Source organism: Macrotis lagotis, chromosome X (assembly GCF_037893015.1).
Source record: "Macrotis lagotis isolate mMagLag1 chromosome X, bilby.v1.9.chrom.fasta, whole genome shotgun sequence".
Classification (NCBI taxonomy): Eukaryota; Metazoa; Chordata; class Mammalia; order Peramelemorphia; family Peramelidae; genus Macrotis; species Macrotis lagotis.
Genome location: NC_133666.1, coordinates 284,963,436 through 285,106,487, shown reverse-complemented (window position 1 = coordinate 285,106,487; position 143,052 = coordinate 284,963,436). Strand labels below are relative to the sequence as shown.

Below are 143,052 nucleotides of genomic sequence, written 5' to 3'. Positions count from 1 at the left end.
ACTTCACAGATCAAATGAAATAAGAGTAATGTAGACAATTCTACCCATTCACCCCTAGCCCCTTGAAGTAAGTAGTCTCTGAAGTAATTTATTTTTCTAGTTTCTCTTTATATTATAGCTATTCATATACTTGTTAGCATCACTAATAGACTATAAGTTCTTTGAGGACAGACAGACTGTATGCATCCTCCTCAGGACCATGGCAGACACATAATAGATAAAGGATGGTATACTTGGTTCTGCAGAATCACTGAAGGGATTCATGATTATCTTGGTTGAAGATAGTAAGGGAGGGCAGCTGGGTGGCACAATGGATAGATCACCAGTACTGGAGTCAGGAGGACCTGAGTTCAAATATGGCCTCAGACACTTAATAATTGCCTAGCTGTGTGACCTTGGGCAAGTCACTTAACCCCACTGCTTTAAATAAATAATTAAAAAAAAAGACAATAAGGAAAACTCATCAGTTCATTTAGCTTGTGGGTTGCTGCTTTGGGGAGAGATTTGGTAGGAAGAAAGGGAGAGAGAATACCTACATCGGATGAAGTTCGACTATTTAACCAAGGAGTTCACTTTGCTGTTCTTGAATTGTGTTTAACTCTTTGTGACCCTGTTTGGAGTTTTCTTGGCAAAGACACTGGAGTGGTTTGTCATTTCCTTCTCCAGATCATTTTACAAATAAGTAAACTGACATAGCATTAAGTGATTTATCCAGGGTCACAAAGTTAGCAAGTGTCTGTGAGGTTGGATTATAAGTCTTCCTGATTTCCATTCCAAAGCTTTATCTGCTAGCTGCCCAGACTTCACTCTTTCCCAACCAGGAGGTAGATTGAATTCAATTAACATTTTTTTAAACACCTACTGTGTCCCAGGCACTATATGCTAAGAGATGGAGACAGACATACACTAAAAAAATTCAAAAAGACAGTCCCTGCCTTCAAGGATCTTAGAGTATTTATTCCCCATCCCAACCTGGGATTCCTATATATACAATATAAGAAGTGTGTGCATGTGTTCGTGTGTGCATATATGTGTGTATGCGTATTAGACATACATAGATGTAAATGTTTTATTATATATAAATATAATCTTTATACATTTTTATGTACTATAACTTTTGCTCTTAATGGAATCCCCTTGCCCCGGGGCTCCTTTGAGCTCTGCCCAAGGTCTAGCTCTCCTCCCCACTTCATCCCAGCTCTCCCCTCCTTGCCGGATGTCCTGGGTGACCCCTGGCTTGCCAGTGACCTTTTCCTCTGGCTGCCCCGGTAACCTTCCTTAAGCAGGGCTGTGGAGCTTGTCGGTGTTATTTGCATTTCATTTCCTGATCCAGTCACTCGTTTTAACTGTTCCAGCAAGTCTCTAGTTCTGTTCCAACATAAACATGTCAGTGGGTTTCCATACATTAAGTGTTCTGATGGCAGAGAGGCAAACACCTTCCTCAGGACTTCCTCAGCCTCCTCCGGGCCCCCAGCCCCAGGCCCGGCCAGGCCTGGCTCCCTTCCCCCAAGGAGCCAGCTGTCTCCTGGCTAGGAAGAACAGCTTGGCTTTCTGAAATGGGGCCAGAGCTGGCAGGCTCTGTGTTTTCCATTCTGGGGAAGCACTGAATTTTTCACCTTTAACCCAGAAAATATAGTTCTCAGAAAGCTTGTTCTTGGGACTAGGAATTCTCAGAGGAAGAACAGGCAGAGTTGCAGGAGGGGCTCTGGCCTCTCTCAAGGCTCCCAGGACCAGCCACCTGGAACCTCCACCAAGCCCTGGGAGAATGCTCCCCAGTCCACAGCTACTCCTCCAGGGAGCTGTGGGCTGCCTGGAGAGCAGAGAGCCATCTGTGCAAAACAAAGGCAGAGAATTCCAGGCTCGGGTGGAAAGACAATCAAACCTTTCAGAAGAAAAGACTGGACAAAACATTAAGGGCTTCCTACCTCCCATCCTCCTCCTCCTCCTCAGGCCATAAAGTCCTCAGTCTTCTGGGGGGAACTGCAGGAAAAGGGTACAGACTCTTAATGCTACTCCTGCTGATAACTAATAAAGCAGATGCTCATTAAAGGAATGAAATCAAAAGAAGGGTGGACTTTCAAGTCGAAACACGCCAGGAGAAGAAATGAGTTGCAGCAGCTACAAGAACTGAGGGCAGTCAGAACCCAAACTTTTATTGTATCCCACAGGCCCAGAAGCACATTTTCCATTTTTAAAGGATACATCATACAAAGAGGGAGGGGAAAAACATATATGGCCCTGCCACTGGTATTTGAAGATAGACACAGACTTGAAAAAGGTTGAGAGATATTCAAGCTTATTTGGAAACTGCACCTCCAAGCTAAGAAACGTTGATGGTTCCATTCTGCTTATCAGAGTGACCAAATAGAGGACTAGCCTGGAAAACCAGTAACCTGGGCTCTAGTCCTGGCCTGGCAGCTAGCTAGCTATGTGCCCATGGAAAAGGGGGGAGAAGAGAGGAGGCAGTTACAACTTAGGCAGTCAGGGGCAGCTAGGTGGTGCAGTGGATAAAGCACCAGCCCTGGTGTCAAGAGTACCTGGGTTCAAATCCAGTCTCAGACACTTAATAACTACCTAGCTGTGTGGCCTTGGGCAAGCCACTTAACCCCATTTGCCTTGAAAAAAAGAAGTCTACAACTTAGGCAGTCAATATATATTTATTAACATTTACTAGATGGAGCAGTGGTTAGAGCACTGGAGTTCAAGAGGACCTGAGTTCAAATCCAGTTTCAGACATTTACTAGCTGTGTGACCTTGGTCAAATCATTTAACCTTGATTGCCTCACATCCAGGGTCATCTCCAGTTGTGCTGATTCATATCTGGCCATAGAACCCAGATGGCTCTGGAGTAGAAAGTGAGGCTGGTGACTTAGCACAGCACCCCTCATTCAAATACAATTTACATGCTTGTCATGGCATCACCTCCCTGATGTCATGGTCTTCTTCGAGAACAAAAGACAAACATCACCATCATCATCACTATTTAGCAATGGGAATGCAAAAAAAGGACCAAAACATGCTTTCTGTCCTCTATGAACTTATATTCAATTGGGAGAAAAAGCATGGACACAAATGATACAAGATATGCTGTTCTATTCAGTCATTTCATACTCTTCCTGACCCCATTTGAAATTTTCTGAGCAAAGAAATTGTAGTGGTTTGACATTTCTTTCTCTAATTCATTTTATAGGTGAGGAAACTGAGACCAACAAGGTTAAGGGACTTGCCCAGGGTCACCCAGTTTGTAAGTGTCTGAGACTGGATTTGAACTCAGAAAAATGAATCTCCTGATTCCAGGCTCAATGATCTTTCCACTGCAAGCCACCACACTTACAGAAATAAAAGGTAATTTCATAAGGAAGTTACTAGAGAGTAAGGGAGTGGAACACCAGAATAGGCCTCAAGTCTTATTCAATGATATCTGATCATAGCCCTAAATCAATTAATTTTTCCTTCCCTATGATAACTCTAACTCCACAAATACTTCCTGGCAAACAAGAATTATTTTATTCTTTTTCTTTGCATTCTCAAGGCCTCCCATAGTGCTTGGCATGTAATAGGTGCTTATTAAATGCTAGTTGATTGAATGAGTGGTTCTAGGGAGATTGTAGCATCAGGGTCCCTGGAGACTTTCCTGTGATGCTGTTCTGGAAAGTTCAACACAAGCCAGGGCAGCAATAGGTGGGTAGGATTTTGTTATTTTTCAGTCATTTCAGTTGTTTCCAGCTCTTTTATGATCTCATTTAGGGTTTTCTTGGTAAAAAATAGAGTGGTTTGCCATTTCCTTCTCCAGTTCATTTTAACAATGAAAAAACAGAGGCAAAAAGGGTTAAATGACTTGCCCAGAGTCACACAACTAGTAAGTGTAGAAAATTTTAAAGAATCTTAAAGACAGTCCCATTTTCTGCTCTTTCCTCAGGAAAGTGGTCCCCTTTGAATAATATTTGTCTTTTCCTCGAAAAAGGTGGTAGAAGCCTTTGGTATCAGCATTCAGAGCTGGAGGTGATGTACACCCCCCCACACCACCACCACCATCCTGATAGCCAAGGAAGAAGCCTCTTCTCCCTTTTGGGCTTCTAGACAAGGTGTATATTGATTCTTTCTGGAGGCCTCCTGCTGTGAAGTCTTTGTTCTGGAACTGATTCAAACTCCCCTGCTAAATTACCCACACCCTTAGGTTCCCTTTTAAAAGACTAGTCCAACCAAAGAATGTTGATTGAGAGGAATTAAACAAAGACTGGGATATTTTGTTCCCTGGAGAGAGGCCTCTGCATACTCATAGGTGTATTCATCTCAAATCAAATATATGTGAGCTCAGAGTCAGGGTTCTGGGCCACAGGCCACATAGAGGAGGAAATGAGGGGAATTGTTTTCCCCAAGTCCCACAAATAGTGAATGAATGGCAGAACCAGATATCCTGATTCGTGTTTGTGTGTGTGTGTGTGTGTGTGTGTGTGTTGGGGTGGTGGCATATTCCTGATCTAGATAGTCAGGTGGCACAGTAGCTCCAAAATAATTTACCTGACTGTGTGATTTCTCACTGACTGAGGAAATCTCAGGACATTTCTTAGACACTTTTATTACAACCCAAAATGTAGCTGCAGTCTGCAAAAGTTAGGCCTCCAGTCCCCTCTTTGCCTGTCTTCTTAGCCTCTGTCAAAGCCATTGGTTGCAGCCACAGGTTGGCGGAGCTAGCTAAAGGGAAACTAGAGGTGCATTCCTCAGAAGGAAAGTGAAAGGAAGTGTGGAGTATCTGGAGCTGCCTCCCCAACCTCCCCCAAAAAGAGAAGGAAAAAGAAAAGAAAGGAAGGGAAAAGAAGGGAAAGGAAGGCAAGGGAAGGGAAGGAGACATCAAAGAAAGGAAGGGATATGAAAAGAAGTTTCAAGCTTCCAGAAATAAGAAACTTGAGCTATGGGGCTGGAATAACTGAAAAAGCCTTTCTTAGGAAACAGGCTAAAGGTAAGGGGAGAATGATAAAACCAGATATCACATGTGAAAGTTTTGGAGGATTAAAGTGCTGGATATAAGGTTATAATGGCAGCTCCAAGGTTTCCAAAAACCAGAGACCTTTTCCTCTAAGCCTCAGTTTCTCCAAAAATAAAAAGAAGTAGACTAGGACTGGACTAGAGGTATATGATCCTACCTTGCCTGGGGCTGATAGTGCTGGGCAGAGAAAATATTTGGTAAGGTTAGTAACTGGAGGCTGGGAGGCTTTGGAAGGGTGGTGGTTGTCATAGTGGGTAAGAACTGATATCTGATGATATCTTGGCTGTCCCTGGACCATATTTTCTAACAATTTTTCATCATCCTTTAATCAGCCTATCAGTGAGCATTTATTTACACAAGAAGTAATGCTCATATGGACTTGGCATGGAAGGTTTTATCAGGTTTTTCTCAGAATTCCACTATCTTTTTAATCTCTGCCTAAACTGTGATACAGAAATTATCATCTTCACAATGGCTCTTTGCTTAAACTGATACCAGTCTGAGTACTGAGAAACAGGATAATCAATTGTTCTCCAAATATATGTATCTTATTGACTTTGGCTGCAGGATGAAACCAATTCAGTCAGATTGTTTTTCCTCCTTCATTTTTTTAATATTTTTGTTTATTCATTTATTTTTATTTTGTACAAATAATGTTTTTTTATACATCACTAAAATATTCTTGTTTAAGAGTAAACATAATACCCCCTCCCCCAAGAAAATATAGACTCTCATAAGTGAGAAAGTAAAGGGGAGAGAAAAAATTAACATTAAAATTACAATAATAATAATAATAATAATGATTGTAGGTATGGCTAGGTGGCGCAGAGGACAGAGCACTGGACCTGGAGCCAGGAGCACCCGAGCCCAAATCTGGGCCCAGACACCCAACAATCACCCAGCTATATGACCCCATGCAAGCCACCCCAATGCCATTGCCCTACAAAAACCAACCAAACAAAAAAAAAGACCCAAAATAAAATAAAATAGTAATAATAATAATAATAATAATAGTAGGGGTGGCTGGGTGGCAGACAGATCACTGGCCCTTGAGCCAGGAGTACCCAGGTCCAAATACAGCCTCAGATACCTCACAATCAACCAGCTGTGCAGCCCCAGGCAGGCTACCCAATCCCATTTGTCCTGCAACACCCCCCAGACAATAATAATAACAATAATAATAATAATAATAATAATAATAATAATATTGATAATAATGATAATAAATGTGCTTCAGTCTGTGTTGCAACACCACCAGCTCTGTCGCAGGTGGATCACATTCTTTAGGATAAGTCTATCACAAAAGTTACTTCCATATTTTTCCACTGTTGCCATTGCTGATCACAACTCCATTCATACTTCTCTACTACCATGAACTATGTTTTCTCTCTCCTTTCACTCTGTCTCTGCTGTAGGGTAGCTGAGTGGCACAGCAGACAGATCCCTGGCCCTGAGGTCAAGAGGCTCCAAACCCACATACCACCCCTTACCCAGCATCCACCCGGCCCTATGGTACTGGATAGGCCATCCAATCCCAGTCCCTTGCAAGAAGTAAAAAAGAAAATGTATTATATCTGACCACTCTCCCCCCATGGTCCATCCTCTCCTCCATCACTCATATTCCCCCCCTTCCCCCGTCCCCCTTCTCTCCTTCTTACTACAGATGTCTATACCCCATTGAGTATATATGCTGTTTCCTCTCTGAGCCACCTCTGATGAGAGCAAAGATTCCCTCATTCCCCCTTGCCTTCCCCCTTCCATATCATTGCAATAGCTCACTGTAATAAAGAAAAAATCTTATTATATGAAATATATTTTTTATTTTTTTAGGCTTTTGCAAGGCAAATGGGGTTAAGTGACTTGCCCAAGACCACACAGCTAGGTAATTATTAAGTGTCTGAGGTCGGATTTGAACCCAGGTACTCCTGACGCCAGGGTCAGTGCTTTTATCCACTGCGCCACCTAGCCACCCCTATATGAAATATCTTAGCCTTTTCCTCCTCTCCTTTTTCTTTCTCCCATTACATTTCCCTTTTATCTATTGACTCAATTTTTACACCACAATACATCTTCAAATTCAGTTTTCTACTGTGCTTCATCGATAAAAGCTCCTTCTACCTGCTCTATTAAACGAGGTTCACATAAGTATTATCAGTGTCATTTTTCTACACAAGAATACATGTAGTACATCATCATTAAGTCCCTCATATATTCCCCTTCTCCTCCAATCTCTATGCTTCACCTGAGTTCTGTATTTGAATATCAAACCTTCTGTTCAGCTCTGGCCATTCCAACAGGAACATTTGAAATTCCCCTGGTTCAATAAAAGTCCATCTTTTTCCTTGGAAGAGGACATTCATTTTTGCTGGGTAGTTGATTCTCAGTTGCATTCCAAACTCTTTTGCCTTCCAGAATATTATATTCCAAGCCCTATGAGCTTTTAATGTAGTTGCTGCTAAGTCATGTGTGATCCTGACTGCAGCTCCATGATATTTAAATTGTGTCCTTCTGGCTGCTTGTAATATTTTTCCTTTGACTTGGGAGTTCTGGAACTTGGCTATAATATTCCTGGGGGTTGGTTTTTTGGGATCTCTTTCTTGGGGGGATCTGTGGATTCTCTCCATTTCTATTTTGCCCTCTGCTTCTAGGATATCAGGGCAATTTTCTTGTAATAATTTTTTGAAAATGATGTCAAGGCTGTTTTCCTGGTCATGACTTTCAGGTATTCCAATAATTTTTAAATTATCTTTTATAAATCTGTTTTCCATATCAGTTGTTTTTTCAATGAGATGTTTCACATTTTCTTCTAATTTTTCATTCTTTTGGTTTTGAAGTATTGAGTTCTGATTTCTCATAAAATCAGCAATCTCCCTGAGTTCTATTTTTTTGTCCGAAGGATTTGTTTTTGTCAGAGAGCTTTCTTATCTCCTTTTCCATCTGGCCAATCCTGCTTTTTAAAGCATTCTTCTCCTCAATAACTTTGTTAACTGTTTTATCCATTTGACCTATGGTGGTTTTTAACATGTTATTTTCTTCAGCATTTTTTTGGATCTCCTTGACTAAGCTGTTGACTTCATTTTCATGTTTTTCCTGCATCTCTCTCATTTCTTTTCCCAATTTTTCCTCTATCTCCCTCACTTGATTTTCAAAGTCTTTTTTGAGCTCTGTCATGGCCTGAGCCCAATTTCTGTTTTTCTTGGAGTCTTTAGATGCAGAAGCTTGTACTTCCTCATCTTCAGAATGAGTGTTTTGATCCTTCTTGGTATCAAAGGCAAAGTATTTCTCGATGGTGTTCCTCTTTTTTCCTGCTTACTCATTTTCCCAGCTTGAGCCTGGTTTTGGGGTGCTTCTTGAGCTTTTGTGACACCCCCACAAGGATCTCAGTGTGTGTGAGGCTCTGTCCTCCCTCCTGGTCTGTGAATGAGCATAAGTGGCCCCCTCTGTCATGGAGTTGAGGGTTGGGGGGGCCCTGCTGTTGTATGGGGGGCCTAGACTGCGATCAGGAACTGAATGTGGTCAGAGCCCCAGAGTCCTTCTCCAGAAACAGAGGACAGAGCTCAGCAGTCTCTTTTCACGCCCCTCCCTGGGTTCAGCACTCATGCCTGAGGGCTCCTGCTTACCAGCTCTGCCTGCTTCTGGTTCCTGGATCTGGGCTGCCCTGGCCACACTACTTTCTGTGTGCCCTGAGGACTGGGCTTCACGTGCTTGCTCTGACAGAGGTCCCCCGCTGTTCCCCCAGGTTGTGCCTGTTGCTCCCTGGGGTGTAAATCAGGAAACTGCCCCCACTGCTGTGAGCCACGGCTCCCAGTGTCCTGGGGCTGCTTCTTGGAGGCTGAAGTTCCTTCACTCTGGTGGGCCACCCCTCTGGTGGGCCACCTCTCTGACCCCATGGAGCCAAGCCTTTCTGCTCTTTTCCATGTTACCTTGGGTTGGAGAATTGCCTCACTAGATCCCTCTGTGGGTTCTGTCTCTCAAAAATGTAGTTAGAGTCCTTAGTTTATAAGTTTTGCTCCAGAGCAACTAAGAGAAGGTCCTCTCCTGTCGCCATCTTGGCTCCACCCCCTCCTCCTTCATTCTTAAAGAGGACTAATGACATGGAGAGAGTGATGTCTTGACTTGCAAATGAATTGGATTTAAGTGTAGCAGAGCTGTGCAAAGCCATCAACCCCACTATCTCTTCCAGACTCAGAGAGGTCCAGTGGTAAGACATAGATCAGGATTACTGTTGATAGCCCAGGATGCAGAGGAGAACTTTGGCCTTTTTAAGCTAAGAACTTTTACAGGTTTCAGTTTGTCTAAGGCACTGTCCTTTCAGTAATCAAAGGCTAGGTAAGAATTAAGGCAAAAGATAACCTAGTTTACCTTCATTAAAGAAAAGATATTTGTCCTTCATTATCAAAGAAGATCATGATATCAGAAGGTGATGCCATGACATTCAAGTGAATTGGATTTGAGATTAGGGATGCTATATAAAGTCAAGAGTCTCACTTTCTCTTCCAGAGCCATTTAGGTCTAATGGCCAGATATGAATAAGGTTGACCGGAGATGACCCTGGATGCCTTAACCTTTTAAAAGCTAGTTCTTTCCCAGGTCACAATTTGACTAGGGTGATACCCATTCAGTCATTAAGGTTAGGTAAGAAAGAGATGAGGAGAAGAGGCATAAAAGAATAATCTGGGAAGTGAAGACCCGCAGAATTTCTGGTCAGAAGAGAAACATTTTTTCTGAGCCATAAAAACCCAAACAAAGAGCAACTGAGACTTGGGCTAGGACTATTATTGGTCAATCAGTGACAGCCTGAGTAATTTGAGTTTAAAGACATAGTAAAGTAGCTCCATTTGAATCATAGTGGGTGTTATCCAGTGGGTTTTCCAGAGACATACTTCAAAAAAATCATAAATGAAAACTGCATGAAGCAAAAGAATTGATTTTCCCAGGTTTTTGGTTTAAAAATTGTAGAATAAATAAATAGGGAAGAAAAAAATCTACCCCCAAGCCATCAAAATTTATAATCCTTTGGACAGAGCACCCACATGTAAGGTTATGACTCCCCATGTGGATAAAAACCTGTTGAGTCATTCTTCCATTTACTAGCTGTGATTTTCTTTTGTCTTGTGGTTTTATCCTGAGACTATCAATACAAAAGACCAAGACTGTCAATTTGTTGGTCATTGGCAGTTAGCATGGCACAGTTGCTTATAAGTCTTAGAACTGTGGTTCTTAGCACTTTCTGACTCCTTTTGCATAAAATTATGTACCTTTCTGTGGAAGGGAGGAGAAAGGAAAGAAAACCACAAAGAACTAACCAAGATTCATTTAAAATTTTTATTTCGTATGGTCCCCAAACCAGAAAAATCCCTGGCCATGTCATAGACTACTGGAGAGGATCCCATCTATATTCAGCTGGCTAAGAAGTTTAAACAGTAACTTTATTCTGTTACTATTTCAGTATTCAAAAACTCTCTTATGTGGTAGAACCTGCCAGCACTCATGTTCTACTGGAGAATCCAGGGTTATATCCATGTTATGATTAAGCAATTAGAATAGGATTTTATGTAGGTGAGGTCAATATAAACAGCAAAGTTGGGAGGAAGGACAGGTTTAAAAAGCAAAGACTTCATTTTAAAGATTTTGAGTTCAGATATGTAGGGGAAGACCTTCAGGGAGCAGTTGGAAGTGGAAGATGAGATCTCCAGGGAAAGACTGGAACTAGATATATAGATTTAGAAAAGCTCTGCAAAAGTTTGAGAATACATTAGACAGATTGTGAAGAAAGTGCAGAAGAAAGAAGAAATCCAAGGATGGAGTCCTGGAAAACACCCATCAACACTCAGAGGGAAGAGGAGGAAAATGATATAGTAGAAACCAAAAAAAAAAAAAGAAAGAAAGAAAAAAAGAATAGTCAGGCAAGAAGAAACCCAGGAAAAAGGAGTATCATAAGATCTAAATTATTCAAAATTTTGTTGTTTCTGAAGAAACTGTGTGGTATCAAAATAATAGGATACTCTAATTACTTTTTTGATCAAAATACATCATCTTTTCAGTCTGGTTATTTTATCTATCAATGTAGATAGTAACCATTTTATGCAGCTTTTAAAAGTTGCTATGGTCAAAGGAAATTCATGACTGAATAACTAACCTGATAAAAATTTATAATAAATTACTTGTTTTAAAAATCACTTCAATAAACACTTAATAAGAATTTAATAAAGGCAACACACATTGGTTTTTTAGATGTTAATAAACACTAGCACAAATAATAAAGCCTCTTGCCTTTCTTTCAACCATAAATTGTTCCTATCTCTTGCCTTTAAGAGAGCCTTTAAGCCTACCAAGAAGGAATGTTGGTTTGAGGTCTGAACTAAAAATCTGTCATTTTGAGAATTTCACAAGACTCCACCTGATAAAAGAGATGAGAAGCACTTTTTAATACTCCTTTTTGTAAATACATATATTTTTTGAAGACAGAAAATTCTTTCTAGCTTGGTGTCTGGATTTTTATTTTGTGATAAGTGAGGTTTCAAAATTCCTCTAACAGTGACATGCAAAATGTAATTTTCAAACATTGCCTAGAATGCACAAATGTTTTATCACCATAATCTTAGGGAAACAGAAGGGCTACAGAGAAGAATATGTAAATAGTTTTGGAAGATATGCCTTCAGATGATGGCATCATTAAGCAGGGTTTATTGAGCTAATAGTATTAAAAAGGAAATTGTTTATACAGAAGTAAAATCAAAATATATTTTTAAATAAATCAAAAGATACCAGGTTATGAGTCTACTGATTTCATCCAAGCCTATAGACTTGAAAAAGTCACTGCCTGTTTCTTCAACCCTAGACTCAGTCTCCTGGGTCAAGGACTGGGTCATCAAGTGAAAATTCAGCATAAATATTTCAGCTCCCAGCAAACTGATGATAGATGTACATGATTAATTCACGCCTGTTTATATAGAAAATATTGTGGAAACACTGGTGTCTACCTTGGTTGAAATTACATAGACCTATAAGACAACAGACTTGCCCATTCCAGGATCTGGAATCTATCTGTGCTGTACATCTCAAGAGAAAAAGGAAAATGCTGACAAATTCCCCCAGATCTTTTCTCAAACTGAAATAGTCTAATATCTAATGTAGTAGGGAACAGCCAGGATTTAAGTTACCGTTTAGTTTTTCTGTATCCCTCTCTTTCAAAAATGTCCAAATTCATAGACCTCTGTCTCCTAGGCCTCCTGGGAATAGGTAGGAAGGTGATGCTATTGTTGTTCTTCCTTTATTTTCAGAGGACCAGCGAAAACATGAGGGTGATGTCTTGACTTTCACGTGAATTGCATTGAAGTAAGGCAGAGTTGTACAAAGTTGTACCCCTTATTCTTTCTTTCAGAGTCATTAAAGTCCTGAATAAGTCATGATGATAATGACCCATGATGCAGTGGGAGACCTCAGCGTCTGACTAAAGTCTAAATGCTTCACAGAACCTGTTTGAGTTGCCTTCATGGCCTTTGTTTTCATCCTTCCAGTCTTCCAGGAGTATTGCTTGGGGTAGATAGCCTCCAACTCACTAAGATTTGAGACCTGTTAGTTACCCTAAAACTGGTTTAGTCATCTGTTGAGATGGTTTTTATTGGTTTGAAAGGTAAGGGAGGCAAACAAAGTAAAAGATGAGAGAATGCCTAAATTTAGGATCAATCACAATCAAACAGATGACAGGTGAAAATAAATGCATGCCATGTCTATTTTCTGCAAGTTAGTGTGTATGTGCTAAACTGACAAGAAAGGGATCCTGCTGGCAGTTTTATACCCATAAGTGAATCCTACATATATCATACATGTGGGTTTGAAAAATAGGTGCTCCCTCCTTTAACATTAGATTGGTAGTATTTTTCAAATATTACACAGTGATTTCTTAGAGGGAAAAAAATGGCATTAAGCAGCAAAGGACTGGGTAACACCTCCCACAATTAAAGTCACAGAAACATTACAGACATATCTCAAAGATGTTGCCAATTGAGTTCCAGATCACAACAATAAAATGAATATTGCAAAAAAGTGAGCCACACAAATTTTTGGGTTTCTTGATGTTTATAAAAGCTACAACTAAACTATATTATAGTCAATTAAGCATGTGATACAGTATCATATCTAAAAATGTATGTACATTAACTTAAAAATATTTTATTGATAAAAATGTCAACCATCATATGAGACTTTAGCAACTTTATTGTAATAGTAATACTCTTGTTGCTAATAGAGGGTCTTGCCTTGATGTAGATGGTTGACTAATCTTGTCAGCTGAAGACTGTCATGGCTGTAACGATTTTTTAAAAAGAAAAAGACAATAAAGTTTGTCAAATCTATTGACTCTATCTTTCATGAAAGATTTTGCTATAGGATGCAATGTTATTTCATAGCATTTTATTCACAGTTGAATTTTCAGAATTGGAGTCAGTCCTCTCAAACACTGCTGCTGTTTTATCAACTAAGTTTATGTACTATTCTTCAATATTGTTGTGTTTAAGGGAACAGGAAAACGTGAAGACAGAGAGAGAGAGAGAGAGAGAGAGAGAGAGAGAGAGAGAGAGAGAGATGGGGGAACAGTTGATCAGTGATACAGTCAGAACACACAAACAACACTTGTCAATTAAGCTTGCTGTTTTATATGAGCATGATTCATGGTGCCACAAAATAATAGAAACATCAAAGATCACTGATCACAGATCACTATAACAGCTTTAATAATAATAATAATAATAGTAAAAAAACCTGAAATATTGTGAGAAGTACCCAAGTGTACCATGGAGATATGATGTGAAAAATTATGCTGATAAACTTGTGCAATGCAAGGTTATCACAAACCTTCTATTTGTTAGGGAAAAAAAATCTGCAAAGTGCAATGAAGTGAAACACAATAAACCAAAGGTATGCCTGTGATTACCACTTCAGCATTAAAGTTAATCTTAGACATCTTGTCAATTTAATTATCCAGAAGATATAGTTATTAGAGGTATTTTGGAATAAGGAAATCTCAAATTTAAGTTTATTTTGGTTCACAATTTCTCCTGGATCTTGGTTAAGTCTTAATTTTTCTGGGGTTCAAGCTCACATTATAATGCTGAATGTAACTAAGCAAGGATACTCTTTTCACCACAATTCTTTCTAGCTATATCTAGAATCTTTGGATTGCCCCTGCCCTGGAGGAGCTTACAATTTAATGGAAGTGGGAAGAGGTGGAGACAACACACAAAAAGAGGCAGGGAAGCTGAGGGCACAGAGAGAGAGAGAGAGACTAGGGGGTACCTGGCATAGGGACATCTTGTTCCATGGAGTTGAAACCAGCCAGAGCCAGCAGATGCAGAGTGGAATGATGCCTAAGTTAATAGCCACACTGGTAACTAAGTTCCTAGCTTAGGTGACCAGGAGGATTGTGGTACCCTGTATAGTAATAAAAAATGAAGAGGGGAGGTCTTAGAAGGAAAGATGAATTAGGAGAAAAGTTAGGGCTACCTAAGTGATCTGAGAATCATCACCATTAAGATGAGAATTGAATCCATGGGGGTTGATAAAATGACCAAGTAAAATGATATAGGGGGAGAAGAGAAGCCCAGGATAGAGCCTTGAGGGATACCCATGCTTAGTGGTATGCCCTGAATGAGGCACAGGAGAAGAGATTCTGAAGAATCAGGAGAAAGTAGGATAACAGGACCTAGAGAGGAGAGAGCTTCAAGGAGAAGTGTGATCAATAGTGTCAAAAGTTTCAGACAGATTGAAAAAAGCAATTTGGGGGAAAAAAAAGACCATTGGATTTGGTTATTAAGAGATAGCTTTGGATAGAGCAATTTCAGTTGAGCATTGAGAATGAAAAACTTAAGAGACTGAGAAGAAAATAAATGGAGCCACCAATTGTAGATAACCTTCAAGGAATTTAAGCCACAAAACAAAGGAGAAATAAGAGATGGTGGTTAGTGAGAATTAATGGATCAAATGAAGGTTGTTTGTCTGTAGGGAAAAAGCCAGTAGACAGGGAGAAATTGGTGATAAATTTAAGAGTTTAGTTGATAGAGGAGACAGGAAGTATGGGATTATTTGTTTAAGGAGAGGAAGATGGCTGGGTAAGACCACTTCATATGAAACGAGTGAAGGTAGTGATAATAGTAGAAAAAGTCTGGGAGAGGAGAGATCAAGAGGGGAGGAGAAGCTCTTGGTGAATGTTGTTCCCCTCCCTCACTGCCCCTTCATCCATCATGGAGATGTTTGAGGAGGGATGATCAGATTTTGAGAAAAATAACACATTGTGTTAAATGGAATAGTGAATTGATTTTTTTGTAGTTGTGGGTCATTTTCAGTCCTGTTCAACTCTCCATGACCTGATTTGGGGTTTTCTTGGAAAAGATACTGAAGTGTTTGCCTTTCCTTCTCCAACTCATTTTACAGATAAAGAAACTGAGACAAACAGTTTAAGTGACTAGCCTAAGATCACAGAATGAAGTAAGTGCCTGAGGTTGGATTTGAACTTGGGTCTTCTTGAGTCCAGGCCCAGTGCTGTGCTCACTATACCACCTAATGAGTCAATTAAGGAGGTATAAAAAGATTGCTTTGTTAGAATGAGAGTCTAGCTGAGACTATCTAACAAATTTATAGCAGATATAGTCATAATAATTTTGTAACTTTTCTCCAGCTTTGTCCATTGTATTTTACTAGATTTTTAGTAGGTGCTAAATTTTGCAGCTTGTAGTGATGGATTCCAATTTCTTCATCATTATTATTATTATTATTAACCATTTGAATTTATATGGTGCTTTAAAGTTATCTCACAGGACTGTTGGAACCTTTTATTCGATGGACAAACACAAGGTCAAATAGATTAGTGACTAACTGTTTAGGGTCATTTAGCTAGTATATGAAGGTAGGTTTCATCCTGCCTGGAATTCCAAGGCATTTTTTAATTCCACCACAGCTGCTTCAGAGTTGAAATGTAGGAAACAAGTCTAGACCCTTATCCATGCAAATCAAATACAGTAACATCATTCTACAGAGCAATATTCCAAATTTATAAGTAATTCAAACCAGATTATTTTTGTTTCAGTTGTGAAGTATTACTCATGCATTATTTATTTACTACAATTCAAGCTGTCCAAGGATGTGTTGCCTTAAATTGGTGAACTCTTGACATCAATAAATCTTTAAAAAGAGACTGAACAATCATTTGTTGAATACATTGCAGAAGTTCTTACTTGAGGTTAAAGGTTAGTTGGAATGACCTTTAGGATTTTTTCATATTTTAAGTTTTTATCATGCTACGGAATAGGATAATTAGCCTGGCATTTTCCATTATTCTGAAAGGATTTTTTTATGCTTATATAGTCACCCGTCCCATCATCATTTCTTCCATTGTCTCTTTTCATGAACTTCCATAGTTTTTCAATTGAAAATACTAGAGAGTTTGGCTCAAGAATTTGCCCTGTGGAATCAAGCTAATAATCTGTTATGTGGAGCAGAGACCTCCTCTGGGATATGCTACATACCATCAAGCCTTCTGGTATTTAAATGCTAACATGTGTTTCAGAACTCATTACAAATTGTTTTATAGCTCAAACTTCTTTCAACCATCAGGTATAAGAAATCCATGCATCCCCCTGTCTGTGTTTAATCTGAAGTATGTCTAGACAATGACCCAGGGCTTCACATTAAATCTTTTCTTTGTTTTTCACATCCCACCTAGTTAAGATAGCTTGATATATGGAAGTCTCCTTACAATGTTCTTGAATCTATCTTAAAATTTTTTCACATTTGAAATTATTTTGATGCAGAACCACAATATAGAAGAATCTTTATATGCCTTTGAAAAAAAGGTGATTTAAACTGCATTTTGGAGATTGACATTTACTTACTCAGTTACTTTTTTTGTCTATTTTGCTAAATTATCATGAGGAATGCAGACTTGGTACTGGGACAGGCCTCAGAAAGTCAGTTCAGTGAGCTGGTCAATAAACAGTTTTTAAGCAACCATGTGTGTGCAGGCACTTTAAGTGTAGGGGGATGGAAATATAGATCCCCTCACTTAGGTTCTGCTAAACCATCTCCAGCAATGGGGAACTCACTACCCTAAATTGTAGAATTGCCACAATTTTTTTTCCTTCTTGACACTGATCTCACTCTTAGGAAAATACTGAAGTAACAAAATAAAACAGAAAAATACACTATAGGACAGGATGCCTATAAACATAAGTTTCATGGCCATCTGGCAGATAGTACTGTACATGATTTAAATGGGAGAATGGAAGACACGTATATATTTTTTCTTTATTTAAAGTTTATTTTTAAAAATTCCCAATAACATGAAGAGATAGATTTCAGCATTCATTTTTGTAAAATTTTCTTCCTCCCACCCTTCCCTCCCCCACCTCCAAGAGAGCAAGCAATCTGATATAGGTAATGCATGTATGTCATGTTATATATATATATATATATATATATATATATATATATATATATATATATTTCCATATTAGTTATACTGTGAAAGAAGACTCTAAACAAAAGGAAAAACAAGAAAAAAACAAAAAACAAAATTTAAAAAGTGACAATAATATATTTGATCTGCATTCAGAGTCCATAGTTCTTTTTCTGAATGAGAATGGATATTTTCCAACACGTCTTTAAGAATTGTCTTTGATCACTGTATTATTGAGAAGAGCCAAGTCCATTAGTTGGCTATCACATAATATTGCTGTTTACGAGTACAATGTTCCCCTGGTTCTGCTCACTTCACTCAGCATCAGTTCATGTAAGTCTAGGTTTTTTTCTGAAATCTGCCTGCTTATCATCTCTTATAGAATAGTATTCCATTACAATTTTATACCACAACTTGTTCATCCATTCCCCAACTGATGGGGATCCCTTCAATTTTTAATTCTTTGCCACCACAAAAAGAGCTGCTACAAATAATTTTACATGTAGGTCTTTTCCCTTTTTATGATCTCTTTGGGATACTGATCTAGGAGGGGTAATGCTGGATCAAAGGATATGTGCAGTTTTAATTTGCTTGAAACGTTTTTCTATATGACTAAAGATAGCTTTAATTTCTGCATCTGGACTGCCTCTTCATATCTTTTAATCATTTATCAATTGAAGAATGACTTGTATGCTTATAAATTTTACTCAGTTCTCTATATTTTAGAAATTCTCTGTATATCAGAAATACTAGCTGTGAAAATTGTTTTCCAGTTTCTGTATTCCTTTGAATCTTGGCTGCATTGGTTTTGTTTGTGCAAAAATTTTCAATTTAATGTAATTGAAATTATCCATTTTATTAAATAGTAAGTTCTTATCTCAGAAACTGTAGTCTTTGACTTCATCAATAGCAGATTATTACAGTTATTTACTACTGTGTATTGTGTACCCAAACTATTCCACTGATTCACCATTCTATTTCTTAGCCAGTGCCAAATAGTTTTGATGATTGCCACTTTATAATAAAGTTTTAGCTATGATACTGGGTTACTTTTTTCTTGCATTTTTTCATTAATTCCCCTGATATTTTTTTGCTTTTTGTTCTTCCATATAAATTGTTATTTTTTCTAGCTCTATAACTTAATTTTTTGGTAGTTTAATTGTTATAACACTGAATAAGTAGGTAGATTTGTCAGTTTTATTATATTAGCTCAGCCTATCCATGAGCAATTGATATTTTTTTCTATTTAAGATCTGACCTATGTGAAAAAAGTTTTGCAATTTTATTCATTATAGTTCCTGGGTTTGTCTTGACAGGTAGACTCCCAAATATTTTATATTGCCTACAGTTATTTTAAATGGAATTTCTCTATCTCTTGCTGTTGGATTTTGTTCATAATATACAGAAATACTGATGATTTATATGGTTTATTTCATAGCCTACAACTTTGCTGAAGTGATTGTTTCAAGTAACTAGTTGATTTTTAAGGATTCTCTAAGTATACCATCTTATCATTTGCAAAGAGTGAGACTTGTTTCCTCATTGCCTATTCTAATTTCTTAGATTTTTTCCTCTTATTTTTAAAGCTAACATTTCTAGTACAATATTAAATACATTTATATTTCATCATCCTTTTTTTCACCCCAATCTCATTAGGAAAGTTTCTAATTTATTTCCATTACATACATATTGATAGTTTTAGATAGATATTGCTTATCATTTTAAGGAAAACTCCATTCATTCCTATGCCTTCTCATGTTTTTAATAGTAATAGATACTATATTTTGTCAAAAAGCTTTTTCAGCATATATTGAAATAATCATGAATTCTGTTAATTTTGTTATTGACATGGTCAATTATGCTGATTGTTTTCCTAATATTGAACCAACCCTGAATCCCATAAATTCCACCTGCTCATAGTATATTATCATTGTGATAATCTCTTTGCTAATAATTTTTGCATCAATATCATTAGGAAAATTAGTCTATAATTTCTTTCTTAGTTTTGGCCCTTCCTGGTTTAGATGTCATCACCATAATTGTGTCATCAAAGGAATTTGGTAGGACTACTTTGCCTATTTTTCCAAATAGTTTATATAGTATTGAAATTGTTCTTTAAATGTTTGGAAGAATTAACTTGTAAAATTATCTTAGGAGTTCATTGATGGCTTATTTAATTTTTTTTCTAAAATGGGGTTAAGTATTTTATTTTCTCTTCTATTAATTTGTGCAATTTATATTTTTGCAAATATTCATTCATTTCACTTAGATTGTCAGATTTATTGGCATGCAAATAAGCAATATAGATCCAAATTATTTATTTTTCATTGGTGGTGAATTCACCTTTTTCATCTTTCATACTGGACATTTATATAATTAAGGTGACAGTGCACTTTCCTAAATAGTAACTAATGGACATGACCCTGTGTGCTACTTAATGCAAATATTATTCCCTTTTCCCAGAAAAGGAAACCCTTTGCAAACTGGTTTCTGACTTCATCACTCAATGGAAAATGATTAATCAAAATTGTCCATAACTACATAATCTTACAGGTTTTTCTCAGTCCTAATTCCTCACCTATCTGTTTCAATTGGCATTGTGGACACTCCCTTCCTGGATATTCTATGAGTTTTTGTGACACTATCCTTTCTTGGTTCATTTCCTAATTGACTCTCCTGTCTTCTTTGCTGGTTTATTGACTATATCATACCCCTTACCAGTGGGATTATCCAAGATTTTGTCCCCTCTGCTCTTCTCTGGTCCCTCTCTACTCATTCATAACCTCATCAATACCCATGGGTTTCAATAACATCTGTATGCAAATGACTTTCAGAATCTCTATGTCCAGCTCCTGATTTTTCCCTTGAGATTCAGTCTCAAAATAACAACTAATTGCCTACTTGACATTTCAAAGTGGATGTCCCAGAAATATTTTCAAAATTTAGCATTATTTAAAATTGTATTAATCTTCCCCCCCCAACCTCTTCCCTCTTTCAAATTCCCCTAATTATAGGCCACTCTTTTTCCAGTCTCCCAGATTCATTCCTTGTGTTATTTTGGTCACCTCACTTTCTCTCTTCCTACAGATTGTGAGAGACTCCCCAAAATGAGAAGTCCTTATGAAATTTTGGCCTGTAAGAATAAATATGTTAACTTTTCCAGAGTTTGTCCTAATCAAGGACAAGTTATCAGAGGTTTTGGCCTCAAGAACAAAACAGAATTAGGTTAACAAGGACATTTATAAATTTCTCTAAATTGAGAATTGTTTGTCCTTCATTTTCAGATCACAACATCAGGTGGGTGTTGCCATGGATTTGAGTGAGGGGGGACTGTGCTGAATCACCAGCCTCATTTCTCCTCCAGAGTCACCTGGGTCCAGTTGCTAGATATGAATCAGGACAACTGGAGGTGGCCCTGGATGAGAGGCAATCAGGATTGACTTGACCAAGGTCACATCCAGTAAGTGTCAAGTGTCTGAGACTGGATTCAAACTCCCATCCTCCTGAATCCAAAGCCAGGACTCTATCCACTTCACCACTTTGCTGCCCCAAGTTGAGAATTAAGCAGGCCTGCAAGGGGAGTTGAGGGCAGGGGTCTAGCTGGAGAGTCAAACTCTCCCAAGATATAGGCCTACCATCAGTCTTAAATAACTTTGCCCATCAGAAGTCTATGATATGAACCATCACCTTCTGCTTGTCCAATCAAAGAAGAGTGGCCCCCTCAAGGGCAGACAGGCTCTTGATGGGATTAAGGCAAGTCTTTGTTCTATTTAGAATTAAAGGAGTCTTCATTAAGCTTTTTCAATTGCTTAATTGATTTAAGGTATCCAAATGAAAGCTGGACTTCCCCATCAAAACTCTGTTCTTAGAGACCTAGAAATATAATTCAAATATACATAATAAAAAGGCTAAATTCATTTTTACACTATCAAATCCTTTGCCAAATCTGGTTTTTACTTCCATATCTCTTGAATCCAACCCCCCTTCTCTACCCATAGCCACCACCTTACTTCACCCATCATATAGATTACTGCAACAGCCTTCTAACTCTAAGCCCTGTCTCAATGCTCTCCATTCCAGTACAAAATACAAATTATTGCCAAAGGAATTTTCCTTAGAGATCTGACCATGTAAACCCACCCTCAACAAACTGTAGTGGCTTCCTATCTGCTTGTAGGATAAATTATAAACTCTCCACTCTTTGAACATTGCTCTTCACCCCGCCCCCCCAATTCATTCTTTCTTAGCCTGGAATGTATTTCCAGCCTCAGAATTGGTTTTCTTTCCCCTTAAGAAGCAAGGCAGGCCCATTTTCTGTGCATAGCCTTTAAAGATCCACTCCAACTGCTAGTAACCCTAACTCCTCATTACTCTATATTTACCTTCATTTTATCCCATTAGAATGGAGCTCATTGTGAGAAAGTATGTTTCATTCTTGAATCCCCAGAACCCAACACAGTATCTGGCACATAAGAGACATGATAAGAGCTTGCTAATAGGCTGAACCATTTCCCAATGTTATTCAGTTTGTAACTGGCAGAGCCTGGCTTTAAACTTTAGATCTTTGACTCCGAGTGCAAGGTTCTAGTTCTGCTTCACTATCTTATTTAAAGAATACATCCAAGTTAAAAAAAGTTGATTTAGATACTTGGTGTATTTAATTCATGTTAGGGAGGTAGTGGGAGAGGTGAGGTAGATAATGTATCTACTTGAAGAAGAGTCTCTTCCAATTTAAAAATTCTATAATTCTATGATGTCAATTTTTATTAAAGATTTTTTTATTTTGAGTTTTACAATTTTCCCCCTAATCTTACTTCCTTCCCTCCCCCCACTCCCCACAGAAGGCAATTTGTCAGTCTTTACATTGTTTCCATGTGATACAATGATCCAAATTGAATGTGATGAGAGAGAAATCATATCCTTAAGGAAGAAACATAAAGTATAAGAGATAACAAGATCAGACAGTAAGATATCAGTTTTTTTCTAAATTAAAGGAATAGTCCTTGGACTTTGTTCAAACTCCATGGTTCTTTATCTGGATACAAATGGTATTCTCCATTGCAGAAAGCCCCCAAATTTTCCCTGATTGCTGCATTGATGAAATGAGTGAGTCCATCAAGTTTGATCATGTCAGTTTTTAGAAACAGATTCAGCTAAAGTTGCATATGACAAATTAAAGTGTCTAATGCCAAAGTATAAGAAATCTTTTCTTTCCCTCCACCTCACCCATTCTCCCTTTTATTTCCACAAAATCAGCTAGACCAGTAAAAGACCTATATAAGCAATAAATTTCCAAACTTGTTAGAGTGTAAGAAAATATATTTATTTACTTTCATGGCAATACTATGGCAAAACTGTTAAATACATGCATATTTTAAAAACAGACATAAGCAACACTTCAAGAGTTAACAGCCAAGCAAACTAGTTTTACATTTACGGTGTCAGTAATACATGAGTTAATCATCTATGACTTTGCTGTAACCATATTTTCCAACATGATACTAAATCTCACTTTAATGTATACATTATTTCCAAATGTTTGCCTACTCATCAATTGGATTCTCCTATCCTAACTCTTTAAGGTATAACAACACAATTCCAGGGAGAAATCTGTATGTTGTTATTGATAGAAGACAACACATAAAATTTCAATTTCCCATATAAAGGGTTTCTTCATGGGTTTATTCCATGGCTTCCAGATTGGGTGAATCATATTAACCAATATTGTTTGCATCCTAAATACTTAAGTTGTGATTTCTTAAAGAGATTTCTTTTATTATTAAATTTATACTTTTAGAAACTGCATATTTCACATATGATCAGATTTAAAGGTAAATCTGCAGGGGTTAGATATTATATGAAATATAAACAGTATAGTTTTGAAGCTTATCTTTCTCCCAACCATCTCTCAACTCGTACTCACATCTTTACAGAACAAATTAGTAAACATGATTTTTCAAAATATGTAGCAAACTGAAAAAATTTAAAATATATTTAACATTCCCTTTAAAAAAGAAACACATATTCTACATACAACCTTATAAAAGACACAAAAACTTAAAACCTGTTCACAGTATGTATGTATGTATGTATTTAGTAAACAGCAATTCAGTATAATGCAATTTTGGAAGTGATAAAGGGGGATGATTTTTAGGTTTTTGAGGACAATTGTTTAAAGAGAGAAATATGTTAAATTAAGCATTTTTGGAGTTTCTTTTTCAGGAAGGCAAGGATATCATAAGCTAGATAAGCATACTAAAATGTAACAGATAAATATTTTGAAATATTCATTCTAGCAGCTTTGAGTTGTATTGTTGACTGTCTTCCTTTGAAAAAAATGTAAGGAAGTAAATTAGACATCTTAATTTGAATCAAGAGTATGATTATTTTTTTTAAATTCATGCTATTTTTCTTTAAAATAGAATCAAAGGCTTCAAGATACAAAAATGTCAAGTAATCTCTCTCTTTTCACAAAAGGACACTGAACAGACTTTCTTTTTATATTTCTACTTCAACTGCATTATTCTTAGCGCTATTCACATTTCTGGCATTAATGTTGGTGGGAATAAAGTTTAAAAAAACTAATGGTTTGTGCTATATTAAGAACACGAGTAAAGTACAGGATATCTATTATCAAAATGGGGGAAAACTACTGGTAGAGAAGGAAGCATATATGAAAATATAAAAAAATAAACTCTATAAAAACTAGTACTCAGTGTTCTTTTTCAATGTTCAACAGCAAAATCATGAATATAACCATTTTTAAAAAAATACCAGATTAGCAATGATTCCTCAGAATAAACATACTGTTTCACCTTTCCAACAAGCCAATGGCAATGTGTTTTACCAAAATGGAATAAATAGCCCGATCTCTTATACAACATGGAATGCTCAGCAATAGAACAGTGACCTAAAAATTAGGAATTACCCATTAAAAATGGTAAGCATTTTAAAAAGAAATACATAACAGCATTTGTGCAATATATAATGAAATTCAATTGGACATTTAGGTAAGAATGAAATTAATCACTGTAATTCAACAGACTAATCATATCATTTTCACGCAATATTGTTTAAATGATTTTGATTCTGATTTTAAAAGGAATTTAAAAGACATAAATCAATGTAATTAACTCAAATTAACTTTGTCTCCACATCAATTTGTTGACAAGTAATCCCTTTTTAGTAATGAAGTGATGATAATCATCACCACTTCATAATTGGTTGATATTTATTCAATTATGGTTTATTTTTCTAAAAATGTTATTTTTTTTCAGCTAGGCACTTTCACAGTAAAAAGACTAAATTAGAGGGTGGTTCTTCTAAGACCACAGCAATAAACTCACCAAAATATTAAGCGGTCCAAATTTGACTTGCATAGGTACATTTTATTTAAGTTGTAAATATCTAAATTCCAAGTATTATTATTTCAAATATTGAGAGGAAGTTATAAAAATTACAACTGATCCAAAGGATGCAATGGAAAGACATATGGTGAACATAACAAAAAGATTACAGCATGTAACCAATGACAACATGCCCATAAGAAGCAGCATTAGACATTATCATGGACATGTATGAGGCAAGTAATTTATTCAAAAAGAGACAAATGCAAAAGTCCAAATGATGCACTGGTAACTAAGAGACACCAAGAGAATAACACAAAAGTCTTTGGTATGTTGGACAGATACTCTATGAAGGATTAATGGGAAAAGTGACAAGAATGGTACAGACATGATGAGAAGATAGGGAAATGCTATAATCAGCACCATTTCAAACCAATTACAAAGCTTAGAGAATCACCATTACTGGTCTTTTGATCAAAACACTGTTCTAAACACATTATAACACAACTCAGCATTATCACATGGGTTCAGATCTATCTTGGTCAAATCAAGTGTCCTGAAACATAATTACACATAATAAAAGCCCAATATCATATGATCTATAAAATTGATACTAGTTTGAATTCCTCAATCATAGCATTTTAAAAAAGTTTTATTAATTAGCATGAAACATGGTTTTATAACTATGACAAAGGTACTAACTGAAAATAGGATAACCAAATTAAGGCACTAATATAATTTAAATTTTTCATGATTACTACTAATATATGGTACAGTTATAGATCTGAATAAGTTAACTTTAAAAAAATCATTTCAGAAAACATACCAAGATTATAGTTTGTAGAAGCAAGCATGTTTTCTCTTCAATATGTTATAAATATGAAATTTAGGTGCAAAAAGTTAAAAAATAAAGTTTGATGTTAATTCAATATTGGCTCACCAAAGAAACTAATGTGACCAGTTTGAAATACAAGTTTTAAGAAGATATTTTATAGAATTGAATAATTTCTCCATTAAGAAATCATAGCCCATGCTTTTATGTACAAGTTAATACCATTCCAAAAAAGTTCTCTGGTTATGGCATATGTGTTTTAAGTTGTGTGCACATTGTGGCAAAAAGAAACATTCAGATTATGCACAGGGTAGAGCTTATGGACACAACAATTCTAGTGGCATTTATGCTTGATCGTATCTCAAAATGATGAAGTGTACAAAATAGAAATAATCTTTTTCTAAAAAACAAATTAGGCAAATTTTAACATGGCTCAGAATAAAAAACAATAATAAAAAGCTGAGTTGTTTTTTTTTGTTTTGCTTTGTTTTTGCACATAGTACATTAATTCAGAGAAATGAAAGAGAAAGACCTTTTCCCTCCTACTTCCAGGAAAAGTTTGACTCATACCTCAGACCTCTAAAGGGGGTGGCAAAAGGTAATTAGGGATGCACCTTAATCAAGTACAGTTCCTGGGTTATCTACATTTAATTCACATCCATTCATCTGCAGTCTGGAAGACTTCTGGAGTGTGAGGTCAGTTTAGTTATTGGGGCCACCTCTACCACAGATTTGATTGAAATGGGAATATACCCTGTCCTCCAGGTCTACTCTGGACTTTAACTGATGATTTGAGATTACTTGATCTAGACCAAGGTTCAATCATAAACATTTATTGGGTATCCATATGCCCAGTTGTTCTGTAGCTCTAGGCAAGCATCACTAACCTTCCCCTTCTATCCTAGGTTGATGGAGAACGCTGAATTTCTACATAAATAAAAACTTTTTAAAACAAAAATCTATACAAACTCAAATATGGCTCAAAATAGAAAGCAGCAATGACTGATTCAGAGTAAACACCCAAATTTATAGAAAGAAAAAAGTAACAAAATATCTAATTTGAAGCAAATTCTTTATGGATATGGATTTCCACTGCAGTCTCCAAAAGTACCAGTTATGTGTTTTCCCTTTAGAAAATGACTAATAGAAAAAAGCAAACGACCTGAGTATTAAAAGTTAGATCGAGAATTCTTGCCACATACTTTTTAAAAAAATTGTATCTTTATCAACTAAGAAACATCTATTTTTCTCTCTATTTTAGTTTCAAATATGCATAGAGCCCAAAAAAGCATGATCACATAGTGTTATTCAACTGGAAGGCTACTATTGTCTTCATTTCAATATATTAAAAAGTCATTTTAATTTTACACCAGGTGAAATCATTTACATACTATGAAACATAAGCTTTGTGCAGATCTGTGATTTCATCAGTAAAAGAGCTTCCTGCTAATGAACTCCTTTTATCAAATTTGATCAGCAACTGTTAACCTTAGAGAGCTGACTGGAGATAATAAAAGATTAAATGATTTGCCCAGGGTCAGAGTCAGTTTATGTCAGAGAATGGACTTGAACCAGGTTTTCCAGACACTGAGGTGGCCTTGCTATTTTTGTGAAATGTATAATGACAAAACTTGATAGCTAGCCTGATTGCTTTTTGTCTAAGAATGGCATGTGATTACCAATTTACAAAAATCTAAAATATTTGTAGGACTTGGGAGTCATGCACCTATTATCAAATCTGGTCTCAGATAGTTACTAGCTGTGTGACACTAGGCAAAGCACTTAACCTTTGTTGGTCTGTTTCCTTCAACAATGGGGAAAAAATCAGCATCTATCTCCCAGGATTGTTGTCAAAGGAAATAATATTTATAAAGTGTTTTACAAACATGAAAGCAATATATAAATGCTACTGTTGCTACTATATTATTTGAAAATGTAAAATTTGGGCTAAAATTCTATAAATATTTCAATGTACAGCGCTACTCAATCAACATGGGCATAATACTATTATAGTTAAAATTTTCTAATGTGAATTTATGAATAGGTAATATAGAATCATCTACCAGTGTGATTTATTCAGTTGCTTAAAGTTTGATCTACTCCAAACTCTTCTAACATTCTGCCATATTACTTCTTATCTGATCTAAAATTTTCAACTTTAGTATCACTGTTTTGGTTAGGACAAGGAAGAAAGGAAGAAAGGCAATGTCTCCAGGTGACCACTGCTACTTTTCATTTTGGTTACTTTAAAGATAGGGAGAAAACTGGGAGTGTACTTTTCTCCCTATTAACTCAGATTAGTTCACTATCACCTTGAAATATTGATAACTTGGCCCTGAAGAAATAAGATGCTGGGTACATAAGGTGCATTGTAGGCTCTGTGAGAGTGGGGAATCATAGCAAGAGACAGTTGAGTAACTGTGGCAGAATCCCAGTACTTGGATGCTGACGTATAGAGAGCTTAGAAATTATATGGGGAGGAAGGTAGAGTGGAGGAGAAGTTGAAAGGGAATGAGAAAAAGCTAAAAGAGAGTACACCAAAGAGAAACATCATCTATTTCACAATTTTGTTTAGGGCTAGCCCTGGGGATTGAAAAACTGCATGTGGTCAAAATGCTACAAATAAAGTTAGTATAACTTATTTGGCATTTCCTTTTCTAGTCTCATGCTAGGTATTATTAGGTAAAACATCATGAGATGAAGGTTTAAAAATATGATCTCTAGATTTTTAAATGAAATTTGCTTTTAATTGTCCTATCACCTTCTATAAGATACACTAGGATGTTTCGGTCAAGGGTCCACGTGTACAAAACAGAATGTTACTATGACAGTAAATAAATAAAAACGAAAATAAAATGTCTTGACTTATTCAGTTATCAGAGGAGTTTAAGCATTTGAAACATAACCATTAAAAGGCAAAATATACACAGGTCGTGAAGGCAGATTAAAAAAACACTCTGAAAATTGTAGTTTGATATGAAACTTTTCCAGGAGTCATTTCCAAGAAAATTAGTTGATGCTGAAAAACTTGAGGTTATAATGATTCTGTATAAGGGCACTCAGTATATATAGATGATAAAAGCAATGGTTTACAATGATTAACAGAATTAATTCAAACAGTTTGAATTTGAAGTTTTTCATGTCATTTACTATAAAATAGTCTCCAAGTGATTATTTGAAAACAAAAAAATCAGTTCTTTAATTTTTCACAAAAAACAATGTTTTCCATCAAGGAGGTCATTCTGATAATCTATTTGAGAAAAGTAACTGTTAGACCATAATTAGGAAATAGATCATATGTCCATATTAATTTGTGGTTCACCATTTAAAGAAAAAATTCATGGAATTATCTCTTAGTGGAGAACTAATGCCAATGGTTACTACCAGTGAAGAGACTGTTTTGGCTAGATCTTGCTGATAAGAATAATCTTAAATGGAAATTTAGTGCAATTAATGCTAAAGTATTATATTTAAGTATGTGCTTTGTTCACACATTTGTAAAACTGGCACTTTCACAAAGTACATGTCAAGACTTTGGGTTTGTTTGTACATAATATCTTAGATATGCAGTCCTAGTCCTGTTAATTATTAAAGCATATACATTAGGGCACCCTATTACAAGTAGGAGCTTAAAATTAATGGGGGAAAAGAACTTGCTAAAGTTGTATTCAGAAATGTGGCATTAAGTCAGTGTTATACTCATTTTCCAAGTTTGTGCCCCTGAGTCAACAATTTGATAACTATTATACAATAGGCAGAGATCTAGTTATCAAACAAGAAACTAAAATAGCTGCTGCTATGTTTTAAAAGCTGTTAAGTAGAGAAAAATGATCTTATGCATCTTGTTCTGTGCTTGCCTTTATCTAGATTTGAACAAATTTCAGTCAAGTAATTGTTACTCTGAACATCTGCATGCCTTCCCCCCGCCCCGCCCCCCCCATAATTTCAACATTTTGGTTGGGATTCAATAATATCCATTTAACAAGAAATGATTAGTGAATAAATGTAAAATGGTATTTTTTAAAGTATTAAGCAATAATTAATCCGAAAATTCTACTTGATGGTAGAGTCAAGTGAGGCTTCTTTGGCTGGAATCAAAAATAGATCCAAACCCAGTATCTTGGATCACATGAATTGAATTACTGAGTTGCTATACTTTGGCTTTCAGACTACAGTAAAACAACATTAACACTTTCAGTGTAACTTACATGTGGTAAAGTTCATCTCACTAAAAATATTCTCCACTGGAGGCCTCCGAGAATAACCAGTGCTGCTGCTACTGCAACCCCAGGAGTCAGAGCTTATTGAGATGGCAGACTGATGCAACACCACGCTATTGCTAATCATTTGGTTTGTTTTGAAAGAAATTTGTAAATGACCACCCTCCATTAGAAGATTTAGGAGATTCTTCATCCTTTGGGGGAATCAAAAACTGCCGAGAGTTAATTGAACATGGGCTTCCAAAAGACACCATTTCACTGTTGCTGTCTATGGACCGAGGAGAGTCTGGAGAGTCTAGATTCCAGGCATTGACATTTGTCTGAGGTCTGTAGCCTGAAGTTTTCTCCAAGTCTTCTGCTGCAGATATATTCTCTACAGTAGAAGTAACTGGCAGGTGCATTTGGGGCTTGTAGCCTGCTCCACCTATAGAATCCTGTTCTAGTTCTTCCTCTGGCTTTGCCTGAGGTTGATACATTGACTGGATATCAATGTAAATTACTTGGGAAGAGCCTCCTGCTTCCTCACCGACTCCACTTGCTATCTCTTCCTCAATGATTGGTGGACAGTAGGAGACCACCACATGGTTTTCAGGTTCAGCATCAGACCCTTCCTCAAGACCATCAGCCACTGGGGACTTGATTTCAGTGTCCTCCTCTATTTTAGGAGCTGCCAATCTCGTTTCCACCACTTCCACATTATTAGGAGTGCAGGGATTCATTTCCAGCGTTTTCAGAGTACTGTTTCCCTAGAAAAGGAAAAAAAGACTGCATGAGGATGGAATATTCAAACTGACAAAGACAGCAAGAAAGTTTTATATTTGCTCCAACTGTAACCTGATCAAAAGTTCTGCTATATATTTTTAAAAAATTACAAGTTTTTTTCACCAAATCTATTTTTTTCTTGAGCTTCAGTTATGTCTTACTCTTCATTACCCCACGGACCATCACGTGCCAATACTTTCCATGGAGTTTTCTTGATAGAGATACTGGAGAGGCTTGTCAATTCCTTCTCCAACAGATTAAGGCAAACAGAGGTTAAGTGACTTGCCCAGGGTCACACAGCTAGTCAGTATCAGAGGCTGGATTTGAACTCAGGTCTTCTTGATTTCAGGCCCAGGGCTCTATACATTGAGCCATCTAGCTGCCTCCTACTTTTTACTTACCAATTATAAATAAAACAGTGAAAGAAAAAATTAAATTAGCAGTACAATGGAATCTTTTAAACCTCATAACTTGAGATAACTAATGTATTATTTGACATTTTAGGTATAAATCTTTCAGGCTGACATACAGCTTTGATTCATCTTTATCCTAAACTTATTAGAAAATAACGGGAAGGCATTATGTTAAGCTAAAACTAGAAAACAATACATTTTAAAATCTTTAAAAACAGACAAATATTACCTCACAGATGCTTTTATGAAACTGCAATGCCTTACTATTTTCTGGATTTGGAATATCAGGATAGAAAGTTTCTTTAATCCTTAAAAAATAAAGGAAGTATAATTAAAGAAAATGCTTTTATAAAGATTACAAATCTATCAATAATAAAATTAGATAACAGAACTTAATATTTTAGTATCTTTATTTTTACTTTTTCTCATATGAATTATCTTAGTAATAGAATATTCATTTGTATAGTAGATCTGTGCATTCATTTTTTCCTGGACATTCTGTGTGTGTGTGTGTGTATTTGTATATATGCAATATATGTATGCATAATATGTATATATACATGTATAATTATGGAGTTCCCAAATTGGAAGTATATGAATACTGTAAATATAGGGCTCCAATTTATACCATGTCTGGCCTTCTCCAGATCCTGGTGACAATATATATGATAATGATAAGGATTATCTGTTAGCTATCTGGACAATTCAGAACCTTACTGGCCTCCAAATAGAGAAGGAAAAACTTTTAAATAATTAGAGCTGGATAATAACAGGGAGGAATGTAATAATTATACTGTACTTGGGTCTCATTGGACTTCAGTTAGAGTACCATGTCCAGTACCGACAGAGCTAGAGAGAGTCCAGATAAGTGCAGAAAGGATCATGAAGGAACCTGACTGAGATTCCTTTGTGCATGCACTGGATAGATACTTCTAATTTTCAGATTCTATGATAATTAAAAGTGGAACCTCAGATTTTCAAGTTAGCTGTTAGTGCAGATCTTTGATGAAAGGTTAGAAAGGAAGACTACTACTCCTTTTTAGGGACAATGAAGAGAAAATATTTACTTTCATGTATGGACTAGTGGGTCTCTGAGAGTACTTTCTAATTCAGATTCAGTATGGCATTACATTGTATATGTAGTCAAATGTATATTATGGTGAATTATGTTCATAGTGGATCATATTAGAAAGGGGCCTCAGCATATTATAAGCTGTGATTTCAGGAAAGGGCAGAAATTAATGAGAATAAAGAAGGAAAAAAAGATTAAATCAAGTATTTCTTAATTTTTTTAAATTCCTAAAGTGTTATATAAATAGTATGGCATAGTAAAAAATGCCTTGGAATAGGTCTTAGGTTTAAATCTAGACTCTTTACTGGCTAGGTATTGATGAGTAAGTCACAACCTTTGAGATAGATTTCCTAGTGTAAAATAGGGATAAAATGAGAAAATATGTGTAGAGTGCTCTCTAAATATCAGCTATAAGCTTTGCTATGGTGAGTGGTGATACTTATTCTTCCTTTTAGCCTAGTGTCTACTAATACAATATTGAAAAGTAATGATTTCATAATTAACAGTGAAAATTAAATAACTTTTTTTTTAGGTTTTTGCAAGGCAGTGGGGTTAAGTGGCTTGTCCATGTCCACACAGCTAGATAATCATTAAGTGTCTGAGGTCAGATTTGAACTCAGGTACTCCTGACTCCAGGGCTGGTGCTCTATCCACTGTGCCACCTAGCCACCCCAAAATTAAATAAATTATTAGTAGACAGAACTTGAAACACTGTTTAAAAATAAAATCTTTTCCCCTAATAAGTAGTATATTTTGTCTATTATATAAATTGTGCAATCATAATTTAAGGACCCTTCCGAATATAAGTTCAGTTCCATTAATATAAAGAATTTACTCAGTTTTATAGCACTCTTAGATAATGGGAATTTGTAAACCCAGCTCAAACAATACTACCCATAAGTACCCCAAAAATCATTAAATATATATATATGTATATATGATTACCATTCTCTTTTACGATAACAAAGAATACTGGTTACCACTCCAATAAAGATAGCAACTGCCACGGGGATGAGAATGGCAATAATTAATCCCTCAGCTGAAAAAGAGAATGTTACAACTCATTAGTTGCCATTTTTATTGGTCTAAAAATACAAAAAAAAAATCTATGGTTAAGAAACAAATTAGCAGTACAAAATGTTTACCATTTCTAATTGACCAAATTATTCTGAAATTATCTGACTTTACAAAATTAAATGTATTTTATATATTCATTAAATTTTGGGTGATTATAGTATCATAGTTCTCTAAGCAGAAGTTGTAGGCAAGCACCAGCAGGCCCGGTGCTACAGCTGGTCCTACAACTTCTTTTCAGCAGGAAATAGATACCAATTTAATGTTCATATGAGGATGGCACCATAATATAAGAAGACTAATTCAGCTCACTCCAGAGGGCCATCCTTTACTTTCTACTTTTTCTTCCAGAGAATACTTCTATTTTTTTTTTTTTTTAGCTTTTGCAAGGCAATGGGGTTAAGTGGCTTGCCCAAGGCCACACAGCTAGGTAATTATTAAGTGTCTGAGGCCAGATTTGAACTCACATACTCCTGACTCCAGGGCCAGTGCTCTATTCACTGCGCCACCTAGCCACCCCAATCAATTTAATTTGAAAGAGTTTAAAATCTTTTCTTACTACTATACACCAAATGAATCAGTTTGTGAACCTGGCATTGTACCCCCCAAAGCATTTCAGAACTACCTTGAACTTCACTAAAGGAATTTCTATTATTACAGTTCAAGATTTACTAGTAAGATTATCCAAATCAGTGCTGAAAGATTTCTATTAATAAAAATACTGAACTTACAATTTTCCTTTGTGACCACATACATGGCCTTTCCTGGACCTACTCCACCATCTGTGTAAGCCTGCAAGAGCAGATGGTAACCTGTTTTTCCTTGAAGATCAACAATTCTTAATGTCTTCTGTGTTATGTCAGTAATATTTTTAACTTTTACATCAGGGCGTCCTGTTTTTGAAATAAATATTCCAAAGATTCATAATCATTTCATGTGAAACATGTTTTAAAATGACAATACAAATTGGAAAAGTGTGTTCTGAGTTACAATAAACAATAAATAATTCTAATCCCTAATCTAGGTGTACATTATCATAAATGTTATTCTCACAGATCGATTTTGTGCTAATTTACTTGGTGATCTCATCAGCTCTCATTGATTTAATTACCATTTTTATGCTGATGATTCTTAAACCCAAGAGACACATTAAATTCAATATGTAGAAAATCAAATTCATTATCTTTCTTACCTTCTACTTTTCCTTTTACTGTTATAAGTAATGCAGGTAATGCAGATAATTCTGCATTATCTCTCACCCCAAATCCAATCTGTTTCTAAAACCTGTTGATTTCACCTATGCAGCATCCTTGGAATAAGCCCTCTTTTTCTTCTCCGGTAGTCATCCCTCTAATGCAGATCCTTATCACTTCAAGTAAGGACTGATACCATAACCTGCTTCCCCACTCCAATCCATCTTCCATTCAACCAGTGATTTTTCTAAAGCACAGATCCAACCAAAAACTCCAGTGGTTCACTATCATACACAAAATTCTCTGGTTGGCATTCAAAACTCTTCATAATCTAGTCTTATTCCCTGAAACATACTCTTCTGTCTAGTGGCACTGGCCTCCTTGCTGTTCCATGAACAAGATACTCCATATGTTGATTCTAGGCACTTTCTTTGACTATCCCTCATGCCTGAAATTTTCTCCCTCCTCATCCCCTCATCTACTACCTTCCTTGGCTTCCTTTATGTCCCAAGTAATAATTCATCTTCTGCAGGAAGCCTATATCAACTTTTCTTAATTCTAGTTCCTTCCTTCTCTTAATTATTTCCTATTTAACTTGTATATATATATATAGATATGTGCATATTTGTTGTCTCTCCATTAGTTTGTGAGCTTCTTAAAGGCTTTTTTTTTGTATCTCCAATGCTTAGTATTCAATAGGCCTTTAAATAAAAAAAAATTATTGACTCTGATACTAACCTTTTTATAAGAGATTAATCTGAGAGGGCAAATAAATTGACAATAAAATAATCTAGCTAGGAATTTCATGGTTTCTGAAAATTTTTGCTAAAATATCCATTTTTTAGATCTATTAAATCTTATTACAATTGTCTGGTTATAACCAGTATATACCTATCAATATTCTCATTCCTAATCTCCGAAATTAGGAGATCGTGAAGGGAGGGGCAACAAACCTAAATTAATTCTACTCTGAATATTATTTACAATTTTTTGCAAATGAGAGAACTGAGACAGAAGATAAAGGACTGCTATATGAATTAAATACAAAAGAAAGGAGAACTTCTAGACTGCTGATGGGTTCAAAATTTAGAAAAAATCTGTTAAGCTTTAATGACACTTGGACATATAATTTGTGAATTGATCATTTAGATGTTTAAGTTAACTGATAGAATGGAGGGAATTAGTTATTAACCAAAATAAAGGACAATTCGGTACACTGTCTAATGTTATTAAACTAATACTTTCAAAAATACAGCACTGAAGAGCAATAAATATTAAGTATTACTAAGAGTGCTAAAACTGAACTTACTCCACATATATTTATTTAAAATATGGTAGTTATTGAAATGCCTTATTTTTGTGTCCCTTTCTGAACTTTTTACTTTAGTGTACATTAAAAATGACATCATTAATTTGCCTTCCACTGTTAACAAATATACATGAGATTTTTCCACCATGAACTGTTATCTTCCTCATCATTAAATTTTCTTCTAGTTATCAGAAAACAATTTCTATTAGTCACTAACTTAATCATTTTGTATCCAGATCCCAATGCAATGAAATGCTTGGATCCTCTGACTATATGGAAAGCATAATTTCTCTCAAGGTTTTTTGCTACTGAAATGAGGTTCTTATTTTTGTTTTGTTTTTTTTTAAGTTGAGTCTTCCAAGTGATGTAGTGGTTTGATAGCAACTGATCTGGGTCCAGTGATCTAAAAGAACTCCTGAGATTCTCAGAAACATTTGGTGTGAGCAAGAAAACATTTCTATAGTTATTGAGATATCAGTCATTTAATGAAAATGAAGCTGCTCTGTAGTGCCAAAGCACTACAGATAAAAAGAGGTTCTTTCCTCACAAAGCTTACATCCTTGTAGCATCTTGGGAAGAGAGGAGCCTGGCAACAGAATGGGTGGTAAGCACTCTCACAAGTATAATTTACCTTTTCTCCCACACTCCTCCTATTGATAACTAATTGTAAAACTGAGAAATCCATTTTCTAAAGTTATTTTTATTTATTAACTTCTACAAGTCTAAGAAATGCTCAAGGTTTTAAATGCATTCTTTAGATCCCAAGGAATTCCTTGAGAGCAGGAACTATTTTTTGCCTTTCTTAGTATTCCCAGAGTTGACATAATGCCTGGTCCATAGTAAGGGCTTAATGATGATGACTGACTGACCTACCAATTCATGTACAGGAATTTGGGGCAAACCCAGTTCTTTATAGGAGCTTTAATGCACAAATGTGCTCATAATGGAAACAAGCTAAGCTTCCAAGTTGACTTGGAAGGTGACTTTTAAGCATGATGATAACTGGATGTTTTTGCAATGTAAACAGCTACATAAGAGATAATGAACTAGAAGCAAACCACTTTGATCCTTTTGAATAAAGGTTTTATCTTCTGTAAAAAGCATGTGTTTGCACTAGGTGAATTGCTAAAGTTCTTTCTTTTAGCTTTTAATATATTATCCTGTGGTCATGACTCCAAGACTGCCTGAATCTTAGGCTTGATGTACCATTAACATAATCATATTAATTCATACAATAAATCAATCAACAAGTATCTACTATATGTTGTGTATCTAGTCAGACAATGGTATAATGCCTCCCCTATAAGCATTTAAATACAAATTCTGTAAAAGGCTTCAAATCCTCCTTTAACATATTATATTAAAATGCAAATAATTGTAATTGTGAGAATTACTTTGTTTCCATGCTCAGTGATACCAAGTATTAGAATACCATTATCTAAAACAGTATTGAAAAATTTCAAAATTTTTTTTGGTAGATAAGGAAATGCATAGGAAATTATCAATATGAACAAATGACACCCTATTTACCTGACTCCAAACCCTGGATTTTAGAAGTGCCTTTCTCTCCTTTTTCAAAATAAAATAAATATCCTCTTAAAAATCCTCTAAGATCGTCAACAGGAATGTCTTCCCATTTTACTAAGATTGAATCTGCAGAGGTGTCTTCCACAGTAAAATTTGGTGCAATGCTTGGAGCTGTAGAAAGTAAAATAAGACTGAGATCAAAGTTCATAATATTTCATCACAGCCTTGAAAAGAAATTCAACAAATACATTTATATTGAAATATAATCTGAAGAATCATACTCATATAAAGTTCTCTTTACTGAAAAAAATTAGCACTTAAATCTCTAATAGATAAGTCCCTTTTGTTTCTTTGAATTGAATATTTCAATTTCTGAAATAGAGGTCTTAATATTATTATATTTATTATTATTTCCATGAGATGATTTTTTAGAATTTCATCATGCTGAACTTTTGTTTTACTTTAAGTCTAAATTACTTAATAATTATCTGATAATAATTGTGAAATGTGAATGTAATGGAATAATACAATTCCATCATAGGAAATGATGAAAAATAATACAGAAAAGCACGGAAGACCTATAAATTGATGCAAAGTAACAGAACCTAAAAAACATACATAATGAATAAAATATAAATGGAAAAAACAAAACAAAGTAAAATTGGATGCTGTGTTATTATGTTATTAATGACAGAGTGCAGCTCCCAAAAAGATAAGAATAGGCATCTCTCTCTCCCTTCTTTGCAGAGGTGGAGAGGAGTACAACTATGTTAACACTGTATATACTGTCAGATTTGATTATTGCATTAATTAACTTTGTTAAACTGCCTTTTCTCCCTTTGTTTTAAAAAAATTCTTATAAGGCACATCTTTCTGGATAAAGAGAAAAAATTGGAAATAAACATGTTATAAAAACAGAATAAGCAAGCAAAATTTAAAAAGGAAATCTGAAAACTTACCTAGCTCTTTTGTATATCCAACTATTGAACGCAACAATTGATATTTCTGATTTTTGCAGCCATAGAGGAAAAATTTATAGCGTGTTCCAGATTGAAAATGATCTATAAAGAATACTACATTAAGTAAAATTTAAAATAAGCAACCATGGCTAATATATCTACTTGAAAATTTTGTAATCTGATCTGCAATAAATTTTACAACTTTATCTTACCACTATATTATTGTATAATTTTACAACTATGATTATTCTTTAAAAACAAGCTTTAAAAAATTTACTCCATCTATTCAAAGAAAATGAAAATTAGCCCTACTTGAAAAATTTTTACACTTCTAGACCTGTTAGAAATTTAAATTCATAAAACTATTTAAAACATTAGAAATTAATTTGGAAATTTGATATCTGATAACAATAACAATAACCAAAGTGACTAGATATATTAGGTGAAAAAAAGCCCCAGATTTTAACTTCTTTAAACCTTTAAATCAAACCATTTAAAATATCCTAGATTTTACTACGGATTTTTAAGATCAGTGCATCTGAAAACTATACTCCCACCCTCAACCCCTAAGCCTCTCGGAAACCTCTTTGCTACAATCACAAGGGCTGTTTTTGACTTTCATAATTACGTTTGTCTTTCAATTTCAATGAAGATTCAACAGTAGGGATGTAATGCCATGACAAGCACGTGAATTGGATTTAAGTGAGAGGGGTGCTGTGCTAAGTCACCAGTCTCACTTTCTCCTTCAGAGCCATCTAGGGCCAGTGACTAGATCTGAAAAATCAGGACAACTGGAGATGGGCCTTGATGCAAGGCAATCAGGGTTAAGTGACTTGCCCAAGATCACACAGCTAGTAAATAGCAAGTGTCTGATGTCACATTTGAACTCCCGTCCTCCTGAATCCAAAGCTATTTCTCTATCCACTGCACCACCTAGTTGCCCTACTATCAGCAAGATGAGAATGTCATTACTGTTCTCATTCTCCTTTAAAGATGGCACTAAATTTGAGCCAAATGGATTTTCAACATTCTGGGGGCTGTTCAAATTCCAATTCCACTATAATGCCTTCTTGGAATATTTCATAATACCCTAGTTTTCCCTCTGAAATTCAATGACAGCTAGATGTCATAAAGGTTAGCATTTAAATGTTTCATGTATGCTAAGTTAGTTTTTTTCAGCTAGCTGGTAAACTCCAAGAGAGAAGGAATCTTTAATACTTCTTTTAGTCACATAGAAAGGATTCAGTATCTCTTGTTGGGCAATTGATTTTTTTCCCCTCTCAGGAGACAAGGAGTGAGAGAAGTGGAACTAGTGTAAGAAAGTAGGGAGCCAGAAGCATAGGGAGGTAGATCACTTTCTGGCTTTAGGATGGGCATGGACCCATCCTGGTGAATGGCAGGCAGAGAATGAATGTTATGAGAGTCAGTTCAAAAGAACTGAAATGCAGGGGATGGGAGATACTGGGGAAACGGATGGATGAAATAATACCCAGAAAAAGTGGATTTTGGAAGCAGGTTGGTGGTGCAGTGGCTGACCCTGGAATCAGGAGGACCTGAGTTCAAATCTAGCTTTAGACAATTAATAATTACCTAGCTGTGTGACTTTAGGCAAGCCACTTAACCTCACTGCTCTGGAAAAAAAAAGTGGGTGTGGGGAGATTGAAGTGAGTAGGGTTTCCTGTTACTTTTATCTCACTATTCTATGTCAGTATGCCATGTGTTTTTGAATGTCTATCAATTACTTGGGAACTTATTATGAGTGGGAAGGAATTAGAAGCTTACATGGATCATTCCCTATATCCAATAAATTTGTTTTATAAAAAGTATTGGAAATAAGAATATTTAATTTTATTCCATATGTTGCAATTTTCCTTCCCAAAGACAAAATTTGAAGAATTTAAATTTTAGTTTTTTTCAACTCTTTAAGAAGGAGTAGCAATTATTGGATTATTTAAAAGCAGGGAGCATTCTACAGTGAGAATCATTGCCACCATCATAATTCTAGAGCCTTACAGTTAATTTTTTTCTTTTTGTTTTTTAGTTTTTGCAAGGCAATGGGGTTAAGTGGCTTGCCCAAGGCCACACAGCTAGGTAATTATTAAGTGTGTGAGACCAGATTTGAACTCAGGCACTCATGACTCCAGGGCTGTCACTCTATCCACTGTGCCACCTAGCTGCCGCCCCCCCCGCCTTACAGTTATTTAATTCCTTACAATGAAAGCACATAGATTTGGGTAGTATATTTTAGCAGAGAGAATAGGAATATTCAAAGGAAAAACCTATGAGAATAGAGAAGTCCAAAAAAGATTGCAAAAAAAAAGGTCATCTGCCAGAGGTTATGAATAAAAGTGTAACTCCCATGTCACCTCTTTCCTTATATGTCTTATATACTAATCATTGTGTACAGTCATAATGGGGATGATATTATTAGGGTTCTATATTAAAGACTTATTTAATTTCTAAACATTCATTCCCATTTTTCTATTCCTTTGTATCCTTCTACTTACTTATTTGGAGTTTACTTTATCTATCATTCACTGTTTCTAAATTTATTGTTATAGATCTCCAATGATCCTACATACAACATGTAAGAATAATTTAAATACATTAGAAACACCTTTAAAGAACTATGAGTTAAAGTAAAAGCTGTTATTTTTTGTTTTAAACTAATTAGTTTGGCAAAGGTCTTCATATACAAAATCAGACAATATGAAATTAACAAAACAATTATTCATGTAGAACAATAATAATTTTTACTTGTCCTCTATAAAATTAATTTCACAACTGACACTATTAATTTTTAAAGAATTTTAATTGAGATAAATTACTTTTACCATATTCTATGAGAGCTCCAGTACTATTTGCAGGGAACTTTTTCCAGTCAATGAGGCAAGGTTCAGACTGAGTTGAGTTACACCATTTTATAACATAGTCACAAGTCATGTTAGGATCATAATTCCAGTGAAATAATATGCCATTTTCTATTCCAACAATCTGCTCTACTTTGAGGTCTTCTACAAAGAGGCAAGTTATAAAGAGATGTATTACTAACAAGTCAAATACTATAAAAACAGATTTTTAGAGGCAGAACAAATTATGCATTGGGATTGTGTTAAACTAAGATCCTGGAGTTTGTAATTATTTTTGTTTTGGTATGATTTTTATTATTAAAAATCTCATAATAATATTTATCAAAGAGCTTATAACAAACATCTACAATTGTTTGAGTCACCATCTTCGCTGAAAATTATTTCATTTCACAACTTTTGAACCATCATGATCAAAGAATAGTTTTTGCTCTCTATTTCAATCCCATAATACAACAATATACTGTAAAATTAATGAATTCTGGTTTTGAAGGAATGATTCAAAGATAAGATAGATGAAGGAGGGAAAGGAGAAGACTAAAGGACAACTCAAAACTAGATACAGGGGCTTACGGACATTCCTTGGAGTAGAGGAATCTGACATTTCGTAAATATCATTTACCAAAAATTAGTTTATATACTATCTGATAATTAGAAACATTATACTGTAAACAGTGATTAAGTTTTTCAGGTCAACAAATAAAAACCTATATAACCCATGACATGTCTTAAAATCAAAGCAAAAATATTTTCTAACTATAGTGGTGTGTGAGTTAGTTGGAATGTGCAATATGGTTGTATTTTATGTCAGTAGCAATCATCCACATACAAATTTAGTTTGGGATATTATGTTGAGTTTAAACTATCAATGGGACAACTAGTTTCAGATGTCTAAGAGATATCTAAGAGACTGAGGTCTGTTGAAAGATTATGGCTTAGTAAACAGATCTGAGAATCATCTGTATAGAGTTGTATAGAGATAAAAGATAAGAAAGACCAGCATAGAGGCTTGGAGGACACTCATTGTTAGTGGGAAAAATGTTAAAGGAAGAAAATTAAGAAAGGAAGAAAATTAAGGAAGACACTGGTTACCCAAAACTTTTATGAAAATACTGTAATAGACCAAGCAAAAACAGGCTTAAATTCAAGGGGGGGGGGGGGGAGTGAGAGACTGATTGAATCTAAAGAACTATTATTATGTTTGACTCTGTTTTCCCTCCCATATACCACCCTATCCCTAAATGCAATCCATGGAAAGGGGCTTATGAAGAAATATGTGGAATCAGAACACAACATCTTTGAGAACAAAATATCTGTTCTGGATAATTCACTTTCCTGAACTTCTGTGCTAGACTAAATGATTGATTTCTCTTTCAGGTCCACAATGTCCTTTATAAGATAAAATCCCAGCACAAACCATGTTCCTGGATTTCAGAAAGTTTATAATAAATGAGAATACAAACTATATATCAATACTACTAATAAAGGAAAACCCTGAAATATATAATTCCAAACAGAAGCCAATTCAAAGAGATACTCACATATTTATTATCTTTACCAGGTCAAAAAACTATCTTCCTTCATATGCTTTCTTGGTGATTCCCTCCTTGGTTTTCTGCTGCTCCCATGTGATTTCTAGCTACTCCTATGTGATTTTTATTTTTCTCTTAGGTCTACTTTGCTTTCTTCTCTTCTGTTTAACCTTCCTACTAAAAGCTCAAGTTAAAAGTACACAATAAACTTGCAAATGATGAGAAAGTGATGAAAGCTATCTCTAAAGAACTAGAAGAACTAGAAAGTCTACAAATGCTGAAAGATTAACAGTTATATTCAGTTTTGTTGGCCTTCATGATAGTTGTGCTTATTAACCCCTTCATTGTTTACAGATAGGTCACAGGATTTGTTTCCCCTTGTCATGAATATGGAAAGAAAGTATCTCAGTGAGCTGAGATGGATGGAGGATGAACAATTACTAAAATGGAGTTAGGGGATATTAAGGAGGGAGCAAGTTACAGTAGGGCAGTAAACAATAATTGACTCAATTTGAGCAACAGAGAATCTGGGTCACGTGAATAAACCAGAACACAGATAACCTACCCACAAATACCAGAAGTTTATTATAATTTAATTTAATTTTTTTGGGTGGGTGAGGCAATGGGGTTAAGTGATGCTCAAAGTCACTTAGCTAGTAATTATCAAGTGTCTAAAGTCAAATTTGAACTCAGGTCCTTCTGACTCCAGGGCCTCTGTTCTATCCAATGTGCCACCTAAATTTTCCCTATGATTTAATTTTAATGGAGAGGAAGAGGAGAAGAAGCTGTAAATGAGCTATAAAATTCACCATAGTTTGTCAAAATAAAAAATTATAGGAAATGAATTTAAATTGAAGAAGTAACTCATTAGATATAAGAAATACCTTGTTGATGACAAAATGCACTAAACCTTTATTTTCAGCTATCTCAAACTGTCTACTAGATCTAATAATGAATGATCCTATTTAGTTTTAAGTAGATGAACTAGAGTAGGTAATTCAAAATCTAGTTGAGAAATGTTCAACAAAATAAATAAAAATACAATGCAATAACGTTAAATTGAATTGTCTTCTTAGGCAATATGCAGCATAAAGGAAACTTTTTCTATTTGAGTTTAGAAGACTGAACTAGAGGATCTCTTAAGAATTAGTATTTTAGATATGAAAATCAAATCTGCATATAACTGTCAAGACATTTCTGCTCTTTCAATAACATTCATTAGGCAAAACAGACTGCAAGAAGTGATTTTACTAGTTAGAATGTTTTAAGACAACATTAATAAATCCTGTTTCTCATTATACATTAAAAATATTTTTATTCATTATTTTTAATACAGAATCTCACTAGAACTGATTCAGGTATATGTTAACACTTTTAGCATGGATAAAATAATTACATCCATGTAATTGCTATTTTTAACCAATCTTTGGGATTTAAATGTTTATATATGTTACAATTTTATGTTATAAATTTTTAAAGAACTTTTAAAAATATTTTTTCTACTTTTCAAAGTCATCAAGAAGTGCAACAAATGAAAAAAATCATCATTTTTTAGTGTATAACACTTCTATTGAGGAATACAGAAATAATCATATTAAACAGTTAACTATTACATTTAAAAAGAAATTTACATTTGTTCCAATGAAATATAAAATTTTATAGTTAATAGTTACTAGTGTCTTCAGTACTGACCATTTGGGATTTCCATGGTAGTTATCTTAGAAGGTGGAGATGATCCAACTGAATTTTTGGCCACAACACTAATGATATAATCAATGTAATCATTTCTGTCAAGTTTTATTATTGCTTTATGCTGCGAATCAGGAATCTCAGAATGGTACTGTGGCTCTTCTTCTGACCAATAAGATACATTATAGTAGAGTATTTTTCCATTAGCTTCAATAATAGATAAAGGCTAGAAATAACAAAAAAGTTCATGAAGAAAGGAATTATGAATATTATTCAAGAAATTATGAAAATAAATATGAAAATGTTTGTTAATTGATACAGAGCTGGGAGAAATAAGGGTTACTAAACTAAAGAAGAAGATTAGAACTCAATGCAACCTAGATGAATTATAAGTGGGCAAGGCATGAGCAATCTTTGTAAATGTTGTGTGCAAGACTGAAAACTCAAGAAGGGATGTGGCTCAACATGGAATATAAGTTAAGTACAAATAAGAAATGTTTGTAATATTAAATAAATTAAATACTATAGTAATAAAAAGATTAATTACTTGTTTAAAAACATAAGCCAATTATCTGAACTGATTAGCAGAAATAACAAGTAATTTAAAGGAAAATAATCCAATTATGATCTCCAGATTCTGAGATTATGGTAAATTTAAAATAGATCCCACTCCCCCACTAAAAACTGATGAGAATTCTTTTAAGAAATTGGCGTAAAGATTTTTTTAATCTAAGGAGAAAAGACAGCTAAACTATGGTTCTGTCTTCAAATATATGAAAACCCACATAAATATTATTAAACTATTTTTCATCTGTGTTAAGAACAGAGTTGAAAGAATAAAAGACTAATTTCAAAAAAGTTTTAAGAAAACTATTATGAAGGATTAACAATACATATATTTATATATATATATATGTATATAACAAGATACTAAAACAGCAAGCAAATTATCTCTTCCTTGTTACGTTTCTAAATTTGTACTTGACTTTATTAATATAATTGCTATGATTTAGAAAAGTTGCATATAAGTCAATTTTTGCAAATATTTTAGAAATAATAAAGAAACATTTACAGGAATCTTTTACTAAATCATCTTACAAAGGAATGATTACTTCTTTAGTAAACTCATCTTTATAAATTGTGCTTTAACTAAAACAGGATAAACACAATAGGGTGTATAAGCCATAGTGAGAGAAAAAAAAATTGGAGAATGAATCTTCAAATAAATTGAAATAAGGCTATCAAGTTTGAAGCAATTATGGCTTTTTTCATAATTTCACAACAAGTTTATCATAGTAAAACAACAAAAATCAAAACAACCCTACCTCTTTGTGTGTAAAAATAGAAGAAAACCATTTGTTTTTAGTTCTCTACCTGAATCTTCCACTGAAGTTCTACTTCATTCCCTTCAAAGTCCAGTATTTGTGAGGGAAGATATTCTGGTGGACCATAAGCTTTGGCAGGGTCTAACAAACCAGAAAATTTTCTGGTGTGGGTCAAACTAAGTTTAGTGAGGTACTTTACTCTTTGACCACAGAATAATAGATTTTGGACAATTCTCCAAGACTAGCTAAGAGATTAGAGGGATGATAACCTGCTTCAATGGAAGGTATCATGATATGAAATACTGATATCTGTTGTTCAGTCATTTCCATTGTGTCAAAACTCTTCATGATCCCATGGATATTTTCATGGCAAAGATACTGGGGGTAGTTTTACCACTTCCTTCTCCAGTTCATTTTATAGATGAGGAATCTGAGGCAAACAGGGTCACATAAACTAGTAAGTATCTGAGATTAGGTTTGAACTCAGGAAGATGAGTCTTCCTGACTTCAGGTCAGGCATCCTAACCACCTTGTCATCTAACTGCTTAAATACTGATATAAGTATACATAAATGGATCATTTCACAACTCCTACTGAGTCATTTAAGTGCCTTGCTGCCTGAAAATTAAGAAAACAGAAAACACAACAGAGGATTCTAAAATGAGAGAAATTAAGAAAGACTACACTATCAGAAAATCTGACAAATACCAAGAGGAATGTGATTTTTAGTTAGAGCCTCAACAACACGGTAATGTACAATGGAAGATTGTTCAAGATGGTATCCAAAGTAAATTATGCAATTTATTAGAATTAAAAGTTATTTGAGCATTCAAGGGAAAAAACATGGATACATACCTTCCAGTATATTATTATACTTTTTCCATCAGCACTCCACTCTCTCCAGATATCTAGTCCTTTTGAAGGAACTAGGAAAGATATTAAGTTAGCATTTGAAAACATTTATTTTCTTTCAGTTGATAAAATTGCTAATCAGCACTATAGCAAGTGTATTAACCTGGAATTCTTAATTAAAAAAATTCTAAGGAGACCGGGCAGAATATGTAGCTAGAATATTAAGCTCTATGGTTGGGTGGGGGCCTCTGCTGAGAAGGGGAAGCCTCTAAACTCCAAAAAATCTAAAAGTGACATTACAAAGGACTCAGGTAAAGGTGATATCAAGATCTCTCTCTCTCTCTCTCTCTCTCTCCATATATATATATATATATATATATACACACACACACACACACACACACATATATATACACACACACACATATATAATACAGCATATATACATATAAGTGTATATACAGGTAGACATATATATTCACACACATATGTATGCACATGCATATATGTGTATGTGCACACACACACACACACACACACACACACATATATATATATATATATATATATATATATATATATGTATGTATGTATATGAAATCAGTGAAGTAGATGACTTTTCCTTCACTTCCACTATTCTTTTCTTGGAGCTGGAAATATTTACTTAAGAAAGGAGATATCATTTCTTTTAGATTCTCTTCTACAAGATCTGTGTTTTTGCAGGCATAATTATTTTTTGTGCCTGGCTACAATCCTAAGTTATCTCTATTTCTTATGTGATGAGGCAAAAATTCAATTAAGGTTTATATTTTTTAGAATAAGATATAAATGACTATATTATATATTCTATTTGTTCATATACTATAGATGAAGCTCTTCTTATTGGATAATTTTTGAAATTAGTAAATATATGTATATAAATATTTCATTGTCTACTATGGGGCAAGCACTATGCTATGTACTAGGAATAAAAAAACAAAAAAGAAACAGTCCCTGTCCTCCAGCAGCTTAAAGTCTGATGGGAGTGATAAAATGTGTGTATATTCACACATGCACATATACATTTACACAAACACACAGAAAATGTATACAAAATAATTTTGATGGGCAAGCAAAGCACAAAGAAAGGAATCGGGAAAGGCCTCCTGCATAAGGCTGCAGTCATCTACACAACATCTTGTCTTTGCCTCCTTTTCACTCCCTCTTTTATCTCACACCTGGAAAGCTGCCCCCAGCTCTCCCCACTCAGCTCCATGCTTGTTACAGTAAGGCTCTGTGTAGCTTAATTGGTCACTCCCCACCTTTCTAGGATTTTTATACTTTACTCCTCACCTTGTCTCTCCTACCTGGAATACTCCCCTCCTCACTTCTATTCCTTGTTTCCTCATTTGTGCAAGAGGCCACCTCTTTGTGTTTCTTTCCATTTTCACTGTATATGTCTTCTGCATACAGAGTCCTTTGCAAGTTTATCTCCCTTATTGAGGGCAGAATCACTATTTTTAATTTCTATGTATCCCGAGCAACACACAGTTATTGCTTAATAAATACTTTCCGATTGATACATTATGTTTTCAAGGACATTAGAGATTCAAAGAAGAGAGGAGTAGAGAGGAAATTCTCAGAATGGAAGCTGTCTGGGGCAAAAGCCAGATAGGGATGTGCAAAAAGAACAGTAAGGCTAACTGGACAGAACCAGAGTATGAAGGGATGGGAAATATACCAAGAGTGGAAAGACAAGTTTGAACCAGGTTGTAAAAGACTTTAAATGTCAGAGGGGAATTTGGATTTGATCCTAGAGTTATAGGAAGTCACTCAGGTTTACAGAGAAGGGAATAACATGTAAGATTTATGTTTTAGGAATATGACTTCCATAGCTGAGGAAGATGGGCTGGAGAAGGGATACTTTAGGAAGGAAGACCAAATAAAAGGCTACTGAAATAGTCAAGATAAGAGGTAATAAGGATCTGAACTATGGAGGTAACCATGTGAGGAGAGAAAGGGAAAAATACAAGGTATCTTGGAGAAGTAAAATTGATGCAACTTGCAAACCCACTATTACATATATATGATATAGAAGAGTGATAGTTAAAGGTTGCAAACTTGAAGGTTGCAAGTCGAAATGACTGAAAGTATAGTGGTGCCTTTGGCAGAAACAGGATGCTCTGGGGCGGCTAGGTGGAGCAGTGGATAAAGCACTGGCCCTGGAGTCAGGAGTACCTGGGTTCAAATCCAGTCTCAGACACTTAATAATTACCTAGCTGTGTGGCCTTGGGCAAGCCACTTAACCCCATTTGCCTTGCAAAAATCTAAAAAAAATTTAAAAAAAAAAGAAACAGGATGCTCTGAAAGAAAAATGAGGGAAAGATAATAAGTTCTCTATTGAACATGCTGAGTTTAGGGTGTCTTCAGGATATGAAGTTTTAAATGCCAAATAGTGATGGATGTCTGAAGGCAGCTCAAGTGGACAGACAGATCTAGAAGTCCCTTGAATAGAGATGACAATTAAAACTATGGAAGCTGATAAGATCGTCAGCACAGACGAAGAAACAAATTATTAAAGAGAATTAATAAAGTCTTCATGTAGTTGTTCTTTCTTCCTCTGTGTATACCCCATTTTCAATTTCATGTAAAACTTGGAAAGCTGAATGACCTTACTTAGAGAGATGACTGGTTCTACACCAATCATGGAAAAAGAAATTCTCTACAACCTTTAAAATTTAAATCACAGGTTTTTAATTCTGAAATTCAATCCCAGATCCCAAATATGAATTTTTAAAGATAGTAATTTAAGGACATAGTCCTTAAATTATCCAAAAAACTTACTTTCTTCCATGGTTAAGTATTGCTTTTCATTGCTCCATTTGCTCCATTTCCAAAAGTTTGTAGAAGAACAACGAACCCGGAAAGTATACATAGTATATGGCATCAACTTGTCCACAGAAACATAATATGAAGGGGTTTCCAATCCTTTAACAATGATCTTCCGCTTTGAAAAATTAATGGAGTTTTAAAAATTAACTTAGCTTTATAATCTTCATATTATATCAGTCAGCATAAACCTACTATGTGAGTACAAAGACAAAATCAAACAATTCCTCTATTAACTTGTTTCTCGCTCCCATCTACAAAAAGTTAAGACATCTTATTAATCTTATATAGATTAGAAGTAAGTCAGAGGAAGAGGCTTTGTCTCAACAGTAAACAAACATTACTTATAAGAATCTATGAGCAAGACTAGGGATACCAAAGACAAAAATAAAAAATAGACCTGGTTCTCAAAGACCTTATAAGCACCTGAAAGTACAAGACTTCATATTTTCATGTTAAAATTCATTCTGAAAGCAATTTCATCCACATTATTCATTGAAGATTTTAAAATTTCAAATTGGAAATCTGCTTATAAGAAAATTAGGCTCAGAAAGGTGTGCTCTGTGTCCCTTTCACTTTATCTACAAACCAGAGAAGTAGGAATTAAGCAAAGTTGAAAGGGGAGGTACTAAGAAGGTTTAAGTATTTCAGCAGGTTTTCAAATATATATTCTTGGGTATAATCAATTGCAAAAGAAAAAAAGACTATCACAGTATGTAAGTTTTTAGTACATAGATCAAAACAAAGTTATAATCACTCATGAGCATTTGAGGATGATATTCTATTTGTGAGCACCTAGCTCTTTTCTCAAGACTACCTTTAAAAAAGACATTTTTAAGTGTCCCATAACTATTTGTGGAATCCATTTGCAATAAAATTTTACATACAGTTCTGAGTCAAAATGAATTTTATAAATTATTTAAACTCAAGTATTTATTCATAATTGTCCTACAGATGACTCCTGGTCCCACTCCTACTTAAAAGCTTTGGTTATCAACCTTTCTTCCTTCTGTTATGCATCAGCTTATTAACTGAATAATTAATTAATTTCACAGTTGAGAGTTGAACCATTAAACATTAATTTATGTGCCATAATATCTAATACTATGATTGCACTTTAAAATACTGATTATAATATTGTAATGTTGAATAATGAAACATAAGACTCTTCATAAATCTACTAAAATAAATTTCTTCAAAGTTTCTCCAAATAATCACATCAATTTAATTTTTATGTCTTGCTTGAAATAAAATATTTCATTAAAATAACTAATAAAAGTTTACTGGAAAAATACTTACCAATTCTTTCCCTGAATAAGTTGTATTAATTTCAATTTCACATAAAAGATTGATATTTGCAAAGTTGCCAGGTAAGTGCCAATAAAGCATAATGATGGTTGAATTAATGTCCCTCACAATGAGTTTTGAAGGAGTATGAGGATAAACTGAAAATAGAAATTTTAGAAATCATTTAACAATTATTGAAAAGTAAAAAAATAAACAAGGACACTACATTTTCTAATATGACAACATAAAGTGAACATAGAATAAAATATCATTAGCATTCATAGAAGTATGGCATTTATTTTTCCTACCTTTGTTTACCATTGGAAACAAAAATATCTAATTGCCTAAAACATTATAAAGTTATCATTTCTTTAATATATGCAGAATATTGTATCATTTCTGAGAACATTCAAAAGTAAAAGAATTTGAGTAGTACCCTCAAATATAAATAAGTATTATGAGAGTTAAGAGGAACTAAGAGTTAGTATAGTCAGGGAAAGTTTCTTTAAAGAATCCTTCAAAGGTAGGATTTAAGTGGAAAAGAAGGCATTCCAAGAAGGCAGGCAGTCTGAGCAAAAGCTGGAAGGGTGGTAATATAAATAGTTCTTCTAGGGAATAATAGGTAGATATGTTTAGTTAAGAGAGAGAGGGTTTATATAGGAAATAGTGGGAGACACGAGGAGAAGCAGGTAAAATTATAGACATGTAAACCAATCTTTATAGTCATGCTTAAGTGTCTTTGCCTTAATATCCTTCATGTCTTGATCCCTATGGGATGCTGGGTAATAGATTAGAAGCTAAAACAAACTAATTGTAACCCATCTGCATATATAGTGTCTATTTTTTCAAAAATCACTGTCTGAAACCAAAAAATGACTTGGGGGTCATTAAGAACTCATGAAATAATTTCAAAGCAGAGCAACTGTTGAATTTTCAGGTATGGTTCATTATTAGAATAAGCCAATTATTAATTAATTATAAAATGTTTGTGAAATGTTCAGGTTTTTAGAATTTAACTTTGGTGAAAATTAAATGAATGAAAGGTAGAAAAAGAAAGCAGGGAAAAAAACTCAATTTGGTTTTTTTCTGCTAATGTCAAGACAAATTAATTCCTAATACTTTTAAATCTTCCCAAATGGTTTATAAAAGAAAAGTGGGGGGTTGGGTTGAAGAGAGAGAAGGGAAAATCATTTATTAAGATATGCTGAGCCCTCTACAAATATTATCTCACTTGACTATGGCTCCTTGTGAATCAACAAAACAGGCCTGTTTATGAGCAAATTGATAGACTTCCAAATATAAGTTTTACGGATAAGTGACAATGCGAACACTGAAGAAAGAAGACTGAGGACTAGTTTCTAAAATATTTACATACAAGACAATATTTTCCCTGTTATTCTCTGAAAGGAGATCTCATGAAAGAGTCTGGCAAGATATCTCCTTATAATTGTATATGCATGACCACTGAAGTAGAAAATGAGTAGGCCATTTATTCATGAATTATGAAAATTATGAAAGTATTGCATTTTGGAATAGATCAGTGGTGCTGCTCAGTTTCAATTTTGACAAAACTGAACTACTTCTAGTCCAAGTTCTAGTTATTGATACACATTAGACATATTCATCTTTCTAAGTACAGGACACAATGCTGTTTAACTTGCCATTTTCATAATTATCATTCTCACAAAATGTTCAAGAAATGTTGCATAACAACATAATTAGTTAAAAAAGTCATCCCCAAAGATACTTTTGACTTTCTAAAATGTTAATACAACTTTTAAATTGCATAAAAAGTATTTTATGTAACACTATTACCTCTTTGAGTTACATTAACTAAAATTACTGCTTCAGATCTACCCACAGGATTGTTAGCTTTCAAGGTAAAATTGTATATTTCCTGACCAGCTATCATTTGAAAAATTAATTGATGATTTTCATTCATTTGTTCTTCATCTCTAATGTATTTAACATTTCTTCCAGAAAATCTGTAAGTCAAAATAAAAAAAATTAATGTTTTAGTACTGATAGATACTGGTATAAACAGTTTAAAACCCATTATTGTACATCCTACAATTCAAATCTGTAGCTGTGTCTATTATACAGTATAGGAAACTCCTTGGGACTTTGTTGAGAAGACAGATGAAGATTTTTAGGAAAAATTATGGCCAAAATACCAAAAAATAGTTAAGAAACAGTACAGAGAAAATTGTACTGGTTTTGGATGCAAGAGCGTGGTTCTGAATTCCATTTCTATATACTTACTTATCAGTGAGACCTTTGGCAAGTTGTTTAACCTCTTCAGATCCTAGTATCTCATTGAGGGAATTGTTTAAATAGCCTTTAACTACTCCAACTCTAAATATATGATTCAATGGTCCCAAGTTTGACTTTAAAATAAGTATTCACCTACCAATAAAGTTTCTCATGCTTTACTTCCATTTGGAAAGACAAAGTTAAATTTTTTGTTTATTCTGATTATTTATTTTAAATATTTAATATTTAACTAAGTGTTTTAGTTAATAATAAATAATTTATAATGATATATCAAATAATAATTAACACCAGATAATTAATTATTAAGAATAAGCATCAAGATAAATAATTAACACTAATACAATAAATAATTAATAATAAAATACTTAAGAATTAATTATTTTAAAGAATGATTATATAATTTTAAATTCAAATAAAGTATACAGACAGGTATTCAGGTAAATGTCTTAAGATGTTAATGGACAATAAAATAATTATAAGTACCTGAATGCTGAACTAAAACCATGATAAAATTTATAACTTAGAGATAATTTTGAAGAGGGAGGATTTGATTTTAAAGATATAACAGATGATAAGATACTAAGTAGAAGAAAAATCACAGATATTAGGATAAAAAAGGCAAGAGAGAAGATATATTTACAACTACCAACATATAGATCTATCTTCTTGTCTCTGTAAAACCTTTACAATGATCAAATCAATGCGATCCTCAACAAAAATATGAGAAAAGAAAAGAAAGGCTTTAGCAACTATTTTCTGCAAAAGACATCTTTAAAGTCATGCAGTTGATTATTAAAAAGTATAAATGATGCAAAAATATGTTTGAGCATAAAAAAGGCATTTGAGTTTATTTGAGGGAAGTAAAGTCATAAAGATTATCTTTTTTTTTTAGTTTTTTGCAAGGCAAATGGGGTTAAGTGGTTTGCCCAAGGCCACACAGCTAGGCAATTACTAAGTGTCTGAGACCAGATTTGAACCCAGGTACTCCTGACTCCAGGGCTGGTGCTCTATCCACTGTGCCACCTAGCCACCCCATAAAGATTGTCCTTTAACAAATATATGTTAATATCATATAAGACTCATGCATATGTTAAGACCATATAAGTTTCCCTAACATATAACTACAGAAATAAATTTGTTTAATGATCCTTTATCATTATCAGCTAAGACTTTAAACAGAATAATATGTACTTGTCAAAGGTATTTGCCCCATCATGATAGATGCTTTTGTACAAAATCCAATTGGATGAGAGATTCTTTAGAGATGTTGATGTCCTCCAAATGTTCCTATTTATGAATAATGTTCTGATAGCATCAAGTGTCAGAGTACTACAGTAAGTTTTCATAAAATTCATGACAAATCAAATAAAATGGTCTAAAACGTATACAGAAAAATCAAATAGATGAAGAAAGCCTATTCCTAAATTATAACATATAGCTAAATATGCATTCATTGATTTACTCTGTCATTACATCTATGTTGGACAAGCAGTGTAAATAAACAATAAGTTAGGCACAAAACTGAGTAGGAAGAAGAGAACAGGCTGGCTTGTATTTGTAAAACTGTGTAACAGTTTCAAAGATTCCAAAGTTCTCCTTGATGTAAAAAGCATATAGCAATATGATTCTGATAAACCTACATTGCTGTGAATCATGGACTACAACCTCCAAAGAAAACTGTATATGGGTCAGAAAAAAACTAACATGGGATAAGTACGTTGAACTACATTATTAGTGATAACTTATGAACAAGAAATGGAACACGAAGATATCCAGGAGATGTATGATTGGTAAAGGAGTACTTAACATTTTTGTTGAATTTAATTGAAAAAAAAATATTTTTTTAAAATTGTTGATTTAAATACCTTCTATTAAAAGTTTTTATGAAGATAGTTTTAAGACGTGGAATACATTATTAATTATGTAGAACTGTAAAAGTGATGTTTTTGATACAATAGGAACACAACCTATATCTAGGACACCCTATAACCAAAGATATAACAAATTTCAATATCAAGCAATAGATGTCATCCTTTTGAAATAACAGGCAATTTTTAATGCTTTATTAAAAACTTCTATTATATTCCAAGAAAAGATGAAAAAGAACACAAGCACTGCCAGAATACAAAGATTACAGTTCCTGTTATCATGGGGATATGATATACACAATTAACTATGTAATTCAAAATTAAGTCATTAAAAAGGAAGGAAGAGAGGGAGGGAAGGAAGGAGAGAAGGAAATAAAGAAAAGGAAGGGAGGAAAGGAAGAAGAAAAAAAGGGAGGGAGGAATTCATTAAGTGGTTACTATATGCCAGCACATAGCCTTTATAAATATCTAAATAAATTAATGATCCTCACAACCACCCTGGGAGGTAGTGGGTTATTTATAATCCACAATTTATAGCTGAGAAGTGCTATATAAAATTCATGAGGGGAAAATTATTCTTACTGACTTTGAGCAACCAACTAAGGTTTTCTAAGAAGATGGCATTTAACTGAGCTTTAATGGATATGCAGGAATTCAAGCAACAAGGTGACCTCTCCATCAAGAACAATAAGACAGTAGGGTACAGCAGTGAATGGTGGGGACCAGAGAGTCTGTCCTAGTTTCCCTAGTAGTCCAATGTGCCAAAGCACAGAACATTATCCCACATAAGGGTAGGGCAAAAAGTTGGAAAGCTAAGGTGGTATAAGATTGTAGGAATTAATGACCTTTCAAAATTTAGCTAGGCTGGTCCTTGACAACAGACTTGGTCTCTCATGTTCTAAAAGGGCGTTTATGTTTACTGACCAAGTCTTCTAGAGTACCAGGTCACTCCCATACCAAAATGAACTATCAGGGTAGGACTTTAGTGAAGGACTATCGTTCAACTGATATAATTTCAAAAATTAATATAGTGTATATAAAGAGTTCATGAATATATTTTTTTTTAGTGACTGGGGCTATTCTATTAAAAACTGCTCATGCCTCTGGGAATATATAAAAGTTCCTTGCAATCAGAGATTGGTTTTGGCTTTTCTTTGAATCTCCAGTGTCTAACATAATATCTGGCATAGAGTAGGCACTTAATAAATTTCTGCTGGCTCTGCCTGAGTATGTATACAAAAATGTAAGATATATGGTTTAAAAAGAATGTAAAGAGTTGCATTCCATAAGCCATATAGACATCAGACTAGATCACTCATCCACTGCTTAAATATAGTTGAATAGCATTAAAACTTGATTATTTGTATGTGAATTTTTCTATTTTTTGTTAATTTTCTGATACTGCTAACCTTAACATAGTTTTTTCCCTTACACAAAGCATACTACCAGGCAACCTCCCTTCACTCAGATGATTTATGCTCATAGAAAATTAGCTTAATAATATGCCTAAAATAAGAAAGGTTTTTAAATCTTTCATCTCACTTTATCTATATCATAACTCTGTGAGCTGGCATGTTCCCATTTTATAGATGAAGAAACTTGGAAAGATGGCAATTTTCTCAGGATCACATCACAAAAAAATGTGTTATGCATTCCCAAACCACATCATTCCATTTTTTAACAATATTATGAGCTATTCATTAGGGGAAATATTACTTACTATATAAATAATTAATTTTTAGGATTAATATGTGCTGGTGGGGATACTCCTTCCTCTAATTTAGATTGTAAAATCCCTCTGCCCCCAACTCTCATTCCACTTAACTGCCTTTTCAAGTATTGTTGTGGCCAAAACAACACGCTGGAAATCAGCCTTCTGATGAATCAGTCCTCTGTCAGCAAATACTTAATCTATTCCTGGAGCCTTCCAAGTTTGATAGATTCTGAAAGAGACTATACTATATTGGAATAACCTTCAAGAAGCTAGGGTCATTCTCAGTCATTGCCACATCATCTCTATCCTCAATAAATTTCAGTATTTCCCTATCACTTTCGGGATCAAATTCTAAATCCTATTAAGACATTCAAAGCTCTTCATAACTCACTGCTCTCACCTCCTAGCTTTCTAGTCTTCAACTTACATCCCACTGGGCATTCTTTGATCCAGGGGCACTAGCCTGCTCACTGTTGCATAAACTAGACCCTTAATCTCTGGGCTCTAGCTGTCCGCCTCATATCCTAGAAAGCTTCCTCATATCCATTTCCTGGTTTCTCTGACTTCCTTAAAGTTCCAACTAAAATCCCACCTTCTACAGAAAGCTTTTCCCACTCCTTTTTAATTATAGTGCCTTCCCTCTCATAATTATTTTCTATTTATCTTGAAAATAACATATTTGTACGTATTTGCTATGGACTGTTGGCTCAGGAGCAGGACTATCTTTTACTTTTCTAACTCCACAGCTAAGCACAATGCCTAGTACATAGTGGAGCTTAATTAATATTTACTTGTCTGACTGACTTTAGTCATCACAAGACCACATGTGTAAGTACATAGATTTCTGTATATACACACATGTACACATTTTACTTATGTATATATACACATTTTATAGGTATATGCACATATTATATATATGTGTGTACACAGATTTTGATGTATACACACATTTTATATGTATATATGCACACATTTATGTGTATATGTTCACATTTTATATATGAATACGCATGCATTCACATGTAAAATACACGCATACACATTTTGTGTGTCCACACACGTGTTTTATAGATATATACACAAATTGTATGTGTACGTACACATTTTATATGTATACACACATGTACATATACACATTTAAAAATAAACACATATATTCAGGTCACAGATTAAGAGCTCAAAGGGACCTAGGAGGCCTAGGCCAACTGCCACATCACCCTAATCTGGAAACTGAGGCCTAGAAAGGTTAAACAACTTGCCTGAGATCAAACAGGCAGAGTCAGGATTTGCATTCAAATTTTTGGCTCTTTTCCCTGTCCTGAAGCAATCATGAAATGAGTAGATTGTTCTGTATTAACAATTTACTCTCAAAGCAAAAAACCTGTAAACTAAAGGGATGCCCATAAATTGAAGAGTGACTAAGTTACACTAAGTGAATGTGGTAGAGTATTACTGGGATGCAAAAATGAGAAAACAGAGATTTCAAAAAGAAATGAGAAGACTTATAGGATCAGATACAGAGTAAAGTAAGCAGAACGAGAGGAATGATTTATAGAATATCAATATATAAAAATGAACAATTCTAAAAATCTGGAAAGAATGAAGTAGAGACAAGAAAATAATTCATATAATAACAACACTATAAAAACAATTTTGAAAGTCCTAAGAACTAAGAGCAATACAATAATCTGTGATTTCAAAGGACCAATGATAAAACAGGCTATCCATTTCAGAAAGGTGATATAGCATATAGTATGAGACACACATACACATATACACACATACACATGAAGGGAAAAATGGGACCGGGAAAAAATTTTATTTGATGCTTAATTTGAATTTTGCAACTTTATAAATTTGAAAGAAGGTTTGAAGAAGGGAATCAAATGATTGATTTATTCTTAACATTCACAGTTTTAAACCTTTCAATCGTAAACCTTACCTTTCATATAGTATATAATTTGTATCACGAGGGCCAACCAACCCAGTCGGTCTTCCTGGATTCCAGCTACATATAATTTCTTTCAAATCCCGTGTTTCACAGTTCAACTTTCTAGGGATATCAGGTGGATCTAATAAAGAGAAAACCATAGTTATTATTATTACAAAAACTTATATTCATGTCTTGAAGAAGTACACTTAAAACAAAATATCTTAATAATTGTGTTTTATTTAGTAATTATTGTTTAACTTCTAAAAATGGAAATTGTCATTCCCATATCAATATTAGTTAACAATTGTATTCAAAGAACTCAAGAATTGCATTTATCGCTGCAATATATTTTTGCCAGTTTCTTTTTATGTCTTCCTCCATTAAAATAGAAGCTCCTTGAAGGTAAGGACTGTTTTTTTCTCTATTCTCAGTTCTTACCAAGGTGTTTGGCACATAGTAAGACTTGTTAATTTGACTTGATATTTTCATAGTTCATTATACCAAAAACTTTTAAAATACTAAAGTGCTGCTTTTGTTGTTGCTTCTAACTCTTCATGTCCTCATCTGAGGTTTTCTTGGTAAAGGTGTTGGAATGGTTTGCCATTTCCTTTTCCAGCTCATTTTATTAATAAAGAAACTGAGAAAAACAGAGTTAAGTGATTTGTCTAGAAGTCACACAACTTGTAAGAATCTAAGGTCACATTTGAACTCAGGTATTCCTGACTGTAGGCCCAGCACTCTATCTACTGCATCACTAATCTGCCCAGTGCTACTTTTTGAGGTAGGAGTTGAACTCAAGTCCCCTGTGTCTAAGTTCAGCATTAAATAAGTATGATAATATAGGGAATTAGTGATTATGATGACAATGATAATCATAACTACAACTGGTTAGTATGAAACCATACACTTTTTAAGAAGATCACATAGTTCACCTCTGCTCAGTTTATTATTAAAAAAAACTCTACCCTTGATTAAAGAAGCAAATTATACAGGGTAATTGACAAATGCATCTATTTTCTCACATCTAACATGATGAATATGCTTAGAAATAATAAAAAAAAGAACAGGTATGCTCTTTAGGCTTAAGAGTTTGTGTTCTGCCCCTTCCCTAGAAGAAGAAAAAATGCTTATTCATTTTATCCAGAAAGGAAACCTATGGCGAATAACATCTTATTTATCCAAAACATTTATCTGGAAACCACAACTATTCAGAAAACAGAAATCAAGAAGTAACCAAAGATATTTTGGAGTTAAAATAAAGACAAAATCCACAGAGTAAGCTAATGCTCTTTACTCATAAATGTTCCTTAAGACCTTACCCTGGATCTGCTTTTATTTACTTTAAATACAATATTCTAATAATCTTTATCTGGTCTCTCATATTATAATAGATTAGACATAGATAATATGATAATATGAGGATGGGAATTGTTGGAAAGGCTCTGATAAAAAGCAACAGAAAATGATAGCTAACAGAAAATTGAGAGACAGCAAAACTACAAAAAGTAAGCATAACTTCTTTTTTTAAAAAGGCAAGCTAGGAGAAATTAGTGAAGAGGTTACTGTTTTGCCCGAATAAGATCCTTTCACTAGATTAAAACACAATATTCACAATGATGACAAAATCATTAAAAATGTTAAATTACTTCATTTCCTCTCCAATTTTTAGTTTATTCTTTTCACTCTTATTTTTGTTGTTCAAACATATTACCTGCAGCACTGCAGTCTTAAATTGCAAACTTCTGGAGAGTAGAAACAGATCATTCATCAATTTTGAACTAGAACAGATCTTAGAGGTCATGTAGTACAATTCTAACATTATATATAACATACATTCTCTATTTTCTTTTGAAAGAGTTAGGGACGTATATAAGGTATTGTCAGAATTTTCTCACTTTTTTTAGATTTCCATGAAAAAATTCTAGTTATGTGAACCAGTTAATTTTCTTAGGGTATCAGATAAATGGGGTAATAATATAAGTTGACTGAGACTGAATATATTGTTAATAATTCCATCTAAAATCATAACAATTAGACCCTACAAGTCTTACATAGCAAGATATAGTTTCATTAGCATTAAGGAAACAAGGAAAAAAGGGAATTTCAGAACTTGTCTAAGAGCACCAATACTAACAAACTAAATAAATATGGTTAGTAAAAATGATTCCTTTAGTGTGACATAACTTACATCCTGCAAATATAACTGTTCCACACACAGATGACTTTGTTGTAAAAACCACATTTGTTCCACCACTTGGAGATACAGTAATATTATTGATCTGGATTGCAACACTTTTATTATCAATGTAGAAAAAAGGACATTTTTCATTTCCAAAATTGGCAGTTAAGACAGGTTCCTGAACAACACAACAAAATGTCATATTTGAACCTACTGGTACCACTCTGTCTTCAGGAAAAGCCTTATAATTTTCTTTTATGGGTGGACCTAGGAGGAAAAAGAACACTCAAAGTTAAAGTGGTTCAGAAATTCACCATCAAAGTATTTTCTGTAATGGGAAATTAAGGATTAATATAGATGTAAAACTAAGAGTCTGAAATTTCACATTAAAATCAATGTGTTAATTTTATTGTTTTGAAAATAACATGTAATTTTCAAGTAGTTTACACTTGAAAAGCATAAAAATTTACTATATTGTAAAATGATTTTTCTTTTAATTTTCAGACCTATTTTTTCTTACTGGGGATAAAGAGATATGACAATTGAAATAAATTTCATTACAGCAATTAACATCTCAATGAAGGTGCAAAGTATTCACAAAAGTTAAGTGCCTCAAAACACTAAATTATACGTTGAATCTCCCCCCCCAACCACCATCATAACTGATCTGTCAATTACTTTATATTTTTTAAAGGTTTTATTTGAGTTTTGTGTTTTACAATTTTTCTCCCAATCTTACTCTCCCCCCCACCATGGAAAGCAATCTGTCAGTCTTATTTTGTTTCCATGTTATACATTAATCCAAATTCAGTGTGATGAGAGAAATCAAATCCTTAAGGAAGAAACAAAAAGTATAAGAGATAACAAGATCAGTCTGTCAATTACTTTAAATAGAATACATGGATTACCTGAAATATTTTTTAGTGGACTCCATTCACTCCACTCTCTTTGACCAAAAAAATTAAATTCATCAATGTAATATCTAATTTTCACATAATGTAGAATACACTCCAAAGGGATATCTGAGGTCCAATTCCAGTGATGAACTGAATCCTTACCATTCAGAGTTGTGTTATATAATGCCTAAAAAGGAGGGGGGGAAATCATATTTCAAAGTAGTGACAATAACATCCTAAAGGACAGAAAAAGAAAACATATTTTATACTGTGTAATTATCTAACACTTAATAGTTTTAAGATCAGTGGTCTTACATTGCCTTACATGGGAATTGCTGATTTTCATAAAGTATAGACATATTAAAGTTATACATGTCTCATTACCTCTACCCTCTACTCCAGTTTCAAGAGCCTGGAATTTTGGTATAAACACATCGCTGAAGAATTCCACAACCTAAAATGTTTGAACATCACAGGTCTGGATGAAAAAAAATATATAGATTTTTCTGGTTCACAGAGAAAGAAAAGTCAGTCTACAAACCTTGTAGATCAAAGAAAGCAATGGATTCAATTCAACAAATACTAAGTCCCTTCAATATGTTAAGTCTGAGAGTAACAATAGTACCACTGGCCCAAGGGGATTAAGGATACCCCCATCAAATTGACATAGATCTGGGTTCATAAACTTTTATTATACTAAAGGACCTTATCTTGGATCAGAGGGACTGATTTCAATCAATCTTAATGGCTTAATTCTTCTTCGAGAGTCTCATATGTATATATACCCACACATACATACATACATATTATAAACACAGATACAAGACTCATCTGAGTTTCTTTGCTTAATTTTGTCATTAAACTTGCTGTCCTACCACTAAGCAAATCTAAACTACCATGAGTATTATATGCTGCAGGAAAATCTATAAGTAGATATGTTAGACCTCCATCACTGTATCACTGTATTATTAAATATACTGACAGGTGATACATCAGAGAAAAACAGGGGCACTTCAGGAACACAGTTTCATTTCACACCTGGGGGGTGAGAGGGTGACTTCTAGCTTATCCCAAGTTCCTTAAACTCCAATGGGACAGTTCCATACCAGTTAGCACTGGATGCAATTCTTGAACTCATAGATTGGTAGAAATATCCATTTCAGGATTCTTCATTAGGTACCTGAACTTAAGAAAAGGAACTCAAAGCAGATAGGGGAGGCAGGGTTTTGAGATCCAGTCTTAGGCTCACCTAGGTATCCACATTAGGGCCAGGAGCCGCTGCTTTCTAGGGAGGGGAATATTCCCCAACTCATCCCTTCTTCTCCCTAGGAGAAGTCTCAACGGAGAACTTTCAACATCCTAAGCCACTAGTTCATAATAGAGGAAGAAAAGAGAAGGGAAAATTGTTTGTTGTGGTAGCTGGTCTGAAATTAAGAGATTCTTCCTGAGGAGGAATGCTTATCTTTTTCCTTTCCTCTATAATATGATTTTAATAGGTTTTACTTCCATTTTAAATTTTTGTTTAGGTTGGGACGAGCCCTTAATAGCAACAGACAAGTTTAGAACCCAAGATAAACTAAGTAGAATGTCATTTGTTTATTGAATTAATTTATCTTTGTATTTGAGAGTATTTGCTAATTCTTAATAAAAGACTTACTTTGGAGATTGTTTAAGAATTGTGAAGGGAAGTTTTGGAGCCTCCCTAGGTCTGGAGAGAAGTTCCCATAACTGGAAATATGAACAAACGTGTCAAATGCACTCCAGTTGATTTTCTGAGAACAGTAAATATACGATGGGGGGATGTAAAAAGGATATAGTACACTTCATGGAGTTGAGCTGTCCTATCTGTTTCTAGGCTCTCTATTCAGTATAAAAATACTTTAGGATAAGGGTCCCTTGTTGACCCCTAAGCCAGGAAGAGCTACCTGTTCAGTAAACTTTAAAAAGAAAGACAACTTCCCCTTTATTTCTCTTCTTCGCATGTTCTGAACATGTGGCTTAGAATTCTAGAAGCTCTACCTTGGGACATCTCTTGCAGAGGGTGGTAGGGAATTTCTTCCCCTCCCCTTTTTTCTTAGAAGTAATGGCCTTGGACCCTATCTGGAGGCCTAGGTGAGTCTAACACTGGATCTCAAAGTCCAGCTTCCCTTTCTGCTTTTTCTTTCCTTGTTCAAACTAACTGAATAGAGATTCTAAAATGAACAACTGACTTTCGAGTCATCCTGAGTTCAAGTGTTCCTGAGTTCTCTGACTGCTGAGCAGAAGCAATAGGTGCTTTCTGTGGCTACTACAAAGATTTTTGAAGAAGGTGACTAATGAAAAGTTGTAGACACTTGAGTTGTGAACCCTGAGATAGTTGTTCAGATAGTGGGAGTCATGCATTAATGTAAAAATAAGTGACTGTTCAGCAATCCCAGCAAGATCAAACTCTGGAGAATGTAATAGGAGTCAAGGATCACTATTTGATGATACTGTTTCATGATAGCTTTGTCTCGTCAAATTGTCCAATAAGTCTTTTGCATTTTAAGTATTTATTTTGCATGAAGAAAAAAAATGGAGATCACTATACTAGATCTATGTTGTTTCACTATGCAACAGTGTTCCTGGAGTTTATTCATGACAAAAAGGGACATCAGAAGATAGCTCTCAACTCCAAGAAAAAAAAAGATAAATGATTATTGGTTATAATGTTTAATGAGCACTGAATATCCCAGTCTACAGCAGGTTTCAGGCCAATTCCTGCCTGGGAATGTTTGAATTGGAACCAACAGAATCTAAGATGCTTGAGGACAGACTTTTGTTTTTGTCTCAGTACATCTAACACCCAGCACCATCCTTAGCAAATTACAGTTGCTTAATAATTTTTGTCAAATAAAATTTTAGAATAAAAAAAAAATAGCAATGCAGGGAAATTACAGAAGGACAGACTTAAGACTCAGGTTTAACAATCAGACTTGCCTAATAGTAAAATGAATTACCTCTGAAGGTTTTCAAAGGCAGGTAGACCACTACTTATTGAGGACATTAAAGAAGGCATTTCTCCTCCATGTATCAATTTTTCTCTCAGATTTCAGCAAAAAGCAATTCCAGGAAGCAATCTGTGTCTAAACCCAGATTTCACAACTTCATACAAGACCAAAAGCTGATTTTCTTTAAAATTTATTTCTTGATTTCTCAAACTTATTTCTTCCATATTTGGATACATTATCTACATTATTTACCTAGGAAATCAGCTTTTTAAAAAAGGATTCTTGGTTCAGCCATGAATTAACTTATTACCAACACTATAATTCTCATACTACGAATTATTATTTCAAAAATAAAATGTAAGATTCTTGACACCAGGAACTGTTTTAATTATATATCTATCTCTATAGCATCAATAACATCCAAGATTACGTCTGATATTTAACAAGTGCTTTAACAGATGCCTACTGACTATATGAATCCTACAATTATAAGAAATCATTCCTGTTCAGAAAGAGCTTATCCTCTAGAACAGTATTCTCCAATTAAAGGGTGAAAATCAACACACTAGAGTAAGAGAAGAAAATACTGAATAATAAAATTCAAATTAGAAAGTGTTACATACAATTTTCACTTTTTTAAAACTTGTTTTGTTTTCTTCTCATGAATTTTTTACCCTTAGTTCTGATTCTTCTTTCACATGACTAATATGGAAATATGTTAAACATGACTGTACATGTATAATCTATATCAGATTACTCATTGGCATGGGGAGAGGAAAGGAGAGAGAGGAAGGTAGAAAAACATGGAACTTAAAAGATTAGAAAAAGATGAATGCTGAAAACCATCTTCGCATGAAATTAGAAAAAATAAATTGAAAAACAACCATCATGACTTAGCAGCATGGCCAATGATATATCTCTTTCATTTGGAGCTTTGCCAAAAAAAAAAAAAGTTAGAGCAATGATGGCCTTAAAACCAATGATCAGAATAAACTTTTTAAAATTATATCTTTGAATTCCTGCATCACAAAGTATTAAACCAAAATTTTCAAAAATAATCGAGCATAGTCATGCTGCTCTCATTAAAAATATGTTGAACAATTTTTAGTGAAAGCAAAAAGAATATTTTTGTATCTTTAGGAATTCAGAATAAGAGAAGGGTACTTCAGGCTAGCATACTTCAGATGACTTTGAAAAGGCAGTAGTATAATAGCTAGGTATTCTAAAGAATGGCATGGCATGAGAGCTAAAAAAAAAAAGACATGGAATCTATGATCATGACTTCCTCTGCTCTGAGCTATGGTATATACTTCTGCCAACAGATCCTATGTTCATGGCTTTCCTACTAAATAGTATTAGAAACAGTGTGGTATAATGGAATACATGCTGAACGTGGAGTCTAAGTCCCCATGTCAATCACTTGCTAGCTGTATGGTCTTATCACAACTCTTCTGGGTCTCAGTTTCCTTATCTGTAAAAAAGAGGGAGTAGAACTAAAAACTCTGAGATCCCTTCCAGTTCAAGATCTATGATCTAACATTTCTTCACCTAAGAGATGAAAAAACTAATCAGATGCATATGAATGAGACCCTTCCCTTTATATAAAATTCATGACTTTCAGCTGCGTCAGGAAGTAATGTGAAAGAAATTGCAAACCAGGAGTCAATCTTATGCCCTCATTAGGAAGGTAAATGAAAAACTAGATGACATTGAGTATGTCAAGTCCAAGGCAGTAGTCACATTCAACATGGCTGTTCCCTTCTTTGAATGCTATTGGGGCAGGTAAATTTAAGCTTTTTAAAGGCAACCAAGGAGGTGGTCAATCTTCAAGCAGCCAATCCTCTCAAAGAACTCTTTCACACTTCCAGAAAAAAAGCATGTTTGAAGGCAATAGGGAAAGAATCAGTACATAGGAAAAGATTTGATGATTAGAGAAAGAGAATGGGTATGTTGAGGGAGACAATCTGGAAGAGGAAGGGTAGAGGATCAAGAACACATGTGCTTAGCATAGTCCCTCAATAGGTAATCAAAATATACAGCAGATTCCCAAATACTGGTAGAATATATGAGCATGGTGTACGTATATGTATAAACACAAATGCTACATATCATGAAGCACAGCTGTCCAGATAGGAAATGATATAGTAAAGTGATTATGTAACATATTAATTCTTCTATTTACTATCTTTGAGGTCAAATATTAAATACACAATCCATTAGTATAACACAAAGGCTATTAAATATCATAAATAGAATTATTAAAGAAGGAAAGATTGCAGAAAACTATATTACTTGGTACAGGTCCTCACATGCTTTTATTACCAGTGAAAGAAAGTAAAATGCAAAGAAGCCAATTGAAAATGAATTCATTCTAAAATGAAATCATTCTAAAAAGATATAAAAACTATAAAGTAAATCATGATATCCCAGGACAATGTTTTTTTCCTTGATCACAGGATCACAGATTAGAACTAAAAGGAACTTTAAGGTTTTCCTGTTCAATTCCCTCATTTGAAATATGATTAAACTTAGAGCAAGAAGGGCTAAGTTATTTGCTTAAGATCAAAGAATGTGAATTACCTTAAAAAGTTACCTAATCTATACCCCAAATACAAAGTTTAGTAGTGTAACAATGCCAAAAGAACACTAAATGTCATGAAAATCCAACTTCTCATATTATTTAGGAAGAAAAAAAGCAATATTTTTTAAAAAGGCAGGAAACTTACTACTGTTGCAACTTCCATGTCTTCTTTATATAGGACAATAATTTCCCAAATGACATTTGAATGATAGGGGAAAGCAGAACCATTGTCATTCCACTTTAGGTACAATGTAGAAGTTGAAAAATCAGCTGTCAAATTAAAATTCTGCAACGTGGCTGGAACTAAGGCTTTTGAAAACACAAAGACAAAATAAATTACTAATTTGTTTAAATAATAAACTTCACAGCTAACATAGAAACTTATTTTTCTGATCATAAAAAATAAAAAAGAGCAAAATTCTACATGTACATATATATACATTTGGATATGCATATTAAAATATGTATTTAAACAACTAAATGTGGGAATATGCTTACATATATTTTTTGAACTTTTACTTTTTTTTGGAATAGATCTATGATTTCATCTGTTTAGGAGGCACTAAGAAGTTAATGATACGTAAATGAAATTTGAACTCATGTTTTCCTGACTCTCCAGGTCTCCTCTTTATTATAATGCCAAGTCAACAGAAACACACACCTATTCTCACACACACATATACACACACATACATCAATAAACCCACATATTTGTTTTTTTAAATTGCCATATGTATATGATCAGCTATAAATTGGTTATATTTCAGAAGTTCATTGGTAAATTGTTTATGTGGAATATATGCATTTTCCATAAAGTAATAGCCTAATAAACTGGATGAGATATCAGGGAAGTCTACAAGAAGCTATACAAATAAAATTTAATGTAGTTAAACTACACTAATAATAATATCATTTTAGGTACTGATTACTGGAAGTCAAAAGGTTACATTGTCTCAAAAGAAGTAAGCTTTCTCCTTTTACTGATAAGAGAAAATTTCAAATCTCATTGTCTATACCTTATCTCAGGCCTTGGTACCAATATCTGATTTTATTCATGATACTTTTAAATTCTTAGAATAATATCCCTGCTTTAGAATATACAAGGCCATATCTTTCTACCCTACTCTCCCAAATGCTTTATGCTTTAAAATATATACCTTTTCTCTAATAACCATTCTGAGGTACTGAAGCAGTTATCATATCAGCTGTCACAGTATTATATATCTCAGCTACCTTAAGAGACAAGTAATTTGCCTAAATTAATTCAAGTTAATACATGAATTGCCAATAAAGTCTTAACTCCTATCTAGAGTTTTGTTTTTCTCGAAGTCTTTTAACCCCAACAGATTTCCAATTGTTAGAATTTATATAGTGGTTTTAAATTTACAAAACACTTTGTTTTACATATTATTTCATTAGATCAAGTAATATGAATAAACGTATTTTTGAGGAGGCAGGCCTGCCTAATGCATATCCCTGGTATCCCTGATATCATTTCAATTCTCTGCTTCTTTTCCTCCAATCCGAATGCAAAGATTTTATAAATGTTTTGTGTTTTTCAAATTGCTTATATTGATAAATGGTATGATGGGGGGAAAGGAATAGTATTTTTAATTTATTTTACTCATGATTTTGTTATAAAAGTCTATATTCAAACCAATTACAAAATCAATTATATTATCATGCATTTTATTAGCACTGAGATTCTATAGTTAAGCCTGCTGATTATCTTTGAGAATAGATCACAATAAATCAAAATTTCTCAATTAAGGAAAATAAGAGAATATTTAAAACTATAAAAACTTTACTTACACAGAAAGATTTAATGTAAGTAAATACAATGAAACATCACTAATTCAAACTATATACTAGGAAAATAATCTCTTACTAGCAAATTATTTGAAGAATTTTAAAGATAACTGGATTAGATAATCTACAAGTAATTTTTAATTCTAATTCCTATGATCCTATGCATGGTTTTACTATTTTTCAGGACACTAATGAAATTTGTTTCTATTACATTCAAACAGAGGCCATTTTTTTTCTTTTTAATTTAAATAGTTTATTCATTTGTTTTTCCAACTACATGCAATGGTAGTTTTTCCCATTTTTTTTGCAAGATTTTGAGTTTTACATTTTCTTTCTCTCTCGGTCTCTCTCTCTCTTCTCTCTCTCTGTCTCTCTGTCTCTCTCTTCTCTCTATGTCCCCCCCCCCCCCGCCTTGACAGAAAGCAATCTAATTTAGGCTAAACAGAGACTTTTTAAAAAATGAACAAAACCTACCAGTAAAAAATATGTCATCAAACTAAAGATACTTAAAACACTTTGTTCAAGTATTTTAAACATTTCCTTTAATATTCATATGACCTGTTAATTTTCATCATGGATGAAATAAACTTGAAATATAGGAAAATTTCTGGCAAATTTTATTCAAATCAGTCACATTTAATTATTTATTGAATGTCTACCATGTTCCTAGCACTGAGCTGTTGATCTAGGAATGCTAGAATGAACCATACATGAAAGAGTGAAAAAAATGAAATACTAAACTGATTTTTACTGACTCTAAATTCAACAATTTAGAAAATGGATAAATCACTAAAGAGTAAAAAGTTTCACAGAAGAAATTAAACTTCAAAACACATTTTAGATATTTAAAAATCAATTCCTCTTTGCTATAATAGAAAAGAGGAGATTCAAAGGACTAGGACCATTGTACAGTGTCAGGATACCAAAAAAAAAAAAGGGGGAGAGAAGGTAGAGCTGCCTAGCTCTTAGCTTGTTTCTATTTTTTCTACCAAGGATTACTTGTTGAAAATTTTGAATGACAAAACAAAATGATTAAGCAGGGAGCTGATAACCAAGATCAAGAATATAGAAAAGAATGTACTTAATTACTTCTGATATATTCAATTCACTATACACCCAGATGAACTACATCCTAGTTTACTTTAAGAACTGGTAGATATGACTGCTAAGACAACAGTGAAAGATCTCTGAAAGATAATAGAGAATGGGAGCAGTTCCACAGGATTAATGGAGAAGAGTTGTTAATGCATACAGCAGTTCAATGAAATCTGACTGGATGGTAGGATTATATGGTCTCTGGAATCTTTTCCAACTATGAGATTCTGTGTTGAGTTGGAAGATCAGAGGGAATGGCATCCCAAGAGGTATGAATAGTTCAGACTTTCACCAGAAAGTGTGTAGGTAGTTATAAAGACACTCTGACTTGAGAAAAAGTAATACTAAGAAACATTTTAAAAAGCTATGAAAGTAGGATACATCAAGATCCAAAAAACAAAACAGAGATGGATAGAAATTTTATAACTTATTCTGTCATTCTACATGACAGAAATTCATTTCAAAGTTAAATGATCTTCCCTGGGTCATACATTTAGATAGTGGCAAGATTAGGACTAGAATGCTGATCACAACTCCCAAAGCAGTACTCTTTTCTACATCACTCTAGGAGTTTGAATGTAATATTTTTTTAATAAGGAGTCAAAACATATTCATAAGTAGGGAAGGGTATGATAAGAATGCTTCAGAAATGTTAGTCTGAAAGGACAATGAAAGAGAATTTGGAGGAGGGAAAAGAATGGTGCCAGGGAGATCAGGTAAGAAGATATTTCAAAATTCTAAAAGTTCCCCAAAATATTTCAAAGGATATGTCAGATTTACTTTTATAATTTTAAAAAAGTGAAAATTATCAATACCTACTGTTTACATATTAAAGTGAGCTTTTAAAGAAATTCTTAGATTGGTAGACTCATTTATGGGTTCTTATATTACAAGCTTAGGTTTTTCTACCTCTAGCAAATTCTGCAATTTTATTTTTGGCTACAGGCAAAATTTCAGCAAAAAAGTATATTAAAGGCATTGTTAGATAGCCAACCTAACAGAAATAGGGAAGGAAGGTTTCTATGTATTTGACTTTGCTTTCAATATGCTTAAGACAGTTTAATGTTTAATTCTCAGTTCAATGAAATGTGACCTTTATCTATCAATATTTAATGAAATTAAAATTAAAATTACATTTTAAAGAAATTAAATATTTCTTTATCTTATAAAATAAAATTTTCTACCAAAAAGTTTTTCGATATTTGAAATCAGATATAAAAGGGGCAATATATATTCAAATTAAACATGAGACCAAATAAAATGTAAGAAGTCAAAAGAGAGGCCTGGAGAAAATGTTAAAAGAAATCTGAGAGGAAGAAAGAATCACTTTAAGCTTTGATGCAGGGGTGGAAGGAGGAAAAATCAAGGGAAGCAGAAGGTAGTACAAGTACTTGAAAGATGAGAAAGATTGAAAAAAATGAAAGACATCACAGGCATTAGTGACTGGCCTAAACAAAGTAGATGGATATTTTACCACAAATGAATTGGGAGGTTCCCTCAGTACTAATTTTTAAAATATCAACAGTTTTTACAATTGTATTTATCTGTGTACTTCTTGACATTTTGAACAAGAACTCAGGATTTTAGATTTAGAATTAGAAGGAACATGAGGACCCTTTAGGTACAAAACCCTCATTTCATAGGTGAGGAAACTTAGGCCCAGAAAGGGACCATAACTTGCTCAAAGTCACACAAGTTATAAGAAACAGATCTGAGATCTGAAGCTAGGACCTCTTGATTGTAAACCTTGGGCTGTACCATGCTATTGATGCTGCAACAACACAGTAGTTGCTACCTAAAAAGTAAAAATTTCAGCTGAAGGGGTAATTTGATCAAAATTCTACTTGAGTGTCAAAAATAGTTTAAACTAGGTGTATGTTTCAGGGGTTCTTCACCTTTTCTGTATCATGGACATAGGGTTCGGTTCAGCAAGGTGGCACAGTGAATAGAACCCCAGGTCTGGGGTCAGAAAGACCTGAGATTAAATGCTATCTCAGAGACATACTAGTATAGAAATCAAATGATAATTACTACATATTACTCTATAAAAAAGATAAAGCAATAATGTTGCTTATAAAATCATATTTCATGAATGCATAAATAAAGGTAGTTCACAGGATTATAGATTTGGAGCTTGAAAGACATTTAGTTTCTTTATATTACAGATGAGAATACTGACTTCATAGCATCAACAGTGGGATTTGATTAGAAGTCTTCTGAATTAAATTCACTGCTCGTTTCACCATACACTTCATCTGAAGTATTATATAAGCTCAGCGTTTAAGAGACACATAGATAATTTAGAGGAGGATAATAAGACCAGTGAGAATCTGCAAATAACTCCGCTTGAAAAAACAAACTTTAAAATTGGGAATGTTGGGGCAGCTAGGTGGTGTAGTGGATAGAGCACCGGCGCTGGAGTCATGAGTACCTGAGTTCAAATTTGACCTCAGACACCTCATAATTACCTAGCTGTGTGGCCTTGGGCAGGCCACTTAACCCCAATTTGCCTTGCAAAAACCTAAAAAAAAAAATTGGGAATGTTTAGTCTTAAGAAAAGAAGATTTAGGGAAAATAATATCTATTTCAGAATATTTTAACTGTTGCTACAAAATACTTTTATTCTTTATGACTGTAATACATAAAAATGTATTACTAAATAAGAAAAAAATTTTAAATGCAAAGAAGAGAAAAGGTTTAAAGATAAACAGATGACTGGACATCTTTGAAACTAATGTGCTAAATTTAGAATAAATTTTTTTAAAAGTTATATATAAAGAGATTTATGATTTCAAACCCATGTAATACTCTTTTTTTGATTAACTGTACATGGAAAAGTCCAAGTTTCTTGTTGTTTATCATGTTTACAATAATAAAACAAAACCCCCAAAAGCAAAACTTTCTTTAATAAAGAAATTCAGAGAAACATGAACTGAAATAAACCAAGAGAGAACACAGATAATAAACAGAAATATAAAGATATCAAAACAAATGAAATGACCAATCTCATTTCTAAAGGTGTGATAATGAAACAAAATTGATGATGAAACAGCTAATGAATTGTTATTTCCTGCTATTGTAGTATACGTTTGCTTCTACCACCATACCATCTTATCTACATCAGCCAAATTTTAAGTTGCACCTGCTCTGGGACAGGATATCAAAAAAACCAACTTTATTAGAATAGTGTCCAAAAAAATTAAATTACTTCTAAGCTCTCATAGAAACAAAGTGGACAAACTTTAGAGCTTAGAATTTTTTACCCCCATTTAACCAATCGTGTGTGTGTGTGTGTGTGTGTGTGTGTGTGTGTGTGTGTGTACACCAACTTTGATTTCTTAATAATTTTAAGATATTTTGAAGGAGAGTGAAAGATTCTGAGAATGAAATTCTGGATGAATCGAATATTACTACAGTACATTACTGACCCTTTTCAATTAATTAGAAAAGCAAAAGACATCAATATCCTACTGAAAACATTATCTTGATTTGAAAATGAATTTTTCTTTAAAAGGGATACTTACAGACACTTCTTTCATTTAGGATAAATTTAGTAACAGAATTCCCAGAAACATGCATGGAAGTTATTTTTATTTCATGATCAACAAGTGAAAGAGCTGGAATCTCAAAATGTGTTTTCTCTGTCTGAATACAGGAAAAGGAACTGCAATATAAGAAAGATCATTTGAATTAAATATAAAGTCAACAATAAAATCTTCAGAGAGAATGGATAACATTAGAAATGTTTTTATGAACTTTCTGCATACTGATAAAACAAAAAACTTGGGTAATTTTAACTCTAGACCTAGTATTTCTGGTATTAGTTTTTTAAGTCCCTTAGAGTTAGGGAACCTATTAGTCAATGTCTACTCTTCAACAAAGAAAAAAAAAGAACAGAGCCAAACGTCTGAAAGCAAAGGAATATACAGCACAGGTTTTATGCAGCTATTTAATAAATATTAAATTCATAATAACGAAAACCTCATCACAACAACCCAATTCAACATTAAATCTCATGATCAGAATTACAGAAAGTTATAAAGTATATAAAATTCATTCAATAATAAATAATGCCAGAAACAGCATATATGGAACATTTTAGAATATATAAAAGAATTGAAAGGAAGCATTTTGTTTTGCACATGGCTTTAAGACCAAATTAAACTGTATTCACTCAAAATAAGATTTTACTATGATTACTCACAATAACAAATGCTATTTTAAAACTATTTTAACATATGGATAAATGTATGCATTCACACTGATTTTGTTTGCATAATCATGCTAATTAGCACTCATCACAAGGTTGTACCCCTAAAACACTACCCAGCAGATTGAGAACCCAGACACCTCAGGAGTCCACTGAGTTCCAATCTAGGATAACTAGGGGATTGTGGACATTAGATTCAAATTTATTGATTAAATCAGATATCCTAGAATCTGTTCAATTTTATATTTAAGAGCCAGAATCCAATATGGTAGTTGCTCTAAGAATTCTAAGTTGCATATTATACCAAATAGAATCAGGATATTAAGCTGTGAAAGGAAAAAAAAATCTAATATTCAAACACATCAGTTACATAAGTCAATCATTAAATATCTATTAAGAACCAACTATATGCAGTCACTGTGCTAAGTTCAGGGGATTTAGAAAGATAGCAATGAAATACTTCCTGTGCTTGTGGAGTTTACATATACATACAGAAGTACATTCATAGAAAATAAGAGTAATTGGAGGGAAGGGGATAAGAGAAAGGGGAAGGCACTAAGAGCTGTGGAAATCAGAAAAGGCATTACATAAAAAGTAGCACTTCAGCTAAGTTCTAAGAGAAATTAGGATTCTGAGATGCAGACATAAAAAGGAGAGCATTCTAGTCATGCAAAGGCATGGAAAGCAGAGCTGGCATTCCAAGGGTAGAGACCAGTCAAACAACAAGTTTAGCTGAATCAAGGAATGCATGAAAGAGGTGAATTATGTTAAGAGTAGAAAGATGGGCCTGAGTCTAGAACTATCACATAACCCTAGACCCACAGTTCCCATTCCGTCCTGGCCATCTTGCCGATTTCCTAATCCCCCCCAAGCTGAAGCGGAATCCAATAAATACTGATACAGCAAATCATCATCCTAATGGTTTCCTAAGCTAAAGCATACTTTTATATTTGGTAATAACCCCAAGAGAATATATATTTCTTGAGGACAGGAAAACACATTTTTGTGATCTTCTACTCAGGGTTTAGCATAGAACTTTGAAAACATCAATAACTTCTTTTTAATTTACTCATTCATTAATGGTTATGTGGTCATTATTAACATACTACAACCTTTTATAATCTTACTTTTCCCATCTGTAAAATGGGATTTTATAATTTTATAATTATAATTATAATTTTATAATAATAACCTACTTTACAGTTACTCTGAAAAACTATGCTCTATATTGTAAGCCAGAAAGTTAAATAAAAGTTTTTTTATTATTATATTGTCTTGAGGATAGAGACAGAACCAGAATTATGTTTTCACAGATTCCTTCTTCATAGTAGAAGTTGAAGTTGCTCTGAATCATGTTTTGAACAACTCTCAAACAATAATTAGCATTTTCCTCCAATTTTCCTGATCTTGTATCAGATTTTTCATTTCTGATTTCTGCCATTTCTACGAATGAAGAGTTCCATATAAATGAATTTTCCAGATTACTCAAACACTCCTTTAGGTATCTATTTTTTTAAAAGGGATTTGGCAAATATTTCTAAATACATTCTGTAGTTAATAATGAACAGTTATTTTTGCACTGGATCTGTACTTGAAGAAGTTCACTCTTATCTGATCCTAGCAAAGGATTTTCAATTGTGTAACACTGACAAGTCACTTCACTTTTCTGAGACTCAGTTTCTTATTTGTAAAATGGAGATAAATGACAGTATTAAGAAGGGTCATTCCAATTCTAAATCCCATGGTTCAATTTTAGCCTTTTCTTAATGACTTAGGTTTAACATTTAGCACTGAACAGAAGCACAAAGGTAAATATCTCTGCATAATAACATATAAAAATGACCTTGGACTGCTATCTTTTTTGTTTCTTTCCATCCACAAATATAACTTTACTTTCTCAAACAAAATTTGAGGCTCAAATTTCACACAAAAACATCAGTTATAAATAGAAAGCTGAAAGAAAACATCTTCAAAGGAAAATCATTTCAGACTTTAAGAATAGTCTGACAATTTGATTAATCCTAGTTTGGGTGTAGAAAATCAATATGGGCTGAGAAAGGAGAATTTGTTCCTCTGAGTGGCTCTAGGGGGCACAATATTATACACTTAAAAAAAGCAGAATAGGAGGATTTGGCTAGATTTAACATTCTTTGATAGGAATTCTTCTGGTAGAAAAGAATGTATCTAGTTAACAACTAAGTCCAGAGTCTAAAATTAACCTCTATCAGTAAAAAGGAAAATACAAAAGAAAAAAAAAAGCATCTCCTTTGCAGAATAAAAAAAGGGTTTAACAACTAAAGAAGAGAAGCAGGATTCTAGGGCAGATATTTTCACCAATATTCACTGTCAGAAATGATCTTATTGTTATCTTCTTTAGAAATGACTGAGAAGAAAAATTTCACCAGAATTTATTTAAACATCAAAGAGAAAGGCATTCATTCAATTGTATACAGTAAAATAAGTATACATTTTTCTATTTCTTTTCACAAAATTAAAAATTGTCAAATTTCTTATATTTAATTTTAAGAAAATTAGAAGCATACCTGTTTAGAATACAAATTTCATAAGTAGTACCATGGTTTATTCTAGAAATGGCTTCCCAGGAACAGTTCCAGACCTTTAAGTTATGAGTTATACACTTTAAATCATGAGGAATCCCTGATGAACAAAAGTAATAGTACATAATTATTATTTTAATGTACAATAATAAAAGGGTGGCCTATAAGAATATTTCAGCCATGTGGTATATAAGGAATATGATTCACACCCCAACTACAAAAGTTAGCATTTCCCAGTATACGAGGAAGGGTGCCCTCAGCTTTGTTTTGTTATTTCATCTCTCCTATTTGTTTTCTGGGGAAGGAATGGGAAGTAGCTAGAAAGCTGAAAATGTGTGAAAGGTCAAAAGGGAGTCAGTAGTGTGTCTTAAAGAGAAGGTAACATCTTTATAATGGCAAAGAACAAGGATAATGGGAGTTGGGTGGATTGAATGCATGGATTTTTACATGTTATGTTAGGTTTAAAAGCAGAGATGCATTTTATTTAAGTTTACAAAATGTTTTGCCAGAGAAACAAATGGAAAATAACAAATGTGTTATAATTTTTTAGAAGCAACACTGCTATTCAAAGCAAATCACAGTTTTGGAGATTCAATATATAAGACTGGTAATTAAAACATACAATATCAGTAAGCTGTCAGATATGATGTAATGAGACCCAATGAAAATAGCAATAGCAGCATAAAGTTCCCCTTTTCTATATTCTCTGTATAAATGTAGACATTCCTATGATCAAAAATTTGATTTCTTTTCTACAAAAGGATTCAGTGGATTTTCATTCTGTGAAACCAAGTTATATAAAGATCAATACCAAAAAAAAAGAAAGCAAATTAATATTAGACTATTTGATCACTTATTTTAAAGATGACACAGTACTTGAAAAACTATCAAAATATAACAAAATTAAGACAGGGAGTTGTAATTAAAATGTTACTTATAAATCTAGGGAACAAAACACCAAAATATCTATGAGAGACATTCACATTAGATGGTCTTTACATTTCAAGGATCTGTGACTTGGCAGATTGGGTTATACTTCTTTCACTGATGAAGACAGCAACTCCTCTGACTTAATAGTCTTTCAAAGTGGCTGCAATTGAAAAATTCATCACCAGGTGGTGATGAATTAGCAATATATGTTCCTCACCAGGATCATACTCAAAAATTGCCTTTCTTACTTGATAGAAATTACCAGAGCTGTGCTCCTTTCTACTGGTATAACCTTTGAGAATCCAAAATCACCACCTTATCATAATAATACACTAAAATATAACTTTAGTGAATGGTCTTAAATGATATATTATACTTTAAAATAAAGGGCAGGATGGGGATGAGGGAGAATGAGAAAACAGATGGAGAAAACTAACAAAATAGCTTATTAAGTTTTTGCTTAATTGAACCATTGGATAACTGATAGCTAAAATGCTCAAAAAAAAGGACAGGTTATTTCTGAATAAACAGAATAACATTTGATTTTAATCAATTTCCTAATTCACACTCACCTCTTTTCTGGCCATGTGCTTGGTTCACTAAATATAAAAAAATAACTGATGATAGCCATTGGAACTTTAAACTAGTCCTCATTTTTTTATTTTCCCCTGCTTTTGGAAACAGTCTAAAATAAAAATAAATTTCCATTTTTGATGCACATCAGCCAAACCTAAAATTCAAAAGGAAACATTTATTTTAAAAATGCATGCATTACAACAGAATCATTTTTAGGAATATCTTTATAAGAACTATTATTAAATACATGAACATTAAGCTATACCAACAATTACTGTTAAGAAATCAGAAGCTATCAAGGTAGTTCCCTAATTCAATATATTAATTATTCCATGTGAAACTAGTCTGTGATTCCAGCTTGACTCTGGTATACACCAGATACCCTCTATTCACAAATTATTAGGAAACTAAAAGAATTAAATGCAATTCAACAGATATTTGTTAAGTACTCATTATGTTAAAAATTCTGTATTTGTTGAGAATTAGATATAAAAATAAATAGAATATAATTCTTATCCTCAATAATTTTATAACATACTAGGGAAACTGAAAATGCTGTAATAAAATGCAAAATATAACTTAAAAGCAAAGGATAGGGTGTAAAGTGCTCCAGGAAAGCCCTGAAATAATCTAAAAACAGAAAAAACAAACAATAAAATCATTAGAGCTTGGGGAGAATCAGAAATGGCTCTAATTCCTAGAGAGAACCACAGTGTGGCAACAGATTTTATAGAAACAACTTATTTCCAAGATTATTCAGGAACAGAGGAAAGAGAGTCAAAACTTTAGAGCTAGGTAATTATTAAGTATTTGAGACTGGATTTGAACTCAGGTCCTCCTGATCCCCAGGGTGGGTCTCTATCTACTACACTACCTAGCTTATCCCTTGGGTCTAAATCTTGATCCTAATACATATGAGATTAGACCAAGGGCATACCGAGTCATTCAATGCCCCTAAGCAACTTTCTAAGATGAAACTTCCTTTTATTATAATCTTTTACTTTAACACTTAATTTTTATAGGGTGAGTATTTTAAGCCAATGAAATTACAGATTTGGGTGATGGGGGGGGGAAGCTTCCAAAGTACTTCAGAAAGGAAAAAATGTCAGATTTTTTTCCTCTCAAAGAATAAATAGGGGCAGCAAGATGGTGCAGTGGATAGAGCACCAGTCCTGGACTCAGGAGGACCTGAGTTCAAATCCAGTCTCAGACACTTAACCCCATTGCCTTAAAAAAATAAACAAATTTATACATAAAAGTTACCTATAACTTCTTTATTACTATTCTAGTTTAGTGATTATCTATACCAAGGTTTGTCTCTTTGTATCTCTCAAATAGAATTATAGCTTGTGGGGTCTTTTCCTTAAGTTGTGGTGCCCAGTAATAGTTTGTTTGCTGTTTGGAAAGTTGGATATGGTGGCACATCCTTGTTACTTGGTGGGGAGGGGGGAAAGGAGGTGGATGGTATGAAGTCGGTGAATTTCTTGGTGTTCAGGAGTTCTTTACTACAGTAGGACTAAAGCCAATCAGGTGACTGCACTAAGTCCAGCACCAAGGTGATAAAGGGAGGTGGGGGAGGACTCTAAGGAGCAAACACAACAACTACCAACAGCACCACAAGCACACAGCAAATCTATTTATTTTGGTATCTGAATTGTTTCAATACAGTGTGCACATTGTAAGGAGACACAGACAGATCAAAATCAATCATATAGTTTTTCCCACTTCTGTATGCCAAAATCAATAATCATTTGACTGCTAATCTCAGTTGTAATACAAAAATAATTCTCATTTATAATTCATGTTTTCTATAGTTCAATATAGTTTTTATAGTTCAATTATTTTCTTCTACGATGGTCCATGAGAGATAAATGGAAAAAAATAAGTATAAATAAAAACATGTGTAAAATATGAATAATCAATAAACAAAATTAACATCCATAAATCTAATTTGAGAATCAAAGTTCAAATGTAGATCAACTCTGCTTACCTACAACTTGAGTTTATTTTTAGAAATACTGTTGTGCAGGAGAGGCTATTAAATACTTTTAATAGTTCTATGAGACTAGCAAAGAATTAAAAGACAAAGCTCAAATTTTAATTTGAGTAATGAAGCAATTTAAAAACATGCAAGAAAATCAATAATCTATTATATCTAATATTGTTCCCACTTACAGACAGCAAACAATGCTACCATCACAAAATAAATGATTTATGAAATTGCTAAATTCACATAAAATTGAGGTGAAAATAAGAGTTTGTTTTTAGTCTAATCTGTTATGTGAAAATATTAAGTGTAGGCATTAAACTCATTTTAAAGATTTTTTTCAAGAATTAAGCATTACTTAAAGTGAAGCATTATAATATAAAGTGATAATTCTCCCACATTAGTTTAACTCCTATAGATGAAGACAATGAGGTCCTTAAAAACTGGACTTGGAAACACAAAGGAAGTGAGTAGTGGACTAATATATTCAGCAGTGTATTCCAATTCATTTACTCATTATTCTGAATAAGTGAGGTCTGATTACTGAACTTCTACTTGGAGAGGAGGAAAAAGCTTCCCTTAAATAAGCAAAAGTTGTTTATTATAATTCTTCACATAGGAAGAATCAAGTAAATGTGACATTTGGTTGGACGGACAGTCCTTTGAGCTGGTCCATTAATACATATACTAGAAGAGCTATTTCAATGAAAATGATCTGGGCCCAAAACTTAATAGAGGAGAGGAGACTCCACATTATTTGGTAAACTACATCATACTTATGTTGCTTCCATGAATTTCCTAGAAACAAACCTTAACTTGTAAACATCAATACTGTTCTGATTCGGAGAGCTAGGTGGCACAGGGGCTAGAGGACTGGACCTGGAGTCAAGGAAACTCATCTATCTGAGTTCAAATCTTACCTCAGAGACTTCTAGTTATGTTACTCTAGGCAAGTCACTTCACCCTATTTGCCACTCCTCATCTGTAACAAGAGTTAGAGAAGGAAATGGCAACAGCAATGTTCTGATGATATAGGGCTATATATCATGAACTTCCATTATCTCTGAGGAATCTATACCAAGGGTCTCCCAAAGAACGAGAGACCCATGGAGGTAATAAATAGGTTGTAGCAATCCATCTCCCACTTCTATACCTTTGCACAATCTGTCTCTTATAACTGGAATGTACACCCTCCCCTCCTGCTCTTAAAGTCCTTGGGGCGTCTTTCAAAGTTCAACCCAAGTAACACTTCTTACAGACTGCTCCATTAAGATCCTCTTAGTATTAGGCTCCCTCTTCAAATTATCTTATATTCATCTTAATCCATTTGTATCCCTTCAGTAGAATGTTATCTTCTTGGAAGACAAGGAGTTTTACTCTGATTTTGTAAGCCCCAGGACCTGAGAGCCATGCACATAGAAAAGTTCTTCATAAATGTTTGAATAGAGGGTAAAAGCAGACACAAACAGCATCAAGTCCAAATGGGTTAAATTTTATCTTCTAGGATTTCATGTCATTATTCTCTAAATTAAAGAGCTGTTTGGATCTTTTTTTTCAAAAAAGATTCAGCTGTATTAGTGTCAAGGAAAAATAATATTTAAAAACTGATAGATTTTTACTAGTAAATTTCTTCTCAATGATAATTACAATGTCATCTTTTAATCACTATAAAAATGATAATTAACATGCTGATTGATTTTATACAAATGCATGCCATAAAAATATTTCAGGGTGAGAGTAATTCCATTTCTGCAAAATAAACTTAATTTACTTTATAAAAGGTCCTTTACTTTTTGTGAGATGAGTAGTTTTCAGTCCCTGCTATTAGGGGATATAGATGGGTGCCAGCATGTAACAAGCACCAAAGGAAGATGACAGATCTAGAAAGGATCTTAGAACCCTCTCCCTCAAACCTTTCTTTTATAGATGAGAAAATTGAAGGTCAAGGACTTGTCTAAGGTCACATAAGTAATAAACATTATAGGAACCCAAGTCTCTAATGGTGGAACTGTTTTCCTTCCCTGAACTTGCAAAAAAGTGAGCAATGACTCAGGGATGATAATGGAGGGACCAAGGGAGTACCATAAAAATCACAGATTTAAATCTGGAAGGCCCCCTCCCAAATTAATCTAAAACAACCCCATAATTTCAAAAATGAAGAAAATATTTTGTCCAAATTCAAAGAGGTAGAATAGGTAGGGATTGGTACTGAAATCCAGGTGCTATGCCCCAAACAGATATGAAAAAAACAGAGACCAAATAATTAAGACCCGCTCTGAAGTGAGAGCCAAATACTAGATATTCTCATGAGTAGACTTACAGTACTGAAATTGCATGAAGAAAGTCCCAACTGCAGTGAGGAAGCAGGATTCAAAATAGATATCTCCAAATTATCAACATTCCTATTATCATTGCAACTTACAAAAATGAGGAAGGGATAGCATATCTACAAATGTATATAATATATGAGTTCACCTATGAAGTGCTTAGCACACTGCCTGGCACATGGGAGGTGCTTAACAAATGTTTGCTGATTGAAGACACATACAAAGTTTGTATAAATAGAATTCCAAAATGTTCTTTACAGAAAAAAGAGAATCAAATGATTGGAGAGCTATCTATATAACATGAGGCTGGATTCAAATGGCTTCTGAAATGTCTTCCAATTCTATGATTATCATATACATAGTAAATTTTATGAAAAAATAAAATAAAAAATACAAATAAAGCATTTGGTAAAAGGAAAAAACTTGATTTATAAATAAAAGGCATTATCATCATTAGATGCAATGCCATGCTTTTTATAGGGGTAACTTTTTACTATTAGATTATTATTAAATTACTATTAAAATAATTATTTTGAATAATATCTCTCAAATTATTTTGAATAATACCTCTCTTCAATACAAGTTTTAAAACAAAATGCTTTAGTCAACTTCTTCCTTCCTTTTTGATAAAATACTCTCACCAATTCTGGAGCAATTCAAACTTTTTTTCTCCAAAATTAAGCTGCTGATGAGCAATGTGCAAAATTCTTGAAATAAGGATATTAATAATTTCCAGATACATTTTATAGGTTTCTTCAAAAAATTAATTATGAAACAAACTAGAGTATAAATAAATCTTGTAGTCTGTGCAAACTAAACATAAATAATATTTTATTTACAGAACTAGTTTTTTGGTACTATCATAAGAGCCTCCTACTTGGCTCCCCTCCTCCAGCCTTTCCCTTCTTCCATACTGCTGCCAAAGTAATTTCCTAAGGCTTAGGTCTGACCATGGGACTCCCCCTGCTCAACAAATTCCAGAAGCTTTCTATTACATCTAGAATAGAATATAAGCTACTGTTTTGCATTTAAAATCTTTCACAACTTGGCTCCAACTTACCTTCCTCACCTTACGGAATAGAACTTCACTTTGCATATACTTAAATCCAGTCAAACTGGCCCTCCTGCTGTTCCCTCACACATAGTGTTCTGTGTCCTCTCATCCTGTGTGAACAGCATGAGCTGCCCCCCAAGCCTGGATGCACTTCATTCCTTTGTTTAAAATCTCTAGTTTCCTTTCAAGTTTAACTCCAGTGTCACCTCTGTCATGAGATGATGTCTTTCTTGATCTTTCCTGTGTCTCTGTTTTGGGAGCAACCAGCAGTGCTTGACAGCTAGTAGGTGCTTCCATCATTAGATGATCTGGGTTCCTCTAATGTTTAAAGATTTTATTTATTTTGAGTTTTACAATTTTTCCCCTAATCTTACTTCCCTTTCCTCTAATGTTTATTACTTGTGCAATAAATTACATATAATTGTTAATTGTTAATTGAAGAATATGAAACTTTAGCTGGTTCTTGAGAAACTAAAATGATTTAATGAGGAAATGAGGATGGATCTATAACACTCCCAGGGAAAAATGTATCAGAACAAGGATCTCAAGTATTGGTGAGCACAATATTTTCAAAGGAGACTGAGAAAACAAAGGATGGCTGGAGAAAAATGTCCCAACTAGAAAACAGTAGAAAATAATTTAAGGAATGGATAGTATAAACTCTTATTATCTCTATATCTTAGCTCCTTAAATCTGACTAGAGTTGGGTTGGACTTATTTGTACAGGGATGATGTTTAAACTCATGGGAATTTATGACATCTCCAAGACAGGATGTACAAAGAAGGAAGAGAACAGGGACCACAGTAGAACTATGTGAGGCAAAATATGATAATAATGTTTCAGCAAATGATTCTGATTATGTTTATTTATCTATATGTTATATCCTCTCAGAAAAATATAAGATCCTTTAGGTCTGAAACTATGCCTTTTGTATAATAGGTCTGTTGAAATGAGGACCATATCCAAGAGACTTGTAGTTTTCAAACATAAACTACTTAATGATGGCTTAAGAAATTTAGCTGCTACAAGAGTAGTTCTAAAAAGAATAAAGGGATATAGCTTCTTGCAATGTATCAATTTTAAAGCAAAAGAAAGACATTAAAAATCCAAACTTTTAAAAATAACTTCTTTTTTTTTCATTTTTTTTTTTTTTTAGGTTTTTGCAAGGCAAATGGGGTTAAGTGGCTTGCCCAAGGCCACACAGCTTAGGTAATTATTAAGTGTCTGAGACCAGATTTGAACCCAGGTACTCCTGACTCCAAGGCCAGTGCTTTATCCACTACGCCACCTAGCCGCCCCTAAAAATCTTCTTAAAGAAATAAGCCAACCAAATCATAACAGCAAACTAAATTTTAAGGAGAAAATAAAACCAATTAACTTTTAACTTTTCCTATTTTTTTTGTATTAAACTGAAAAAAATGGTCTGGAAGTCAAAAGATCTAGATTTTGGTCTCAGCCTGCCACAAAGCCATCACTAGATAACTTTGGATAAGTTATTAAAAGTCTCTTGGTCTAATATTGATCTTGATTTATTATCAGGAAGAGTCCCTTGCAGGGATTTTTTTTTAAAACCAGTATACATATTTGCAAACCATTGGCACAAATCATATTTTGATGATGTTTGATCATATATGAAGTCAAGAAAGATTATAACAAGTGAACTTAAAGAGGAGGTGAAGCAGAATGTATGTCTCCACAAGTTCAGATATTCATTCTCCTTAGGCATTTTTCACAAAGATAGTCTCAATTTATCAGTAGGCAGTTGGAGAGATTTAAATACGGAATTACAGAATTTTGATAGTTGGAAGCAACCTCATAAGCTATGTGTTCTTTACCATAAACTAAAAATAATAATATTATTACTAGTGTCAATGATGATGACAGCTAGTGCTTACCTAGTGCTTTAAGGTTTACAAAGCATTTAACAAATACCAACCCCTGGATGGTCTATGCTTTTATCATCCCCATTTTACAGATGAAGAAACTGAGAAAAACAGAGGTTAAATTTCATGTACAGGATCACATAGCTAATAAGTGTTAGAAGCAGGATCCAAATTCAAATGTTGATCCCAAGTCAGGAACTCTGCACTACCTGGTCACCTCATCTCGCTTTTGCTCAAAGACTTCAAATAAGGAAGAAACCCTTACTTCTCCAACTTTCAGAGGAAGTCTATCTACTTAAAAAGAGCTGAGGAAGCTTTTTTACCTAACATGAAAGGTAAATATAACTCCTATGAGGCCAAATAGAATAAGTCTAATCCACCTTTCACAGGACAATCCTTCAAATCCTTCATGACAGCTATAATGTTTCCATCTAGAGACTCTGTGACTCAAGGACCAGGGGGCCTTTCTTTCTAGTACTCAGACTTAGATGACAGTACTTATCACATATCCTTGACCTAGGGTGTCTTTTGAGGGAACCCACTTCTCCCTTCTCTGAGCCTCAGAATCAAAAAGATTCGTACATTTCTGCTCCTGGAGAATCAGAGACTGGGAGTTGAGTGGTTTGTCCCACGTGCAAGCTACCTTTTAGGTGCCTGTCTATCACTCACCATTTTGGGAAGAGGCTATAGGGATGATACAAAGCCTGAGTTCAACATCTGATTATCAAGTGCTTCATAGCTCTCCTTGTTGCTTATACTCCAAGTTCTCCTATGTGTGGAACGAGCAACTCTAGAAGATGATACCACCATTTCACAATGATGTTTTGCCTGGTATCTTAGAATCCTATGGGACCAGGGTCCTTTGTTGATCAACTTTTTCCTCGCTCATCCTATGAGAGAGGCAAATTCAATCTAGAATTTTTTTTTGTAGTCATCTTTAAGTCACCCCCAGGATTTTCTTCTTTTCTCAAGGAACTCAGTGCCTGGCTCAGTTTTCATCTCAACCCACTAGAAATTTCACATACTGTATATGTTTGATATCCCCTTGAACACACTTTACTTTCAAGTTATCAACTTCAATTCTTATAACTCTTTCATTGAGAATCTAGTCAGTGATATGAACAAGTTTTCAAATGAAGAAATTAAAGCTATATATAATTAAATGAAAAAATGTTCCAAATCATTACTGATTAGATAAATGAAAATTAAAACTCTGAGATTTCACCTTGCATTTATCATATTGGCTAAGAGAATGAAAAGGGAAAATGATCAATGTTGGAGAGGTTGTGGGAACAGTGGGACATTAAGACATTGCTGGTGGAGTTGTGAATGGATCCAACCATTCTGGAGAGCAATGTAGAACTATGACCAAAGAGCAATAAAACCGTCCATACCCTTTGACCCAGCAATTCCAATTTTAGGCCTATATCCAGAAGAAATCATAAAAAGTATTCCAAAATATTCATAGCAGCACTTTTTGTAGTGGCAAAGAATTAGAAATTGAGGGATGCATTTAGAGAATGGGTGAACAAGTTATGGTATGCTATTTTTCTATAAGAAACCATAAATGGTCGGACTCTAGAGAAGCATGGAATGAGTTGCAGGATCTGATGTTGAGTGAAGGGAGCAGAACCAAGAGAACAATGTACACATTAACAACAACATTGTGATCTGATCAACCTTAATGGATGCAGCTCCTCTCAGCAGTTCAGAGACCTAGGACAATCCTATTAAATTGGCTATGGGCAATGTTATTCCCAACCAGAGGAAGAAAAACAAAAACCCTTCAGAATCTGATGAACACTACATTCACTTTTTAAAAAAAACACCCTTTATGCATTTTTTTCTTAATCCTAATTCCTCATACTGAAAAAAGACTAATCTGTAAACATGTTTAACACAAATGTGTATATACAATATTAACCTTGAGTGCTCACTGCTAAGGGGAGAAGGGTGGGAAGGGAGGGTGAAGGTAAATTTTTAACTTAAAAATATACACGTGCATATGGATGAATGTTAAAAACTTTTCAAGTTCCTTGGAAAAAGGTCTGTTTCACAGGGACCAAGGATTTGAAAAAGCCACTGCAAGTACAGCCGCAGCACAGCTCAGCCAGAGGAGTGCCCAGATCCCTGGGGGTACTTGGGTCCATGGCAGAGGGGACAGTTTCCAGACCTCCTGGCCCAGAGATGACTGGGAACAGCTTGAAGGGGTGGTGAGGGAACTCTGTCACACCAGAGTGAATGCAGAGCGAGCTCTGGCCTCAGAGCAGCCCTGCGGGGAGAACCTGCAGTGGGAATTGGGGAAGCCAACCTGCACCTCCAGAGTGCAACCCTCAGATGTGGGGGGGGGGGGGGGGGCTGCAGAGGTCTCTTCTGTTTTCTTTGAGGCAGGAATCGGCTGTTTGCCCACACCCAAATCCTGGTTGCAGTCTGGGTTCCCATACCACCATGGCTGAGCAAGGGCCTCCCCCCCCCCCCCAACAGCTCCAGGGCAGAAGGGAGGGCCTGTGATCATCCACATCCCAAAGCTCAGGCAAGAGAGCAGTCAGAGCCTCTCATAAGACCTTGGAGGAATTAAGGTCCCTGGGGGGGGGGGGGTGTCCCAACCTCCACCCCCAGCCTTGGAAGTGCAGTAAATCAGTCATAGATTGAGGAAATGAGCAAACAAACGAAAAAGAAGAAATCAGACCATAGAAAATTACTTTGGTCCCATGGAAGATTCAGAAGATGACAAATTCTAAGCCTCTGTATCCAAAACTTCCAAGAGAAATAGAAAATAGGCTCAGGCTATGGATGAGCTCAAAAAAAGAGTTTGAAAAGCAATTAGAGGAGGTAGAAGAAAAATTGGGGGGAGAAATGAGAGCAAAGCACATAAATCATGAAAACCAAATCAGCAGCTTGGTGAAAATACAAAAAAAATACTGAAGAAAATAATATGTTAAAAACCAGTTTAGGCCAAATGGAAAAAAGCAACACAAAAGGCAAATGAGGAGAAGAATGACTTAAAAAGAAGAATTGGCTAGCTGGAAAAGAAGATAAAAAAGCTCTGTCAAAAAAATAACTCCTTCAAATGCAGACTGGAACTAAAGGAAACTGATGACTTTGAGAGAAATCAGGAAGAAATAAAACTATTCCCCAAAAAAGTAAAAATTAGAAGAAAATGTGAAATATTTCATTGGAAAACAATTGGCCTCAAAAGCAGATTTGGGAGAGATAATATAAAAATTATTGGGATACTTGAAAGTGACAACCAGGCTAAGAGCCTAGACTTCATTTTTTTTTTAAAGAAATAATATAGCACAATTGCCCTGGGATCCTAAAAGCAGAAGATAAAATAGAAATTGAGGGAATTCACCAATCACATTCCTGAAGGAGATCCCACCCAACAAGAGCGAATTGTGTCTTGGGCTCTCTCTCATAAAACTTCTAAACTAAGGACTCTTAACTAAATTTAAGAGACAGAACCCACAGAGGGATCCAATGAGGCAATTCTCCAACCCAAGGTGACCTGGAAAAGAGCAGAAAGGCTCTGCTCCCCGGGGTGAGAGGGGAAGCTAGCCAGAGGGGTGGCCCACCAGAGCGAAAGAACTTCAGCCTTCCGGAAGCAGCCCCAGGGCACTAGGAGCTGCGGGAGTTTCCTAACCTATGCCCTGGGAAGCACCGGGCAAAAAGTGGGTTAACAGCAGGGGACCTCTGCCAGAGCGAGCATGTGGAGTCCAGCCCTCAGAGCACACAGGGAGCCACATGGCCAAGGCAGTCCAGATCCAGAAAACAGAAGCAGGCGGAGCCGGTAAGCAGGAGCCCCCAGGGCATGAGCCCATTGAGCTGAGGGAGGGGAGTGAAGAGAGACTGCTGAGCTCTGTCCTCTGCCCCTGGAACAGGACTCTGGGGCTCTGACCACATTCAGATCCCGATCGCAGTCTAGGCCCCCCCATAGAACAGCAGGCCCCTGCCCTGCACGCATATGGTCATTTACAGACCAGGAGGGAGGACAGAGCCTCACACAGGGACACCCTTGTGAGAGTGTCCCAAAAAGCTCAGGAAGCATGTACCCCAAAACAGGCTTAGGCTGGGAAAATGAGCAAGCAGAGAAAAAAGAGGAACACCATTGAGAAATACGTTATCTATGATCCCAGGAAGGATCAATATACTCAGTCTGAAGATGAGGAAGCACAAGCTCCTGCATCTAAATTTAGACTCCAAGAAAAACAGAAATCAGGCTCAGGTTGTGACAGAGCTTAAAAAAGACTTTGAAAATCAAATGAAGGAGTTAGAAGCTGGGAAAAGAAATGAGAGAAGCAGGAAAAACATGAAAATGAAGTCAGCAGCTTAGTCAAGGAAATCCAAAAAAAAAAAAAAAAAATGCTGAAGAAAATAGCATGCTAAAAACCAGCTTAGGTCAAATGGACAAAACAGTTCAAAAAGTTATGGAGGAGAAGAATGCTTTAAAAAGCAGAATTGGCCAGATGGAAAAAGAGAAAAGAAAGCTCTCGGAGAAAAACAAATCCTTCAGACAAAGAATAGAACTCAGGGAGATTGATGAAAAGAATGAAAAATCAGAAGAAAATGTGAAACATCTCATTGAAAAAACAACTGATATGGAAAACAGATTTAGGAAAGATAATTTTAAAATTATTGCAATACCTGAAAGTCATGATCAGGAAAAGAGCCTTGACATCACTTTCAAAGAATTACTACAGGAAAATTGCCCTGATATCCTAGAAGCAGAGGGCAAAATAGAAATGGAGAGAATCCACCAATCCCCCCGAGAAAGAGATACCAAAAAAACCAACCCCCAGGAATATTATAGCCAAGTTCCAGAACTCCCAAGTCAAAGAGAAAATATTACAAGCAGCCAGAAGGACACAGTTCAAATATCATGGAGCTGCAGTCAGGATCTCACAGGACTTAGCAGCAACTACATTAAAAGCTCGTAGGGCTTGGAATATAATATTCTGGAAGGCAAAAGAGCTTGGAATGCAACCGAAAATCAACTACCCAGCAAAACTGAATGTCCTCTTCCAGGGAAAAAGATGGACTTTCAATGAACCAGGGGAATTTCAAATGTTCCTGTTGGAATGGCCAGAGCTGTACAGAAGGTTTGATCTTCAAATACAGGACTCAGGTGAAGCATAGAGATTGGAGGAGAAGGGGAAAATATGAGGGATTTAATGAGAATGAACTGCATGTATTCCTGTATAGAAAAATGACACTGATAATACTCATATGAACCTTCTCAATTAAGAGAGCAGGTAGAAGAAGCTTTTATAGATGAAGCACAGGAGAAAGCTGAATTTGAAGATAAAATGTGGTGTAAAAATGGAGTCAATAGGAAAAAGGGAAATGTAAAGTTTGAAAGAAAAAGGAGAAGGGGAATAGGCCAAGATATTTCATAATATAATAAGATTTTCCTTCATTACAATTAGCTATTGCAATGATATGGAAGGGGGGAAGGCAAGGGAGAATGAGGGAATCTTTGCTCTCATCAGAGGTGGCTAGGAGAGGAAACAGCATATGTACTCAATGGGGTGTAGACATCTGGAGTAAGAAGGAGAGAGGGGGGACAGGGGGAAGGGGGGGGATGTGAATGAAGGAGGAGAGGATGGACCATGGGGGGAGAGTGGTCAGATATAATGCATTTTCTTTTGTACTTCTTGCATGGGGCTGGGATTGGATGGCCTGTCTGGGACCATAGGGCCAGGTGGATGCTGGGACTAAGGGGTAGTGGGGGGGGGGGGGTGCGGCTCAGGGCCTCTTGGACCCAGGGCCAGGGATCTGTCTGCTGCACCACTCAGCTACCCTACAGCAGAGTCAGAGTGAAAGGAGAGAGAAAATATAGTATATGGTAGTGGAGAAATACGAAAGGAGGGAGTTGCGATCAGCAATGGCAACAGTGGAAAAATATGGAAGTAACTTTTGTGATGGACTTACCATAAAGAATGTGATCCACCCGTGACAGAATTGGTGGTGTTGGAACACAGACTGAAGCACAATTTTTAGTATTAGTAATTGGGGGGGGGTGTGTGCAAGGCAAATGGGGCTGGGGTCTGCCTGGGGCCACATGGCAGGGTGATTGTTGGGTGTCTGAGGCCAGATTCAGACCTGGGTATTCCTGGCTCAAGGGCCAGTGCTCTGTCCGCCACCCAGCCGCTCCTACTATTATTAATATTTTATTTTATTTTAGATCTTTTTTTTGTCCTTTTTTGGTTTATGCAGGGCAGTGGGGTTGGGGGTGGCTGGGTGATTGTTGGGTGTACGGGGTTCGATATGGGCTCGGGTGCTCCTGGCTCCAGGACTGGTGCTCTGTCCACTGTACTACCTGGCCATAACTATAATTATTGGATTTAAAAGTATTTTACCAGTTTATATCAAGACAGCATATTCTTGATATTGATAAAAGTGAAATCCTTTTTATCAATCCTGTCTTTCCTTCAATCTCCCAGATATATACTGTTTATAACTTCCTTAAAGAATTGTTTGAGATTCAGAGACTAAATGTCATGACCAAGATCTCAGAGTCAGTAATTGTCAAAGACAGGATTTGAACCCAGATTTTGTTACTTCCATATGCAACACTACCTTTATTTTACTAGTTTAGGAATATTAAAATGATATATGAATTTTCTATTTGAATAAATCAGCCTGCTAAAAATCATATATAAGAAATTAAATACAGAGCTATAATTACAAATTTACTTACTGAATTAGAATTCAAATGTTTAGAAATTTCAATAGGATTGGAACCATAAGCTGCTGCTTAACTTCAAGGACTCTACCCTTAGGCTTTTGTCAGCTTACAAGGAGCATATAAAAGTCTAACCTAATAAATTATCATCATTTTTGCTCCAATAAAGAGAATAAATTTGAAAATTTTTTTTTAGGTTTTTGCAAGGCAAATGAGGTTAAGTGGCTTGCCCAAGGCCACACAGCTAGGTAATTATTAAGTGTCTGAGACCAGATTTGAACCCAGGTACTCCTGACTCCAGGGCTGGTGATTTATCCACTGCTCCACCTAGCAGCCCCTGGAATTTTTTTTAAAAAAAAGTTATTTGGAGTCTAGTTGTGCAATTTTTCCACCCCATGATCTTGAGCAAATCAAAACCTAATCTATTCATTTATAAAAGAGATACTAGCACTTACAGTGGTGGGATTGTGAAAGTCAAGTAAAGTAATTAATTAAGTCTTCTGTCTGTATAAAACACTATATAAATGATTATAATTATCATAAACAAAGGACAGATCTACTTTTCAGATCCAAAGACCCAGGAAAACACATAGAGAAAGGTCTCCCTGAAGGCAGAAATACATGATCACAACATTAAATAATTGTAATGATTTTTATTTTTTTTTTATTTTTTTAGGTTTTTGCCAAGGCAAATGGGATTAAGTGGCTTGCCCAAGGCCACACAGCTAGGTAATTATTAAATGTCTGAGACTGGATTTGAACTCAGGTACTCCTGACTCCAAGGCCGGTGCTTTATCCACTACGCCACCTAGCCGCCCCTAATTGTAATGATTTGATATAGAATGATTAAAGAGTTATTATGGGGCAGCTAGATGGCACAGGGAATAGAGCACCAGCCCTGGAGTCAGGAAGACCTGAGTTCAAATTTGAACTCAGACACTTAATTACCTAGCTATATGACCTTGGGCAAGACATTTAACTCCACTGCCTTCCCCCCACCAAAAAGCCCCCCCCCAAAATTATTGACCTTTAGAAATCACCTAATTCAAAATGCCTCATTTTAAGATAGGGAATTTGGGGCCCCAAAATACATTTAATTTTTTTTCATTTATATAATATTTAGAAACCAGGTAAGGAAGAATAAAAGCTTCATTGCAATACATGAACTTAAAGATACAGATCAACATAAATGAAATTTAATTAAATTTAATTAAATTAAATCAACATAATTAAAAATATTTTCAATTTTTCAAAAATGATTTTTGAAAATAAAAAGGTGTTTTTTTCCTTTTCCCTTTTTCTATTGGTCCTTTATATTTCCAAGTTGAGGCTATAAATTTTTAAAAGCTAAAGTTAGGAGTTACATTGTTCACTGAAAATTAATCAGAAATTATGAAAAAGTACATTCTAAATGACCATGGAAACCTTCAGGAACATCTCTGTCATTTAAAAATTACGAATTATGAAGGTTAAATATAATATCAAATCTCCAGGGAAGCACCAATGTCTATTTACATAAAGTTCAAAATCTTTTGTTTAATTCTCATTGTACATAGATGAAAAGGCATGATTTAAGGTTTTCTATGGTCAGATACTGTATTTTGTATTACTCTCTAAGGATAAAAAAATAAAAAGATTTGATTATCTCTGCTCTCAAGGAGTTTCTCTTCTAATAGGGGAATTACAAAGTATAAAAGGCTTGGTGGACAATAAAGGGTGTTCTGGTCTGGGAAGTCAAAGGATTTATAAAATAAGGGCATAATGCAGTCACAATTTTCACATCCTTTTCAGTATGGCAAGGCAGTTACCAAGACATCCTGGTTTACTGGTAAATGAAATATAAAGCAGTCTGAGGTCAACTAGTTAGTTGAGTTTTTTACGCTTTCATCCACCAATCAAAGTGGCTCAACCCTAGGGTAAATATGAGGAGAAAGAGTTGGTCTTTGATTGGAGATGTGGTCTATAGCAGAAGTATTAAACTCAAAAAGACACAGGGGCCATTAAACTGTAAATAAGGAAATCAGCAGGCTACATATTGACTTATAAAACTATTAACATAATGTTCTACTGTATTTTTATTTATTTCATTAAATATTTCTCAATTACATTTACATCTGGTTCAGGTTTCAGATCCTTATTATCTTCCAAGGGTATGGACAGAGTGAAATAAGAAAAACAGAGGGGATGAGGAGGATCGGTTCTAAAGAAAGAGATGAAAGGAGCACAAATACAACCATGTACAAAGGAGGAAGAAGAGAGTAGAATTTACTATTTCTCATAATCGGGATGTGTGAGAAGAATATACAAACACTAAGGAAGAGGTAAAAGAAGCAGCATCAGATGAATTTTATGTTTTATAAGAATTTTATAAAAAATGGACAGAACACCCTTACTAATCCTTAGTCATCCTTATGGGATTTTTCTTTTTCTATTAGAATCTTTACTTAACTTGTTCAGTACCTGTATTGTAAATGCTTAAATCTAGCTCCTTTCTTGAACTTTGCATTCTGTGAAATTCCAAAGTACAGACTCCTAGTTTGGGAGATATTCATAATTAGTTTTTTCCCTTCTTCCTCCTTTTCAATTTAAAATCTCTTTGTAATTAGATTTGCAAGAATATAGGTAGAGATAGATAAATAGAAAGAAATATAGATATGTGATTTCCAATCTTTGTTAGATACACTCTTAGCCAAACAATTCCCTATGAATATTTATATTTTAAAATCCCAATACCAGACTTAATGGAAAGAATGACATGAGCTTAGTTTTAAAGACTAAACAGGAATTTACAGGCAGAATTGCAAAGTGACATCTTAGGCACAGAAAAGGACATACATAAAGTCATGGAGATGGAGAAACACATGGAGATGCAAAATACTAACAAGTGATGTCACACCAAAGTAATATAAATCTTAGTCAATAAAAATTAATTTCAAGTAAATTTTCTTTTAGAACTTTCTAAGAAAACTTCTCATGGAAGTTCAGTGAGATTGAAGAACTAAAAAGTAACTAAAAACTAATTTGTGAAAAGTTTCTATCAAACATAGCAGTATCTTTCTCTGACCTGAATAGTACAATACATACGAATCCTAATGAGTACTTTTTGTACCTTGGTAAAATCAAGGAGCAATCATAAAATGAAAACTAGTTTTCTAAAGTTCTATTTTTGATGAAAACAATACCTTTGCATATATTTTACTTCAAATATCAATTACAACTATCTATGAAGTAAAGCTAAGAAAGGTAACACCTCCAAAATAATTAGCATTGATACCTCAATTTGCTGCTACATGGACGAACGCAGGGATTGTTTTGCAAAGAAGTTAACTTATTTCATCAATATTTAGTAAAACACAGATTAACCTACATAATATTTTATCAAAAGAATAAATCTGAACATGTAGACTGTACAAAGAAAAATAACTCTTTGTGCAAAGAAAAACAACTATTTTTAAAACCATGGAAGAAACACTGGCTCTTTCTTACTTAGGAAACATGAAAAGAAAACAGGCCTACAAGTTAGATGATCTGAGCTCTAGTCCTAGCTAGACTTGGCATGTGAGAGTGAATAAGGCAATTTCTCTTAGCTTCAATTTCTTTTATTTAAATTGGTATTAAGCTATACACGACTACCTCAATGGATTAATATGTGAGCAACAAATGGAACAAAACACATAAAAAGAGCTAACATTAATAAAAAGACTTTAAAATTTACAACATGCTTTGGACAAATCTCACTGAACATTCCAAATAACCCTAAGAGATAGGTACTATAGGAATTATTATTCCCATTTTAAAGATCATCAGATCAAGACTCAAGAAAGTTATGTGACTTTTTACTTTATAACTAGTAGGTGCTGATGGTAGAAGTCTCTTTAAAGTCCAAATTCAGCACTCTCCACTTATCCAAAGTATTTTGTAAACTGTCAAGGATGATACAAATGCATACTTTATTAGACTATAAGAAGTAAAGGCAATTATATGACCTCCTTTGTACAAGAGGAAGCCTTCTGGGGTGGGGGTGGGGGGGCGGGTAACATGTTCAGGCCTGTGCCTTACACAAATCATTTTAGCAGCTGAATTATTCAAGAGGATGGACTGAAGTAGGAAGAGGCTTGAAGCGGGGAGACCCACCAAAGGAGCCTCTAATTGTCAAGCTGTAAGGTAAGGAGGGCTTGCATGAGGGTGCAACAGGAGGGGGAAGGGGGGCAGCACAGGTAGAAGGCAGAAGCCACTGGATTTGACAAGGGATGGGATTGGGGATGGGGTCTGGGAGGAGTCAAAGAGAACACCAAAGTTGCAAAACTAGATGATTGAGGATGATGATACCTTCAGTAAAAAGAGAAATTTGGAAGGTGGGGTAAAGAAAATGAGATCAATCTCTAGGACATCCAATCCCACTATTTCTGTCACTGTATCCAAAACATAAAATAGGTGTTTAATCAACATTTGCTGAATGAAGAATTTACAAAGTAGAGTCCTCCCTCCCAATTCAGTCATGGAATGTCCTGATAGAAGCAAATCATGTCATTCAATTCTTATGAGATCATGAAAATCTGACTCTTTTCCTGAAGATTTCTATATAGTTCTCTTCACACTCTGGTCTAGGGATTCAGAATAGGTAACAACCAGTATAACCACAGGCAAAACTTTAGCTGACATATTATTTAACCTATCTTGAAAATTTGTGCATCTTTCCATGTTTATCATCTCTTGGGGCATGCCAAATACTTATAGAACCATTCAAAAACAAGACCAAGCAAGGCCAATCAATGTACTCAAGGTAGACCAGAGAAGACATACTAAAGCAACATCATTCTACCTGAAAATCAAAACCAACAGCTTTCAGGATCCTCTCTTGTGTACATAATTTTTTGAAAATTAATGTAATTCTGTCATTGAAGCATAATGATGGAATCTAAGACATTTTTTAAAATGTTGATAGAAAAGAAAAAATAATTATTATATTCATCTACTATTTTAGTGAGAACCAGACCATGCATTAGAAATGTTTTCAACTCACAGTCCTTTACATTTCAATATTTACAATTAGGAGTACTTAACCTTTTTTTGTGCTATGAATGCCTTTGTCAGTTTCATGAAACCTGTTGACTCATTCTCTAAATACATAGGATTACAAAGAAAACCAGTTATATTGAAATAAAGATGTAGAGTTTTTTTCCTTATCCAAATTTATGATACCCCTGAAATCTATCCATAAATCCTTTGGGATTAAGAAACCCGACCCACATTGTCAGTTATCTTCTTTCTTCTTCTTCCCTCCTACCTTAGAAGAAATGATTAGACCCCTAGCCAAGTCTAGCCAGTTCCACCCTTCTCAATTCCCCCAACAACTTGCTTCAGTCTTTCTTTCTCCTATTATTTTCTACCTCTCCCACTTCACTTTCTCTTTCCCCTCTGCCTAAGAAAAAAATCTTAGGTCTTCCTTATGCTAAGAAAATCTTTCCTCAACCTCTAACTCTACTAAAACTAGTATGTTATTTCCCTCACCTTCTTCACTGCCAAATTTCTTTTTTAAAAAAAGCATATTATATACACTGATCACTTCTTTACCTATTCTTTTAAGGCTTGCTATCTGGCTTCTTTCCCCTAAGTTTCTCATGTTACTGGTTATCTCAGCAGCTGAATATTGACTGACTTTTCTAAGTTCTCATCCTTCATCTTCTCTCCTTTGTAATACTTTATCATCCTCTGCCTGATCTTCTATGACACTGTACAGAGCAAGATTTCCTTAAGCTCTCAGACCACTCCAGATGGCCCTCTTTCCTTAATCCCATCCTTAAATCAGGAGTAATCTGATCCTTTAGATTTCTCCTTTGTTCTTTCCATTGCCAATAAAAATGCTCAACTTTTTTTTCGTTAAAGAATAAATTTTAATTATTAGTACTTTGAAAGACTGACATAATAATGAAATTTAACAGAAAACATTTTTAAGCATTATTTGAGCATGATTAATATAAATCAGTTTTATGGTTTTCAGATAAATTCATTTTTTGCTGCAGTTTTTGAATTTAGCATTTATCTTTCAACATATAATACTTCAAAAGGAATTCTAGAGAATCTACTGAAATTATTTCTGCATTTAGTAAATGAGTAATTTTCTTTTCTTTATAACATTATAAGAAAGATAGCTGGTAGGCTTCTAAAAACCTATTTCATTTGAAGAGTCTCAAAATCCTTTCAGATTGTATTTCCCTGAGTTACATAAGTTCACTGGAACCTCAAGAGCAATCAATTTGTAGTACAAATATTTGTTGAATGGTTACTATTCATTGCAAGACAGAATTCAGGGTAAGGCAAATCTGTAATAGGACCTGATCTTTTGATGTTTGTAAGGTTTCATTCTATTTCTTTCCCTTGATGATGATTTAGACAACTATTAATAAAGCATTTTTTCAAATGAATCAATAACACAGCTATGAAGGGAACCTAAGAAATACTGTGTCAATATTGCTACTGTTTACATATACCTTCAAATGAATTGTCAGAAAATGACTATTGGAGATTTAGAAAATAATATTTTAGTCTATGATATTTAGGACGAAATAAAAAAGAAATAACTAATTGCATACAATTCAACTAGGGGAATATGAACTGGACCTCTGATTTCATTGTTTTAGGGAACTTCCAGACAAGGAAATTTCTTCTACCAGTTCTACCAGATTGGCACGTTCTCTGCAGCTTACAGCTGTATGAGAGTTGCCTAATTGAAAAATAAAATTACTCATGTCCAAGGTCCTATAGAAAGTATGTCCATCTCAGGGGTGAGCTCTGAAGCCAACTCGTCCTGGCCTCTGCACCACATTATCCCTCATACCATTCAAGATAATAGCTCTTCAGGTTTTTCAAAAATATTCAGATTTATTTTTTATAATCATTATAAATGTTTCCCATTACATTTTATTTGAGGAAAAAAATTTTCCTTTTCTTTATCTACTCACTCTTCCCTTCTTATAGCTTCTTTTAACAGAGTTTGAAAAGACCAACTAAAGAAACCTAAATGACCCTGCTTGCTAAAAGTAAGAAAGGATATAAATCACAGTTAAAGGACATTGTAGAATGGGTAAAATCATGTCTGATACAGCATCTGAAAACATGGACTAATCTCATTAATAAGGATCTCAATATTTATCCACAAATTTCCTCACCTTACATTTAATAGATAAAACATCTATTTTTTTAAGGGGGGGAAGGAAACTTAAGGAAGAAATAAAATGGGTAAAATCAAACAGGAAAAATTTCATGTCTACTTGATTCTATATTATTGTCACAACTGCTTTGTTCCTGCAACTCTCCCCACCCCCCAATCACCATAATAGACTGATTAGCTGTATGAAGCTCCATTTGAGTTTAAATAAATAGTTTTTCTCTTTGAAAAGATTCAGGCACCTCTGGCATATGAACAAATTAAACTATTTTCAGCCTGTTCAGAGGCTTCAGTTAAGTAGTGAACAGTCGGTATGGTGAGCAAAGAGATTCCCAGGAACAAATGATATAAGCTAAAACAGTTTTCAATCTCAAAGGCCGATTCAATGTGCAACTTTTGTTCCTGGGAAAACTAAAGGAAGACTAAATGAATACTCAGAGGAACCAAGATTCCTTAATGATATATTTCTTTATAAAAAATTTCAAAATGTCAAAAAATTCTTAAATCTAAATTTCTCACAGCAAATCTTTGATTTAAATATTAAGCATATGCAGATAAGCTTTTTTTTACCAAAACTATTCAGACAAAAACTTTAAGCAGTTTTTCTATGTATCCCAAACAAAGTGAGTCAAGTATCTTGATGGAATTACAGAACTGACCATATTCCTCCTTACTAAGGTTTAGCTTTATAATATTCTTCAGGTGTAACTATTTTGGCTCCACCAAAGTAGTCTATGACCCAGATGTTGGATATAGCCAATTTAGCAAAGAACCAGTTATGATCTGAAGGCCATGATTCCATTTCAGGGTGACGACTGAATAATGACTTTTTTTGCAAAGGTCATTTCTTCTGTATCATTCACCTTAGTGATTGATCCTGACAGCATTACATGAGCACAAAGGGGACTTTGAGGATCAAATCTTGTGTCTTGCAATAATCAGTTTGAGCTAAAGTCACTGTCAAAGTGGCATTTGGATTCACCTGCAGGTCCCCCACCAACATCTGGAGCGGGCTGAGGTAGAAGTAGGGCATGTCGCTGCTCGCGCCCTCCGGCCCGTCGCTGAGGGAGAAGACATTGGTGAAGGGCCGCCCGCGCATGGCGGGCACCGAGGAGATGGTGCCCAGCGCGCCCCAGGTGATGGCATGGACCATGAAGTGCGCCACGCGCGCCGGCTCTTTGCGGGGGGCAGCCGGGGCGCGAGCAGGGTGGCAGGCCGGGCCGGCGCCAACAGGAGCAGCAGCGGCAGCAGCGTCTGGGGCCCCATGGTCCAGGTCCGGCGGGCCCAGTGGGCACGGGAGTCCCGGCCGGACCCGGGGTGCCGCCCTCAACTCTTCTTTGATGAAGGCATAAAATGATATGCTTGTCAAATTTACAGATGACAGGATGAGAGAGTTAATAAGTTGAAAAGATATGAGACTCTAAATACAAAAAAGATTACAACAGACTACAAACAATAATTGACTACTACTAAGACTCCCGAATTTCTATCTCCAGCTCCAGGAACCTAGAATCTAATATTGCCTCAAAATTTCCATATAGACTTCCTTCTGCTTCAATCTGAGCATATCTAAAACTTTAGTTATTTCCTTATTTGTATAAGCACCACTTCCTAACTTTCCTATTCCTGTTAATGGCAACACCATTCTCCTGTTCACTTCTTCACAAATTTGCGTGTCATCCTTGCGCAGGGGCCATGCTAATCTTCTCTGTATCGTTCCAATTTTTAGTATATGTGCTGCTGAAGTGAGCACTCACTTCTATTAAAAATCTAAGAATTAGCTTTGGTTTACCAATAGCCACAAAGTTTGGAAGTAGCATAAACCAGTCTCCTGACTGGTGCTTTTACTAGTACCTCAAGCAAGTATATCTATGTACATATACATATACATGTACACACATAATCACATGCAAGCATGCAATAAAAATTCAATTGCTAACATACAACTTCAAATAGTAACAGATTTATCTAAATAGAACAGCAAAGGATGGTTCTGCAAAACTCCATTACAGGTTCTTTTTATAAATGCCATAGACATAAAAGATGACAATTGCCTAAGTAATTATTAGTCTTTTTTATGCTTATTTTGAGGAAACAACTTTGAGAATGTTTTTTGAAATTTAATATGATATATCTTTTTTCATCAATATTCAGGTTTAAAGAGATTTCACTTTAGTCACACCATTGTTTATTACATTCATTACTTCTTTTTTTGAATTCTAAAATAATTTTATACTTTTACATGTTAATTTTCAAAATGCTTCCACATATATATTCTCATCTGAATTTTAGGCTACTATACAAATAAAATCTTGAACTTTAATATCTGTTTAACCTCTAGACCCAGGATCTAAGAACATAGAAATAAGTTAGCTATTTCATAGAATTAGAACAAGAATCTACTACAATAACAACTTTCATTTCCATGGTAAAACTTCAGTTGTCTAGACAAAGAAAGCAATGATAGGAATTATTATATTTTTTCTACAGAGACAAATGCTAGAACCTGTGTTTTTAGAACCGGTTTTTAATGGACAACTTAAAAAATATATTAAATATTCCCTAGCCTTTTTAGACTGTATTGTGCTACAGATATAGATCTGGATTAATTAGTTTATCTCCACAGGCCATGACATATAGAAAAAACAAATTCAGACTTCTTTTTCTTACTGGACTGATTAGCATATGTTCCTCATAGTATGCATATATTTCCTTAAGGGTTACAATCCTGAAGGGCAGGAGAATGTCACCACCTACTGTCACACAGGCACACTTCAGAATTTCATCAGTGGTTGTTTTCAGAGTCATTTGACAAGTTGCCACTCTCACTGCTGCTCTTAATTGTGACTTACCATTACTTTCTGCTGCTGCTACTCTATCACTGTGTCTAATCTCTCACCAAATCTAATCTTAGTCACTTTCTCCATTGGATGCTCTCCTTCCTTTTGTCTCTTCTTCATCTCTCCTGTTGTCCCTAATACATTTTCTTTTATATTAAAAAATTTATCTTGTACAGTTGGCAATTCCTGAACTTCTTTCTTTGATGCAGCCAAGTTCCCAACTAAAATAAAAATTTCAATTCTATAATATTACTGGTCACTCTAAAGAGACAGTGAAGAAAAGGGAAAAATGTAGACAAGCAGAGACATGTACATGGATAGAGACATGAAGATTCATGTCCCACAAAGGGAAAGACACACAAAAGGAGTTACACAGAGTCCATTTTATGGAATGAGAGCTGTAACAGTTTTGATGTTTAAGGATATCATCACTCAAAACTTATAAAGTTGTGTTTCCTTTCTTAACCACAGGTAACTTGCTTTGTTGATCTGTCTTCAATTCCAAATAGATTCAAACTTTAAAACTTAAGGTTTCCATTGAATAGTTTAATGAGTATGTGACACCATACATTTAAATATAGTTCTCTACTTCTTTATTTTATGTATAAAGAAAGCAATGCAGATTCCAAGCTGAGAGTAAAGCAGTTCTCTATTATCTTTATAAAGCTGTAGCTAGGCTAACCCCCATGTTTCAATCAAGACATGAATGTAACCCTGGGTGCTCAATAACCAAACCAATGGAGCCCAAACATTGGCACATTCTATCAAATATATTGAAAAGACTTCAAATACTATGGTTCTGGCAATAAATTCTATCTGCTTTTGAAGGGCAAGCCTAAGTGTGGAAAGGACCATCATTAATAAACCAACTATTTATGAGGGATTCTTTCTCCATTGCAATTCACAAAACAAAGAAAAATATAAAAGTGGCCTTCCGTCCTGTCAGGTTCTTTTCCATTTCTGTACTGAATAGAGCAGAATAATTTAAGCAGAGGATACTAAAAATACAATGGCATTAATTCTATTTTTTGTTATTACTATTCAAAATGCTTTCTGGATATATTAAAAACCCAACACTGAAATGATTAAAGTTGACGGAGTTATGTCAAATAGATTCACATAGAAGGAATGAATAGAAGATAACTTGTAAAGAAAACTTTGATAACCTTGACCCATAAATATCATATTTGTTTATTTTCTAACAGTATTAAAACAATTGCTTTTTTTAAAAAGGAAAATGACAAAATTGTATTCTATAATTATACCATGAAAATACATAAAAGGGAACACTTGTTCTAAGACTATTTTCTACCATGGGTCACCAGTCTTGGACAATACTTCTTATAACATTTGCGTACATACTTGCTTCACACAAAAGATAAAAGCTTGTAAAGTTGTACGTTTAGTTGTTATATTTTAACTGTATTAACAAGAATACTATTTGTAAAATGACCATGCTCACTTCATTATAAATTAGATCTTCATATCTTAGATTTGCTTAAGGGTAACTAGTATCCATAATTTGACTTAAAAATATACTATGACAAACATTTTGATATAAAATTCTAAGCCACCACCCTAGGAGATGTACTGCTGAAATAAACAGAAAACTTGTTATAAATACTACTATTCTTATTAATAATGGTCCAACAAAATAAGCTCAAAGAAGATTATACTGAGGTGTCAGTCACCATTCATCAACTGAAGATAAGTTTACCTCATTTCCAGGTTGAAAGTGGTCCAAGAGAAAGCATATTAGATTTGAAGTAAATGGATCTAGGTTCAAATTCTTTCTCTGATACTAGTTACATATGTGACCTTGAGCAAGTCAACTAACTTCCCTCAGTATTAGATTCATATCTGTTAAATGAAGGAATTAAACTAGATGGACTCCAGACTACAGACCACAATCCTATGACACTAAACAATGATCCAATAGCCACAAAATTCTAAAAAATATATGACATTTTTCATAGACTATTTTTTATCTCTTCATATCTAAATTTAATTTTATCTTCCTTGAAATCATACTTATTATATAGCTTATTTTTGCACTCAACATTTCAGATGATATTGCATAATATTACTTTTTTCCAATTGTCTGCCTTATGTCCCCCATACACAGAGTTGCACCCACACCTTCACAAAGGCATTTACCTTCATTGGAAGGTCTTCTCTACTAAAAAAAAAAAAAGAAAAAATTACACACAAATGTTTTGTTTATCTTTCTATGTATATATTGAATACTATTAGAAAAAACTACTAGGAAACATAAATAAGTATATACAATGGTTTTCTCTTCGAGAACTTTATAATCTAGTTGAAAATACAAAAATCAAGAAACCAAAAAAAAGATGAGTTCATCAATACAAAGCAAGAAATACCAAAAAGCAATATGAAGTTGATTGGAAAATAAATGCAATAAGTTTCTATGAGTTCCAGGGAAGGATAGATCATGGTAGGTTGAATTCTACTAAGGTTACTTCATGAAAGAGAAGAGCAATTGATTTGTGGCTTTGAGAAGGAAGGATGGTTGAATTTGAATAGGCAAAGAATATAAGGAACATTGTTCTAGCCAGAGTTAATATAAGAAAAATCTGGGGCAGGAAAGGGAGAAGACACTAAACTAGTTTTGGGAAAACTCAATTTAACTTAAACAAAAGATTTTTAAATGGGGGAAACTGAAAGATAAGCCTGCAAAATAGATTGAGAAAACCCTTGAATGCCTGACTCAAGAGTTTCGATTTTATTCCTCAGGGACTGGACCTATGGATTTCCAAATTGTGAAATAACATACAGCAACAGTAACACATTAAAAAGATCTGGCTCGGGTGGCTAGGTGGCGTAGTGGATAAAGCACCGGCCTTGGAGTCAGGAGTACCTGAGTTCAAATCCGGTCTCAGACACTTAATAATTACCTAGCTGTGTGGCCTTGAGCAAGCTACTTAACCCCGTTTGCCTTGCAAAAACCTTTAAAAAAAAAAAAAAAGAAAGAAAGAAAGATAAAGAAAACGATCTGGCTTGGTTGTACACGCCTGAAAACCTTGCTACCAGGCCAGAGGCAACATGAAGAATCCTTCAAGGAATCTGAGGAGAGGGGAAACTCATCAGGACTGAAACACAGTTTCTTTGCCAATTGGTACTAGGAGAAGTGGGCTCTGCTTTTCTAACCTGCCCATCTAGGCAGATCCCATAAAGAGGGGCAATGGGGTAAGTGGGTGGAAGTGGGGGGAGGGGAGTGAAAGGAGAAGGGAAAAGGAAAGAAACTGGAGGTAGCCCACAGCTGCAAGTCTGTGAAAGTAGCCTGGATGATATAGTTTTCTAGGATAGTAGCAATGAAAATTGGAAAAAAATTAACTAAACTGGACAAACTGAAAAGGGAAGAATTTATAGGTTTTAGAGGTATATGACAATAATGCCTATTCTCCCTCACCCTTTCTAGATATTCTCTTTTCTCAGAGTTTTCATTAAACTACCCTCTCTTGATTCTTCTATCTATGACCTCTGCCTGTCACTCAATCTCCTTTACTGGTTCTTTCATCCACATCACATCTCTTAACTGGGTCCCATGATCTTTCTTGATAATCTCTTCAATTCCAAAGGTTAACTATGATCTTTGCAAATAAATGACTATAAAGCAGCCTAGTCTCTCTTCTAAGTTCTTATTCCATATCAAAAACTGTCTATGGAGTATTTGAAAACAGTTGCTCCATAAACATCTTCAACTCATTATGCTCTAAATGTTCTCCCCAAAACTCTTCTTCCAAACTTTTCTATTTTTGATGTCGCAACAAGCTTCATTATTTGATATCTTGAAATTCTCTTCAACCTCATCACTCTCCTTCATCCCACATATTTAATCACCATGTCCATCTCTATTACATGCCTCCTCTCTAACTCAGTCATCACCATAACTCAGGCCTTCATCCCTACTCATCTTGGGACATTTGCAATAGTTTCGTAATTGGTCTCCCTATCTCAAGTCATTTCTTTCTCCAATTCATCATCCACACAGATGACAAAGTAATTTTACTAAAACATAGGTCTGAGTATGTCTCTCAAACCCAGTAGATTCCTGTTGCCTCAAAGAATATAAGCTTCTCAAATTGTCACATATAATCCCTTTAAAATCTGTGTTCAATCTACTTTTCCATTTGTATTACATTTACTCTTCTTGTACTCAACAAGCATTTATTAGGTGCCTACTAAGCATCACATACTGTGCTAAGCACCAGGATACCTTCCTCCCAGAATAAAAAAGTCTGTGATCTCATAGACTTGACATCTAATGGGGAGACAATATTCAAACGATATATCATCAGGCTACACATGGATAAACTAGAGATAATTAACAAAGGGAAAGCATTAGCTTAAAAAGAGACCAGGATAGTCTTCTTATAGAAGACAGGATTCTTTTTTAAAAAATTTTATTTGTTTAAGGGAATACAGTTAAGTGACTTTCCCAGAGCTAATTATTGTCTAAGGCCAAATTTGAACTCAGGTCCTCTTAACTCCAGGACCAGTGCTCTCTATCCACCATGCCATCTAGCTGTCCTATAGAAGATAGGACTCTAGCTAGACAAATTTAAGACCAGCTAAGATTTGAACAGCTATTTAGCTGTTCATTCAGCTTTCATTTATGCTGTTTATCTTTTATCTCACTACTGTTCTCTGAAACTGGTATTATCAATACTTGGTTTTCCAAACCCATATTTAAACTTAAGAGAAAACAGAGAAACCAGAAGATTGAGAAGAAGATGGAGTCCATTCCAGATATGGGGGACAGTAGAAAAGGCACAGTCAGAAGAGGAAATGCCAATTGGATCACAAAATACTTGGAAGGGAAGGAGGAGAGGAGTTGGTGAAGAGCTGTTAATATCAAACAGAGATTTTGTATTTGGTCCTCAAGGTTTGAGAAAGTCACTGTCATTAATTGAATTGGGGGAAAATAGGAGGTTAACTTGATCTTGAGGAAGATCAACTTGACAGCTGAATGAAGAATGAATTGGAGAAGGGAGACTTGAGGCAGAAAGACCACCAGAAAACAATTAGAATAGTTCAGGTATAAAGGGATGAGGTGCCTTCATCAGGATGGTAGTAGGATCAGAGAACAGAAAAGGGTATATAAGAGATGCTGAGAAAGTAGACCTGAAAACTGACTGAACTGGGAGGGAGGAGAGGGAAAGAGCGAGAGATAGAAGATGATTTCTACTTTACTGGTCTGGTGACTCAAAGGAAGGAAGGAAGAAGGGATAGCTTAGCAGAAAAGATGACTTCATTTGAGTCTAGGTCTGTATAAGCAGATCTGAGAATCATCAACATAGAAATAATAATTAAATCTATAGGAGCTAATAAGATTATCAAATAAAATAGTGTAGAAGAAAGAAGAAGGAAAGGCCTAAAGCTTGGGAGAAACCTACAGAATCATCAAATGAAACTTGAGAAGACATGGTCAGAAAGACAAGAGGAAAACGAAGAGAGCAGTATCAGAAAAAAAGAAACCTGGAAAGGATACAGTATCAAGAGATAAAACTATATTAATGGTGTATTCACCTAATCTAAGGTAGCAAATTCCATTTTTGGACAGCTAAAATTGTTATAAATTGCATTTACTAAGGTTTTGAGCTTTCATTTAACAAATGAGATTTATAATAAAATATATTCCTAGTTGCCATCAAAGGTTGCATTTGGGGGCATTTTTTAAAAAGTGCATTTGTAGAAAGTATTATTTAAAAGTATCGCCTAGTGTATGTACTTTTGTTTACCCTCCTCCTTCTCCCTCCACCACACACACACTCCTGCCCCCATAATGGAGAGTCCTGTACCTTTCCTACTTCTTATTCCCATTCTTCCATGAACATTTACAAATTTTGAACCTCTGAGGCAATATGTGTTTGGAGTGAACTAAAAAGTATATGTGGTTTATAATGTCTGACAGAAACACAATGGTGAAGATTAAATCCAGACAATCAAAGATCACCTATATCAGACTCATATACCATCTATAATATAGTTATAGGATAGTGGTTCTTAACCTGAGGTCTATGGCCTTCTAAGAAAAATTCTGATAACTGGCTTCCTTTGTTATTCTCTGTATTTTATTTTATGCATTTTAAAAACATTATTGTGAGAAAGGATTCATGCACAAAAAAAAGATTAAAAAGACCCTGAGAGTGAAAAGAATACCAGTTAAAGATAGATCAGGTATAAATCTCAGTTTCCTTAATTTTATAAAATGAAGAGATGAAACTGAATGATCATTAATGCTTTTTGCAGTTCTAAGGTTCATCATCAAGACTGTAGGTAAGTAAGTTACAGTTCTAATATTAGAAAGTTTAATATGCAGAGTACCTGTCATCAAGTAGCTTACATAAACAAATTTAAAAGACTGTATGTAAATGCTAAGGACATGGCCTTTACATTTATGATAGCAAATATCATAATTGTCATAGTTGCTTACTTCATAACTTATGCCTAATATCTGTAAGTATCAGGCCAATTTTATTCTTCTGAGACTAATTTAAGACCAGCTAAGATCTGAACAGCTTATTTAGCTGTTCATTTAGCTTTCATTTATGCTGTTTGTCCTTTATCTCACTACTGTTCTCTGAAATTGGCATTATCAATACTTGGTTCTCCAAACCCATTTTTAAACCACTACTGCCACATTTCCACTGGATCTTCCAATTAAAAACAGTAATGATATATACATGAATTCAGGATTCAATTCAACATTTATTGAGTAACTACTATTTATAAAGTCCCTTGAAAACAAACAAACAAAAAAGACTGAAGATAAGGAAAAATCTAATTAGGTTAAAAATAAACTGTTAGGATATGGGGGAAAAATTTTTTTTTGCAGGATGATGACAGAATCGTAAAATCCTAGTGGTCAGACAGGATAAAGAGATTATAAATACTCATTAAATTGCTATCATAATGCCTACTACCAAAACTAACTTGCTTCTTCCCAAGCTTTCTGGAGAAGTTATTTGCATGCATTTGCCAGCTCTCTTGTCTTTCTCTCAACATGTATAACTGCACATACACACATACACAAATGCACACTAATTTAGAATGACAAGTAGCTTACAAATTAGAATGAGGAAATGCCACAGGTTTCCAAATGTTACCTAAAACAGAGAAAGAACATAATCCTTTTGTGATGACAATATCAATAAAAATACAGGTGTTTATATCTTCTTTCTACAATTTTATATACATTTTATGTACTTTTTATATACATATTTAATCTTTTAGTGAATAGTTTATACCAATTGTAATACCAAAAAATAACACCTTTGAAAATTTCACAAGTAAACAAATGAATGTTTCAAAAAATTTAAGATTGTATATAAGCTACATAATGTCAAAACAGTCTGTTATTGCATCAACAAAATTTTAACATTTTAATTATATGTCACAGTAATAGCCATGAATAAAATGTTATATTTTCAGAGAATGTACCAAAGTATAAAATGTGGTGGAAAAGACTGCCTAAAATAAGGACAGAGGGGACATTGAACTTAATTGTAAAATGAAGTATGATTCAAATATTCAAAGCAGAGGATTTAAATAATGCATAATTGAATATAAAATCCCCCTAAATCTGGATATAATTACCAAGAGAGTACAGTTTTCTTTAACCCTCCAACATCTAGGGCTAATTCTATTGAACATTTCATGAAGTTCTTCCTTACTCTAATTCAAAGGTTATTTTCAACATGAAAGATATGGGAATCTATATACCACATTGATAACAAATAAAATTTTAGCCATTTATAAACATTTAGATAGATACACCTATGTGTCCTTTTAATATAAAACCTCAATGTTAGATAATTTTCACATTTAATGATAAATTAAGCAATAAAATCTTTGACTTTATATATCCCACCTCCATTAATACTGTAATTTACATTAATAACAGAGTGCTGACAATTCAAACTTAAATGAAACAAATTCAATAAACACATCACTAATGTACATAAATGATGATATTCTCCTATCTCAGTAATGTTATTAAAAGACATATCCTAGAAGTGACAATTCTTGTAACTTACCTATACATGTTAGCCAAAGGAGTATAAAATTTATAGTAAAACTGAATAATCTAGGGAATTCACGGATCCTGCTGTCTAAGCTTAAATGTATTACTTTAGAACATAAACTGCCATTTCTTATTTCAATCACAAAAATTCTTTTCATGTTCAAACTTTTAAAAAACTGAAGCACAAACATTTCTTGAAATGCAAATTTCTCATTAACTAAGAAGTTGACTCATTTGTCTTACTTCCCTTTCGAATGAATAGCTAATTTCTTTGGCAAGACATTATAGTCTGGGTGAATGTCTAGTTCCAGGATCTTAACATTTGGAAGTTTCAAATATTGGCTGAATAAATCAATACTAGAACTAACACTACATTGCTAAGCAGGATCTCCGAAGTGTTAGTATATGTTGGGGGATGCAAAGGTCCAGGCACAGTAAAATCTGAATGATAGAAATGGAATATTCAAGTTTTGGTATCTAAAGCAAACCTCAGACAATATTTTGTATATTATAATATATATATGTATATATCCATATATGTAGAAATGGAATATTCAAGTTTGGTATCTGACTGTAAATATATAAAGCATATCTCGGGCAATATTTTGTTATTATAAGAGATGTTCAAATCAACTCACAAACCTTAAAAATGAACTGGAAAAATACTTTTTTAGACAATTATAGAGAGGAGACCTTTATTCTTTATATTACTTAAGCAAGACCATGGAGAGGAATGATGTTTGCAAGAAATCAAACCAATTCCTGATCCACTGAATTTCTAAGAAGCCAAAAATAAGGTTTGCATAGCATTATGCGTAGGTGTATTATAACCTAAACCCAGGTTGGGGAAAAACACACAGCTCACCTTGAAAACATACTTCAAAAGTTTTAATAGGCAATTAGCTAATACTCCTTCCAAATACCATTTCAATGTCACCCCTCAAACACCTAGATAAGAAAAATACAAGGAAAAAAAGAAAAATACAAGGGAAAAATTTTGAACATTGACACGACTTGATGAACAAAATTTTTGCCTTGTTTCTTAGTTTGAAGGAAATGGTGATTTAAGGATCTGGGGCAACTCCTAATTAAAATTCTAGATGCTAAAAAACCTGACAGAAAAGGAAGTTTCCATAACAACAAGGCAATCTTCCTTTCAAGAAAATCTGTTATCTAGTATCACATAGTTGACAAAACACTAAAAACTCATTTCAATCAGATTCATGCCTTTTTTTAAAAAAAATTGTATTATAGGTGTAAAGACTGGCAAATTGCCTTCTGGGGGGGGGGGGGAGATGTAAGATTAGGGGGGGCATTGTAAAACTCGAAATAAAATCTTTCAGTGCAAAAAACCTGTATCCCGGGCTGGGCTGGGCAAGGCACTCGCGTCCCCCGGAGAACACCTTGCACCGGCGCGGACGGCGCGGACGGCCCGGACGGGGCTGCGGTCCACCTGCACCGGCCCGCTCAGGCTTCACCCCCGTCCGGCGGGCCCGGCTGCCGCCCCGGCTCGGGGCACTGCGCGGCGGCCGCGGCTCCAGTCCAAGGTCTGGCCGTGGGGGAGGGGGTCCCGGGGACGGCCGGAGCCGGTGTGCGGGGCGCCGGCGAGGGTCCCTGCCCTCCTTCCGGCTGCCTCCCCGAGCGGCCCAGGCGGGCGGCGCCGCCCCCCGGCTGGGACCCCCGGCCGCCCCGTCCCGCCCGCCCTCCCTCACTCACCGGCGGGCGGCGGGGCCGGCGCCGCTACTCGTGCATCCTCCCGTGGGCGGCGCGGCCGCTCGCAGCCTCCGGCTCGGGCCCCGGCTCCCGGCGGGCGAGGGGGGGAAGGGAGGCAGAGCCGGGGCAGGACCCGCCGCCGCCTCCGCCTCCGCCTCCGCCCGGGCTCCGGAGGCCCGCTCGCCCGCTTCCACGCTCCCGCCTCGCCTCGCCTCGCCTCGCCTCGCCTCGGTCCCGGCCCTCCGGCAGCGGCGGCGGCGGCGGCCGAGCCCGGACCCGACAGCTGTGATTGCGGCGCGGGGGCGGCGCCTGCACGCAGCACAGCTGGGGGCGCTGCTGGCCGGAGCCCCGCCCCCGCCCCCGCCCCGCCCCCGCGGCTCCGCCCGGCTCGCTCCCTCCGCGAGCACAACAGGAAGCCCGGGGCGCGCCCCCGCCGCGCGCGCCCGCCGCGCGCCCGCGCCGCTTCCCCCCCCGCCCCGGCCGGCGCGCGCGCGCCCGGGAGCCTCTCCAGGCGGCGCGGCGGGGGGCGCGGCGGGGCGGGGCTTCCAGGGGGGGACTCCCCCCTCCCCCGGCCCGGGGCACATCCCGAAAGGTCATCCCGGTCCCGGAGAGAAGGGAGGGCGCGAGGGAGGCAGGGCTAGCGGGGCCGCTGCGGGGCGCTCCGCCGAGGGGGGCCCGCCTGCCTCCCGGGGAGACGAGCCCGAGCCGACCCAGCCGAGGAGCGGGCCCGGCCCGGGACGCTGGCCGCAACGTCCGAGCCCTCGCCCGCAACGGGCCCGACGAGCAAAGTGCCAATAGCAGTGATGCAACTGGGCAGGGGGCATGCGACTCCCCCGGAGCCGGACACACACATATCTATCTATCTATCTATCTATCTATCTATCTATCTATCTCTCTACATCTATATATGTATAGCTAGCGTCTCCAGGGCTACGCATTTTACAGAAGGTCCCAGAGGCAGAGCTGCTCCTTTTGCTTGCGGGGAAGGCGGATGAGGGAAAGGTCAGGACACCTAAGCGGTCCGCCTTCCCCGCGGGCTCCCAGGGCCGGGCTCTGACTCTATCTGGCCGCAGCCGGGCACCGCTGCCTCCGGACGGCTCCGGATGGCCGCCGTGCCCCGAGGACTGCCCGGGCTCACGAGTCTGGCCCACTTTGGGCCACTCCAGGTGGTCGTCCTCGGGCCCGGCTCTAGGTGAGGATGAACTTGACTGTGGGAGGGATAGGTCGGCTGGAGAGGACAGACAGGACATTCTCAATCCTGAGAATTTCCTGGAGCCATCTAGTCTTGCCTGTAAAGCAAGGCGTGGCTGGGCTATTATTTGTGTGAAGAAGAAACGGATCCCTTAATGGTGTAAGATTTTTCCTCGGCGCATTGTTCCCATTTCCGCAGTTTCCCCGGGCCACGGGGTGCTGCTCCCCAAGTAATGCACAGGATGGGACGAGCCGAAGTGTTTGATGGCGCAGAGTCACAGTGGCAAGATGTTTACCCTTGATGCCGGACCCTTCTGAGAATGTTTGCCTTGGCACAATTAATTTCTGCAGCGTTCAGAAATGTGCCAGATGGAAATGTTGCCACGCAAATTACCGGGGCCCTGGATACACACCTTCCTCTGCAGACCTGGCTTTTTTTTTTTTATTAATGGCCTGAAAGAAACACTGCGATTTCAAAGCACGGCAGTCCCAGGGGGTCAGCTTCTAGAGACAGTAATACATGCAGTACCTAGCCCCTTAGTGAAGGTGGTCCTTTTATAGCTTCTACACTTGGCAAAGCTACTCATGTTTTTCCCCCCACCCTTTTTCTATGGAAATAACTGTGAAATCGAATGTCACAGGTTGCTTTGTTCAATGAAACAAAAATTAGTTTCTACAGAAAAAGTTTTTTTTTAAAAAAGCACAGAAATATAAGAACTATCTATATGCCGGAGATGAGTGAATTTTCTTCCCTGGGCCTATCAATTTGAAGAGTAGGTTTTGTAAAAATATTCTTACTTTATAGAGAGGAAACTTTATGAGGTGTCCCTTTTCCATTCTTGTCTCACTCTATTTGCATCTTTGACAACTGGAGAAATACTCTTGTGTGTGTGTGTGTGTGTGTGTGTGTGTGTGTGTGTTAGTGGGAAAAGTTAAGGAAACTCTTTCCCTGAAGTATTAAGTTTTAAGTACCTTATATGAGTGCTTTATATAGTACCTTCTATAAGTGCTTTATATAGTACCTTATATGAGTACTTTACATAGTACCTCATATAAGTGGTTTATATAGTACTTTATATAAGTGCTTTATATAGTACCTTATATGAGTGCTTTATATAGTACTTTTATATTAGTACTTTATATAGAAATACATGCTTTAGTGCATTTTTAACAAATATTATTGTTGAAAAGTATTCATGATATCATGCAAGTTTGGATGGATGAGCTGACTTTGCATGTTTAAAAAGATTATTATGCTGCAATATGATTCCTTTTCTTGAATGTTACCTCATTGTTGCAAGCATTTAATATAGACTTACAGGTGAAAAGAAAAAAAACTTACAAATCATCTATGACTAGTGAACTGGTATGACTAGCTCTGTACATAAACAGTAACTCACTATTGGAAATCTAAAAAGTCCAAGTATTCTATGGCTTTGCTAGCTATGCAGCCCAAGTGAATTTTCTCAACCAATTGTGGGGAAAAAAAAATTGTGGAAAAAAATAAATTATTGAAGAAATCATGAATAAACTAATGTGGATCATTTAGATAATTTCATTTTAATTAGTTTTCCCCTCCACCTAGACCAATCTGTGAATATCAGTAACCCTCATTCCCCATGAGCTTTGAGGATCCTGGTATGCTTTATTACTCTCTTTATCTTGAAATAATAGAACATGGCTACTTCTTTTTCTTTTTTTAAGTTTTTGCAAGGCAATGGGGTTAAGTGGCTTGACCAAGGCCACACAGCTAGGCGATTATTCAGAGTCTAAAGCCAGATTTGAACTCAGGTACTCCTGACTCCAGGGCTGGTGCTCTATCCACTGCACCATCTAGCTGCCCCACATGGCTACTTCTTAACAAATGTGCAAGTATTGAGATTTTTCCCCCTTTTTCAAGATGAGGCATTTCACTAATAAGCCACTAGCATGAGAATTCAAACTGTGTGAGCTTTAAGTACTAAGGTTGATATTTCTATATATGTATGATAAAGATGCCCACATTAGAAGTAAAGGACCATATTATCTAACAATAAGTTAAACTTGTTTCATATGTGAATAAAGTAGAATATCTTACAGCAAATGGCTGGCTGAGCAGTGTGGCCTTGCTATCTGAGTGTATATTATAGAAACTGTGTTCTTCCTTCTTACTCTTCAACTATTAATAATTGTAACTTCAGTGTTGGAGAGACTTTGTGAGCCACTTAGTTAACTCCTCATTTTGTAGGTGAAAAAACTGGGATTCAATAAGTTAAATGATTTGTCTAAGGTCATATAAATAGTAAGTGGTAGAGAGATTTTTCAAATTGGGCAGTTTTTTTCATTGCAATCTGTTTCATTCTCCTTTCTCTCTTCGATTGACTTTTTCTGTTTTATTTCAATTTCTTTAGCTATCTGCTAAATAGAATAAATAGAAATGTTTGCATGAAAAATGACTTCAGTTAAACAGAAAGTAATAATAATAATAACTAATAATAATAATAATAATAATAATAATAATAATAACCTGTGATGAAAGTTCTAAAAGTGAGGGGCTTTTTGTCCTTTGAAAAGATCAGTCAGTCATGAAAGCCAAGAACTTGAGCTGATGGTTTTTTCTTTGTTATTAAATTACACGTATCTTGGCCCATTAAACATGCTTCTCATGTTGTGTGAGCTAATATGTACAGTGTTTATAAATCAGTGGAACAAGATACGGCAGAGTTCCTGGAAGAAATTTTGGAACTGAATAAAAATTTGCAAATTAAGTATAGTAAACCAACAAATGTGAAAGCTTTTTACTAACCAATGGGAGGTTGAATGGAATGAAACTATTCTTAGTCTGAAGGCTGATTGATAAATGTAGAATTAAATTTATTTTGGAGCCCTGTTTTGGACAAGATTCAAACTTATAATCAAATCACTTGGGAAAAAAAGGACATGAGAGTAATCAGCTAATTTTCCCTTGGATTTAGAAATCTTTACCTAGAGTAGTTTGGAATTCTAAGAGATATGGAAAATACAGGAGACAACATTATAGATAACATTTCCCTAGGAATCTTTCAAAAGCTTTTCTTAGGGATAAAAAATGTATAATTTTTTAAAAATGTTTATACTGAGTAGAAATACACAAAAGACTTGATCTCCAAACTTTTTTTAATAACATCAATATTTGCTTTTTTTATTTCATCCCTCTGACATTAACCTAGGGAACTTGATAGATGTGAAGAAGAACTGGGCAGGGTCTTCTGCTTAAACAAAGGGGAGATTTCTTACAGGAGTCAGGAAACAATGGAATTCATCCTACAGTAATTTATTAAGTGCATATTAGTTGCCAATCACCACTTTGCACTTAGCATAGTATCTGGTACATAGTAAGCACTTATAAATGTTCATAGATTGATTGATTGTTATCAATTGTTGATTGATATTATAGAGATGACAAAGAAGCCATCCATATACTCAAGGAGTTTATGCATTATTGGGGGAAAACATGTACATAGCAAATAAATTATAAAATATATAAAAATTAATTTCCTAAGAAGAGAGGATATGAATTTGAGTTTCAAAGAAAAAATGGAGATTCTATAAGACTGAATGAAGAATGAATGCATTCCACTTGTAAGTAATGACAGCCTTTCTAATGGCATAAATATTAGAGATGTATTGCTGTATAGCAGAGACAGCAAGCAAACACTTTAGGTGCAACATAACATTTTCAAAGAACAGTAATGTGTAATAAGACTGGAAAGGTAGTCTGTAACCATATCATGAAGGGTTTTAAAAACTAAACAGAAGAAATTTACATTTAATCCTACTGGTAATAAGGAGACATTGAAATTTCTTGAGTAGGGGAGTGACATGGCTAGACCCTATGTTCTAGGAATAAAAATTTAGCAATTATATAAAGGATAGATTAGAGAGAGAGGAAATTTTAGGGGCTGAGAGCCCAATTAGGAAGTTTTTGTGATAGCCTGGGTGACAGGTGATGAAAACCTGAACCAGAGATGTTCTAGAGCCAGTTCAAACCTCTTTGATTGTAAAATTTTCAGTGTATTTACAGATAAGAAATTAGCCCTATAGATGGTTTTGATGATTGTTTATTTTTAAGAAAGTGAAGAAGAAAACATTAATACTCCAAATAAAATTTAAAAGGCTAGTTTCTTTCTTTCTTTATCTCTTTCTTTCTTTCTTCCTTCCTTCTTTCTTTTTTTTTTTTTTTTTTTTTTTTGGTTTTTGCAAGGCAAATGGGGTTAAGTGGCTTGCCCAAGGCCACACAGCTAGGTAATTATTAAGTGTCTGAGACCAGATTTGAACCCAGGTACTCCTGACTCCAAGGCTGGTGCTTTATCCACTACGCCACCTAGTCGCCCTTATTTTCTTATATATTTTTTTATTGTCTTTCTTTCTTTTTTGAAGAGCTTGTTGTCAAATATTTCCTAGCACCCTCATGACCTGACCTGCAATGTGAGTTAAGAAGGGAAAGGTTCAAAATGTAAATTCCTTGAGGGCATGGGGTGTCTCACATTTCTATTTCTATCCCACCTGACTGGCAAAATGCCAGATACATATAAGATACAATAATGCTTTTTTGATTGATATATCAAGGAGGTAGACTTAACTGATTGAATGTGACATTGAGAAAGAGAAGAGAGTCAAGGATTATTCTGAAATTGTGAAACTGAATTCCTGGAAAGGCAGCAATGACCTGCAATAGGAAAAGGGGCAACTAGGTGACACAGTGGATAGAGCATTGGCCCTGAAGTCAGTAAGACCTAAGTTCAAATTTGGTCTCAGACACTTAATAATTACCTAGCTGTGTGGCCTTGGGCAAGTTATTTAACCCCATTGCCTTGCAATAAAAACCCCAAAAATTTAAAATATAGAAACAAAAAATTGTAGAAGAGTTCAGGATCTTGAGGAAGTTCTTTTTTGGATCTACTAAATTTGGGATGAGGTAGAAAGGCGAATTAAGGAACATACTGCTAGTACTTTTCTGATACTAGATTTGGACTCAGGTTCTCCTGGTTCTAAGACATGAGCTTTATCCACTGTGCCATCTAACTGCCCCCTATACATTATGCATTTAAGATCCCTTCAGTATATCCAATTGGAGGTGTTCAAAAGGCAAATTGTGATATGCCTAGACAGTCACAAGCTACATATATAACTTTGCGGGTTAGTTTAATAGAGGTGATAGTTAAACTTCTAAGAAGCATGAGGTCACCAAGGAAGTATAGAGAAAAAAAAGAGGTCTTAGGGACAGAGCCCTAGGGTGGAATAAGGATAATAACCCAACAAAGGAAACTGAGAAATATTCATCAAAAAGAAGAATCAGATAACAAAAATTCTAGGCACAAGAAGGTTCTTGTGAAGAAGGGGTAGTCATCAGTATTAGATGCTATAAAAATCAAGAAATATCTGAGGAAAAAGTCAAAACCTTGTAGGCAGAAGCCTACATTGATTGATGAAATTGGTAGTCTGAGTCCAAGAGCCTGAGAAGTGAATGTGAGGTGAGAAAAATGATGAAATAAGGAAAAATAGATAATGGTAAGAAACTGGTGAAATCAAATGAAGATTTTTTCCTAGGATAGAGCAAATTTGATCACATTTGAAATTGCAATAGATCAAGAGAGATTGAAAAGTAGGGGGAAACAAGGGATAATCAAAGAAGTAATCTCCTTTAGAAACCAGGAGTTGAGATTAAGGGCACAGAGGAATTGACATTTTAACAAAAAAGGAAAAAGAATTGTCCCCCCCCCCCCCCTTTTCTCAAACTGGAACAATGGAGAAGAAAAGGAAAGAAGAGATGGAGATGATCTAGTTAAAGACAAATCTCATGAGATCTCATTTTTTTCAGTGAATCTATTGATGAGATCTTCTGCTGAGAGGGTCAGAAAAGTCAGTATAGGAAGTTTGAAGTTAGACAAGAAAGGTTGGGGATAGATGCAGAGAAAAGATAAAAGGTCAATCAGGGAAGAACCAAAGGATTGGCATGGAATGAGGTCCTAGTTGAGATGACATAATATACATTTGTTGTGGACCTAATCTACTCAGTTGTGTGACAGCCTCCATCAGCATTCAGCATGGCTCCATGGTAATTGGTGGGTGGGAGGAATCAGCATTAACCTTTGATATATAGCAATGTGAGGAACTGGAGTTGAATAAAATGTAAAGTTGAACTGATTAACTAAATGGTTAAAGTTCAACCTAGAACACACATTCTTGAGATGTAGCCATTAACCATTTCTTCAAGTCTTGAAGGCTTTTTCATCTTTTAGAGTATTACCTTAAAATTCAGGTAACAGCTTAAGCTGCTATGAATTAATATCTTTATATAGTCTTTGACAGCTAGTTAAAAGTCTCAAAGCCCTATTCAAGATAAAGGGCTAAGTAAGAGAAGATGTCCTAGAAAAGGAGAGACAATAACAGGAGAAATGAAAAATCATTGAAGGTAAACTTTGTATATTTCAAAAATTTTGCTTACAAAGTCAGTGACAAAAAAGCTTGTTATATCTATCTATCTATCTATCTATCTATCTATCTATCTGTCTATCTATCTATCTATCTATCTATGTATCTATCTATCTATCATATCTCTCTGTCTGTCTCTCTGTCTCTTTGTCTTCTGTCTACTTGTCTGTCTGTATTTGTCTGTCTGTCTATGTGTACCACAGTCTTTGTGGTAGTAAAGAATTGCAAAGAAATTAGATCTTTAATGACTGGGCTAAATAAAATTTGGTACACAAATGCAATGGAACATTGCTAGGCTGTAAGAAATGATCACTATGGTGAATACAGAAAAGCATGGGAAGACATATAAACTAATGCAAAGGGACATTAATCAGATATGACTAATATTTTTCTCTTTTTCATTCTTCATAACAAGGGATGGCTCTCTTAGTGGAGGAGGAAGAAAGAATTCAGTGGGAAATTTGAATGATGGTATAAAAATATAAGCTTTTGATAAAAATTACTATGTAAAAATATTGAATAGGTTAAGTAGATCTTGCCTGCCACTGTCCTGAATTCTGGTTTCATGGTCCCTTCACTCAAAGTCCTTCCTCTTTCTTTTCTTTAATCAAGCTCCATCCCTCCTCCCCTCTCTCTGTCATTTTTTAAATCATCTCAATTATATTTCTACCACTCTGAATTCCTTTTCATTTCTGTCATTCTCTGTACCTTGCACTTTCTAGTTCTTTTTTTTTTGAGCCGGTAGACCCTTCATCTCCCATCCTCTCCTTTTATTCTTTTATATTCTTTAATATATGTTTATATTCTTTAATTATTGTTTGGCATGGGAGGAGAGGAAGAATTCCTTAAAAAATCATTTCTGCTTTTAATTCCAGGATTTCTTCTAGACTCAGGACACAAGATCCAGTGTTAAAATTCTCTTTCAAGCTAATGAAGCTCACAAAAGAACAATTTCTTTTCCTGGGCAGTATTAGATCCATTATTCATTAAATCCCACAGTCATCGAATTGAATAGGATGCCAGAGGTACCATTTTGCAGGTGAAAGGAAGAAAGTGAAAGATAAGGGATTTAACTGAAGTCAGGTCAGAGAAAAATAGTAGAGGAACTAGAATTAAAAAAAAACAATTCCAAAGATGCTTGAATCCAATTCAGCATAGTACTATATTCAATGCTTTCAATCCATACAAGGTGAGAAATCCTCAAACTAGGATTTCTCAAACTCAAACTGTAAGAAATACAATCTTTTTCTTCAGTTTTTGTGACTATGAAGGCTTTTTACTTATAAAAAAAATTGCTACCAGGGGAAATTTAAAGCATCTAAAAGTCTAGTTAGGTGAAAAATTCCATATCTGTTTAGGGAAAAAACATAATTTGAATACTGATGAGGTCTCTAAGGCTTATTTCAGGTGCTAAATCTGGCTCATTGCCTAGGTTCTACATTGGAAAAGAGTACTCTCATAGGTAGTCATCACCATGGTAGCCTTGGTCAACAGGGACGTGTCAGCAAAGGCAATGTTGTCTCAGAAGAAGGTTTGTATTTGTCAAGATTCTTTCAATAAATGTTTGTTCAATAAATACAATATGATTCCAAAGGCTGGAGAAAACTTTAACAGATTGTCTAATCTAATATTACATCTTGCTTCCAGCCTTTGAAAAGTCATCAGGTTTAGTTCTGACTTCTTTAAGTAGAATTAATCTAAATTACACTATCCCTAGTTATTGGCCTTTACTTAAAGGCCTCCAGGAAGGAAAAACATAGGCATTTGTACTGATTGTTCTAATAAAGGTAAGGATATAACATACACACAAACCATCCAGACATCCACCTATGGCAGCTTACTATTTGACTGTCTCAGCTGACCTGCTCATTTCCCCACTTAGGACCAGTGCTCTTCACACCGGACATGAGACTTGACTTCTTGAATCCATTCCCCGTCCTTGAGAAAGCTCATCTGGTTGTCATTTTTGGAGCTCCAGAACTATGGTTCAAACCAGTTGGTTATTAACTGTGTGAAAGCTAACTAACTTAGCTGTCTAATTAGCATATCCATTATCAACTTTAAACTCAAACCAGTTGATTATCAACTGTGTGAAAGCTAACTAACTTAGCTGTCTAATCAGCATATCCATTATCAACTTTAGACTCTAACATTCTTCAACTTTATATCCTTTCTAGTTATCCACCCAGATGATCTCACAGTCTACTTGCCTCTTCTCACCTCATTCCCATAAGAATCAGCACCAAAAGTATCAGATATTTTAGAATTTCAAATCTAGTCTCAGACACTTACTAGCTATATGATCCTGGATAAGTCAATTAATCCTGATTGTATTAATTAATCAATTTTCTTAAGAAAAGGGTTGAAAAGAAGGAAATGGCAAATTCTCCAGTATCTGTGCAAAGAAAAGCCCAAATGGGGGTCTTGAAAAATCAGACACAACTAGAAAACTACTCAACAACAATTCATGTACAATACTTTCTATCTCCCCAGGTGATAAAAAATATTCCCTTCCTTGATCAGTCTCTGCCATATTTCTTGTTTTTCCTCATTAGAAATTAAGTTCTTTGAGATTAGAGATAGTCTCTTTATTTTTTATTTTTTAGGTTTTTTGCAAGGCAATGGGGTTAAGTCGCTTACCCAAGGCCACACAGCTAGGTAATTATTAAGTGTCTGAGGCCAGATTTAAACTCAGGTACTCCTAACTCCAGGGCCGGTGCTCTATCCACTGTGCCACCTAGCCACCCCAGAGATATAGTCTCTTTTTAAAAAAAAATTGTATCCCAAGGATTTATCACTTAATAAAGCAATTAATAAAGTCTTTTTCATTTATTCACATTTATGAAAGATATGACTTTAGATATATTAAGTGTGTTTGGCATTTAATTCTTTGAAATGACTTAGAAATGTGGATTCAAATCAAGGTACCCAAATTTACTGTTATAATATCCCTGCTGCCTAGTAAATAGTTTGCTTCTGACTACTAGAGCTAAGCTAGAAACTATGGAATCAGATTCAAAGCTGTTTGCTAATAAACCTCTGGCATATTAGATGATTCAAAACCTTATGGTTATTTAATAAAAATATATTCAGTAACCCCCAGGTAAAAGCATTCCATAAGGTGTTAAAAGCAGTCTCTAAAAATATAACAGAGCTAACAAGTAGTCACAAGGATATAAAAGCAGTCCAGAAAGAAGTTCCCTAGAGTCTCAGGATCTGTTCTCCAAAGATTGTCCAAAGATCCAAAGGGACTGTCTGTGTTTTCTTGGCCCCAAGGGCCTATAACTGGGTCCCCAGTCAACCTATCTGGGGGCAAAGTTAATTGCCCTCCAGTTATGTTGCCATTGAAGATTGGCTTATAACAGTGGTTGAAGTTGTGGGAATATTGGGGTTAACTAAAGCTTCCCCAATTCCATTAGCTTCCTGGCCTATAACAGGAAGCAATTATCATCAGAAGGATTTTTTGCCATCAACCACAGCAACTCATGAATTAGTCTACCAGGATATAAAAGGGTTAAAGTTAATCCTCTTCATCACTTCACTGAGTAATTCTACCAATGAAATAAGATATTCTTAAAAGTATCACAATTTTGTATTATTGAAGATATATTTAGTGATGATAGAATTTAGAGTAACAGTAGATTTTTTATATTACAAAAAAGGATTTTTCTGTTCTTTGTTCTTTATTTTTGTTTCTAGCAAATGTCATTTTAAATTCTTAATACTTAAGAATTTAACATTTGATATCATCAAAGATCTGGGGTTAATTATAGCTCATAAAAGAGTTAGCAATTAAAGTATAATTTTAGCTTACAGGATTTGAGAAATTTACAATTCCTTTAATTTTAAATCCTTGGCAAGCATTTCTCTTTAGAGAGAAATTAAACAGTGGGTACAAATTAATAATAGGCCATATTTTTACAATGCTTTAGAGTCACAAAATGTTTATATTACAACAACCCTAAGAGGCAGTGGGAATATTATTAGCTTCATTTGATTATATCAGAAGAAATTAGGGAAATTAGGGCCAAGAAATATAATATATATATATATATATATATATATATACATGTCAGACAGGTTCTAAACTGGTGCTTCCTCCAAGCCCAGTGTTTTTTCCTATCATACAATAGATGGAAAGGGCCTTAGAGTAAAGTTAAAAACCTAAAGAGGCAAACCAGTATCTGAGTGGTAAAGGGTCCAGTGATTCCGGTCTGAATAAATTTGGGCTCAGCATTTCTTTGCATTGAATTATTCTTCAATTGTTTATTTTCTCTTTTAATTTATATATTTTTGTTTGTTTAGGGTAAAGGAGTAAAGAGAGAGGAAAAATTTCACTCTTCATTTTAATAGAAATCATAAGAATATTAAAGATCACTTTGATTTTGATCACTAGCATTTATATAGCACTTTAATCAAACAAAGCAAACAAAAAATTATATAAAAACAAGTTATAAACATGACATATAGGAAATAATTGACAGAGGGCAGGTATTAGAATGAAAGGGAATTGGGAAAGTTTTCCTACAGAAGTTGAGATTTTAGTTGTGACATAAAGGAAGCAGTGGAAGCTAGTTGGTAGAAATGAGAAAGGAGAACACTCCAGGGATAGAAGGCCCAGGGCCAAGAAGTAGCAGGTCTTGTTTGAGGAGTAGCAAAGAGAACAGTGGCATTGGATCAAAGAGTACATGTTGAGGAGGAAGGTGTAAGAAGACTGGGAAGTTAGGAAGGTCTACATCTTGAAGGGTTTTGAATACCAATCAGAGGATGTGTATTTGATTGTAGAGCTAGGGAAACATTGAACTTTAATGAGTGGAGTGGGGGAAGGGTTATCTTGTTTTCTCTTGTGCTTTAGAAAAATCACTTTAGTGATTGAATGGAAGATGGATAGGAGTAGAAAGAGACTTGAATTCCATCAGCAGATTATTGTAATAGTATAGGAGATGGGGGCCTATGACCAGAATGGTGATAGGATTAGAGGAGAGAAGGGAGCATATTCAAGAGACATAGCAAAGATGATATTGACAGGCCTTGACCACAAATAAGATGGGAGAAGGGTGGTTGAAAGTGGGGCGAAAGATAATAAACAGTGAAGATGACTCCTAGGCTATAAGCCTGAGGGGTGAGGAGGATGGTGTTGCTTTCTACAATAATAGGGAGGGTAGGAGGTGAGGAGAATTTAGGGGGAACAATAATGAGTTCTGTTTTGAACGTGTCGAATTTAAGATATCTAAGGTATCTTAAGAAATCCAGTATGAGATATCTGAAAGACATCTTGGAGAAGTCTTTGGATATGTAAGATTGGAGATCAGCAGAGAGGTTGGGGGCAGGATAGGTAAATTTAAAATTCGTCAGTATAGAGATGATAATTAAATACTTGGGAACTGATGAGATTATCAAGTGAAGCAATGTAGAGTAATAATGTTTCTCCTTTGTTCTCGAAAAAGATCATGACATCAAGGAGGTGATACTATTACATGCAGATGAATTGGATTTGAATGAGGGAGTCCTATGCTACGTCATGCTACGTCATCAACCTCACTTTCTCCTCCAGAGTCATCTGGGTCCAGTGGCCAAATATGAATCAGAATGATTGGAGATGGCCCTGGATTTAAGTGACTTACCCAAGGTCCCACAGCTAGCAAGTGTCCAGTGTCCAGATTCAAACTCATGTCCTCCTGACTCCAAGGCCACTGTTCTATCCATTGCACCACCAAGCTGAATTATAGAGAAAGAAGGTAACTCAGGACAGAACTCTGATTCTTGGATATTAGATATGGGACACCTATAGTTGGAGGGCATGATCTGAATGAACATTTAGTAAAGGAGTCTGAAAAGGAGCAGTCAAATAAGGACAACCAGGACAGAGTGGTGTCCTTTAAATCTAGAGAGAAGAGATAATCAAGGAGAAGATGATCAACAGTGTCAAAAGCTTCGTAAAGGCAGAAGAGAAATGAGGATTGAGAAAAGGTCAATGGCTTGGGAACTAAGAGATAATTGGTAATTCTGGAGAGAATAGTTTTGCTGGAATGTTAAGGTCAGAAGGCAAATTATAGGCAAGAGTGAGAGAGAGAGAGAGAGGCAAAGCCAAGATGATGGAATAAGGCAGGGACTTGACCAAGTTCTCCCCCAAACCACTCCAAAATCTTTAAATAATGACTCTAAACAAATTCTAGAGTGGCAGAACCCACAAAAAGACTTAGTGGAACAATTTTCTGGTTCAAGACAACTTGGAAGATAAGCAGGAAGGGTCTATTGCACTGGGGTAAGAGATGAGCACAGTCCAGTGCAGACCTTAGCAACACAGCCCTAACCCCAGTGGACTAGGACAAACCTTGGGAGTCTGTGAATCACCAGGGGCAATTGCTTCTGGAGCTCTCAACCCACAGATGGTAAGGGGTCAGAAGAAGATTATAGGAATCTCTTTCCTATCACTGAGGCAGGATGCTGTTGCTTTGCTTATACTCAGATCTGGGTTGAAGTCTTGAGTTCCAGTCCCAGGAAGAAAAGGAACAGAAGGACAACAAAGCCTACTGCTGCAGTAGAACAAGGACCCTCCACACAATTCCAGGGGAGAAAAAAGAGCTTATGGTCACTGACAGACTAGCACCCTCTACCCTGTAAACCTAGTACTACCTTAACAAAGAGTTAAAATCAAATTACAGGCTGGGGAAATGAGCAAACAAACAGAAGAAAGAAAATCTGATCATAGACAGTTTCTATGGTCATCGGGAAGATCAAAATACACACTCAAGAAGATAACAAAGTCAAAGCTTCTATTTACAAAGCCTTCAATAAAATATATGGATTGGTCTCAGGTCATGGAAGAGCTCAAAAGGAAATCTAAGAATCAAGTAAGCAAGACAAAGGAAAAATTGGGAAGAAAAATGAGAATGATGTGGGAAAAGCATGAAAACTGAATCAGCAACTTAGTGAAAGACACACACACACACACACACAACACAGAGAGAGAGAGAGAGAGAGAGAGAGAGAGAATGACATCTGAAAAACCAGACTGGGACAATTGGAAAAAGAGGTCCAAAAAAATCAATGAGAAGAAGAATACTTTTAAAAACTGAATTGGCCAAATGGAAAAGGAGATAAAAAAACTCATTGAAGAAAATAATTCCTTAAAATATAGAATTGAGCAAAGGAAGGCTGATGACTGTGTGATAAATAAACAATAAAATAAAACCCAAAGAATGAAAACCTAAAAGAAAAATGTGAAATATCTCATTGGAAAAACAGCTGGCCTGTGACTAGATACAGGAGAGATAATTTTAAAATTATTAAACTATATGAAAGTTATGATCAAAAAAATATCCTAGACATAACCTTTCAAGAAATTATCAAAGAAAATTGTTCTGATATTCTAGAAGCAGAGGGTAAAATTGAAAGTGAAAGAATCCACTGATCACCTTCTGAAAGAGATGCCAAAATGAAAACTACCTGGAATATTATAGTCAAATTTGAGAGTTCCCAAGTCAAGGAGAAAATATTGCAAATGGTCATAAAGAAACAATTGAAATATCTTGGAGCCACAATCAAGACAACACAAAATTTGGCAGCTTCTACATTAAGGGATCCTAGGACTTGGAATATGATATTTTGGAAGGCAAAAAAGCTTGGATTACAACCAAGAATGAACCACCCAGAAAAATTGAACATACTCTCTCAGGGGAAAAGATGAACATTCAATGAAATATGATATTTTCAAATTTTCCTGATGAAAAGACCAGAGCTGAACAGAGAATTTGACCTTCAGATATGAGACACAAGTGAAGTATTAAAAGGTAAATAAGAAAGGCAAGCCATAAGGAACTTAATAATGTTGAACTGCTTAAATTCTTTCATGGGAATATAATACTGATAACTCATATGAATTTTCTCATTTATTAGCACAGTTAAAAGGAATTTATATAGACAAAGTTCAGGTTGGACTTGAATATGAAGGGATAATATATTGAAAAGATGGAGTTAAGGGGTGAGAGAGAAATGTACTGGAAGAAAGGAAAAAGGGGGAGGTGGAATAGGGTAAATTATTTCACATAAAAGAGGTAAGAAAAAGCTATTGCAGTGGAGTGGGAGAAGGAGAAGTTGAAGGTGAGTGAATGAGCCTTACTCTCATTGGAATTGACCTAGAGAATAATAACATAAACTCAACTGGGTATAGAAATCTATCTTACTGTACAGAAAAGGAGGAGTGGAAGGGTAAGAGAGAATGAGCTGGGGGGCAGCGAATGAGAGAAAGGAGGGAAGATTGTGGGAGGGGGGTAATCAAATGCAAACCACTTTTGAGGACGTACAGGATAAAAGGAAGGAGAGAAAGAATAAGTGGGAATTGGGGAATAGAATGGAGGGAAATACACTTAGCAATTGTGGGAGGGAAGAATATTGAAAAAAAATTTCTGATAAAGACCTCATTTTTTTAAACTTAGAGAATTGAGTCGTTTATTAAAAAAATGAGAGTTATTCCCCAAGTGATAATGATCAAGAGATGAACAAATTTCAGATGAGATTATCAATGCTATCTATGAAAACATTTGTAAAAATGCCCTAATGTACTATTGATTGGAGAAACAATTGGTAAACAATTCCAAGGTACTACCTGATACCTATTGGATTGGCTAATAGGACAGAAAGAAAAAAATGACAAATAATAAAACAGATGTAGAAGAAATGAGATATTAATGAATATACTATTGGAGGAGATTGAAGTGATTCAAAAGTTCTGGAAAGCAATTTGGAACTATACCGATAGGGCTATAAAACTATGCCTCCTTTTGTCCTAAGCATTGACATTATCAGATCTCTTTTTCAGAAGAGATGAAAAAGAAAGGAAAAGAATTTATATGTATTACAATATTTATGGCAGCTCTTTTTTGGTGGCAAATGACTAGAAAATGAGGGGATGCCCATCAATTGGGGCATGGCTGAGCAAATTGTAGCATATGATTATGATAGAATACTATTCTACTATATGAAATGATGAATAGGATGCTCTCAATAAAATCTGGACTTACATGAGCAGATGCAATGGATAATATACTATAATATACTATATAGAATATACTATACTATATAGTATATGGTAGAGTATATAATATACTATATAAAAAGTAGCAGCAATATTGCAGGATGGTCAGCTATGAATGACTTTCCTTTTCTCAGTAATTCTGTGATCCAAGACAACTCTGACAGAGTATTATCCATTCCTAAAGATAGAACTGATGATGTTTGAAAAACTATTTTTCTTGAGGCTTCTCTTTTTATTGAGGGGCTTATGTTTACCTTCACAGCATGACCATTATGCTAATGTTTTGCATGACTACAAATTTTTAATTTGTATCAAATAACTTGCTTTCATTATAAGGGTAAGTGAGGTAGGAAGAAGAGAGAGAATGCAGAACTCAAAGTTTAAAAAAATGAATGTTAAAACTTGTTTTTACATGTAACTGAGGGAAAATAAAATGAAAGAAATGTCTAAAAATATAGGAGGAGAGATAGTGGAGTCACTGAAAAGGACGTCTTTTCAAAGAATTTTAACCACAAAAGGCAGAAGAGATATAGCACAATAGCAAATAAGGATCAAGTGAGTTTTTTCCCAGAATAGAGGAACTTTGAGGAAATGTGGCAGTAGATAATTGAAAATAAGTGAAAGACTGGGAAATAATTTTGGGGACAATCTGTTTGATGAGATGGAAAGGAATGAAGTCATTTGAGCAAGTAGAGAGAGTAAGCTCACTTCATCATGTGAGACATGGGTAGAGGAGGAGGGGTAGAGGAGGAGAGAGTGGCAAAGGACACTTTAGTAAAAGGAGATGAAGAAGAGGGCAGAAGAGAGAAGTCATGGTAAGAGGTCTCATTTTTTTTTCTGTAAAGTATGAGGTGAGGTTCTCAGCTGAGAGGATGGGGAAGGCATATATATTATCCTTAAGAAAGGATAAAAAGATTTGGAAGAGTTACTATAGAGTGTGGAATAGTGAGTTGATAAGACAAGTATGGAAGTATGAAGTATGAAAATGTTAAGCTCAATGGAATACTACTAACAGCAGTGAGTGTCTAGTTGTGGTTGTGTAGCATAAATATGTAGTAGATTCTATAAAAATGACTGTATGATTTTCTCCATCTTCATTAAGCAATACTTGTGTAGGAAAAAAAGATGACACTGGTCAGTGTTCCAAGACTGAGACTAATCTGTGTGAAACTGATAAAGGGATTAAAGAGAGGAGAACAGTATCAAGTTGAATTGGTTCACTAATGGATCAAGATAAAGAAAAAAAGGAATTCGTGCTTAGTACAAACTTTGGAGTTTCAAAAGTTTAGGGGTCCAGCCTCCCTGGGGTCTTTGGAACCTGACAGGAGAGATACAGTCAGCGAAATGAGTTGAGTCAACAAGTGGGTAAAGGCAGGAGCAGGTTGACTGTCAGCTGCTTGGATTTATTTTTATAGTTTCAGAATCATGTATGTTTCAAGCAAGCAAGCTGAGATCATTTCCTTGGTTACAAGAGTATACAATTTTCATCATCAATCATATAGTTCATATGGTTACAAGTTTTTATCATGTGATTACAAGTTTAAGTAATAATCATATAGTTAACTGATTTCTTATCCCTACTCAGACCATGATGACCTTAACCTGTCTGTTACCATATTGATTACTACATTGTATAATTGTCAATTCATTTAAAGTTATTAATTAAGCAATTCTTTTAATGGAAAGTTTTTTATATTTTTGTGTAGGTAATGTTTTTCGATACACTTCCTTAACAATCTATAGTGAGGGTCTTTATGCTTGTCTACTTATCTGTTAACTCTTACAATAACCAATTTTTCTTTCAGGCCTTGTTGGTAGAAACCACAGGTTCTGTGACTTTTTTATTCTTTCCCATGAAACTAAGGCTGCTGGAGTTCATGTATCGGTCACCTGTACTATTTTCTCACCATCTTTTTCATATATTCCTATGTATGGTAAGGGGGGCAAAACTATTAATTTCCCTGGAATTCTATCTTACCCATCTTGTATCTGTTTTCCCTGTATATATTCTGGCATCTCCTTGGAATTCCCAGTGTTGGGTTTTCCAGAGATTTCATAATGTTGAAGCCTTTTGTATTCCTCAGAGAGAGGCAGTCCTGTTAAACTTGGACAGAGTTTACAATGTGTTTTATTCAAGAAATTTTTCTGAAATCCTTCCTTTATAGTCATTCCAGTATTAGGGTGAGTAAATATTGTAATCAATAATAAACCTATAAATATTGGTATGCATGAAATCCCTATATATATTGAAGAAGGAAATGTTGTTCCGTCAGGCAGTGTAACTGCCTTGAGTCTTCTTGCTGCGCCTGTGTCAAACAGCTTAGAGACCCTGGCTCCCAAAACAAAAGTATTTTATATATATTAAATAACTTTATCATTACAAGTGATCAGGAACTGAGGTACAGAGATGTTAAGTGATTTGCCCAGTCACATAGTTAATGAATATCTGAGGTAGGATCTGAACTCAGGTCTTCTTGATTCAAGTCCTGCTACACTACTCACAGAGTGTGTTTATACTTCATTCTTGAAGAGGAACATCACATCAGGAATGTGATGCTCTGCCCAAAGGAATATAAGTTTTGATCTTTGATTGCTGAAACCTTGCAAGATATCTTGGGATTTACAAGCTAGATTTCTTTTTTTTTTTTTTAAGGACCAAAACTTAAACTCAAGTCACTCTGATTGTTATTGAGTGATCAACAGTAAGTCCCAGTGCAAGTCTCCCTTGATCATCGTTTGGACTCTGATGGTTCCAAGTGAGTGTGAATGGCCATTGTTCCTATTTTGGTCAGAGACTCTGAAGATCTTCCCCTTCCAGAATGATTTTTCAAATTTGTTGTTTGGTTTTGGCCTAGTTAAAAGTGGCCATTCTTTGACTCATATCTTACCTAGGTATAATATCTGAATAGACTTTCCTCAGTCAAAATGAGATCTGGGAAGGACCTTAGCTTAAAAAAAGGTTTACCATTGCATCTGGGGCCATCTCCAGTTGAACTGATCTATATCTTGCCACTGGATCCAGAGGGCTCCTAAGGAGAGAGCTAGGCTGGTGACTTTGCACAGCCCTCTCTCACTTAAATACAGTTCATTTGCAAGTCATGACATCACATTTCTGATGTAATGGTCCTCTTTGAGGATGAAAGACAAACAGCAAACTGCTCACTACTCACTGCATCACAGATCATTTTTGTTAAGTAATTTCTATCAGGTCTGACTGTTTATTACCCCATTTGCAGTTTTGTTGGCAAAGATTTGGAGTGATTTGTCATTTCTTCAAGTTATTTTACAGATGAGGAACTAATGCAAGCAGGGTGAAGTGACTTGCCCAGGATCATTTGAGAACAGATTTAAACTCAGGAAGACGAATCATATTGATTCCAGGTCCAAGACTCTATCCATAATGTCACATAGCTGCCTTAAGCATCCCAGCTAGCTGCCTTTTAATATCACATAAAGATACTTGACGATATTGCTGGATAAACACATATTCATTCACCATGGCTTCTGAAAGAAGAACACTCACTCTTGCAATTGAGAATTATATATTCAATGAAGGAATACTTGCTCCCTGTAGGAGAGGAAATGTGCTGATTCATGTTTTGTCTATCCAGTTGTCAAAACTTCCTTATTTAGTGGGAAAATGATTGCAAAAATTTCATAAATTCTGAATTCTGACTTTTTCTAAAAATGTAGAATGAATGCTAGGCTTTAGGCTTTGGTCTACATATTTTGAGAAAATGAGAACAAAGCACTATGTTTATAGATTAAAGTCATAGAATTCTTGAATTGTACTCCTACTTGATGTTCAAAAAATGCTTGCTTTTTATATACAGCACGTTTCTGATTCTTGATGAGTATTTTACCTAGTTTTATTCATACTTGAACCTAACTCAATTTTATCCCACTTTACATATGTAAAACTTGTTTTCTTTTTTCAGATGACATCTATTAAATTCAATTTGTTTCTGACAACAATTTTCCAAGGTCAGTTCAGATTCTGACTCTGTGTTCCGATATGCCACCTTTTCTCTGAGAGTCAACCAGTTTTCTATATATACCATCTATAACATCTATAAATATAATGTATATTCATCTATGGGATTGTTGAAAATGTTAAGCTCAATGGAATACTACTATGACATAAGAAATGATGAGCTCAATGATCTTGGAAAAACATACAAAGACTTGCATGAAATAATGAAGAGTGAAATGAGCAGAACCAAGAGAACATTGTATACAATAACAGCAATACTGTTTTAAGAACTGAGTAACTAAGTCATTTTGAAGATTATAAATATCTGTATTAACTATAAAGGACTTATGAAGAAAGATGCTGAGTCCAGAGAAATAATGGATAAATAGAAATATGAACAGAATATTTTTTAGGACTAGTCAAGTACAGTAGCAAGAAGGGAGGGAAATAGAGAACAAGGAGATCAATCTGTAACTGACTATGAACAATCAACTCACTACCTTTGAACTAGCCTAAATAGTATAATTTTACATATATATTATATATATATATATATATATATATATATACCTATTTGTGTTCATTGGTAGCCTTCTGTAGTGTAGGGGTAGGGGAGTAGGATATGAGAAGAGAAAAAGAAAAGGGGGGTGGCTAGGTGGCACAGTGGATAAAGTGCTGGCCCTGGAGTCAGGAGTACCTGGGTTCAAATCCGGTCTCAGACACTTAATAATTACCTAGCTGTGTAGCCTTGGGCAAGCCACTTAACCCCATTGCCTAGCAAAAAACTAAAAAAAAAATTCATTATAGCTTAATTATATATTTAAAAGGAATAGCAAGTTGTACAATAGATTTGCAGTTTCATGTGCAATCACCTTTTATAATACTATATTATGGAAATGCTTTTTTATTCTAGAAATTAAAAATAAAATAAAGAAAATGTTAAACTCTGGAAAGTAATTGGAGTCCTAGAGAACAACTTGTTACTTAACCCTAGGTGGAGAATGATCCACTAAAAAACACATTCAGGGTAAGCATCTCCCCTCATTGGACAGACACCTAAGAGTAATGTGGTCAAGAACATAAGTAAGCATTTATTCAGTTTATGGACCTATCTGCCAAATAAGACAAAATGAAAATTATGTCAAATCATATGAAATCTACCACTTTCTTCTGACTTTTACTTGTCCTGATTGCCAAAGACTACCCCCCAATTGCACATATCTGATATAGATAAAAGAATATACTAATTTCTGAGTTAGGATGGGAAATATAATTTTTAGTCCAGACGATCAAAAAAAAAACCAAACAAACAACAGAAAGAGAAGCTCTCATTTATAGAATTTGCTGATTTCTGAGGTGTAAAATGTTCACAATGAAATAAATCTAGCTTTAGCACACCCTTAGGTGGAAATCCCTAAGAGATCATCTAGTACAATCTCCTTCCTCTACAGAAAAATTAAATGAATTTTCACACAAGAAGAGCTAAAGATAGGATTTGAACTCAGATCCTCTGAGTCAAAACATGGTGTTCTTTCTACTCCTCCACACATCAATAAGCTATAATTCTCAGTCAAGTCAACCATTGAACACGTGCAGTTCTACCAAGGCTATAGGGTCCCCTATAGCCACAGATTCCTCTCTAATCTGCTTCCTTTTCTGTAAAATGAGTGAGTTAGAGTAGATTTTATGTAAAGATTAGTATGGTACTTTTTAAAAGATGGCTGACTTTGGCCTCAGGGACTTAGTTTCTCCATCTGAAAAAAGAATAGGTTGAAACAGATGACCTCTGAAATTGCTTTTGTCTCTAGATCTGTATTCTACTTGACCTTACTATATTTATGATTCTAAGTCCTGGGGAAGTTTGATCTAATGCTTGCCCAGACTTTCTTGGGCAGCCAGGTAGAGGATCAGACCTGGAATACAGGAGACTTGAGTTCAGATATGGCCTCTAGACACTTAAGAGCTATGTGATACTGAGCAAATCACTTAACCCTGTTTATCTCAGTTTCCTCATCCATAAAATGAGCTGGAAAAGAAAAAGGCAAAATACTCCAGTATCTTTACCAAGAAAACTCCAAATGAAATTACAAAGAATCAAACATGACTAAACAACAACAAAGACTTTCTTGCTTTCACTTAAATGTACAGAGAGTCAGCATGCTGGGAAACCATAGAAATATTATACTCCTCAATAATCAAACAACTATAAACACTAATATTCAACAAAGCTCTTTATCCTTGAATAAAAGGAACCTGACAAGTTCTAATTGATCATTATTATTATTATTATTATTATTATTACCTTAATGTGAGATATTAGACAATTTTCTTGAGTGACATCACAATGGTATCAGTTTGGACTTATGTAAATATCAGTAGTTGCCTTAGATATGAAAAAAAAAGTTAAAACTCCCTTTCTTCCAAAATGGTTAGTTTTGCCAATTATAAAAGTCAGGAACAAAATGTTAAGTCAAAAATCTATTGACCACAGAAGTACAAACAAATGAAAACTGGTAAACAGCATTCCACAAATGTATTTCTTAGATTAAAAAGAGATTTTCAGTAATGGTACTAAAATTCTCATACAAAGATAATTGCATAAAAGATTATAAATTCTTGGAGATAACACTGAAGCTCATTTTATCAACTTGTCAGAGGGAAACTCAATTTAACTAACATTGATGGCATAAATTGACATTGTAGCCATAAGTATTTCAGAGTACAAGGTGTATTAAGAGAAACTGATGGAGGTGCTTTCTATTCAGAAAAGGCTATTAATGATTTTGTTTCTGGGTATAAAATGATGTAATAGTTGGTTGGTTGGTTCTTGTCCATCATTATCGAAGAAAACCAAAATTGCATCACTATGTTTGAGCCAAATTACAGTGTGTCCTACTGTGGCTGATCAGAGAAACACGAGCTCAAATGCTCTCCCACAGGTTGGGTATAAATAGTCCATGTGAACACCTGGGGTGGATATTTTAAACTTATAGGTGTCACATTTCCTTTGAGTTCTTCAATTCTGCCTTCTTCATAGAGTATAGCACCCTCACTGATAAGGGCATGCCATACTAGATGGTCCTGTACCAATGTCTCCCATGCTGTACGATCAATTCTAAAGTTCTTTAATGAGAACCTCAGGGTGTCTCGGTATTGCTTCTTCTTACACCCTTGTGAACACTTGCTCTGTGTGAGTTCTCCATAAAATAGGTTTTTTGGGAAGTGTACATCTGGCATTCTAACAACGTTTCCAACCCATCATAGTTGCACTCTCTATAGTAATGTTGGAATGCTAGGCAGTTTAGATCAAGAAAAGACCTTAGGTCCAGTATCTTCTCCAGTCAGGTGATCTTCATAATCCTCCTAAGACAATTTAAATGGAAGTGATTCAATTTCCTGACATGGCACTGGCAGATTATCCAGATTTCACAGGCATATAGCAATGAGGTCAGCACAATGACACTGTAGAACTTCAGTTTGGTAGTCAGTCTAATACCTCTTCTCTCCCACACTTTCTTTCAGAGCCTCCCATATACTGATTTTACTCTGGCAATGGGAGTGTCAACCTCATTGTCAATGTGTATCTCCTTGGAAAGGACACTGCCAAGGTAAGTGAAGTTGTCCACAGTACTCAAAACTTTTCCATTTGCTTTAATCAATGGTTCAACATACAGATGGTGTGGTGCTGGCTGATGGTACACCTGTGTTCTCTTGGTGTTAATGGTTAGACCAAAATTAGCACAATCAGAAGAGAATTGAACCATACTTTGTTACATCTCAGCTTCAGAGGCTGCATTGAGTGCACAATCATCTGCAAACAGAAGATCATGCATCAACACTCCCTCCACTTTGGTCTTGGCTTATAGCCTTTTCAAGTTAAAGAATTTGCCACCATTGTGGTAATTGACCTTGAGGCCATGTTCATCCCCAGTGAAGTACATTTGATAACATGGCTTAAAACATCATGTTAAAAAGTATGGGAGCAAGGACACATCCTTGTTTCACTCCAGAACTGGGCATGCATGCTATCATGGAACTGTTGTATGATACTGATGAACTTCTTTGGGATAATCAGATTTTTTTTTAGGTTTTTACAAGGCAAATGGGGTTAAGTGGCTTGCCCAAGGCCACACAGCTAGGTAATTATTAAGTATCTGAGGCCACATTTGAACTCAGGTACTCCTGACTCCAGGGCTGTGCCACCTAGCCACCCCAGATAATCAGATTTTGATATAGTTTTCCATAACTCTCATAACTGATAGTATTAAAGACTTGATCAGATCTACAAATGTTGCATACAGAACTCTATTCCATTCCTGGCATTTTTCCTGGAGTCATCAAGCAGCAAACACCATGTTGACTATTCCTCAACCCTTTCTGAAGCCACACTGGCTCTCAAGGAGGTGACATCTTCCAGGTGAAGAATCAACCTATTAAGAAGGATTCTGGCAACTCCCAGTATAACTGCACCTTCTGTTTTGTCACTTGGCTATTGCCACAGGACTTTGAGGAATGATGAGTGATGTCTTTTGTTGCATGCATAAATTGGATTTAGTGAGGTAGAGTTGTATAAAACCAACCACCTTACTCTCTCTTCCAAAGTCATGATCCAGCATATTAAAAAAGAGTCAAGACAGTTGGTGATACTCTAGATGCAGTGGATGACCTTGACATCTTAGATGTCTAACAAAGCTCTAAATACTCTACAGCACTTACTTCAGTTGGCTTCGTGATCATTGGAATGAATTGTTCTCCTCCACCCATGTCACCAATGGAAGACTTCACATGCTTAGGGTAGACATCCCCCACTACTCATTGATGAGTTTGAGACTCCCTTGGTTACCCTCAACCTAGTTTAACTGCCTACCAAGACGATTTAACGGGGTATGCCATTGTGCATGCTACAGCTTCTTGGAGCAAGAGGTGGAAGTTAGGTGGCTCAGGTGGGCATCAGAGGTGGAAAGCAACCGTGGAGAGGGCTCAGCAGCCCTCACACGAAGGTACTAGTCTTCCTTGAACACATTCTAAAATGGTATAGTGAATAGGGTACTAGACTTGGAATCAGGAAAAGTTGACTCAAATCCTACTTTTAGTATTCAATAGTTATATGACCCAAGGCAAATCATCAAATGCCTGAATCTCAACTTCTTCTGTGAAAAGTGGAATAACGGCACCTGCCTAAGAGGATTTCAAGGATCAAATGAGTTACTATATATATGTATATATATATATATATATATATATATATATATATATATATATATATATACATATATATGTGTGTGTGTGTGTGTGTGTGTGTGTGTGTGTGTGTGTGTGTGTGTAAAGCTTTGCAATCTTAAAGAACCATATTAGTGGGTGTCATTTTCATATCTCTACCTCTTCTCCAATTATGAATATTTGCAAAGTGTCTATTGGTTACCAAAAAAAAGGTAGCCCAAACAAACCAACTCCCTGAAACTCTAAATTTCTTAGTTACTGAATATAATGTATTCATCATTTATCAAGATTCCTATAACTACACAAGAGAAGGGAGGTCAGGAGAAGGAAGTTAGGGGAGGCAATGAGAGACAGAGTATGAATTAATCTGATTCTGTTAGTATTTTCTATCATGTTCTGACATAATAAATTCATTGCTATCATATCGACTCCCTAGATAATGAAATGTAAAGTGAAGAGGGTGAAAAACACCCTGGATGCATGATCATACAAGTCATGAAAGGAGCTTACATTTTTGAGTGTTTACTCTGCAGTCAGATGACAAAACCTGGGGCATCCAACTTTCAACATTGCTAGATAGTCTAATTATCTTCTTAAATAAACTGTATTTCATCAATGAGGACTTGTTATAAAACTTGAGCAATAAAAAGAAAATCTAATGACTACATTTTGGAGGATTTGTAGTTTGTTACATAATGAGCTTCCTTTTTAGTAATTTCCCAGCTCTTTGAACATCAGGCAGGCAGATTCTGGCTGAATTTGGAAGTTTTGTAAGAAATGACCTAAACTGTCACTCAAGACATAGTTGCATTATAGAAGTCAAGTGTGTTCATGCACAAGGAGTTAGCTAACAAGTATTTATCAAGTATCAGTACTATATGCACAGTTAGGAGGTAAAAAAGAATTCGAAGTTGAGGTATCTACCCCAAAAGGTCTTTTTAAAATTTTCATCCATATGCATATTCATATTTCCAAGTTACAAAATTTCCCTCCATCCTCCCTTCCTACCCCCTTCCCCTCAGCAGGGAACAGTCAGGTTAGCATTTTACATACATATTTTGATAAAAATTGTAGGCCACAACAAAAAATGTTTACAAATTAGTAATTTTTGGCATGAGGAGACACATATGAAATAATTTTTATATGTATTCATCAGATTTGGAAGGATTTTTTTCTTTGTGTTTTGTTTTATTTTGTTTTTCTTCCTCTGAATGGGGATAATATAGTTTATAGTCAGTCAAATATAGTTGTCCTAGCTTTCTGGACAGCTGAGAGGAGCTGCTTCCATCAAGGTTGTTCATTTCATAATGTTGTTGTTGATGAGTATATTATTCTCTTGGTTCTACTCCCTTTGCACAGCATAGGATTCCATAAGTCATTCATGCTGACTATTTATGGTTTCTTAAAGATCAATAGTATTCCATAGTATTCATGTAGCATAACTTGTTTAGCCATTCCCCAATTATTAGGCATTCCTTCAATTTCCAATCCTTTGCCATTACAAGAAGAGCTATTATGAATATTTTGGAACAAGTAGGCCTTTTCCCATTTTTTACAATTTCTTCTGGATATAGAATTGGAATTGCTGGGTCAAAGGGTATGAACAGTTTTATTGCTCTTTGGCCATAGTTCCATATTGCTCTCCAGCTACGTTCACAGCTCCACCAACAATACAACAATGTCCCAATCCTCCTACATTGATCATCTTCCCTTTTTCCCATCTTGACTAATCTAATAGATATGAGATGATATTTCACTGTTGTTTTAATTTGTATTACTCTAATCAATAGTGATTTGGAGCATTTTTTCATATGGATATATATATATACACACACACACACACACACACACACACACACACACACACACACACAGAGAGAGAGAGAGAGAGAGAGAGAGAGAGAGAGAGAGAGAGCTTCAATTTCTTCATTTGAAAACGATCTATTCATATCCTTTGACCAGTTATCAATTGGGTAATGACATGATCTTAGAAATTTGATGAAATTCTCTATATATTTTAGAAATGAGACTTTTATCAGAACTCCTGATTGTGAAGACTGCTTCCCAGCTTTCTTCTTTCCTTCTAATTTTGGCAGCATTGAATTTATCCATGCAAAAACTTTTTAATTTAATATAGTCAAAATAATTCATTTTGCAGTTTATAATGTGTTCTAATTCTTGTTTGATTACAAATATTTCCCTTTCCCATAGATCAGATAGATGAGTAATTTTTTCTATTGATTTATTTATGGTATCACTCTTTACGTCTAAATCCTGTGCCCATTTTGACTTTATTTTGGTATAGGGTAAGATGTGGATATATGCCTAGTTTTTGCCATACTATTTTCCAGTTTTCCCAACAATTTTTGTCAAATAGTGACTTCTTATCCCAAAAGCTGATGTCTTTGAGTTTGTCAAAAAGTAGATTGCTGTAGTCATTTATTGTATTTTTTTGAACCTATCCTAATCCATTGGTTCATTTACTGTTTTTTTTAGAGTTTTTTTCAAGGCAAATAGGGTTAAGTGGCTTGCCCAAGGCCACACAGCTAGGTAATTATTAAGTGTCTGAGGCTGGATTTGAACTCAGGTACTCTTGACTCCAGGGCCGGTGCTCTATCCACTGTGCCACCTAGCTGCCCCACTACTCTTTCTTAACCAGTATCAGGCACTTCTGATGACTGCTGCTTTATAGTATAGTTTTAGATTTGATGGAGCTAGGCCACCTTCCTTTATATTTTTTTCCATCATTTCCCTTGCTATTCTTGCCTTTTTTGTTGCCCCATACGTTTTTGGTACTATTTTTTCTAGCTTAGTAAAGTAGTTATTTGGTAGTTTGATTGGTAAGGCACTGAATAAGTAATTTAATTTGGGTAGAATTGTCATTATTATTATGTTAGCTCTGCCTAACCATGAGCATTTGACATTTTTCAAATTATTTAGATTTGACTTTATTTGGGTGAATAGTGCTTTATAATTATGCTCATACAGTTTCTGGCTTGTCTTGGGAGTAGTTTTAAGACCAAAAGGCTCTTAAAATCAAGTTACACTAAGTGTAACCAAATGGGAAAGTAGTAACAGAAAAAAAAGAATGTAGAGGCAAGTTTGTTGTGCTAGTTATAAGGTACAAAAGGAAAAAATGGTTATAGTATTGATGAGGTAGGCATTTCATCTGTGACTTCTTTTTTATTTAAAAGCATGGCAATAATAAATAATAAAATAATAAATAAAATAAAAGAGTATCTCATACCATTAGAAAAGAAAAGATAAAACTGTCAGACCTGTCAGGTATTCTCTGTGTCTCTTCTAAAGCTGATAGGGTGAGGTAGTTTATCTACAATTCTCAGACTACATCAATAAAAAAGGAAAATAAAAGACAAGTATTGCTTTTCTCTAGCATATTTTGAAAAATCCATGTGGCACCTGGCTCTGACTCTAGGTCTTTAAAAAATAATTTAAAGGCCCTGTAGGTTGCCAGAATTTTCTCAATTCCTTTACTAATCTCTAAAACTACGGACCATTTTGGTCACACCCAGGACCTGAATGTATAAGCTAAAACCATCTAGCAAAAAGATTTACCTACTTGCAAAATTTTGGTTGTAAACAAAGGACTTCTGATATTTAACTAAGATACTATTGGGCTGGCTAGGTGACACAGTGGATAAAGCACAAGCCCTGGAGTCAGGAGTACCTGGGTTCAAATCCAGCCTCAGACATTTAATAATTACCTAGCCGTGTGACCTTGGGCAAGCCACTTAACCCCATTGCCTTGCAAAAACCTAAAAAAAAAGATACTATTGGCTCAGTTTTCCTCTGCTTATTTCTGAAAGGGAAGTAATATCTTTTGCCTCTTATTATCATGGATCAGATGATTTCCCCAACTTCAGATCCATCATGCTGTAATCGAAAAAGTGCTGGATTTTTGAGTATTTTTAAAAAAGACTTGGGCTCACATCCTGCATCTCCCACTGTGTAACCCATGAATTGAACATTGTGTCTGTACTCAAGATTTGAGTACAAATCCAATTTAAGATACTCATTGTGTGGCCTTAGGCAAATTACATAACTTCTGTTTGCTTCAATTTCTTCATCTGTAAAATGGGGTTAATAAATATTTGTAAAATACTCAGCATAGTGTCTGGCTCATAGTAAACTCTCTATAAATATTAGCAATGATGATGACAATGATGATGATGATGCTATCACTCAACTTTTTTTAGGTCTCAATTTCCTAATTTGACAAATAAAAATATTGGAATAGATGATCTTGAAAGGCCCTTCCAGATCTAAACCAATGATGCCATCTATGACTTTAGAGAAAAATCTTATGATTTGTCTTAGTTTAGACACCATATTTAATAGATGGAACAAACTTTTCAGCATCCTCAGTGGCTTAGCTTATTCTTTTGAGATTGTATTTGAGTTTTTAAATTAGCCAAACATCTTTCAGAACAAGGTCTGGTGAAAAGAATAGGTGATCAAGTTCTATAATATGACTTTTGGTAAAAACTAGAATGTAACAATAAAGTAACAAAAATGATTTTTATATAAGAATCAGATGGTCCTCCCAAATATCACCCTATGTCTCTCTTCTCTTTTTTTTGACTAATCTCCCTGAGAAATCCCTTTACACATGGAGCCTATGATTTCTAACCTCTCCTGAGACTTCCCAGGGAGTGCTGCATCAGTCTCAATCTAGGCCATTGGCCTATGGCATCTATCTTCACTAGGGGCTTCTCTAGTGTTCCAGAAACTTTTCTCAGATTAGTCATACTTGAATTTCCAGATTCTTCCTCACTATAGGTCATACCTCTGGCTACTGCTATCAGATGTAAGTTAGACATAACATTATCAACCTGTCAAGAGATTGGACCTTAAGAGAGAGACTTGATGAACTTAACCATATGCCACTTTCAGAGGACCTATCTCCAGTCAATGTTACTCTGCTAGGGGTTAGCACACTACCAGTTTGAAAAACTCACCTCATTTCAATGACTCTGATCCATCCTCTGTCATTGACCAAATTGCAGGATCCTGCAAACATCTCATTACAGACCTACCAATTCCTTTGACTCTCTGGAATACATATTCCAGAGTTAATAAACTTGCTCCCAATCAATTCATTGTCCCATTCACCATAGTGGCTATTCCAAAACTTTCCAACCCTTTTCCAGTTTCCCATGTTACTTCCTTTTCCCCTACCCTAAGATGACAATGATGACTCATTTCTATTACTAGTTTTCAGTTGTGTCTGCCTCTTGGTGATCCCATTTTGTATTCTCTTTGCAAAATATTGGAATGTTTTCTATTTCT

At 35.2% G+C, this 143,052-nt stretch overlaps 1 protein-coding gene, 1 non-coding gene and 1 pseudogene across 4 annotated transcripts; all 3 read right to left on the bottom strand.

Moving 5' to 3' along the window:
- Positions 1-22,736: 22,736 nt before the first annotated feature.
- Positions 22,737-111,960, bottom strand: LIFR (LIF receptor subunit alpha). 3 transcript variants are annotated; one of them, XM_074202650.1, is made up of 21 exons: positions 111,872-111,916; positions 109,199-109,238; positions 78,157-78,314; positions 76,640-76,754; positions 73,411-73,550; positions 67,128-67,291; positions 61,445-61,619; positions 60,546-60,803; positions 58,367-58,496; positions 52,381-52,550; positions 50,578-50,723; positions 49,234-49,396; positions 46,414-46,484; positions 44,237-44,459; positions 40,980-41,159; positions 38,146-38,247; positions 37,190-37,357; positions 33,889-34,050; positions 33,029-33,122; positions 31,241-31,319; positions 22,737-30,582 (listed from the first exon to the last, which is right to left on the bottom strand). In XM_074202650.1, the coding sequence occupies exons 3-21, from the start codon at positions 78,290-78,292 to the stop codon at positions 29,956-29,958; spliced, it is 3,303 nt and encodes a 1,100-aa protein (XP_074058751.1). In that variant the 5' UTR covers positions 78,293-78,314; positions 109,199-109,238; positions 111,872-111,916; the 3' UTR covers positions 22,737-29,955. The 3 variants fall into 3 exon arrangements, with proteins under 3 accessions (XP_074058751.1, XP_074058750.1, XP_074058753.1); XM_074202649.1 differs by lacking the exon at positions 109,199-109,238 and having other exon boundaries at positions 111,872-111,960; XM_074202652.1 differs by lacking the exon at positions 111,872-111,916 and having other exon boundaries at positions 109,199-111,558.
- Positions 78,325-100,531, bottom strand: LOC141499043 (protein CREG1 pseudogene; annotated as a pseudogene).
- LOC141503640 (U6 spliceosomal RNA) lies at positions 100,911-101,018 on the bottom strand. Its single transcript, XR_012472984.1, has one exon. It is a non-coding gene; the product is annotated as a U6 spliceosomal RNA (small nuclear RNA).
- Positions 111,961-143,052: the final 31,092 nt, after the last annotated feature.

Excerpts from the sequence above, each read along its gene's own strand:
- LIFR (XM_074202649.1), bottom strand. The coding sequence starts at position 78,292 with ATGGAAATTTATTTTTATTTTAGACTGTTTCCAAAAGCAGGGGAAAAT. Across the intron at positions 61,620-67,127 it reads ACATGGAAGTTGCAACAGTA|GCATTATATAACACAACTCT; the intron begins GTAAGTTTCCTG and ends CCTCCTTTTTAG. Across the intron at positions 34,051-37,189 it reads AATCCAGGGTTTGGAGTCAG|GACGCCCTGATGTAAAAGTT; the intron begins GTAAATAGGGTG and ends TTTCAAAAACAG.